At 42.3% G+C, this 132,307-nt stretch overlaps 1 protein-coding gene across 1 annotated transcript; it reads right to left on the reverse strand.

Annotated features, from left to right (window-relative positions):
- Positions 1-8,894: 8,894 nt before the first annotated feature.
- ARHGEF9 (Cdc42 guanine nucleotide exchange factor 9) lies at positions 8,895-106,096 on the reverse strand. Its single transcript, XM_039368130.1, has 9 exons — positions 105,884-106,096; positions 86,273-86,467; positions 73,568-73,747; positions 65,209-65,441; positions 55,601-55,730; positions 37,630-37,761; positions 20,555-20,798; positions 17,517-17,585; positions 8,895-10,982 (listed from the first exon to the last, which is right to left on the reverse strand). The coding sequence occupies exons 1-9, from the start codon at positions 106,007-106,009 to the stop codon at positions 10,801-10,803; spliced, it is 1,491 nt and encodes a 496-aa protein (XP_039224064.1). The 5' UTR covers positions 106,010-106,096; the 3' UTR covers positions 8,895-10,800.
- Between the last annotated feature and the right edge of the window lie 26,211 nt (positions 106,097-132,307).

Raw genomic sequence — 132,307 nt, forward strand, 5'->3', positions numbered from 1 at the left:
ATTTCATCCCAGTTTTCCAAGGAGGACGGAATGGCAAGTGATAAAAGCCAATGATGCCCAAACCTCTTTGCGAGACCGCCTACTACCTCATAGTTCCCTACGTCCGGTTAGATCCCACAGGCTGGGCCTCCTTCAGGCCCCGTCGGCCAAGCAGTGCCATTTGGCAGGGCCGCGGAGGAGGGCCTTCTCTGTGATGGCGCCCACGCTTTGGAACCAGCTCCCCCCGGAGATTAGGACCGCTCCCACCCTGTTGGTCTTCCGTAAGCTACTTAAGACCTGGCTTTTCCGGCAGGCCTGGGGTTTATAAAACCTGACCCCTGGATGACTGTCTTTGCATTGTTTGTTTTGTTATGTTTTATGTGTTTTTTATTGTTAGCCGCCCAGAGTCCTTCGGGAGTGGGGCGGCTTGTAAATTTTAAAAATAAATAAAATAAATAAAATAAAACCGGCCTGTATCATTTTTAGAAAGAGAGGGCTATCCTCATTAAGGGATTCAGCACGACTGTTCTTTTGTCTCCCAGAAATTGGCTATCAGGTCACATAACTGGAAATTTGGTTGGGCGGACTCAAAGGAACAGCACTTCATCTGGAGTGTATGTTCTTAATGTCAGGTTAAATAAAGTCAAGAAAAAAAACCTCTCATTTTGCTTTCTAAAACAAGCTTCTAGAATCTAGATTGTCTACAGAGATTCTCAGTTCTCCAGGTCATCCAGGAATCATTTGCACTTCAGTTGGAGATGCAGACAACACAGACTCATCCCCAACAGCCTGCACCTGTCTTCAACAGTGAAGGGACCCATCCTGCAGCCAAGAAAGCTCCATATTCTGGACCTTATAGCTCTATGTAACCTCGTATAGCTCTATGTAACCCTAACTAGTAAGCATGTATCAGTATGTTAGAATATCTGGCAATTATTGGGTTAAATGCTGGGTATGTTGATGGGTCAGTGAGAGGAGTTTCTAAGGGGCATTGGGAGACTTCCTGGACACAAGCCAGATTGGAATGTCTTTGTCTGAAAGAAGCATGGGCCATCAGGTGTCACCCCGATGAGCCTGCGGCATTATAAAGGTGGTATGGAAGAGAGCATCATCCTTTTACCTATAGGAATGGATAAAAGATGTATTTTCCAGAAGTATCAACCACAGCATGATTGCAAGTAATCTTTCTGATTAAAAATATATTTTTGTTATGAAATCATTTCTATTGAGTTGTCTATCTGACTTGATTTAAAAGAAGGCATTTTTAACTCAGAGTCAGAATACTCCACACACATTTGCACTGCTCAGGTGACCCTGAGGACACAGGTAAACCTCCAAGTGGCCTCAATGCCTCTCTAAAAGAAGGCAAATGACCAGCTGTCTGCAAGGAGCATAAATCCTTCCATTCCCCACCATCCAGTCAGAGCTGCAGAAGCTTCTTGGATGAGAAGCGAAACATCTTCAAGGGAAAAACAAGAAAGTCCAGCTGCCTCTTGAAAAAGCACCTTTGGGACAAGCTTCTAGATTGGCCTTTTGTGGCTTATGGCCTTCAGTGGTGTCGTACTGTAAATCCCATCATTTCTCACCACTGGATGGAAGTCATTGTTCTATACTAGAGGTGGGGAACTATGGCCCTTTTAGGACTTGTGGACTTCAACTCCCAGAATTCCTGACTCAGCATGGTTGAAGTCCACAAGTCCTAAAAGGGCCATAATTCCCCACCCCTGTTCTATACCAATCACATAAATCTCAGTAAGGTATCAGTACCATGGATAGCAGGGGTGTAGTACCATGGACGTAGGGATTCTAGGCTGATCCCTCTTTTGACTCTGCCTCAGATTCCTCCATCTTTCTCCTACAAACTTAATTTCCCTCAATCAGTTGATCATCTCTTCCCATGAGACACCTAGTCGTCAACTCCACCCACGGCCCGAGCTCAAGAACCTTCCTAGGAATCAAAGTAAAACATCTCAGCATCGATTTCCCAAAGTCCACAACACCTGGCTACTAAGTTTGTTAAGTGTATATTTGTTTTCTCATGGTATTTTATTATGTTGTTGGGGGGGGGGGTTCCTAGTTTTTGTTAATTGCTGTAAACCATCAGAGCCCTCCATCATCAAGGCAGGGTATATTAATATCTATTTATTATATTTTTCTTCTCTGCTATATACTTATTTTTAATACTATTGTGTTTTTAATTGGTTTTAGTTGATTTTATAATTGCTCACTGCCCAGAGTCACTTGTCTGAGATGGACAACCATATACATTGAATGAATAAAAATAATTTTAAAAAAACAAAGGTTCTGGTTTTCAAATCCCCCGATGATCCATTCAGATTTATACATTGTAAACTTCAAAGCTTGACTATAGACCATTGCACAGTGCGGAGTAAAATGGCAACACCATCCACCCTTAATGCATTGAGATAGTTTTGGATTTTGGTTCGGTCTCCTTGGCATTAGTTAAGGGTTGCCTCTTTGCTTTCAAGAGACATTGGGGCTCCAAGTGCCTGTTTGAAGATCCGAACAGCCTATTAGCTCTTCCACACAATTCAGTCTACAAATTGGATAAGCACTTTTCCCACTCTGTGCAATCCGATCTGTTAGAGAAATCATTTATGTACTGATGACACCGATAATGGGCTTTGGACATGCACTCTGGAAAGGAGGCCAGATTCTAAAAGAATAGAACAAAACAGAATAGAACAGAACAGAACGGAATGGAACAGAACAGAGTGGAGTGGAGTGGGGTGGGGTGGGGTGGGGGATGGGAGTAGAATAGGATTGAATAGAATAGAATAGAATAGAATAGAATAGAATAGAATGGAATGGAATGGAACGGAATGGAGTGGGGTGGGATGGGAGTAGAATAGAATAGAATAGAATAGAATAGAATAGAATAGAATAGAATAGAATAGAATAGAATAGAATAGAATAGAATAGAACTCTTTATAGGCCAAGTGTGATCACACAAAGAATTTGTCTCTGGTGCATAGGTTCTAAGATGAATTTCCTCCACTTTATGGGTGAGTTTATTATCAGTTGTATACTCTTAGAAGCTGCCTGAGGCTAAGTAAAATATTTGTAAATGACAACATTTACAAAATAAAATTAGCTACACTCAACATGACAATAAGCTGATTTGTGAAATTCCTCACCATAATTTATGGAAATAAAATGCCAACTAATTAATTAAAAAAACCTGGGCAAATGGATTTGGAATAAATATGTTTTCCTTATCCAAGCAAAAAATAATTAATTCTTCACTGGCCAGTCTAAAGTCTAGGGCCCATAACATAAATAGTCCTATCCTTTCAACCTGCCCTCCTTAAATCTCCTTTGAAAAAGAGATGTCAGAGTCCACCTGCAATCAAATCTTCGGGATGCAGGATTAGGACCTGCTTATATTTAATATTTAAAATATAAGAGAGCTGAGAAAATACCTACAGACTCCTCACATCCTGGACGTAAACTGTTTCCTCCCCTCAGGATGTCACTATAGGGCATTGCGTGCCAAAACAACTAGACACAAGGACAGTCCCCCCCCCGTGCCATTACTCTGCTGAATATCTAATTCCCACAGCCCTTTTCTTAGGCCTAAAGATATTTACCCACGTAGTAGGACTGTACTGCTATTATCCTTCTTCTCTTCTCCTCTTTCTCATCTTCTCATTTCTCCTCTTTTCACATCTTCTCACCTTTCCTACTATCTTCTCCTATTGGTATCTTAGGATTTGTCTCTTGTTGCTTGTATCTTATGATTAATGATTGTAACTATGATTTAGGGTCTATGACCTTTGTTGTTTGTATGTACGCTGTCCTCTGTGCCGAAATGATGCGCTCTCGATCAAGTTTTGCATTAGAGATTGGATCGTCACAGCCACGCTTACTTCGTTGGGTTTGTCAGTCGGAACCTTGACAAAGCATTTCTCAACTGTGGCAACTTTTAAGATGTGTGGACTTCCAACACCCAGAATTCCCCAGCCAACTTTGCTGGGAGTTGAAGTCCACACATCTTAAAAGTTGCCACGGTTCAGAAACATGAACTAAAACAGGGGTCCCCAACCGTGGCACCTTTAAGACCTGTGGACTTCAACTCCCAGAATTCTCCAGCTAGCCCTGTTGGCTGGTGAATTCTGGGAGTTGAAATCCACAGGTCTTAAAGGTGCCAAGGTTGGGGACCCCTGAACTAGAATGATCGCTGTACAAAAATGGGTTTGTCTCAGGTTCTGTTGTTGTTGTATCACAAATAAAAGTGGGGAAAGTTTCCCCTCTCCAGTTGTGTCTGACTCTAAGAGACTCTCATCTCTGTTTCCTCGCCAAGGGAACCAGCGTTGTTTGAAGATGCTTCTGGTCACATGACCAGCAAAATGATATGCCGAGGCACACAGTACACTGTTACCTTCCCACCGAAGTGGCATCTATTTATCTACTTGCACTTGCATGCTTTCAATGCTAGGTAGGCAGGAGCTGGGACAAGGAACAGGAGCTCAGCCCATCACATGGCACTTGGTTTTAACTGTCAACCTTCTGGTCAACAAGGCCAAGTCACCATGCCATCCATCTCAGGGCATCTTTTGGTTCAATCCATCTATCCATCTTTATTTAGTCATACTGTAGATCAGGGACTGGCAATAGTTATGGATTCCTAATTAATCCACAACTATTGACGAGATACAGCAAACCAAGACTCAGTCCAGGGTTGAATGGAGACTTGAGCCCTGGTGCCAAAGGACACCTTCACCATCAGCCTACCAAGTTTATGCAGAGAAGTGGAAGAAACTCATCTGGGCCATAAACTTCAAAGCAACTGGATTAGGGTAACAAACTGAAGAACCCACCTTTGCTGATGTAGTATTTGCACATGCATATCCATCCTCTGCAAAAATGCATCCGAAAAGCATGCTGGCAGTTTTTGTTTTTATTTTAAAAGAGGATACCATTGAATTGTTTTTAAGCGTGTGAATCTGAGGACAGGGATTGTCTTGTTATTATTCCATGAGCTTCTTTGGCAGTTTTCAAGCTGATAAATGTTCTGTGAATGTTGTGGCTAAATCAATACGTTCTAATCTTCATGCCAGCCTCCAATTTTGTATCCCTGCTGCAACCAAATGATACAGAAATGGACTTCAGTCGACATTTGTGACGATCTGCAGTGTGTGACACCTTTCACTTTCTTTTGGGGTGTCTGCTGCTTTCGCCTCATTTTACAACCTTTCTTGCCATCGTTGTTAACTGAATCAATGCCGTTGTTACATGGTTGTTAAGTGGATCTGGCTTCCCCATTGACTTTGCATGTCAGATGGTCGTAAAAGGTGATCACGTGACCCCGGGATACTATGACCATCATAAATATGAGTCAGTTCCCAAGCCTTTTAATTTTGATCACGTGACCCCGGGGACACTGCAACGGTTGTAAATGTGAAACATGGTCATAAGTCACTTTTTTCAGTGCGATTGTATCTTCAAACCGCCACTGAACGAGCTGATATAAGTTGAGGACTACCTGTATTGCATCAATGCAACATATGCATATAAATGTACAAATGTTGTTTCCTCCCCACCCTCTGAAGTGACCCCTCCCAGGAAATTCACCCCGACACTTTAGTCCAGGGGTCTCCAACCTTGGCAAATTTAAGACTGGTGGACTTCAATTCCCAGAATTCTAAGAGTTGAAGTCCACAAATCTTACAGTTGCCAAGGTTGAGGACCCTGTTTTAGCCTACATCCGATTCATAAAGACGTACACATCTGGGCCACCGTGTAAATTTTAGGAAGAAACGCTTCAGATGTCTTTTCAGGTCTTTTTATTTAACTCCATAAATATTTTTTTTCATAAGGCTCAGTGTCTTTACAACATTTTTTTTTAAACACTGTTTTGATTTGTTTTTTTTTTGTTTGTTTTTGTTTTTTTTTAATACACACAACTCCGACATTTGTTTGACTGGGTCAAACAATCCAATAAAAAGAAAAAAAGAATAGAACTGGCAACTGAGAATTAGCTGGGTTACCCAAATCCTTTGCTTGGACAGGTAGAGGCTGCCCTGTAGAAAACGTCATGTCCAGCCCCCCCAAATGAATAATTGTCTCCCCCTCCCCTGCTCCCATTCCCTGGCGTATGTTCCTCCATTCCAAGTGCAATGACAACTGTTATGTCCCCCCCAAAAGCTCATTCTTTATTCTTCTCCAGGAAAAAGAAAATAGCCGGGTGGTGCCATGCAGAACTTACAATAGCTACTAAATATACATGTTCCCTGAAATGTAGCTGCGATGAAAAAGTAAGCGTAAAAGAGAACAAAATCGGAATCCCAAAGGATCACAAGTGTACTATCAATAACACTGAAAAAGGACAGCTACTGTCCATCCGAAAACTGAAACAAATTTTAAATATATGCTTTTTCTCTTTGTTTTTTCTCTCTTTCTCTTTCTCTCTCCCTCTCTCCTCTATTTATTGTCTATTTACAACTGTTAGATGCACCTAATTTTGGGATTCTTGCTTTGTTTTTGTTTGCCTTAAATTTTCAAAGAGAAAGGGGAAGCGGAGATCTCTGAAAAGAAAATCCTTGGTATCTGCAGTCCAGGGAAAACAATTCCAGTCTACAGGTGGAGGGTCACCTCCCTGTCTCTGCAGCTAAAGGGTGGAAATTCTTTCTTTCTGCTAAGAGGAAATCTCAGGCACGGCCCACGTCCTTCTTCAACAGATGCCTCCAGCTTCCTTTCGGTTTGGCACGGAAGTCAATGTTCAACCAACCTGTCCAGGTTTCTCTCTTTCACTCTCTCTCTCCCCCTTTGGTGTCCCCTCCCCAAGTCCAATCAGATGTAGGCCTTCAAGGGAACGAGACGCTTCTGGTCCCAACAGGTCTCTTGGTCCAGAATGCTGGGTTGTGGACGGGCCGTTGGACTCTAACCCGTTGCTGGGATTTGGGAGAAGTTCAACTTCGGTCTTCATAGCACCGTGTATGGGAAGGAGGTGTGTTCCTGCCAAATGAGTTTGGGGAGGGGAGCACACAGACTCTCTTGCTGAGGAACCAATGCCAGCATCTCTCTCACTTTACCCATTGGTCAGTCCAGCCCTTTCCCCTTCCTTGTCATTCACGTCCCTCCCCTCCCTGTGTTTAGAAAGAAGCTGCCAGCCCAACATGTGGGGTCTTGTCAGGCCATGTTAGTCTTGATTTATGACGGAACTAAGGAGGTGACCAAGGATGGCGTTTTTTCCCCTAGAGTTGAATTTTTTAGGAAGCATCTTCTGATAAAAAAATAATGGAGGTTTCACTTGCACTCTCTGAGGCATAAAACAGCAAACGAACAGACTCAACTAACACTCTTGGTACTTTCCCCTCCCCCAATAAATAAACAGGGAAAGAAGTAAGGAAAAAAGGGTGTTCATTGCACTACTAGCTTGTTCCCAATTCCCTGGCATTTACCCTCTTCTACTTCTTTTTTTCCTCTCTCTCTCTCTCTCTCTCTCCCTCCCTCCCTCCCTCCCCCCCCTCTCTCTCTCTCTTTCTCGTTTTTTTCTCCATTGTAGAGTCTTAGTAATACCACACTTGGAATATTGCATCACATTTTGGTTGCCCCAATACAAAAAAATAAAAAAAAATGCTGAGACTTTGGAAAGAATCCAGACACGAGCTAGAAAATTGATCAGGGGCCTGGAGGCTAAAACATACAAAGAATGATTGCAGGAACTAGGTATACCTCGTCTAGAGAAAAGAAGGATGGGGGGGTGACATGATGGCAGTCTTCCAATACTTGAAGGGCTGCCACAAGAAAGAGGGCCCCAACTTATTTACCAAAGCACCTGCAGGAAGGACAAGAAACAATGGATGGAAACTAACCAAGGAGAGAAGCAACCTAGACCTAAGGAGAAAATTCCTAACAGTGAGAACATTTAACCGAGGGAACAACTTGCCTTTGGAAATTATGGGTGCCCCAACATTGGAGGTTTTAAAGAAGAGACTGGACAGCCATCTATCAGAAATAGTATAGGTCTCCTGTGAGAGCAGGGGGCTGGACTAGATGAGCTCCAAGGTACCTTCCAAATCTGTTATTATTATTTACAGCAACGGGGGCTATGCCATTGTTAAAGTGTCTGCCCATTTCAACAGGTCAATGTGTAAAAAGCAAAGGCAACTCATAAAAATGTTGCTGTGGAAAACTCAGTGTGAGTCTGTCTCGTGTGTATTATAAAAGCAGGACACAAAACGTTTGCCCCTTTAATCGTTTGTCTGGCTGAGAAATCTGTCCAAAATTTCCGCTGTTGTGGCGTAAATACAAAATCAGCAGGAATCAGGGAATTCCTCCTGTTTGAAGAGGCAGTCAGGTTTTCCTGCTGCACCTGAATATCCACAAAAGGAATGAGGAAATGAAAAGAAATGGGATAACTTCGCTTTCATTTTTTTTTTCCCAAAGGATTTCTTTCACAAAGTCAGGGAGACAGAGCTTTACTCAGAGCATCTTCCTCTGAGCATTTTTCTTCTCATTCTGTATCCCCCGGTAACATTTCAGAAACTAAAATGTATGATGGAATATTTTCTTAGCTAACAGCAAATAAGGAGCGAAGTCAAAAACTACACGACTTGCATCTCAGCATCCGTGTTAGCTTACAAAAGGTACATAAAAGGCAAGTTCCACCCTAGCTCATTTGAAAATTTGGATAACTTCTTTTGATGCATATCTAGGCAACTTCACCCCACAAATTCTACCGGTGGAGCTCAGGGGGGGTCTCGTAGCAGCAGCCTGATGCTCCCTGTCTGATTAAGTGTGTTTAATAGAGATTAAAGACCAGAAGTCAAGACAAGAACCAATGGATGGAAACTAATCAAGGAGAGAAGCAACCTAGAACTAAAAAGGAATTTCCTGATAATTAGAAAAATTAACCAGTGGAACAGCTTGCCTTCAGAAATTGGGGTGTTTCAACACTGCAGGTTTTTAAGAAGAGACTGGACAGCCATTTGTTTGGAATAGCATAGGGCCTCCTGCCTGAGCAGGGGGTTGGACTAGATGACCTCCAAGGTCCCTCCCAACTCTTTTATTCTGAGACAGTGCAATATAATTGAGAGAATGCAATGTTGGAAAATCACTGGAGCTTTTCAAAAATAGACTGGACAATCATTTGACTGGGATGGTATAAGGTCTCCTGACTCTATGCATAAATATATTTTCTTTTTTAAAAAAAGTACATTCTATAGGGCACAGAAATGGGACTGCACGCAACTTCTCCCTCAGTATATATTTTATGATGTAAGAGTCCTGGGGGGGGGCTGGGGTTAAATATTTGGGTAGTTTTATCCCGTTTGGGCCACAGCAGGTGAGTTAAGAGGCAAAACTCTCAAAACTGGGGATTCCTTGGCAGCGTTGCCTGTTTGCTGAGCAATGGCTACAATCTGGCTATACTCCCCCCACCCACCCCCAAGCCTCTTTGACTACCAGTTTCTGACATTTCGTGTGGTCCTCCAAAGGATGCTCGCAAAAAGGCATCTTTTGCAAAGGAGCTGACTTCGTTTAAATATGCTGCATTTCCCATAAGGATAAGCTTTGGGATTATGGAGCCAACCATCCCCCCAAACCAAAAGCTCATCGTTACTGGCCTAGGGTACGCTTGGATGTTGGCCCCAATCTTAGGAGCACTCAAGGGGGCCAACTGACCAGGATTCTGAGAAGCAGAATCAGCTGGGAAAGGTAGACTTTCCATAAATTCTTTGAAACGATGCAGGAAAGGCTTTTGCAATGCGTTCTGCCCCCATCACCACCCAAAAATTCAAATGAAATGGATCAAAACCCCCAAATAATGTGTAACTGAAACGGGGAATGACTTAATTGGCATTACAGGGGAATGGAAGAAAAGGAGGTGATTGCAATTAAAAAGACTGCTGCAGCAGCAGCCAAAGGCATACTTTCTTGCATAATAAAAATTCATATAATCTCTCTTCCCACCCCACAGTCGGATACAGTTGCCTGTGTGCTTCTGGGCTGCAACCCCCTCTTTTCCAGAGAATTTGCAGGGCGGAAGAACTGCAGAGCTGGCGTTCCTCTACCGCTGCATTTAAAGCAACACAAGGATCAGTGGCACAGTACAGAGGAGCATTGGATCAGAACCAAAGAATTTGGGGCACAAAGTGCAGCTCATTCCCAACAACCAAACTGAACCAATCCTGGACATTCATTGCTGGCGAGGTAGTTGCTCCAGCCAAGCTCTTTCCAGAGGAACAAATGAGAATTCGATCTTTCTCTCCCTGGGTCTCTGACAGGCTCCATCCAGGGCGCTCGGAGAGAAAGGGATATAGGAGAGGAAGGGGTTTAAACACCTCTCCCCGCACCCAGATGCTTTTAGAAGACAGTGTCTGTAAATGAAATCTCAAAACAAATATGCACCTCCCTGGTCCTGGATGGAGCCTGTCATAGGCAGAGCACAAGGCAAAATATGAATCATTCTGGAACACCATTTCTGTAGCAAAAAAAAAAAAAACAACCCTTCAAGAACAAATTTTAACAACATTTCCAATGATGCCAAAAGAAAGAAAGTTACATGATTCGAAATACTTGGTGCTTCCTAAAATAATGCAGCAGATACTGGTTTTTTCCCCCCTAAAACAAGTATAACAAAAAATGTTTTTGGTCCTTCAAAATTTCATTCATATATATCTATCTATCTATGTATCTATCTATCTATATATATATGAAATTTCATTCATATATATATATAATGTTAAGTTTCAACAGTGCTTCTCCAAAAAAGGTCCATCTATAAATATATTTTTTATTAATTTTTTAATTTTTTTTTAAATTTTATTTTAAAACTCTCCCCCTTCGCTCTATATATTATTTTTTGAATGGCGTTAACCTGCTGAAGTTTTGCCAGAAAGGTGACTGGCTGCGTTTCGGTTCGGTGAACTCATAGACCTGCGGTTGGGCTATGCCATCGGTGACCAAGTATTGTCCCTGATTTAGTGGCTCCTGGGGAGGTGGGTATGTCGGAGGAACGGATCGGGAGTAGCTGACGCCTGGATGGGAGGAGGAGGAGAAAGGAGGAAGGAGAAGAAAAAAAGGTCCATCATAATGCAAGGGTTAAATGGAAACACACATTCAAGAGCCCTGGTGGTGCAGTGATTAAAATGAAGTGGTACAGGGTTTCCTGCCTGAGCAGGGGGTTGGACTAGAAGACCTCCAAGGCCCCTTCCAACTCTTTTATTCTATTCTATTCTATTCTGTTCTGTTCCGTTTCATTCCATTCTGTTCCCTTCTATTCTAAATATATAAGTGTATCTTAGATGGGACTTCTCTTTTGGGGGGGCTTGGAACAATTGGTTCTCACCACTCCCACCTACTCTACTCTACTCTATTCTGTAATTCTATTCTGTTCTGTTCCGTTCTGTTCTATTCTAAATATAGAAGTGTATTTTAGATGGGACTTCCCTTTTGGGGGGCTTGGAACAATTGGAACAATTCTATTCTATTCTGCGTTCTGTTCTATTTTATTCTATTCTATTCTGCATTCTGTTCTATTCTATTCTATTCTATTCTGCATTCTGTTCTATTCTATTCTGCATTCTGTTCTTTTCTATTCTATTCTGCGTTCTGTTCTATTCTATTCTGCATTCTGTTCTATTCTATTCTATTCTGCATTCTGTTCTATTCTATTCTGCATTCTGTTCTTTTCTATTCTATTCTGCGTTCTGTTCTATTCTATTCTATTCTGCATTCTGTTCTATTCTATTCTATTCTGCGTTCTGTTCTATTCTATTCTATTCTGCATTCTGTTCTATTCTATTCTATTCTATTCTGCATTCTGCTCTATTCTATTTTATTCTGCATTCTGTTCTATTCTATTCTATTCTGCATTCTGTTCTATTCTATTCTGCATTCTGTTCTTTTCTTTTCTATTCTATTCTGCGTTCTGTTCTATTCTATTCTGCATTCTGTTCTATTCTATTCTATTCTGCATTCTGTTCTATTCTATTCTGCATTCTGCATTCTGTTCTTTTCTATTCTGCATTCTGCATTCTGTTCTTTTCTATTCTATTCTGCGTTCTGTTCTATTCTATTCTATTCTGCATTCTGTTCTATTCTATTCTATTCTGCGTTCTGTTCTATTCTAATTCTATTCTATTCTATTCTGCGTTCTGTTCTATTCTATTCTATTCTGCATTCTGTTCTATTCTAATTCTATTCTATTCTATTCTATTCTGCGTTCTGCTCTATTCTAATTCTATTCTAATTCTAATTCTATTCTATTCTATTCTATTCTATTCCATTCTTCTACATTCAAGAAATAAAATCCAGGGCACCGTTATGCAAGCCAAAGCCAGAAGTGTTATGAGAGACTCCTGCTGAATTATAACCTTCATTAGCTGCCTTATAGCAAAACAGATCGTTAGTCCAACAGCAGCGTTTTCCTAAAGGAAGCCTGTAGAAACCTTTTGAGGAGCTGAGATTGAACTAACATCGTTTCATGTCAGCTTGGTGCTCCCTGAGCTGTGGTCCTGCCAAGACTAAATGAAGATCCAGAAAGCGTGGAAGATAATAAAGGAGACTGAACGAAATGAGAGAAAGCAGCCAGGTCAATCCACTATGAAAATGGACACACTAAACGCAGGTACAGCTAAGAGATAAACCCCATAAAACCATTCACGCTGTAGCTCCAAACCGGAGCTACATTCCCATGAAATGCATATAAACAGATGCAAAAATGCGTTAATGTGCGTAAACAGATTTTCAATACTGATGGAAGAGAATATTCCTAACTCAGGATTGAACTGTGCAGTCCTTGGTGCTCTTCGAGATTATTTTACTTGGAGACGTTTCATTACCCAACTAGGTAACATCATCAGTGGTAGAAGGGAGGGGGGTTGTGTATATATGAGTGCCTTCCCCTGCCAGTGTTGGTGGGAATGGTCTTAGTGGTTTCTTGATTAGGCTGCTTTCATTAGATTGACAGTTGTTAAAATACAAAATACGAGGTACATTTCCCTTCCTCTTCTTCCTTTTATTTTACTTTATATTTTTAATTTGGTTGGAGTTGTCTCTTTTCCTTTTTAAAGACTTTTGTCATCTGTGTAAATAGATACAACACAGACTCAAGGGGCTGGAACGGACCTCAGAGGTCATCTAGTCCAACTTCTTGCAATATGTTAAAAACATCCTGATGAATCAGGCTTAAAAAAAAAAAACCACACAAGTTTTCCCCAGAGTGGTTTGCCACACACATTTGGAAAACAAAACATCAGTCCATTTCTCTGCAACTGCACTGATAGACAGCATAGCTTCTCCTGCTTGAGCAAGGGGCTGGACTAGAAGACCTCCAAGGTCCCTTCCAGCTCTATTCTATTCATTCATGTGGACTTTATGCTTCCATTATGAAGATCGTACAGAGTCGGTTGGACAAGTTGCCACTAATATTCTTATTCCCTGGAAATATTCTAGTTCCCAGGAAAGCCACTCAAGATGTTGGCCACTGCATCCGGTAGTAGCAAATTCCGTATATTATGTATGCACTGAATTTGATCTGGTTAATAAATCACAGGGAATCTACCCATCCTACCAGATCAGATAGGGTGGGCACCCTTCCCCTCAATATTGCCCTCTGATGGGATCTAGGAAGTGTGGCTTTTCTGTGGCAGCCTGTGTGACTTTCTGCATACCGAAGTGTCTGGATTTTGATCACGTGACCATGGAGATGCTGAAATGGTCATAAGTGTGAAAAATGGTCATAAGTCACTCTTTCAGTGCTGCTCTAACTTTGAACAGTCACCCAATGAACTGTTGAAAGTTGAGAACCGCCTGTATTACCCCTGCTATGAAGTCTCCCAAGATGGACAGAATAGTATATAGACCAGGGCTTTTCAACCAGTGGTACGGGTACCACCTGTGGTACATTGGCACCTGGCAGGTGGTATGTGACCATCCTAGAAAAGTGGTAGTGGGGGAGGGGAATGAGCTGAACTGGTGGCAGCACTGCACAAGCCTGAGCGAGAGACGGCTGGAGCTGCAGGGCTGTCAGGGCTCAGTGGAAGCGCCAGGATCAGTGCCAGGCTCCAGCTGATTGGCGCTTCTTCGGGGCTGTCAGGGCTCAGTGGAACTCCAGGATCAGCACTAGGCTCCAGTTGGAGCTCGGCGCTGATCCTGGTGCTTCTGCTGAGCCCTGAAGCACCAATCAGCTGGAAAGCAGCACTGAGCCTGGTGCTTCTGCTGAGCCCAGAAGAAGCGCCAATCAGCTGGAATGTTGCAGCCTCTCCGGGGTCTTATGATTTACATTCAGATGCTTGGCAACTGATGCATATTTATGATGGTCACAGGGTCATATGAAGTGACCAAAACCTGCTGCAACCACCCAGCAAGCGGGGGAAATAAAAACCAAACACCCCCCCACCCCCTCTGCCAATCCTCGGACAGGAGGAAGAGCACCGCCGGTGGACAGGCAGGTGTCTTGCTCGGCTGTGGCTTGGGGGGCACTTTTTCAGTGCCATTGTAACTTCGAACAGTCACTAAGCGAACTGGTGTAAGTCGGGGACTATCTGTATTTTATCACTTTTTAACTTTGGTTTTGTTTGGTTTTTTGGTCATCAAGTTTTTGACACCTTGCTAGGCGACTGGGGGTACTCGGATATTGCCATATCCTAAAAGTGGTGCAATGGGTGAAAAGGTTGAAAAGCCCTGATATAGACAACCTGAAGCATACAGTTACTAAATCTTGGGGGCTACAATTAAAATACATCAACAGTTAGTGCAGACATGATTAATTGGCCAGTCTGGACTAATATGGTTAATTTATTGCTATTGTTTTTCTTTCTCGCTTTATTTTCTTTGAGATGCTGATCTTTGCTCATCATCATATATTTGATTCGTCTTGAACCATTTCCATATTCATGCCTTCAACTGAAAAAAAGTGCCACTTGACTTCACGCCATTGAATTCATCGAAGTTGAAAAGACAAGAATGGCTTTTCTGAAAGGCAATTCCCAATTCTACAAAAACAGCCAAGGCTGCCTAAGGAAGGGATGGGAAGCTGGTGGTGATAGAAATCAATTAATTTATATTCAAAGAAGCTTAGTTCAATAAGATGCCACCGTTTTCCAAGCGGTCCACAGAGAAATTGGGATAATCAGAGAGCGATTGCTAAGTTAAGCAGATAAATGCAATTAAGTACTCAGTATTTCTCTGGATGAAGGTGTAAAACAGCCTTACTTATCTGATGCCCTCAAGAAGACAGGAACGTACCTCCCACCAATCGCAGCTAGCCTATCATTTGCAAGATTTACAAAGATCAGGAGGATTGTTGTCCATTATATCTGGAAAGCAGTATATTGTAGGAAACTGGTCTGAAGTCAACTGAATTGTGTTCGGCCATTTAAATTACATTAGGCAAAATCTGAAGCTTTTTTTGAACGTGAACCGTCTTCTCATATACGAGATTCTTTTGTGCCTTCTTACTCCATTTTTTTTTAAAATCTTACGCCACTGCAGGAATGTGTTCACTTGAGGGCCATGCCAGGTTTCTGTGGTGGGTTGATGCCTGCACTCCAAAACTGGAAAGTTTCAGGTGGTTTAAGGGGTAAAAGGAACACCTGGAGACCTTAAGATATACGTATTGCCCTTCAACCTCCACTCCCTAAATAATAATTTTAAAAAAGCTTAACACGGTGGTGCCATTTGGCCCGATCCATTTATCCACCCTTTCTCCAGAGCTCCAGCTGTTTCAAAGCAGCAGGAAACCACATCCTAGCCACATCACAAGTAAGAGTAACTAAGCCAAGCCAAGCCAAGCCAAGCCATGGCACTATTTGATCCACTGTCTGTTCGCCAGGCCAGAAAAAATTCAGTCCCCAATTTCCTGGCCCAACTACCTCGACCAGGGATAGTCAACCTTGGCTCTTTTATGACTCATGGACTTCAACTCCCAGAATTGCTGAGCCAGCATGGCTCAGCTTGGAAACCTCTCCCTTTCCCCTCAGCATAGCTGGCTCAGGAATTCTGGGAGTTGAAGTCCACCAGTCATAAAAGAGCCAAGGTTGCCTACCCCTGACCTAGACAGACAAAGACAGAAAGACAATAGAGGGTGTGTGGCTGATGGAAACCTTGCCAGACCTTAAAACTGCAAGGTTAATTTAGTGGAGGCAGCTTTATTTGCCTTGTCAAAGACTGTAGATTCTTCCATTAAAATGGATCAAGTGGCTGCCTGATCTTCTTGCTGGGAGCTTGGGGGAGACCAAATTATTGTCCAATTCTCACAAATGCTGACCTTGGCTGTCCCACCATCTGCTTTGCTGTAAGGCACCTTCTGATGGCTTCACTTGCCCTACAGGAGCTGAAGGAGCAACCCTGTCTTTCTCAGGAGATAATCATCTCAAGGATTGGACAATTCAGTCTATTTGTTTACTTCTGGATTTATATCCTGCCTTTGGTACAGGAAGATGGGTACAGGGTACCTTCATCCCATTTCCCCCCACAATATCGGGTCTAGGAACTGGGCTGGGCTGAGGGAGGGTTTCCATGGCTGAGGGGAGATTAGAAGCTTAGATGGTCCCTCTCTTAGACCAACTTTTTCAGCACAACACTATGCTGGCTCTTGCGTTGAGGGAGGGGAACTGGCCCAAAGTCACTCAGGAAGTTTGCCTGGCGTGGGGACTAGAAGAGCCTGGGTCTCCTCACTCCTAGTCCAACATCTTCAGACAATATCATTGAGGATATGTAGCTTCCTACGCAGGTCTCTCTGGTGCTTGGTTGTCTTCTGGCAGACATTTCATTCTCTAAACTAGGCACCGTCATCAGTGCTAGGCTTGACTGACTAATGCTAATGATGTTACCTAGTTTGGGCAATGAAAGGTCTGCAAGAAAACCACCCAGCTCAGAGAGCACCAAGGACCCCTCATTTCAACCCTGAGCTACGAATATTCTCCTTTATTGGCTTTCCTTTGCATTTATGCACACTGTAACAAGCCTTCTCCAACCTGACCTTCTTCTCCAGATGCAGCAGTTCTACAACTCCTAGGATCTCCGCCCAACCGCTCGGGAACTGAAGTCTCAATTACATATTGGGTTAAGCCAGGGGTAGGCAACCTTGGCTCTTTTATGATTTGTGGACTTCAACTCCCAGAATTCCTGAGCCAGCCATGTTATAAAAGAGTTATAAAAGAGCCAAGGTTGCCTACCCCTGCCCTAGCCATGACTCAGGAACACCCTCAGCCTCCACTGGCCCATCCACCCACCCACACCTACCCACTGTTCTACCCCACTGGCCTGCTTCTCTGGGACTTTGATCACATGAGGTCCTCTCTTCATGCCCCACATGGCCTCTGGGTTACAACAGTAACCGGGACCGCCATCACTAAGCAATGGGGTCACCTGCCATCGTGCTTGGCCACCGCGTTGCTTAGTGATGGAAGCTCTGGGCCCAACTGCCATCACAGCCCGAGGACTAGCCGTAGACACTACAAGGTGCGCAGATGAAAGGACACTGAGGGGGGGGGACAGTAGGGCAAAAATGGGACTCTGGGCTGGCTGCTTTCCACTCACTGCCCACAACACAGGGAGGGACTTACCTTTCTGCTTACTGACTTTTCTTACGGTCATGGCTGCTTGTCGTTTCTGGTTCTCAGAAATTTCAAAGCCTGGAGAGAGAAGGGGGGGGGGGGAGAATGAACGCTCTGCAGAAACGTATCCCCTCTTCTCCAAGTAGATTTCCTGAAGGCTTGAAGACATGGATTAATCCAACAGGCCTGATTATGCCTTCATTTTTTTTTTTTTTTGCTTCTTCTCCTTCCCTTTCTTTCTCCTTCCCTCCCTCCCTCCGCTTTCTTTTCCCCTCCCTCCTTCCCTTCTTTCCTTTCTCTTTCTCTCCCTCCATTTTCTCCTTCCTTCCCTCCCTCCCCTTTCTTTTCCCCTCCCTCCCTCCCTCCTTCCCTTCTTTCCTTCCTTCCTTTTTCTCTTTCTCTCCCTCCATTTTCTCCTTCCCTCCCTCCCTCCCCTTTCTTTTTCCCTCCCTCCTTCCCCTTCTTTCTTCCTTTTCCTTCCTTCCCTCTTTCTCTTTCTCTCCCTCCATTTTTTCCTTCCCTCTCTTCCTTTCTCCCTCTCCTTCCTCTCTCCCTTCCTTTTTTCTCTCCTTCCCTCCCTTCCTTCCTTTCTCCCCCCTCCCATTTTATTCCTCATGCTAGTTTTTTTCCTCAATACATTATGTACACACATAGGTTTTGCATGCACTCTTCCCCTGATCCATATACATTTTGCAGATAGTCACACTGTTTGCAAGACCTTTCTGATGTGAAACTTGTTGTTCCACAGTTTTGGTGTGGGTTTTTTTCCCCCTTCTGGTGCACTGCTTTTTAATATCTACAGTCCTAGGCGTGCTTTTGATTTGTGTGCTGTCGTGCATAATTGAATTTTGCCATTAGTGCAACAGCACCAGCCTCTGCTCTTAGAGTCATTTCACCAATTCACTCTGCTCCATAATTTATGGAGCACATTCCCCTTCATCCAATGAGACGAGATATCCCACAGTGCTGCACTCCAGTTCATGTACTGGTTTGGAAATTGCAACGTGGATATACATTTCCATGAAAATGCAAACCAATGGAATTTTTCTCCCATCCTTCCAAACCAGTCAGTTCAATGTGCATGCACCCCTTGAATAGACAACCAGCTCCATTTTCTGAAGTGCTTGCCAGTCACAGGACTGCTGCTTCCAATCACTGGCTCCTTTAGACCAGGGGTCCCCAAACTATCATCTGCGGTTCACTGCTGGACTGTGGCCTATTGGTCACTGGGCCGTGGGACAGGCTGGCCAGTACATGCATGTTTGTGCGCACACTCACCCCCACTTGCGCTAGCACCCGCAGATCTGTTTGTGCATGTGCGCGGGGCTAGCAGCAGCGGTGGCTAGCGCCTGCATGCATATGCAAAGACGGCCGCTAGCACCCTGCAGGTTATGCATCCCGTTTGTGCATGTGCACGGGGCTAGCAGCAGCAGTGGCTAGTGCCTGCGTGCATGCACAGAGCCCCTAGTGCTGTGTGGATGCACAAGGCCCCATTCACGTGCGTGTGCACGCAAATTTCCCAGCTGTTCCTTTTCCCTCCAGGCTGCCAGGATGAAAAGGTTGGTGACCTCTGCTCTAGACAGGTTGGGGCTAAACTCTTAAGATTTCCCATCAGTATGGCAGGATGGCTGGGAATATGGGGAGCCCTGTCATACCTTAAAGATTTTGCATTGAGAAAGAGACAATACCTTCCTGTCCATTGAAGTGCATCAAGCAAAAGCTTGATACTGTACTTTCTTCAAGGTCTCTTTGCTCCACTCTGCCTTATATGCATGTTCTCCCTTGAAGGCAGCACAAGCATTTCCTTCAACCGGAGCCCATGGTTTTCTACGTCATGAGAGACAGATTCGGGAACAAAAGTAGACTTTTCTATATGAGGAGACCTGGCGGTGCAGTGGTTAGAATGCGGTATTGCAGGCTAACTCTGCCCACTGCCAGCAGTTCGATCCTGGCAGGCTGAAGGTTGACTCAGCCTTCCATCCTTCCGAGGTCAGTAAAATGAGGACCCGGATTGTTGGGGGCCATACGCTGACACTGCAAACCACTATGGGGTGATATATAATCTAAGTGCTGTTGCTATTGCTATCATGCAAGGAGAAACACATGGTTGCAGTTCCCCATTGCAAGAATGGATAATAAGGAAGGGATAGTGCAACCTGTTGGTTCCTCTTTCAGAAGATTCCAGATGGGTTTGGAAGCCAGTGGACAAATGACACAGCAGGAGGCCAACATTTAACATCTGGCCAGGCGGGAAGAAGGGTTCCTGATCTCTATTTATTTATTTAGCGTATGGCATATCATGCACGGACTAGCAATACTTATTAATATTTCATCTAGATTAGTAAAATTATGCCCTCATTTTTTTGCTTCTTCTCCTTCCTTCCTTCCTTCCTTCCTTCCTTCCTTCCTTCCTTCCTTCCTTCCTTCCTTCCTTCCTTCCTTCCTTCCTCCCTTCCTTCCTTCCGTTTCTTTCTCCTTCTCTCCCTCCATTTTCTCTTTTCTTCCTTTCCTCTCTCCTTCCCCTTTCTTCCTCCCTCCCTCTTCCTTCCTTCCTTCCCTCCCTCCCTTTCTCTCCCTCCCTTTTCTCCTTCCCTCCTTTTCTCCCTCCCCATCCTCCCTCCCTTTTCCCTTCCCTCCCTCCTTCTCTCCCCTACCCTCACTCTTTCGCTCCCTTTTCATTCCTCATGCTAGTTTTTTCCCCAATGCATTTTGTACACACATAGTTTTGTATGTACTCTTCCCCTGTATACTGATCCATATGCATACAGATCATATGTATTTGAACATATGTTCAAATACCAATGTCTAGGCCATCTAACCATTGAAACACAGCATCATTTATATTAAAAAAAAATCCGATACTGGGCCAGTATATGTCCTCAGCTTACAGCTGGTCACAATATGATCTACAGTGTGACGTGGGACCCCGCAGTCACACCAAGGGAAGGATGCTATGGCCCATTTATACAGAGAGTCTCAGGAGATGCCGTGTGAAGTGCAAATCCTATTCCTCACCTCTGAGTACCTGCTTAGACCTTGTGGCTTACCTATCTTCTCATCTTCTTGCACCATCTTTCTCTCCTCGCGGAAAGCTCTGAGCCACCTCAGTTTCTCTTCCAGCTTCTTGGCAAAAAACAAGTGCATTTCCTCCGTCTCCTTGTTATGTAGCTTGAAAGCATTCTTCATGCTCACGTTGAAGTCGTCATCCCGTCCATCTTCGATATCCAAAACCTCATAGCGGTCCATGTCAATCCGTCCTTTGTAGTACAAGATGTCTCTTCTTATCAGATCCTGCAGGAGAACAAGCATTACCGGGACAGCTGTTCAAAACTGTGTCATGTTTAAAACTCTGATTTTATCTCCTCAGGAGAACTGAACACAATCACTGGAATGGCGAAGCGATTCATTCAGATGGCTACAAAGAACCAACCTTGGATGGAACCAACGGAGGAGCTGGCACCTCATTTAGACAAAAGCTGGGAAGTATTGAAAGTGTTGAATAGATTGGGCACAGGTACAATAAGATCTAAGGACACTCTGAGTAAATGGGGCTATCCGGTGGCTTCTGCTCTTTGTGATTGTGGTGACATGCAGACAACAACTCACATGTACACCTGTCCTTTGTGTCCCGATCAGTACTACACAAGTTGGCCATGCCAAGTTGTCTCATTTCCGAACAAGGAGACCTGATATAGAGAGGACAAGCTCCTCAAGGTTTTTGAAAATGTATTTCATCTTAGCACACTAACAATGACAAAACATTCCAAACATCTCTTGAGAATGAGAAAATTTTGAGACATCACCCTGCCAACAAAAGTACGTATAGTCAAGGCCATGGTTCTCCCAGTTGCAATGTATGGCTGTGAAAGTTGGACCATAAGAAAGGCTGAGCGCAAAAGAATTGAGGCCTTTGAACTATGGTGCTGGAGAAGACTCCTGCGAGTCCCTTGGACTGCAAGGCGATCAAACTGGTCAGTCCTGGAGGAGATCAACCTTGACTGCTCTTTAGAAGGCCAGATCCTGAAACTGAAACTCAAGTATTTTGGCCACCTAACGAGAAGGAAGGACTCACTGGAGAAGAGCCTAATGCTGGGAAAGATGGAGGGCAAGAGAAGAACGGGATGACAAAGAATGAGGTGGCTGCATGGAGTCACTGAAGCAGTAGGTGTGAGCTTAAAAGGACTTCAGAAGATGGTATAGGACAGGAAGGCCTAGAGGAACATTGTCCATGGGGTTGCGATGGGTTGGACACGACTTCGCAACTAACAATCACAAATTTTGAGTAAAATCCACAGGGACTCCTTTATCTTTTTTACGGAAATATTTTGGAAATCTTCAAAGTGCCATGTGGAGTAAGCTGGGCCACTATTTTAAAATACATATATTTTGTTTAAGGGCAGCTAGATCAGCCTAGCACAAAATTGCACCACGCCTAAGTCATCAACTTCGCTAGCTCTTCATTCCAGCTGGACAAATATGGAACTCTGCAAACATTAGGAATGTTCCTACGAAAGAGTAAAATGTAAGTATTTTAAAAACAGTCTACCCAAGAACAAGAAGGGTCCAAAGTTTTAACTTTATCTTACAAACAGTAAGAAACTTTCACGATTCCTGACAAACTAGTTTCCGAATAGCTTCAGTGACACAACAAAAAGGTTGCCTGGTATAAATCAGGCACGTGGCCCAGATGACACTCGCCAGTAGTATAAACCCTGATATTATAAAAGACCAACTCCATTGGAAGGAGCACACCATTGCCCTTTGAAATTTAAACAGCCAATTTAATGAGAAGTGACCCAAAGCAGAGTTTTACAAAAGAAGTCATAAAGTCATAAATAAATCTTTAGCTTCCTGGTGCCAAACTCAGAATTCCTCATGCAGGATGGAGATGAAGTTTCTGGTCATTTTTTGGGGGGGGGGTCATGTTTGGGGGGGAAAAAGGACACTGTTAAGAGAAGTGTCAGATTGAAGTATGAAATGTTTGCAGTAGAAATTAGAAATAAAAACAGAGCAAACATCACCACAATTTAATATCCATTTGCATAGCAGGGGCTTCAGCCCAGGCTAATTTTGTGTAAGTTTACTTAAACAGAGAGGCTCATTTGGAACAGCTGGTGCCAGGTCTATTTTTAAAAAGAATTTTAAATGGTAAAAGTTATTTGAGCAGCTGACATAGGGGTACAGCAGATGGTCCTCTGATCTAGGTGAGTCCCAAGTGGCTGAACATGTAGGCAACTGACTTAATCATGTCTTTAAGGCAGTGGTTCTCAACCTGTGGGTCGGGACCCCATTTGGGGTCGAATGACCATTTCACGGGGGTCGCCAAACAACGCAGTCCGCCATTTTTCCCCCCTTTTCCTTAGCTGTGCTACTCCCTTTTATTCTATTGGCTTTTGAAAGCCAATCGAATAGACTCTCTTGAATAGAGTCTAATTCTGTTGGCTTTCAAAAGCCAATAGGAATTATCCAGGCTGTCTCTGCCCTGCTGAGCCCACCAAAAGTCCCATTCTGCAAACGGGGCTGCACCAGTTGAGTAGTCCTCGACTTAGGACCGGTTGAGTAGTCCTCAACTTACGACCTGTTGGGGGTCGTGGCATTAAAAAGGTTGAGAACCACTGCTTTAAGGGATGAGTCAGGAGAGCAAAGGAGAAGGAGAGAGAAGAAGAAAAAGAAGCAGGAGGAGCAGAATGAGGAAGGAAGGAAGGAAGGAAGGAAGGAAGGAAGGAAGGAAGGAAGGAAGGAAGGAAGGAAGGAAGGAAGGAAGGAAGGAAGGAAGGAAGGAAGGGATGGAGGAGGAGGAGAAGAAGAGAAAGTGAGTGGGTGAGTGTTAGCTTTATGATCAAAGCAAGGAGAACATGAACGGAAGCAAGATTCTGTGGAGTATTTAATGCCACGGTAGGGGAGACCAAAGGACCAGGGTGGGGAGCTTCCAGACCTCCTGCTGTTGCTGAAAAGACATTTCTAACATCCGTCACTCTTGACCATGTATGGTGGAGCTTCAGGTGAGATCTACTAGTTCCTCACCTCTGGGAAACAAATGGGAAGTGAGTCAAAGAACTTGGGGAGAAGTCAAATGGGGCAGGAATTGTACCTAATGACCTGTCTGTCTCCAGAGCAGTGTTTTTCAAACCCAGCAACTTTAAGTTGTGTGGGCTTCAAGAAGGTAAAATATAAAATATTCTTTCTGTCAGAAAGAAAGGAAGCGACTTCTTTATAACCTTTTCTTTCTGTTCTCTCCTTTCTTCTTTCTATTTTCTCTTACATATTCACCCTGCTTTCTTTTCAATTTATTTGGGGGGGGGGTAATATTTGGACTACTTTGCTAAACATTTCTTAAATTTAAAAAAAAATATATATATTTAAAAAGTTGGCTTGACTTCAACTCCCAGGATTCCCCAGCCGGTCAGAATCATGGGAGTTGAAGTCCACCCATCGTAAAGTTGCCATGCTTACAAAACACTGACCCAGAGGGCCCCAGGCTGGAGAAGACTAATCTATGAATACAAAGAATTATTTTTGGTGGTTATCAGACTGAAAAGAGAAGGTGAGCATTTGCTGTCTGTATATACTGAATTTATGGAAATGGAGACCAAAGGAAGACAAGATGTACTTAATACTCGAAGTGCAGCCCAGTCCAGTTGTCCATACAGAATAACAGAGTTAGAAAGAGACCTTTGAGGTCTTCTAATCCAGCTCCCTGCTCAAGCAGGAGACCTATACCATTTCGGACAAATGGTTGCCCCGTCTCTTCTTAAGAGCCTCCAGTGATGGAGCACTCAAAACATTTGGAGGCAAAACCTCTGATTGACTGTTCTCTCTGCTTCTCTCCTTGATTCATTTCCATCCTTTGTTTCTAGTCCTGCCTTCTGGTGCTTTGGAAAATAGGTTGAGCCCCTCTTCCTTTGTGGCAGCTCCTCAAACATTGGAACACTGCTATCATGTCTCCCCTAGTCCTTCTTTTCATTAAACTAGACATACCCAATTCCTGCAACCGTTCTTCATATGTTTCAGCCACAAGGCCCCTAATCATTATTTGTTGCTTGTCTGCACTCTTTCCTCTTTACATCTTATTGCTTTACAAATATTTCCTATATTGCACACCTAAGTGCTATTTAAATAATAACCCACAGAAGATTGGATTGTAAACTTAGTGGAACACACAGAAAAGGCGAAGCTCACCATTTTGTGGCAAAGTTGATTAAGAAGAGGGGGTCAACCTATTTTCGAAAGTATCAGAAGACAAAAAGCAAAGGATGGAAACTAATCAAGGTGAGAAGAAACCTAGAACTAAGGAGAAATTTCCTAGAGGTGAGAACAATTGACCAGTGGAACCGCTTGCTTCCAGAAGTTGTAGGTGCTCCATCATTGGAGGTTTTTAAAAAGAGACTGGACAGCCACTTGTCTGAAGTGGTATAGGGTCTTATGCTCAAGCAGGGGGCTGGACTAGAAGACCTCCAAGGTCCCTTTTCAACTCTGTAATTCTGCTATTTGTCTTGGATCAAAGATCAAGTGCTGGCTGATGGAACTCTCCAAGGTGCTGAAGCATGGAGGACTGTCAAAAGATGCCTTAAGCTGGATTCCTGTTTGAGCATCTATCCTTTTGCATCTATCAATCCATAACTGATATTCTAACAATCTCCATTCCCTGTTTAAACTGCTCTGAAAGTTACTGTCCGTACTACAGCCAGATTTTGCTGTAATTAAAATGGAAACTGTTCTCCTACAAGGACAATTTTGGAAAGCAGATATTCTCTAAGAATATCATTATAGGCTGACATCCCTGCCCTCTTTTTTTCTACTTCTTTCTCTTTCCCTTTATTTCAAGTCAAAGGTCCTGGAAATAATTTGAAGAAAGAGGACTGCTGGGATGATTAACCAGAAATCATATCCTTCTTTGCATTAAAAACTGAGCTATTTTAGAAAAGTGACTCTGAGCTGCACCTAAGGAGAGTGGGACCTCAGCTTGATTGCTTAAATAGAGTTCTACTTCATTCCAATTTCTCTCCCTAATAATGAAAATTTAATCTGAAGCTTAATCAACTTTGCCACCTGCTCTTGAAAGGTATTCCCTCATCAAAGCTTTGCCTGCAGACTTTAAAAAAAAAAAGGGGGGGGGGAGAAAAGTGAGCATGTTTTGTGGTGATAGTCTTAAAATAGAATTAATCTTACACAACTGCATATATCATATCTCGGCCAGAAGAAGTTAACCAAGCCTGGAATCAAAAGAGGCCCTTCAGGACACATGATCCAATCCCCGCTCAGTGCACAAATCCGAATAAAAAATGTCCTGATCAATGGCTGTCCAAGTCCTGCATGAACACATCCAACAAGAGAGATGTCAACCACTAGGCTAGGAGACTGGTTCTGCTATGAAGTTGTCCTTTGCATTCCATTTTGGGGCAACTGTATTTCACTTAGATCAGAGGAACCAAAAAACTAGAAGCACACGGTGGCAATGATTTAAGAGCGGAACAAGGGATATTATGAATTAAAAATAATTTTAAGTCAACTAAGTGTATTTATAAATAGCATGAGAGAAAACTGAACAAGAGAGATAGTATGGTGGAAGGGTGACATCATTGGATCCACAGCTGGAAGAGTCAACTTCTTCAATTGCAGAGGCTGATCAAATGATTTTTGGGCTAGGCAACATTTTTTTTTATTATTATTATTAGATTTTTATCCCACCTTTGTTACTTTATAAGTAACTCAAGGCAGCAAATATGTTTCCTATTTTCCACACAATAACCTTGTGAGGTGGATTGGGCTGAGAGAGTGTGACTGGCCCAAAGTCACCCACCTGGCTTTCATGCCTAAAGTGGGACTAGAACTCTCCATCTCCTAGTTTCTAACCTAGGCCAAACTGGCTTATAGGACTTGTAAGGAAAAATAGGAAGAAAGAGCACTATGTCTACCATCTTGACCTTCCCAATGAAGGACAGACATAACTCTAATGAAATAAATACCATAATTTACAAGGTGGGGGGAAACTTCCGGTGGAAGAGCAAGCGAGTGAGCTGTACCTTGATGTAGTATATCTATCAGTCAAAATCCTTATACAATCCTGGGTTGTATAAACAGAAGCATAGAAACAAGATCACGCAAAGTATTAGTACCGCTTTATAAAACCCTAGCAAGACCACACCGGGAATACTACAGCCAATTTTGGTCACCATATCACAAAAAAAAGATGTTGAGAGTTTGGAAAAAAATCCAGAGAAGAGCAACTAAGATGATCCAAGGCCTGGAGACTAAAACATATGAAGGACAGTTGCAGGACTTGGGTTTGGCTAGTCTAAAGAAAAGAAGAAACAGGGGAGATGTGATAGCAGTGTTCCACTATCTGAGGGGCTGTCACAAGACAGAAGGGGTCAGGTTGTTCACCAGAGCACCAAAGGGAAGGACAAGAAACAATGGTTGGAAGCTGATCAAGGAAGTTTCTCCTGGATTTAAAGAGAAACTTCCTGATAGTGAGGACAATCAACCAGTGGAACAGCTTACCCCCAGAAATTGTGGATGCCCCATCACTGGAGATCTTTAAGAAGAGACTAGACAATCACCTGTCTGAGATGGTGTAGGTTCTCCTGCTTAAGTGGGGGGCTGGATTAGAAGACCTCCAAGGTCCCTTCCAGCTCTATTTTATTCTAACGTCCTATTAGATTCCAAGCCTATCGATAACTCCAGACTTTAAGCCTAGAAAGCAAGGTGATTTTTTTTTCCAGGATACTGAAATCTGGATTGTCTTCAGCGAGCAACAGTCATTGTACTGCAGCATACATCCTGCTGTGTTTGGATTTTGGCTTCAGAGGCTGACCCACTTCACGGGATTCTTCTTTTATCAAGATCTAAATCAGATCTGAAGCATTACACCTAGCAGCATTTTCCACTCCACGTGAGATGCAAAAGGATTTGACAGGGTTTTAACATGGTTTTTCAAGGATCTTTGGTGTTGGAATGAAGATTAAAAGAAACCAGCCACCATGGGAAAATCCAGTTGCATCCTCTGATCAGAATCGGATATTCGAGAGAGTGGAATTGCTATATTGCTATTTATTACTAGAAGGAAAACATTAAAGGACAATTGACTTAGGTTTCCTCTAAACAGATCTAATAAGAAGATAATAACTGGGAAAGTGGTCCATTAACTATCAGCATTTATGCTCAATTTGCTGTGAGCAAAGCGGTACAAAGGAAGCTGCTGTTATCTTTTGTGGTCCAAATAAAAACAAGCAACACATAAGGAAGGAGCACACTACCAACAGAAGGTAATCTCTGTAGCTCAGGGATGAAGTATGAGGTCCTTGGCACAACTGATGATGTTGCTTAGTTGGGTAATGAAATGTCTGCAAGGAAACAACCAAGCTGAGAGCCCCAGAACACCACAGTTCTTCTGCTTTTCCTTTCTCTTCTCCTTATCTCAACAAACCCTTCTCTCTATCACCGATGATGTTACCTAGTTGGATAATGAAACGCTTGCAAGAAAACAACCAAGTTCAGAGAGTACCAAGGACCCCACAACCTCCTTCTCCTCTACAGGAGGAGATAGGATAGGATAGGATAGGATAGGATAGGATAGGATAGAATCTTTATATGGAATGGAATGGAATAGAATAGAATAGAATAGAATAGAATAGAATAGAATAGAATAGAATAGAATAGAATAGAATAGAATAGAATAGAATAGAATAGAATCTTTATATGGAATGGGACGGAACAGAACAGAATAGAATAGAATAGAATCTTTATATGGAATGGAATGGAATAGAATAGAATAGAATAGAATAGAATAGAATAGAATAGAATAGAATAGAATAGAATAGAATCTTTATATGGAATGGAATGGAATGGAATAGAATAGAATAGAATAGAATAGAATAGAATAGAATAGAATAGAATAGAATAGAATAGAATAGAATAGAATAGAATAGAATCTTTATATGGAATAGAATAGAATAGAATAGAAAATATGGAATGGAATGGAATGGAATGGAATAGAATAGAATAGAATAGAATAGAATAGAATAGAATAGAATAGAATAGAATAGAATAGAATAGAATAGAATAGAAGAGTTGGAAGTGACCTTGTAAGTCATTTAGCCTAAGCAGGAGACCCTACACCATTTCTGACAGGTGGCAGTTCAGTCTCTTCTTGAAAGCCTTCAATGATGAAGCATCAAAATCTAAAGGCAGTCTGTTCCATTGGTTGATTGTTCTCACTGTCAGGACATTTCTCCTTATTTCTAGGTTGAATCTCTCCTTGATCAGTGTCCATCCATTATTCCTTGTCTGGCCTTCAGGTGCTTTGGAAGATAGCTTGACTCCCTCCTCTCTTTGACAGCCCCTCAAATATTGGAGCACACATGGCGCACACACGGAGCACACAGGACTGGCCAATTATGCTTGGGGCAGGTGAGTGCAACCAGCAGTCCCAAGCCTGCAGAAGCTCTGCAAACCTCCCCAAACTTGCCTGAAATTTCAATTTCTAACATAACAGAAAAAGAAAAGACTTAAGAACATACCAATAAAGGAGAATATTTGTAGCTTAGGATTGAAATGAGGAGTTCCTTGTGCTCTTTGAGTATGAACTGGGCTACCCTACGTGTTGCATTTATATGGTTCCTGGTCTTTTAATTGTTAATTAGGATGTGGATGTGATTGTTTCCTTCTGTCTCCATGCCCTGGGCTCCTAAGTACCTGTTAGGCAGATGATAAATTAGCACTCCAATTGATGGACAAAGTGCCTGTGTCAACGCTGCTAATATTGAATATTCTTGCTTTGACAAAATATGCAGAACTGTCTGGTATTTTTAGAGTTAATTCAGATGACAGAGAAAAGGGAGGGGAAATAACAAAAGCCCGGGAAAAGGAACGGAAGTGAATCTTTGCCCTCAGGGGTAATTGGAAGATGTGGCTTGTGACTGCAAGATAAGGGAGGGGTTTAGCAAGAAAAGTTAGATGCCAGCAAGAGGAATTCAGATTCTGCCATAAACCTTCCGTTATGCCTGTGCCGACATTTTGAAGCAATAAACCATGACAGCCTGTTTCCCAGGCTTCAGTTATTTCTCTGGCTATTTTTGTCCCTGCTCGGCCAACAATCATAGTAGCAGTGAAATTGAATGCATGACCTTGTTCATTGCAATTTGAGGCCACCAATGCGTTCTGGATGAATTAGCTTTGTCCCAATGAGGACTAATTTGTGCATTATCTCCAGCAGACCAGCTAGTGGATTATAAAATGACATAAAGAGAGGTCAGAGAAGTTAGCATCTCTACTACGAGTCGGCTTCCCAACTGAAACCTCTACAGAAGGGTCCTTCAAGTAACTTCCCCAAACTTTTCTGTAATAGAGCAGCGTGTCTATAAATGCATTTATATGTCGAAATAGCACTGTACCATATTTCCAATGGTTTTCCCAGTTGCAATGTATGGCTGTGAAAGTTGGACCATAAGAAAGGCTGAGAAAGGCCAAAGAATTGAGGCCTTTGAACTATGGTGCTGGAGAAGACTCCTGCGAGTCCCTTGGACTGCAAGATGATCCAACCAGTCAGTCCTAGAAGAGATCAACCCCGACTGCACTTTAGAAGGCCAGATCCTGAAGTTGAAACTCAAATACTTTGGCCACCTAATGAGAAGGAAGGACTCACTGGAGAAGGGCCTAATGCTGGGAAAGATGGAGGGCAGTAGAAGAAGGAGACGACAGAGAACGAGATGGCTGGATGGAGTCACTGAAGCAGGAGGCGTGAGCTTCAATGGACTCCAGAAGATGGCAGAGGACAGGAAGGCCTGGAGGAACGTTGTCCATGGGGTCGCGATGGGTCGGACACGACTTCGCAATTAACAACAACAACAATATATTTCCAATACTGTTAGAAATATAAGAAATACAATACCTGTACATATTACAGTGCTACATTTCTAATACGGAGCTCCGCATCAAATTATATTGCACAAATAATTTTTTAGTTTATTGAAGTTATTATTCAATTTATGCCCATCTTTTCTGTTTACACTGTGTAAAGGCTTCAAGGTGTGTGTTGTTTTTTTTTAACAGATATTTCCTTCTCCTCCTCCTAGCAGAATTCTGTGGAGTAGTCACTGGAGAGAAGACTTGCAATTTCTCCTTCTGAGCAACGCAGGCAAGAAAGCCCTTTAATTTCACATGAAGATATCTGCAGAAAAGGAGCTACGGAGTAGGGAGAAAAGAGCTGCAAAGTTGTTGGTTTTTTGGGGGGCTGCCCTTGTCTCCTTTTCAAAAGCGATGAGAGACTCCCTAGTCCCGCTCCCTTTTTTATCCCCACTTCTAAAAAAATGCAAACTCACCCAGAGAGCATGCCCCCCAAAGCTACATTTACTTCTCCGAGTGATCACAGGTGTTACTGATAACCATGTTCACAGATTAAAACCGTTTCCCTTCCATTCTCAAGTAAGTCAGGAGCGGCCATGGAACAACTGGGGGGGGGCTCTTTCGGTCCTGATGCCCCCCTCTCAATCAGATGGGAGCCTTCAGTTCTTGTTCCAAAACCATTTTCACAAAGATATTGTGAAAAGGTCTGTTTATGTTTATTGTCTGGTTTCCAACCTCAACGAAAGCCATCAAAACAGCTGGCCATGCAATGCGACGCACTTAAGAGATTAATTATTGGTTTGAGGAATCAGCTGTCCGGTCACACCTTACACTCAACTTTGATCCAGTGCAAACTTGACACTGCAAGTCCCAGCCTCAAACATCTGGCAGCCGATGGAAGAACTTTAAATGTGGTCTTCAGCTTTTTCCATAGAAGGTAAGGGTTTAGCTAATTGATGGCTAAGAGGGCTAGAGAGATGCCTGGTCTTTCGCTCTGCAGTCACAAGGTCTGGCCGTCTGCAACCAATATGGTTCCCCACGATCCATTATTCATTTATTAGACTCCTCCCCATCTTTATTATTTTTAATAGGGGGGAAACATATCTAATACTCCTTCCTCCTCCTATTTTCCACACAACCACCACCTTATGTGATGTGTTGGGCTGAGAGAGAGTGAATGGCCCGAAAGCACGGAGCTGGACTAGAGCTTTCCATCTCCTGGTGATTGGTCCAAAGTCACCCAGCCAGCTTTCAAGTCTAAGGTGGGGCTAGAACTCACCATCTCCTGGTGACTGGCCCAAAGTCACCTAGCCACCCGTGCTTCAGGTGGGACTAGAACTCAAGAGTTTTCTGGTGATTGGCTCAAAGTCCCTTAGCTGGCTTACACGCCTAAGGCTGCACTAGAATTTACCATCTCCTAGTGATTGGCCTAAAGTCACCCAGGCAGCTTTTGTGCCTAAGGTAAGACTAGAACTCCCCATCTCCCGGTGACTGGCTGAAAGTCACACAACCTATTTTCATGGCTAAGGCAGGACTAGAACTCGCAGTCTCTTGGTTTCTGAGCCAGCCCCTTAACCGCTACACAAAGCTGGCTCTTATATTCCAAGCAGGGGCTTTTTCAGCATTGCTGAGGGAAAATTCTGCCCCTGCGAATCTCTTCCATTTTTCTAGCTGCACCTAAGAGTCTTTTGGAAGGCTTTCCATGCCCTGCTTTAAAAGAAGGCAGAAGGTCTGAGATGGATCCTTCCAAAGCTCTGAGAAAAATAAGCAAGTTGGTACTTTGAGATGCCAATGGGACTTTGTTGCTTATTTTTAAAAGCTCTCCATCATCTGTTTTGTTTCTAAGAATCATTTCAGCCCCCCCCCCACTCCAGACAGATGTTTTCCGAGGGTGCCCATCACGTGCCCTGAAATGTGTCCCCCAGCCTGGAGCCAATTGACTCTTGCCAAGGTCCGCAGGGCCCACGATGATCAAAGGAGCGTGAGCCATTCAAGCCTTATCAGGAGTTTGGACATGACAAGAAGGAATGTAGAATCTTGGAAATTTCAGCAGGAGTCTCAGCTCTCTTCTGTTACTGAGATGGAATTTCTTTGAGCATCTCAAATTTCCTCTTCTTGGCCTTTTTGCAGCCTAGCCTGAGCTTCCATTTATGGAGATAAGCTAGTAATAAATTCCTTTCCTCTGTTGGTTATATATAGTCTTCCTTCCTTCCTTCCTTCCTTCCTTCCTTCCTTCCTTCCTTCCTTCCTTCCTTCCTTCCTTCCTTCCTTCCTCTCTCCCTCCCTCCCATGTCTTTTTATCTTTTCCTTCCTTCTTTCAATTGCTTTGTCTTCCCTTCCTTCTTTCCTTCCTTCCTCCCTCCCATCTCTTTTTATTTTTTTCTTCTTTCAATCGCTTTATCCTTCCTTCCTTCCTTCTTTCCTTCCTCCCCTCCCTCCCATCTCTTTTTATTTTTTTTCTTTCTTCTTTCAATCACTTCCTATCCTTCCTTCCTTCCTTCCTTCCTCCCCCTCCCTCCCATGTCTTTTTATCTTTTCCTTCCTTCTTTCAATCGCTTTATATTCCCTTTCTTCCTTTCTTCCTCCCTCCCTCCCTCCCTCCCTTCCTTCCTCTTCAAATCAGTCATGACTTCTGGCAACTGCCTGGATTAGTCCCTGCAAATTTCTTGGCAACTTTTTCAGAAGTGGTTTGCCATTGCCTCCTTCAGGACTAAGGCAGGACTAGAACTCCCGGTCACCCATTTTTAGGCCTGGTACCTTTAACCACTACACTGCTTCAGTCATGCTCTTGGGTTTCTTGTTTTGTCTCATAATCTCTCAAATCTACCATTGCTTCATGGGATCATTTGATTCTCAGGCCCCAATGAATGCTGATCTGTGGTATTATTGTGTCAAGGTATCACAGGCAGGACAACACCTGACCAACAAAACAACTGATTTACAAACTGTAATAGGGACAGATCACCCTACATCACCCTTGTCTTTATTTTAGCTATAAGGCATACTCTATCACACAGCCTGCTGTTGGTCTAAACAGGAGAATGTCTTAAATGAATTCTAAAATTTCAACCTGTGCAACTTGTCACAGTCTGCATTTTCTCTGCCTCTTTATTCCATTTTAGGTTGCAATGATACTGATGTATGGACCTGGCTCTAGAGATTCATAGCAACATTACATAAAATAGATTTTACCAAGTCTGATTTTATTCTGTTTTATCAGCGTTCCCTTGAAAGTTGAAATGGAGAGAAGGCGAAAAATGTAAATACATTTCAGGAATGAAAAGCCCACGGATTAACTGCATGTTGCCATGTAAAGATTTAGATCCAAAACACTGGGGGAAATGGCCGAATTCAAAATCATCCGCATTAGCATTTTGGAAGGCTAAAATCAAATGCCTAGCCAAGAGGATTTTTTTTTTACTGATTAAACCCGTAAAAATGTCACATTTATTAAAATCACACAAGCTGCTAATACAAAATGGCTTGCTACAAGTAGCCTTCACCTTACGGTCACGGTTGAATCATCAGGGCAAAAGAGGGATTTTTGGGGGTGCATTACAGGTAATTCTTGACTTATGACCACAACTGAGCCCAAAATTTATGTCACTAAGCGAGATATTGGTTAAATGACTTTGGTCCCATTTTGCAACCTTGCTTGCCACAATTGTTCAATGAATCACTGCAGCTGTTAAAAGTTAATAACACTAACTTAAAGAGTTCCATTTATTTTATGAGTAAATTTTAGAGTATTATTTTTATTAACAGTATATTATAGTGAAATTATTATTAGTTTTATTATTGTTTTTAGTATTAGTATAGTTTAATAACTAGGATATTGTTTAATAATATGGAATTGTTTATATTATTATGTTTATTTTACTTGTCTGTATTTATGTTAAAGGGGAGTTAAAGTATATTATGAATCTGGTTATTTTATAATTGGTTAATGTTATTTAGAGTTTGATTATTATATTTGTAATAACCCTGCATTTAGCTCTGGGAAGTGGGGGAGGGCGAGGGGGGTTAGGGTGGGGGGATTTTGGGGTGTAATTCTTTATAAAACTTTTTAATAAAAAAAGTTAATAACACCGTTGTTAAATGAATCCAGCTTCCCCGTGGATTTTGCTTGTAAGAAGGTGGAAAAAGGGGATCACGTGACCCCCGTGGGATATGGCGATCGTCGTAAATATGAACCAGTTGCCAATTTTGATCACGTGAACATGGCGATTCTGCAACGGTGGTAAGTATGAAAGGGGGTCATAAGTCACTTTTTTCAGCCCCGTTGTCACTTCGAACGGTCACTAAATGAACTCTGGTTAAGTCAAGGACGACCTGTATCAGCTTTTGTCTTTGTGTCACATAGGCAGCACACACAACAGAGTGAACGAGTCATTTGGATACACTTTTACTGAGATTCAGGGAACTGAACTAGAGAGGCAGAGTGAAACCCAATGTAATTAACATCAGAGTTAATTGAATAATCAGAAAGGAGGGCCAACTTTGGCCTTGCAAACGGAACTTCCCAGCTGAGGCCATGATACTCAGCTGATACTCAGCTTCTGACACCAGACCTTATTTATTAATTAGCCTTAGCTTCAAAGATGGAATCGTGAAGAAAAGGGATCGAAGGCGGATCCACGAGAGGAGTCATTTCTTTCGGCCTCCTCTGGATTCCCTGGAGAGGTGAGGGATAGATTTAAGGTATCCTCATATGACCTGCTGCTCATGAAATCATGGCTCCTTCCTCCACCGCTACAGAACCAATCCAGAAATGAACCACCTAGATTTGATTCCCTCTCTACCAATTCTAAAACCCTTCCAAGAAAAATACAATTCAGGTGCAATGGAAAATTTCAGGACTAGCTCATCTAAAACCACCTATTGCCGTTCAAGGAATCTTTTAAGTTAGATAAGATATCCTTGATTGTCAATTTTTCTGTGAGCACACTGGCCCACACTAAAAATGAAATTTTGTTGCCTGCTCTCAAAAGAAAAGCTGTATCTACCCATAAACACACATAACACACACACATATATACATGCTACATATATGCATACATACATATGTACACGCACACATTCACACACACACACACACACATATTGTATATACCTATGCCGATACATATATATCAATATAAATATTAATCACTGTCCATTTTAAACTCATAGCAGAAAGAGGAAACTTGAGAGTTCACAAGGTTGATGCTATATGGAACAAAACTGTGACTGAGTCTGGATGCTTTGCTTCGGATACCAAAACTATACATTCATCATACTTTCCTGGAAATTAATCTAATGATAGACAGATCAATATAAATTGGGCCGCTTTCAGTGCCCAAGTTGGAAAAATATTCTTGACTGCTGAGGCTTTGAGGTTTCATAAAAAAAAAAAAAAAGGTCTCTATCTTCTAGCTTTTGAATGCATTTTCTCCTAATGGTCATAACTTTTACTGTACATTTCCCAATACAGGTACTGCATTTTTAGTATAAATTTTGTAATGCTATCTGCATACCGTTTACGGGTAGGACATATATTTCAGGGCAGGTTCTAACACAACCACACGATTTCATCACAATGGAAAGAGAAAATTTCCAGACAAACAAGAATCTAGCCAAAGGTTTCCTGATTATTTGTTGAAAATTTTAGTGTGTATTTGATACTCACACATTCCATCTCTCCTTCCTTCCTTCCTTCCTTCCTTCCTTCCTTCCTTCCTTCCTTCCTTTCCTTCCTTCCTTCCTTCTTCTCTCCCTCCCTTCCATTTCCTTCCTTCTTTCCTTTTCCTTCTTTCCTTCCTTCCTTCCCTCCCTCCTTCCTTCCTTCCCTTCCTCCCTCCCTTTGCCTTCCTTCCTTCCTCCCTTCCATTTCCTTCCTTCTTCCCTCCCTCCCTCCCTTCCATTTTCTTCCTTCCATTTCCTTCCTTCCTTCTTTCCTTCCTTCCTTCCTCCCTTCCATTTCCTTCCTTCCATTTCCTTCCTTCTTCCCTCCCTCCCTCCCTTCCATTTCCTTCCTTCCTTCCTTCCTTCTGTCCGTCCGTCCATCTTTTTTTGCTGGAGAAAGTGGCTTATGAGAATAAATAAACAGCCAATGTGTAGAGGTGTACTTTCCTTTGTCACTTACAATGAATGTGTGTTTCAGATGTATCTCTGGAAGGATGTAGGAAGACTGGCCTCTTCATAGATCACTGCCATGTTGTGGCCAAGGAGTTTGCAGCTCAGTGAAGCTATGAGCTAAGCCATGCAGGGCCACCCAAGATGGACAGGCCGTAGTGGAGAGTTCTGGCAAAATGTGGCCCACTGGAGAAGGAAATGGCAACCCACTCCAGCCTCCTTGCCAAGAACACCCAATGGACACCCCAAAAGTTGAAAGACATGACGCCCAAAGATTAGCCCATCAGGGCAGAAGGTGTCTAATAACCCTGAGCGACAGGGGAGGTCGGGGCTCGTGTGCTATGATCTATTGGGTTGTGACGAGTCAGACAAGACTTAGCGACTGAACAATAAGAAGAAGGAAGGCTGGTTTTTGACCTGAGATGGGTGACCATTTTTTTGGAGAAGGAAAAAAACATTTTTTTTTAAAAAAAAAAATCCCAAGATCGTATCAGGTGCTATAAAAGCACCACAACATCACCCAACTAGGCACAATCAAAACGCGTTCTCTTCTCCTGTTTGGAGAAGAGAATTAGCCCCCAAAGGATTGACAATTTTGGCAATGACCGTTTGTAACGGTATGTGGGAATGACCTTAAGAGACAAGGACATGGTCCATAGCTGCATTACAGGCAAAGAAAGAAATTCAAAAGAAGCCTCCCTAACTTAACTCCCTGTAAAAGAGACGGGGGAATATTTGAACAATCAGATTAGCAAGATTCTGTTAAGATAACCTTACAAAAAAGTAGAACAAACTCATCTGGTCATATTTCTTGTCTGCTCTGCCTGGAAGGGCTGAACCACTTCAGTGGCTCAAGATTTTATATATCGCTACAATATAAAGATGTTGAGACTCTGGAAAGAGTGCAGAGAAGAGCAACAAAGATCCCTGGAGCTTTTCAAGAAGAGACTGGACAGCCATTTGTCTGAAATGGTACAGGGTCTCCTGCTTGAGCAAGGGGTTGGACTACAAGACCCCCAAGGTCCCTTCCAGTTCTGTTGTTCTGCAAAGACAGCTGCAAAACAGGCTTTGCAGGGCCCAGTACAACTTAGGGATACAGGTTGACTTGCCCTGTCTTAAACCCAAATTCACTGATCATCCGCAGGAGACTCCAACGTGTCCTTACCTTTTTGCAAAGAACCATCTGGTGATCAAAAAGGAAGAAGACGCGCTGCTGGCTTCGTCCGTAAGGCTGATATATCCACGACATTTCTCCCGTGTAGATCAACTCAGAGCTGCGGTCCAAAATGTCCTCTCCCTGAAATGAAAGGAGAACTTAATCACCCCTCAGGATATGATTGTCCCCATTTGATTTTGCTTTGCTTTTTGTAAAAAGTAAGAAATCAGATGGGCCGGAAACATAACACCAGAGCAAAGAGATTTGCATTTAGGTTAGCTTTATTTCAGAACTGGCTTCTCTTTCTTAGCTATGTAAACCATGGTTTCTATAATAGATTAGAATGTTAAAGGTACTCAGCAATTAAGCCCAATTCTTGAAGCCCAATTCTTGATGAAGGCACCCATGCAAATAAGTCATTTTATGTTGTTTTCGGGGCCTATCTATGATGCTTTAATCATAGCTGACTTTGTATAGCATGAAATAAATTGAGGTTGATTCTTCATTCAATTTCCCACTAGAATTCCCAGGTATTTCCCTTTCCCAAATCCTAACCAGGTTTGACCTATGAGATTAGCCAAGATTAGCAAGGTGCTGCTGCTTGCTAAGGATATCTTCACCTCTGCAAACGCTTTCTTGTTTGAGATTCTGAACTGTGCAATTGCTCTCCTCTGTGAATTGTGTCCATGCACTTGTCACTTCACAGTTTTCTTTACTCACCCCTATTTTTCTTGCTATCTTATATTTCATAATAATAATAATAATAATAATAATAATAATAATAATAATAATGAGGAGGAGGAGGAGGAGGAGGAGGAGGAGGAGAAGAAGAAGAAGAAGAAGAAGAAGAAGAAGAAGAAGAAGAAGAAGAAGAAGAAGAAGAAGAAGAAGAAGAAGAAGAAGAAGACGAAGAAGAAGAAGAAGAAGAAGAAGAAGAAGAAGAAGAAGAAGAAGAAGAAGAAGAAGAAGAAGAAGTGGTGGGATCATAAAATAGAGAAAGTCATAGAAAATGATAAAATTAAACTGCTCTGAGGACTTCAGAATTCAAACAGACAAGCACCTGCAACATAACACCCCAGACTTAACAATTGTCGATAAGAAAGACAAAAAAGTCTGGATAGTGGACGTGGCAGTGCCTGGAGACAGCAGAATAGATGAGAAAGAACTGGAGAAGATAACAAAATACAAAGACCTACAATACAGTTCCCTAATCATCTTTGTTACTCTTCTCTGCACTCTTTCTAGAGTCTCAACATCTTTTTTACATCATGGTGACCAAAACTGGATGCAGGATTCCAAGTGTGGCCTTACCAAGGCATTGTAAAGTGGTATTAATACTTCACATGGTCTTGATTCTATCCTTCTGTTAATGCAGCCTAGCACTGTGTTGGCTTTTTTGGCAGCTGCAGCACATGGCTGGCTCATATTTAAATGATTTAGGACTCAGAGATCCCCATAAAAGAAGCAATATTGTATAAAATGTGGGCTGTCTTCTTTTTCAAGTTTTGCTCTCCATAATCACAAATCCAAAAGTGTTGTAGCACCTGGAACATTCTCAAGGGTCATTTTGTAATGCAGCAACATTCTGAGTTGAACCTTTGCAGCCCTTGTGTGTCCAATTCAGGTAGCCCTCGACTTACAACAGTTAATTCGGTGACGGTACAAAGTTACAACAGCACTGGAAAAAAAGGGGGCTTATGACCTTTTTTTGTGCACTTACAATCTTTGCAGTTTTTGACTTTTCCATTTTCTCCTTTACGTTATGAAAAAAGTTCCCTTGAAAAGTTCACAGCAGAATTTGGTTTAAGACCCTTTGACTCAGCTGTAATTTTCACAAACACCCCCCCCCACACACACACACTTCTAGTTTCAAAAGAGAGGCTGCTCCAAGAAGCTGGGGTCTAATGCATTCATGGGTCATTGAGGTTGTGTTATTGTAGAAAATAAAGGGGGGGAAAGTGTTAAAAATAGAATATTGGCTGTGATGCTCCAGGAACAGTAAGCAAGAAAGAAAGCCTTAGGCTAAAAAAAAAAATCCTCTTGATATACCTCCGCTGGATTAACGGCACCCCCTTAGACCTATCAGCGTTTGGTAAAAGCCATTGTAGTATCATGCATGTCATGAGAAATTATGTCATGTTGTATTATTTCTGCAATGACAATGCACATCATGTCACTTGCCTCCTGCAGATGCCCATAAATAAAGGATTACAAGGCTATGTAATGGCATATAATACATACATACTCCTTTCTTCCTGATGTTGCTGTCACCTGGCAATGCTATCATCACCGCTGACTTCAGGTCCTTCGTCTACCTGGTTGATTGGCCAGTATCTACCTGTCTGTCTGTCTGGATCTGGAAATCTCATATGATCTTATTTTGCACAGCTTTCTGCAGGGTCTCCCATCCAGACCCGGAGAAAGTCTAGCCTATACACTGTGTAGATGTTCCTGTCCTCAATGCTAGCTACTTGGTTGTGCCGTCCATTGCCTGCCTGCATCTTACACCCTGCCACTATGTGTTGGATTGTTTCTTTGCAAAGTCTGCACCTCAGGGCCTATCTAGGGTGGTAGACCTCTCTTTCAAAAGACACACATACACAGAGTACATAGATACCATGTGTATGACACTCCCAGAAACATTCCCCAATGAAGCAGATAAGACACTGATGACGTTGAGCGTATGCTGTAAATCAAGATATGTGTGTTCACTGTACTGAATTTTTAGAGCAGACATGCAGAAGGATTGGATTGGTGCCATTTATACTAAACTAGCTTAAAATTGGTTTGGTTCAGTGTTTAGGGTAGGGGAGCTGTACTTTATTATCATAATAAATTGTTTAAATCAAGCCACCATAGGAAGTCATAATAATATTGATGTAAGGACCCACCCCACTTTGCATCTTAAGAAGACAGAACTCTTGGAATAATTCTTCCAACAGGAATCCTTTATTAAGAAGAAGTGGCTGCAGGCATGCTAGACAGGACTTGGGATCCAAGCTCTCCCATTCAAGGTTTTAAGGGGTTCCCCAGCAGTCCCACCCAATCACCCCCCCCTTCCAGTGATAGTTTCAGGCATCACAATTCCACCCCTTTGATGCTTTCTTCCGTCCTTCTGGATGGAGACTTCAAATACCCTACATGAAAGGTAAATAGCCCCTTTGTCATGGTAAGGTTCTTTGGTGCTATTTACATTCAAACTCTTTGAGGTTGCAATAAACACATTCCTTCATACTGAAGGAAGTGAGGGCCATAAAGCCCCTTTGTTCTCCCCCTTCTCTCCCTCTTATGGCAGAATCCAGAGAAGGCAGAATTGGGGTTTTCTATATTTGATGATTAAAGATGAAATATAATTGGATTCTGACATCTGATCTGTTTTGGGTATAACCTCTTCCATGACTATAGCGATTATGAAAGTATAATCCCATTATAGGATTTGGCAAGCCATAGGAACTCAGCCACCAATGAAACCAAACCTGATTATGGTCATTGTCCTGTGGTAACCTGACCACCATATTGTCTAACTTGACCTAATCTGTGACTCTGAGGATACAAGGGTGGAAAGTGACAGAGTTACTATTCGTCAGATGGACAGCATATACATTTAATAAATAAAAATAAAATCATCTAGTGAACTGATGTCTAGTCAGGATCATTCAAACCATGGCTCTGACTCTAACAGAGTCTTCGGGGGATGGAATAAGGGAGCCTTCATAAAGCAGATTAAATTGCCGAGACAACTCTACTTAAAGTGATCTGTCCAAGGTGCTGAAAAGATCTGCCATAACTCTCTAGTCTCTTATAATTGGATCTCACTTTGTCTTTTCAGTTCCATCATATCCTTTGAGCTGACTTAATAAGGGAATCAAATTCACACCCAGAGATGGCTTATTTGACTTTCAAGACAGATTGTGTCACAAAGCCACCTTTCCAAAGCAAAGCAACCACACACCGATCATGTGAATTAAAGGCAGGTCTTAAAGAAGGGGACAATCCAGTCCACACAGCTTGTTTTTCAGTCTCTTTTAAACAAGGAGTCTCGTGCAGTGTCTAAGAAGCTAGAGATAAGCAGAGTTCATTTAAGGACAAACAGAAGGCAGAAGAACCTGGACTGTCCATTTATTTAAAGACATTTAGAAAACCGTTCATCTTATGTGCCATAACTCTGGGCAGCTCACAGTAGCAGTGATAAGAACATTAAAGACAAAGCTAATAGAAAACAATATTCCTAAATAAATAAAAACAAAAACAAGCAACTCCTAGGCTCTAAATTAACATTCTCCAATAGATAACAAACCCAGTCACTGAGCTCCAGCCTTACCTAATTCCAGTGCCTATGGGTTGGATAGCAGCCAGCACAACACAAACAGCAGCAAACTGAGAGGCACTCAGCACTGCATGAGCTGCTGCCTTCGGGACCAATTATAATTTCTGGATGGTCTTCAAGGTCAGCCCCAGGTAGAGCATATTTCAGCAATCCAACCAGGAAGTCATCAAGGCATGAGTGATAATGAACAAGGCTTCCCAATCCAGAAATGGGCACAACTGGTGCACAAGATGGATCTGTATAAAGGTCCACCTACCAGTAGCTAGGATTGCTACCTGCTCCTTCAGCAAGAGTAGCGAATCCACAAGGACTCTAAACTGCATGCCAGCTCTGTTGAGGGGAGTGATCTTCCCTTGAGAGCCAAATATGACATCTCAGGATCAAGGGAGGCCCAAAGCCCTGAGTCAATCCATAAATTAGCATTGAGTTGGAGCCAGTTCCTCCCCATATCCACTAGACACTGGTCAACATCTGAACAACAATGCCTGCCTGAGAAGGGATGGAGATGTGTAACTTGCATCATCAAATGACACTATAAGCAACAAAAAGAGATTCATCACCTGGAAGGGAAGCTTTGCTATGGAAACCTGCCTGGCATAAGAGGAAAGCTAGAATAAGATTGAAAAATGAACTTTAAAATTTCATATATTGGATTAAAGGCAACCTAGAACTATGGACTGATGTAAGGATTAAGATTATGAGTTTGAAGTAAAGAGATGTTTTAGATTTGGATTAAATTAATATTTAATTGAATGTTAATTAAATAAGATGACTTGTTTGTTTTATAACATGGATGTTTAGCTATGACAACTAACTGGATGAAATTTGAATCCTGCTCAATGGATTGAAATGATTTAAGGTCTGATACTATTCTGTCAGCTTAAAGAGATTGATTAACTGATGGATTAGACATGTATAGAATAGATAGATAGATAGATACATTTAGATATGTCTGGGATAGAGCAATATTTTTGTTTAAAAATGAGATATTTTTTATATAATGGATTAAAAGTAATCTAGAATATTAAGAATGTTTTTTTAGAATGTTAGGTTCATTTGTATGAAAATTATTATGTAACGGAATGAAGAAAATTGAAGAGATGTTTTAGATTTGAATTGAATTATTAATTAATTGAAATGTAATAAGATGATGTGATTCTTTGATGATATGGATGTTATGAGTTATGATAATTAACTGGATGAGATTTGAATTCTGTTTAATGAATTGAAATGGTTTAAGGTCTGATATTATCTTGTTAGCTTAGAGAGACTGATTAATTGATGGATTAGATAGGTATAGGATAGATTAATATTTTACTTTAAACAGGGGAGATTAGTGGAAGAAGAAATAAATAAAATTTATATAATGGATTAAAAGTAATCTAGAATATTAAGAATGTTTTTTTAGAATGTTAGGTTCATTTGTATGAAAATTATTATGTAATGGAATGAAGAAAATTGAAGAGATGTTTTAGATTTGAATTGAATTATTAATTAATTGAAATGTAATAAGATGATGTGATTCTTTGATGATATGGATGTTATGAGTTATGATAATTAACTGGATGAGATTTGAATTCTGTTTAATGAATTGAAATGGTTTAAGGTCTGATATTATCTTGTTAGCTTAGAGAGACTGATTAATTGATGGATTAGATAGGTATAGGATAGATTAATATTTTACTTTAAACAGGGGAGATTAGTGGAAGAAGAAATAAATAAAATTTTGATAAAATTAAGAAAGTAGAACATATTTGGAAGGGATATCTAAATTGAAAATGTCTTTATTTAAAGTTAATTTGATTACGGTATTGTAAATTTATAAAGCTTAAAAACAGGTTCAGGTTGAATCAATTTAAGCTAGAATTGGATATTTTAAATGCACTATGCTATTTGAGGGAAAAAGAGAGGGCATATTTGATGTATTGATTGTACTATGTATATATGTTTTGTTCTAGGATGTTTGATTACCCCAGCACCACGGTGTGTCCTGAATACTTTGTTTTAAGAAATTAAAAAAACCAATAAAATTTGTTGTTGTTGTTTTTTTTAAAAAAAGATGCTGGTGGTGCTACATACCATCCTGCCAAATGGTCTCGCCCAGAACTTTTGGGCAGAGGTTAAAGAAGAGAAATGAGAGACCCAAATACGGAGGCACCCCACACAAGAAAGGACTAAGGTTGGACTTCTCCTCTTCTCCCACACTAACATTCACCAGAATTCACCACGAAAGAAGGAGAAGAAAAAAAAATCCACTGCAAAACAGTGTCCTCCACTCTTAGTCCTGAAGGTGCTCCAGAAGAATCCCTGGTCCTTGGAACCAAAAGTTGCCAAGAGATTGAAGAGGGCAGGGCCGTTGTGCCGTCCCCGTCCAGAGTTCATCTCCAAGAACGACCAATTTAGAAGCAAGCTGCCAAAATCCCCAGCACTTTCTCTCCTTGACCCAGATATCACACGCTATGTAAAATCTCCTTATTTCCCAAGGGAAGCAGCATTTAGAAAGTCCTGGATTCTTTCCGTGCCACCATAAAGGAAACCTGAGAATGCTAGAGTGACGGTGACGCAGTTAAAGATTATTATTAGTGGCAGTGAATGGCAAAATCCCACTGACTCCACAGCAGTGATGAATATGCAAATCTCCACATCTAAGAATAACTTTCCCCAATGCAGTGCAAGTAGATGTGTGTGTGTGTGTGGCCCTCAGGGACAACTGCTAGAATGCACAAAAGAAAATGATATAATCTTGACTTCAGGCATTTCACTGTGATGGAGGAAGAATGAGGCATATCTGCAGTGGCTGGTAAACAATGGTCCAATGCTGAGGGGTCCTGAGTGCTCTCTGAGCTTGGTTGTTTTCTTGCAGATATTTGATTATCAAACTAAAGAACATCATCAGTGTTGGAAGGGAGTGGGGTCATTTTATATGCTAGTGGCTTGCCCTGTTAAACTAACCATTTATCTTAGGCCAATGAATCGCCTGTGGCTTTTAAACAGATGCCTCTAAATCTTGCATAATTTCAGGTGGATCTCCCATGTCCTAAGAGCAAATCTCACCCTCCTTGAAGCAATCTCTCCCTTGGACATTAAAGAAGAGATTTGGAGATCGAGATCAGAGGCTCTGAAGAACAACATCTTTGGTGAGGGCAACTGTCCACCATCAAGCCTCCTAGTGGGACCAAATGATCACAAACCATCTACTCAAGACATACACCATGGTGGTGTTAATCCAATTTAACTATGGTACCCTGCAGATAATAAATTCTTATTTGCTCCCAATGAGACAGAAATCCCAGATCAGAGCCTTGTGGACTGAACAGGAAACATCTGCTACTGATCTAACGTTGATGAAGCCAAATACCTCTGTAGTCCTGGGAAGGGACCTCAATGCTAGATTGGGCCTTAACAACCACATCCTCTACACAAAGCCCAAATGTCCCCCTCCCAGCCCAGAAGACAATGTTGCTCAGAGCATCAGAATCAAACTTTGCAGGCTTCCGGTGACTCAGTCTTTAAGCTAAACCTCCACCTACTAAATGGACCTCTTGAAAGTGACCATCCAACAGGATGAATGCAATTGACAATACAATTGTTGACAGTGAGAATGACTAATCAATAGAACAGCTTGACTCCTGGAGTTGTGGATAGTCCATCGCTGGAGGTGTTCAAGGTTGTCCATGTCAGATGCAAAGGACCAGGTCCACATGTGAATTAAACCGATTTATTGCTAAAAACCTATGCACAGGAATCTTCTCAACCTATGGTCAGCACCTGCTTGGAGCTAGATAAAGGTCAATGGAATTCAAGGGGAAGCTGGTCTTAGTCTGCTTGTGGCTATGTAGGGATTCTAGGCTGATCTCTTTTTTAACTCTGCCCCCAGGCTCTACTCCCTTCCCTTACACTCTGGGACAGTAGAAGGGCTTCTGCCTTGAACAGGAGGTTGGACTAGAAGACCTTCCAGCTCTATGTTTCTATGACAATACAATCATCTCTAGAGGCCTTCCTCCTCATCAAAACCCCCTCACTTTTCTTGCAGGATTTAGGCCATGGGAATAAGCCTTCCTCACCCCTACAGCCTCAGATAATGATCCAGATGAGTGACAAGTGAAGAACTCGGCAAGAGTGCACTCTCCAAATAAGTGTCACAGATGACCAAGTTCCTTGTGCACAAAACACCTGCAAAACTGCTGTTCCTCCTCCCCAGAGGGACCAGGATGCTTGGAATCAGGCAGCCTGGCTTTAGGGTTGTATTATTCTGTAAAGCAAATGTTTTCCATCACTACAGCTCTTGTGCGCTAATGAGCGGCTGATTACTTGATTAACCTTCTAGGTGACAGGAAGAACAGAATGAAAAGAAGAGGGACAGAGCAACCCTTCTCTTTTTCATTCTGCTTCTGGCCGTAGGTTGGGGACGGGTAGCAAGGCTGTTTTTTCCCCTCCCCTCCTTTCCCCACCACCCCAGGAGGTCCTATCTCCCCACTCTGCTTGAGCATTGAAAAAAAAAGGGACGCTGGCTACCTGTATCACACTTTTATTCACGCTGACCTCTGGATTTGATAATGCAGCATTGCTCTCCCGTAGGTTACATAATTAAGAGCACAGAGGTTTTCATTAGAAGCATCACAAATAACTGGAAGGAGCAGGAGACAGGAGCGATTTAAAGGGACAGCACAAATTACATTTCTATACAGTTAGTCATTTTCCTAGAATTTGATAATACCTGGATGTGCCAAAAAACCACTTAGAGAATGAGACTATAGAAATGAATTAGGATGTAATACAGAGAGGTCATGTCATACTAATTAGATGTGCTCATCAGAAGAAAGGAACAATGGCCAGTGGAAAGACACCTCAGTGGCTTTCTTACCAGTTATGAGTATAAGAAGTGGCAAGAAAAATAAGCTTGTAACCTATTTTGGGGTTTCTTTGAGACAAGCCAATTCATCAAGGGAAGTGTCAGAATCCAATTATATTTCATCTCTAGTTATCGACTATGGAAAACCCCATTTCTGCCCTCTCTGGATTCTGTCATACGATGAAGGGGAAGGGGGGTGAACAAAGGGGTTTTATGGCCCTCACTTTCTTCGGTACAACTTCAAAAGGGACTGAATGTGGATACCACCAAAAGGAGTAACTATAACAATGGGGCCATCAGCTTTCATCTACTCCCCTCTGAAGTCTCCCTTCTGCCGGCAGTGAGGAAAAAGGGGGTGGAAATGTAATGCCTGGGATTGTCGCTGGAAAGATGGTGGGGTGGGGTGGGGTGGGGCTGCTGGGGACCTCTTAAAACCTTGAACCGTAGGGCTTGGGCCCCAGGTCCTCTTTAGAACGCCTGCAACCATTTTCTCTTAATAAAAGATGCCTGTTGGAAGAAATATTCCAAGAGTTCTGTCTTCTTAAGATGCAAAGTGGGGTGGGTCCTTACACTTGTAACCTATTTTGGGATTTCTTTGAGACAAGCCAATTCATCAAGGGAAGTGGCAGGGTAGCACATAGAAGTTGCCAACATTGAGAAAGGCTGGTCTAGATGGGAAGACATACATCTGCATTACCAGAGGGATAGAGTCAAGGTCATGAAGCTTTAGTATTGCTTTATAATGCCTTGATAAGACTACACCTGGAATTTTGCATCCAGTGTTGGTCGCCATGATATAAAAAATTTTTTGAGACTCTAGGAAGAGTGCAAAGACAAGCAATAAAGATGATTAGGGGACTGGAGGTTAACATATATGAAGAACGGTTGCAGGAATTGGATGTGTCTAATCCAGGGGTAGGCAACCTTGGCTCCTTTATGACTCGTGGACTTCAACTCCCAGAATTCCTGAGTCAGCCATGCTGAGGGGAAAGGGAGAAGTTTCCAAGCTGAGCCATGCTGGCTCAGGAATTCTGGGAGTTGAAGTCCATGAGTCATAAAAGAGTCAAGGTTGCCTACCCCTGGTTTAGTCTAATGAAAAGAAGGAATAGAGGTGACATGATAGCAGAGTTCCAATATTTGAGGGGCTGCCACAAAGAAGAAAAGGTTAAATTTGTCTCTAGGTTGCTTCTCTCCTTGATTAGTTTCCATCCACTGTTTCTTGTCCTACCTTCAGGAGCTTTGGAAAATAGGTGAACCCCCTTATTTGTGTGGCAGCCACTCAAATATCGGAAGACTGCTATCATGTCAAACTAAGCCTAACCTAAAGTATGGTGAAAGCAACAGAATTGAGGGCACAGGGTGGTGCAAAGGGGTATGTGTACGATATGTTGTGTGTTTGTTTTGCATTTGAGAAGGACAACTTTATCACACCTCATTATCCCGTTTCTAGAAAAATCTCTCCACCAAGAATATGAAGTCAAGCACACATAAACAACATCTGCCAAAGAGCTGTAAGGTTATCAGAGTTGTATCTGATACAGTGGTTCTCAACCTGTGGGTCGGGACCCCATTTGGGGTCGAACGACCATTTCACGGGGGTCGCCAAACAACGCAGTCCACCATTTTTTCCCCCTTTTCCTTAGCTGTGCTACTCCCTTTTATTCTATTGGCTTTTGAAAGCCAATAGAATAGACTCTCGAATAGAGTCTAATTCTATTGGCTTTCAAAAGCCAACAGGAATTGTCCAGGATGTCTCTGCCCTGCTGAGCCCGCCAAAAGTCCCATTCTGCAAACGGTGCTGTACCAGTTGAGTAGTCCCCGACTTACGACCGGTTGGGGGTCGCGGCGTTAAAAAGGTTGAGAACCACTGATCTGATAGGTACAGACCCAAATATAAGAATTATAGGTAAACAGCCTGGATCTTTCTTGCCAAATCCTAATTGCGATGAAATCATTTGCTTTGTTCAGGAGGGTGGCTTCCCCCCCCCCCCAGAAATTCATTTCTCATTTTAGGAGGTTGCAATAACAGCTGAGAATTGCTTGGTCCCAAGGAATAAATTCCACTGCCCTTGTTGGGAATAGTTCCAATCAAACCTACAGTACAGCAATTGTGCTGCATTTCTCAGGGTTTCTATCACTTTGCTGTTGCATGTATGTACCCTGTGAACTTACGCACTGGAGACAAAGTCCTTGTGTGTCCAATCATACTTGGCCAATAAAAAAATTCCAATCAATTCAATTCAGGTTTTGTTTTGAACTTGAATGTCTTTCTTTCAAGCCTCTTCAAGCCTCGTTTTGCCGCCTCGGTCACTGTTAAAAGCTCAGTATGGCTAAGGTAAGATACAAGTCAGAGCTGGTCTTGCATTCCTGTCTATTCCAAATCTTATCTGGATATCCCAGCTGCATTTGTATTTTTTAAAGCCTGGCCTTCACATTTCAGTCTTCAAACCCTAAGAATAATGGGACCATCTTGAATGTCAAGGCTCCGCACTGGAGTTGACAAACAGTGGGTAAAAGTCTTTTTTCTGACTTCATATTTTGAATATATTCACAGACATAGAGCTATGAGTTTCAGTGGATATAACTGGGTTACGGTAACCCCAGAATTTGGCCAGATATGGATTATATGAAGAGTCAGCCATACAATGGCCTGGAATGGAAGTCAGAGATAAAAATAGGTGAAAGTGGCTTTTGATTAAGGGGGAGGAGGGAATGGCTTCCATTCCTGTGTTTTGTTTTGTTTTTCAGTTTACTCTATGAAAAATCTGTCTTTGCCCCAAAGGGTTAGGGCAGGGGTAGGCAACCTTGGCTCTTTTATGACTGGTGGACTTCAACTCCCAGAATTCCTGAGCCAGCCATGCTGAGGGGAAAGGGAGAGGTTTCCGAGCTGAGCCATGCTGGCTCAGGAATTCTGGGAGTTGAAGTCCATGAGTCTTGAAGTTGCCAAGGTTGAGAACCCCTGATGTAGGCCAGGGGTAGGCAACCTTGGCTCGGTATGCAGAAAGTCACACAGGCTGCCACAGAAAAGCCACACTTCCTAGATGAGTCCAAAACAATAAAGAGCTTGGAAGAACTGCCGTGTGCCACTCCTGGTGTGGGGCCCAACACACAATTCCACTGCAATGAGTCAACCTCACTGCTTGGATTGCCTGAATCCATTTTCAAGGCAGTTGCTCTCAGTTGGTCTATCCCAGGATTAGGCAACCTTGGCTCTTTTATGACTCATGGACTTCAACTCCCAGGAATACACTACGCTGACTCAGGAATTCTGGGAGTTGAAGTCCATGAGTCATAAAAGAGCCAAGGTTGCCTACCCCTGGTCTAACCCAACTGAAAAATTACTTATTGCCACTCACAACTGAACATTCCTTGCAAGGTACAATGTTCAGCCAACCATAGCGTAAAATTCCAAGGCCAAAATTATATTGAACTATTCTGTTTCAGTGGAGAATTCGGGTTAATCTCCTTATCCTCACTCATTTCCATAATGCAGCAGCTTCTTTTTCTCCCAGAGGCTGCTTTGATGGGTAGTTTTGTATTGTTAAATAAGGCAGGAGAAGGGGGGGGCATTCTGCATAGTTGGATGGGCGCCATAGCTCTAACAACCAGCCTCTCACCGTATTAATGATGACGGGACCAAAATAGTTATCGATCCCGCACAAAGGTCAAGTTGCAACTCTCCATCTTCTCATGAATACTAAGTACCTTGGGTGCTATTCTTTTCTTAACCTACGATGGCATACACTTGAGAGGTTTTTCTATTCTATTATTTAAAAAAAGATGTTGAGACTCAGGAAAGAATGCAGAGAAGAGGAAGGATGAAAATCAGGGGCCTGGAGGCTAAAACATATAAAGAACGGTCGCAGAAATTGGTTGTGTCTAGATTAGGAAAAAAAAAGGACTGGGGTGACAGGATAGAAATGTTCTAATATTTGAGGGGCTCCCACAAAGAGGAAGGAGGTCAACCTATTTTCCAAAGCACCTAAGGACAGGATAAGAAGCAGAGGATGGAAACTAATCAAGGAGAGAAGCAACCTAGAACCAAGAAGGAATTTCCTAACAGTGAGGACAATTAACCAGTGGAGCAACTTGCCTCCAGAAGTTGTGGGTGCTCCATCACTGGAAGCTTTTGAGAAGAGACTGGACAGCCCCTTGTCCAGAATGGTACAGGGTCTCCTGCTTGAGCAGGGGGTTGGACTAGAAGACCTCCAAAGTCCCTTCCAATTCTGTTACTCTGTTGTGTTCTTAAGGGATATATTACATTAGTTCCCGGCTAACAGCAGAGGATGCTAATGCCTGATTATCTTCTGTTTCATGTGCTATTCCTTTAAAGAAGTAATAATCCATAAGTAATTTGGTAGAACTAGTCCTGTCCTTCTCGGTTTGTTCTCAAGTTATATTTCCATATATCATGCTTCAATGAACATGAAAGAACCAACAAGGCTCTAAGAAAAACAACAACCAAGGCACTGAATTAATCTCCATTAAGAAAGGAATTCCTTATTTGCATTAAGGGGTAAGAAAAGAAGAAAGGAAAGAGAATTAATCATGTTTTTCCCCTCCTGCCTGAGGACCCCCCCATTCAGTTTCCCTCATCAATCATATCTCTTAATTTAAATTAAATAACCAATAACCAATAACCAATTAGATGACCATGCACAGCTAACAAATATCCAGATAAAATATTTATTTCACATTAGTTTTAATTCTGTGTAGAACTTGAACAACAAAACTATTCTTTTGAAATAAGGACTATCTGAAAGAAAACGTTAGAGAATAAGATTTCACCTTTTTTTTAAAAAAAAACTATTTCAAGAATGCATACAGTAAAAAAGATGTTTAGCATAAGAATATTCTACAATTGGGGAGAGAAGGTGTATTATCGCAGGTTCCTGGCTGATTGAAGCCTGACAAATATGTAATATTATGTAGCTATTAGAAGTATAATACGAAATAAAACAGAGGCCATTTTGAAATGGGACAGCTGATTTTGCCTGACTATAGCATAGCTCTGATATATTCATTAAGCCTCTTACTAAGTAAGCTTAGTGGGTACCACAAGGTTCCGTCTTAGGCCCAGTTCTCTTCCATATCTTCATAAATGACTTAGATGAGGGAATGGAAGGGGAACTCATCAATTTTGCAGATGACACTAAGCTGGCAGGAAATAGACAACACCCCAGAAGACAAGCTTCTGTTTTCCGGATCTAAAAAGATCTTGACAGACTTGAACAATGGGCCCTATCCAACAACATGAAATTTAATGTGGAGAAAAGCAAGGATTTACACCTAGGCAGGAAAACCCAAAGGCACAAGTACAGACTAGGCGAAATCTGGCTCAAAAACAGTAACTATGAGAGGGACCTTGGCGTCCCAGTGGATGATCACTTAAACATGAGCCAGCCATATGTGGCAGCAGCCAAAAAAGCTAATATAATCCTTGGTCGTATAAATAGAGGCATAGAATCAAAATCACGTGAAGTATTAGTACCGCTTTATAAAGCCTTAGTAAGGCTACACCTGGAATGCTGCATCCAGTTTTCGTCACCACATTACAAAAAAGATGTTGAGACTTTGGCAAAAGTGCAAAGAAGAGCAACTAACTGTTTTAATCAGAGAAAAAAAATATCCAATTTTGTTTCTACTTGGGAATTACTTCTGTACTTTGTGCTTAAGATAGAAAAAAAATGAAATTTTGACTTTGGCTTTTGCTGATTAAACTAGCTTGCTATTACAGAAATACTAGTAGCTGTTACGTAAAAAATTGAGGCTGTAATTTTATTTTGTATTTTACTGCACTGAAAAATATTGGAAGTCAATGTTTTTTTTTGGCCTCCTCTCTTACCTCTTCCTTCCTTCCTTCCTTCCTTCCTTCCTTCCTTCCTTCCTTCCTTCCTTCCTTCCTTCCTTCCTTCCTTCCTTCCTTCCTTCCTTCCTTCCCCTTTTCCCACTTTCTCAATATTTTTATTTTCATTTGTATTAATAAATACTTTGTGTATGACTCACAAGAGGCAAGTATACTTCAAACACTGGAAATGTGTCTGGAAATTGTTCAGCTAATTACTTGGCTAAAACAGAATCATGTTAGCAGATATATTTTTAAAAAAATATAGAGAAATTGCCCACAATAGGTGTATCCACAAAAAAGCATGGCGATCACATCTTGGCATGTTAGTAGGCCAAGATAGGATTTGTGTTCTAAATTATAAATGGTTAATTGTCTTAACTGCAACAAGAGAACAGTAATATAGAAATGGAGTTAATTAATCACTATGGAGATCAATACATCAGTGGTTCAAGTCACATGTCCACAATTGTAGCAATAGCAATAGCACTTATACTGCTTCACAGTGCTTTACAGCCCTTCTCTATGCGGTTTACAGAATCAGTATATTTGCCCCCAACAATCTGGGTCCTCATTTTACCAACTGTGGAAGGGTGGAAGGCTGAGTCAACCTTGAGCTGGTCAGGATCGAACTCCTGGAAGTAAGCAGTGAGTTAGCCTGTAGTACTGCATTCTAACCATTGTGCCACCACTGCACTCTTCATGGCTTGAGTTACATATAATATTATGCCATCAACCATGGTACACAAACCTCATGAAAGAATGGACAGAAAAACGGAGCAGAGATGGCAAAAATTAACTGTTTTAATCAGAGAAAAAAATATATCCAATTTTGTTTCTACTTGAAATCACTTCTGTACTTTGTGCTTAAGATAGACAAAAAATGAAATTTTGACTTTAGCTTTTGCTGATTAAACTAGCTTGCTATTACAGGAATACTAGTAGTTGTTACGTAAAAAGTTGAGGCTGTTATTTTATTTTGTATTTTACTGCACTGAAAAATATTGGAAGTCAGTGCTTTTTTTTGCCTCCTCTCTCTCTCCTTCCTTCCTTCCTTCCTTCCTTCCTTCCTTCCTTCCTTCCTTCCTTCCTTCCTTCCTTCCTTTCTTTCTCTTTTCCCACTTTCTCAATATTTTTATTTTTATTTGTATTTTATATTCATAATAATAATAACAACAACAATAATAATAATAGTCCCAGTATTAATAGGTGCCTATTAAACAACTGGAGGACCACTTGAACACTATGGCATTGACAAAATCATCGCCCGTCAATTGCAAAAGGCAGCTTCAAATTCACCATTAGTCAATTGCAAAAGGCGGCCTTACTAGGAACCGCCTCCATCCTGCGACGATATTTGTAATGACATCAAACATCCACATCTGCCTATCCCAGGTCCTTGGTAAGGACTCGCTAGGTAGACAAAATGCCAAATCCAATCTGAACATCTGGCTGACTGTACCATAATACAGGTAGTCCTCGATTTACAGTCACACTGAGCCCAAAATTTGTGTTCCTTAAGTGAGACATTAGTTAAGTAAGTTTTACCCCATTTTACGATCTTTCTTGCCACAGTTATTAAACAAATCACGGCAAATTAGTTACATTTATTAAGTGAATCTGGTTTACCTATTGATTTTGCTTGTCAGAAGATCACAAAAGGTGATCACATGATCACAGGACACTGCAACTGTCATAAATGTGAGTTAGTTGCCAAGCATCCGAATTTTGATCACGGGGATGATGTAATGATCGTTAAGCGTGAAAAACGGTCATAAGTCACTTTTTCAGTAATGTTATAACTTTCAACAGTCACTAAATCAGTGGTTCTCAACCTTTTTAATGCCGCGACCCCCAACCGGTCGTAAGTCGACGACTACTCAACCGGTCGTAAGTCAAGAACTATTCAACTGGTGCAGCACCGTTTGCAGAATGGGACTTTTGGCGGGCTCAGCAGGGCAGAGACAGCCTGGACAATTCCTATTGGCTTTTGAAAGCCAATAGAATTAGACTCTATTCAAGAGAGTCTATTCTATTGGCTTTCAAAAGCCAATAGGATAAAAGGGAGTAGCACAGCTAAGGAAAAGGGGGGGAAAAATGGCGGACTGCGTTGTTTGGTGACCCCCGTGAAATGGTCGTTCGACCCCAAATGGGGTCCCGACCCACAGGTTGAGAACCACTGCACTAAATGAACTGTTGTAAGTCAAGGACTACCTGTAGTAATAATAAAAACCATGGTGCACAAGCCACAAAGACGGGCTTCTGAAAAGATGCTCTCAACAAAACCAAATAAGGACCAAATAAGGGTCCAATTCTTAGCCTCTCTCCCTAAGAAAGGGTTATTAATAGCTTTATGACTAAGACAGCTGACCAGAGACACCTTCTCAGTTCAGCTGACTTCGTGGGAGTGTTGTAGGAATAAAAGGAGGAGGAAGAGGAGGAGATCTCTCCTGTACAGCATTTGATTCCCAGGAAAAGGGAGCTTCTAAATGCAATGGCAGTTTAGACAAATACCTGCGAAATTCAAGGAAGGAAACAGGACAAAAAAAAAAAAAAATCCTAAGAGGTTTTAACTGTACTAGCTGTAACTAACCAAAGATGACGCTGATCCACCATCAAGGGCACTGCAGGAATTTCACAGGCCTCTGCCCAAGTTAACTTAATCACAGGAGACTCAACGGGGAAGGGAGGCCTTGAGCTAAAGAAAACCCTGAATTTCCTAATGAGCAATGCCTCCCCCCCCCAAAAAAAAGTCTACAATGCAAACATCAAAGCAACAGGACTTGGAGATGGTGGGAAAGGCATTCCCTAATGAAAATGTAGAGCATAAATTGCCTCTAGAAATAACCACATAAATCCCCAGCGATCAGCTGTCAGGGAGCAAATGCCTGATCTAGTCTGAAGTCTTGCACTGAGCCATAGATAGAAGCCAAATATTCGACGGAGGGTCACCTACCTCCCAATCCAGGACGGACGCCTGCCACTGAGCGATCTTGTCTATGTTCTCCAGTCTCCTCTTCCGCTCGTTGATCTGCTGGGTCACGTTCCTCATGACAGCAAGCGCAGCGGCCACGTACCGGTAATCACTGGGCAGAAAAAAGGGTGGGGGAAACAGCCTGTAAAATTACAGAAGTGATGCAACAGTGGTGGATGTCACCTGGGAACATGACGAAATGCGCATGGAAGATTGGATCAAACAATTGAAGCCTAAGGGAGCCATTCTGGTAGACAGTGGTTCTTTGGTGTCTCCCAAAGACGTTTAGCTACATAACCCTTCAACTACAAAATTAAATCTGATGCAACCAGAATGATTAGGGGGCTGTAGACTAAAACATACAAAGAATGGTTACAGTAATTGGGTGTGTCTAGTCTAATGAACACACTTATATGCGGATCAAGAAGCAACAGTGAGAACTGGACACAGAACCACTGATTGGTTCAAAATTGGAAAAGGAGTCCGGCAAGGCTGTATACTGTCGCCCTGTCTATTTAACTTATATGCAGAGCACATCATGAGAAAGGCAGGGCTAGGTGAAACAAAAGTTGGAATTAAGATTGCCAGGAGAAATATCAACAACCTAAGATATGCACTCTAATGGCAGAAAGTGAAGAGGAACTAAAGAGCCTCTTGATGCGGGTGAAGAAGGAGAGTGCAAAAGTTGGCTTGAAACTCAACATTAAGAAAACCAAAATCATGGCATCCGGCCCTCTCAATTCCTGGCAAATAGAGGGGGAAGAAATGGAGGTCGTGACAGATTTTATTTTTCTGGGCTCCAAGATCACCTCAGATGGGGACTGCAGCCAAGAAATTAAAAGATGCTTGCTCCTGGGGAGGAAAGCTATGGCAAATCTAGACAACATACTAAAAAGCAGAGACATCACCCTGCCAACAAAAGTGCGTATAGTCCAGGCCATAGTTTTCCCAGTTGCAATGTATGGCTGTGAAAGTTGGACCATAAGAAAGGCTGAGCGCCAAAGAATGGAGGCCTTTGAACTATGGTGCTGGAGAAGACTCCTGCGAGTCCCCTGGACTGTAAGGCGATCCAACCGGTCAGTCCTAGAGGAGATCAACCCCGACTGCTCTTTAGAAGGCCAGATCCTGAAGTTGAAACTCAAATACTTTGGCCACCTAATGAAAAGGAAGGACTCACTGGAGAAGGGCCTAATGCTGGGAAAGATGGAGGGCAACAGAAGACAGGGACGACAGAGAATGAGGTTGCTGGATGGAGTCACTGAAGCAGGAGGCGTGAACTTAAATGGACTCCAGAAGATGGTAGAGGACAGGAAGACCTGGAGGAACATTGTCCATGGAGTCGCAATGGGTCGGACACGACTTCGCAATTAACAACAACAACAACAAGTCTAATGAAAAAAAAAGGACTAGGGGAGAGATGATGGCACTGTTCCAATATTTGAGGGGCTGCTACAAAGACAAGGGGGTCAAACTATTTCCCAAAGCACTGTGGGAAGTCAGCCCCCTAGAGAAGGAAATATTAAAAAGGGCAGAAAAATATATTTCCTAAAAAGATATTGAAGAACCAGAAAAGCATGCCCAGTTTGCTTAATAGCCCCAGCTCTCCCTCCCCCAAGCTCTGTACAAATGCAGAGGTACACATTCTGGAGAGAAAGAAGTTCCTAAGGATGGGTTCTAGCACAAGTCCAAAAGCTTAGAAGAATAAACTTTCGATCCCAGTGACCGATTCAGACTGGATCCAACACACACAAAAAAATCTCTTTCATAAGAGAAGACATCTTTTTAGAAACTGCAAAGAAGTTAACATAACATTGATCTACTTCCTTTGTTCTGAGTCCCGCCACTGATGTTTGTTCTCATAGTAGAATGTTATGCAGGTAATTAAAGTCTGTAATGTGTATATGAACACATATTCAATGCCCTGGGTGTCTCTGTGTGGGTAGAAGTGTGAATGCGAGTCCTGCCAGGACCAGAAAAAAACCAATCTTTTGCACAAAAATAAAGTCAATGGTATTGATTTCGACTGTCTGCTATATTTTCCATTCCAAGACCATACCATTGATTTCAGTCAGAGAGAGAGAGAGAGAGAGAGAGACTAGCTAGTTGCCTCCTTGGTGTCATCATAATTTATGATTAACTCAGGGCATAATATTGGCTTCTCACTAATGAGGAAAAAGAAAACAGTAGGTTGTTGAGATATGATTGATTTCTTTATCAACATTTCACTTGGTCTACCCACCCCATTTCAGGAAACTAGGTTGAAAGTCCTTGAAGAAGCACTCACAACCATATACTTTAATATGAGGCCCTCCAGATGTGCATTAATCTTCCCTCTTAAGCTACATTGACTAGAATCATAGGGATGGAAGGGACCTTGGAGGTCTTCCCAACCAGCCCCCTCAAAAAGTAGGAGTCCTTATACCATCCTGGACAAATGGGTGTCCAAAATTGTCTTGAAACCCTCCAGTGAGGGAGCTTCCATAACTCCAGGAAGTGAGTTGTTCCACTGATTAACTGTTCTCACTGTCAGGAAATTCCTTCTTATTTCCAGGTTGGATCTCCCTCTGATGAGCTTCCACCCATTACTACTTGTCCTCCACTCATACGCTTTGGAGAATAGGTGGACCCCTTCTTCTTTGTGACAGGCCCTCAAGTACTGGAAGATTGCTACCAGGTCTCCCCTATGCCTTCTTTTTAGTAGGCTAAGCATGGCCACTTCCCTTCGCCAATCTTTGTATATTTGGTCTGCAGCTTTGATGAGAGTTGATACCCAACAAATCTGGAGACCAATTGGTTGGGAAGGCTCATCAGGTTTCTTTTGGAGAAGACCACAGGGTAGGCGCCCTGATCTTTGGAGAACATCTTCAGTCATCCACCCCCTCACATATGAGTTCAATAGAGCAGCCTGACTTAAATTACACCAGACTTCTTTACTGACCCCAGATAGAGGGTCCAGCTTAATATTGAGAAATCCATGTGGCAATTAGTCGTGGATCAACTTCTATGCTCATTTGGAATTTGCAAAACAGATCCCAGGAGGCTCCAAAACACAAGTATGGTGTACAACCTTATCTTTTATATACATTGCTCACTATTATGTGAATCTGTCTTGGCTTTCCCAAATTGTCAGAAATAACCAAGCTGGTGGAGACTTTTGGAACTTAAAAGTCCATCAATGCAGAAAACAACCATTCTGAGGAAGGCTGGTCTAGCCACAAACAAGAACCAAGATTCTGTGCCATCTTGGTGGGTCAGAGTACAGAATGGTCTTTTGGGGTTCAAAACCATGGACAGCTCCTTGGCATCCTCCTGATCCTGGCCAGGAGAGTCCATAGAGAGATCTAAATCTACCCCCCCCCCCCTGCAGAGGAAAATCTGAATAACGATTTAATGGAGATAGAAGCATAAACATCTGTCTCTTTAAATGTCCACAGCTGGCCTGCTATAAGAATTGTCTCTTCATTGTTGAATGGGCCCAGACTTTTGATCCCAGGGAAAAATTTTCAAGGGTTTAAATGACGTGAAAAAGTCAGAGGAAAGCCACTATAGCAGTGTTTCTGCTGGCTGAGGAATTCTGGGAATTGAAATCTGCGCATTTTAAAGTTGTCGAAGTTTGGGGGGGGGGAAATGCCCTACACTAAGACTCTGCCAAATTCTGCCTTGATTTCTTCTCTGCAAAGGCCTGTTTTCTCCACTTTACTCTCATGGCCCCTGAGATTTCAAGTACTTTTCTGGTGGTATTTCTGAGCTTCTGCTACTGCGTTCTTGAAGGTGAATTGTATTCTGTCGCTCCTTCTCCCTCCTCAATTGCCCATCCTTCTCAATCTCCCAAAAAAAAAAAAAAGATTTATGGGAGGACTTTCATCCTGACATTTTCTCTTGGGATTCAAAAGGAAACAAGGAAATCAAGGGGAATGCAAACCGATGGACAATGATTGCACAAAAAAGGACAGGACATTCACACATACATAAATTTGGCCTGCATGTCAAGAGACAAGAATACCCAACTCTACCCAAGAACCTATCGCCAGAGCTGCTCTGAAAGCAAATTCACTGGACCCCAAATGAAAGCTAACATAACTTCTAGTCTTGAAGATCTTCTGGTCCAGGGCTTTTCAACCTTTTCACCCATTGTACCACTTTTAGGATATGGCAACATCCGAGTACCACCAGTCGCCTAGCAAGGTGTCAAAACCTTGATGACCAAAAAAAAAAGGAAAAAAGTGATAAAGTACAGTAGTCCTTGACTTACAATAGTTCACTTAGTGACTGTTTAAAGTTACAATGGCACTGAAAAAATTGTGCCCCCCAAGCCACAGCCGAGCAAGACACCTGCCTGCAATGCTCTTATTCCTGTACGAGGTTTTCATTGTTGTGAGCATTTCTGTTGAGGATTGGCAGCGGGGGTGGGGTGGGGGTGTTTGGTTTTTATTCCCCCCGTCTGCTGGGTGGTTGCAGCAGGTTTTGGTCACTTCACATGACCCTGGGACACTGTGACCATCATAAATATGAATCAGTTGCCAACCATCTGAATGTAAATCACAAGACCTGGAGATGCTGCAACATTCCAGCTGACTGGCGCTTCTTCTGGGCTCAGCAGAAGCGCCAGGATCAGTGCTGCTTTCCAGCTGATTGGTGCTTCTTCAGGGCTCAGCAAAAGCACCAGGATCATCGCCGAGCTCCGGCTGGAGCCTGTCGCTGATCCTGGTGCTTCCGCTGAGCCCTGACAGCCCTGCAGCTCCAGCTGTCTCTCACTCAGGCTTGTGCAGCGCTGCCACCAGTTCAGCTCATTCCCTCCCCAACTACCACTTTTCTAGGATGGTCGCGTACCACCTGCCAGGTGCCAATGTACCACAGGTGGTACCCGTACCACTGGTTGAAAAGCCCTGTTCTAGTCCAACCCTCTGTTCAAGCAGGAGACCTTATACCATCCCGATCAAATGGCTCTCCAATCTCTTCTTGAAAACTTCCAGTGATAACAGAATAATAGAATTGGATGGGACCTTGGAGGCCTTCTAATCCAACCCCTTGCTCAAGCAGGAGAGCCTATACCAGTGTTTCTCAACCTTGACAATTTTAAGGCATGTGGACTTCAACTCCCAGAATTCGACAGCCAGCAATGCTGGCTGTGGAATTCTGGGAATTGAAGTCCACATGCCTTAAAATTGTCAAGGTTGAGAAACACTGGCCTATACTATTCCAGACAAGTAGCTGCCCAGTCTCTTCTTAAAAGCCTCCAGTGATGGGGTACCACAACTTCTGAAGGCAAGCCGTTCCACTGGTTGTTTGTTCTCATCCATAGGAAATTTCTCTTTAGAGGTAACTTAGTAACTAGGAAGAGATGTGGGAGTTTCCAAGTATGGTAGTTTCCAAAGACTGCCTTTCTCAAATGGGTTAGTTACTGAGCCATTACTCCTCTCACAGCTTTGACAAACACCTCAGCGTTTCCGACAGGATCCCAATGGGGGAACCTGGGCAGAGAGCGCCTGTGTACATTTCCACATTCAAAGAGCTGCTCCGCTTAGCATGAGGTTGGCTGTGGGCCTCCCACAAGCACCTGGTGTGTTCCCACTCAGCATTATGTCAGAAAAATGCCACATCAGCTCCTGCCAAGAAACTCCTTTGTTATTTCTGGCTGTGTTGCCACCACTCAAAGTGCTGTTGCACACAGAAGCGTGTGCTCCCTGAGTGGAAGGAGCAAAGGGAATGAAAGGCGCAAGTTTTGTACAATCTGAACAGAAACCACTGCTCTTTTGTGTTCCTTTTCCCCCTGCATTTTGGTTTTTTTTTCTTTCTGCTTTTTTTTCTTTCTTCTATATTAGTGGGCGTTGTTTTTTAATGTTCTCTTTAAAACTTTAAATAAAATTTATGTCCCAAAGGTGCTTTTCCAAAAAGATGATAAGATAAGATGAGATGATAAGAAGAGAAGAGAAGATGATAAGGTAAGGTAAGGTAAGAGAAGAGAAGAGGATAAGATAAGATAAGATAAGATAAGATAAGATAAGATAAGATAAGATAAGATAAGATAAGATAAGATAAGATAAGATAAGATAAGATAAGATAAGATAACCTTTATTGTCATTTTTTACTGTGGGCACAACGGCACACATCAAAAATGAAATTTAGTTGCCCGCTCTCAAGTGAAACACATACATGACACACACCTAAACATACCATGAATAACATATGTATAGACCCATATCCCTACACATACATAGCAAATAAATATTAAATATGTCCATCTTGAACATATAATGGAAGGAGGAAGCTTGAGAGTTCACAAGGTTAATGCTGTATGGAATGAAACTATGGCTGAATCTGGATGTTCTGCTTCAGATACCATGAAGCCCCCTCCTCCCAGAAGGGAACAAGGAAAACAGGTTATGAAGAGGATGTGTCATGTCTCAGATAATCTTGCGGACTCTGCTCAAGCAACGCTTCTGTGCCATGTCCTGGATGGGATGGAGGGAGCTGCCAATGATCTTTTCGGCCATTCTCAGCACTCTCTGCACCGCCTTCCTGTCTGAAGCAGGGATGCTTCCAAACCAGACTGTGATGCTGTATGACAGGATGCAACTATACTTTCTGGTTGTTGTTGGGTTTTTTTAAAAAAAAAAACTTTTCACTTCTCATCCAATAAGCTTCTTCAATTCCTCTGAAGTGTTTTGAAAGAAAAAAAACCCAAGAAAGTCCGGTTGCCTTTGGGAAAAGCACCTTTGGGACAACCACGACCTGGATGATGGAGAATCTCCAAAGACAAATAAAATTTATGTTTTTTTTTAAAGGAACAAGGAAGACAGAAGGATGATAGGGCAAGAGCAGATTTCCAAAGACAGAGAGACTGAAAGAGATCATAACCAGCAGCTAGGAAATCAGCGGTTGGCTTCATATAGTCCAAGTCGAATCCCAGGGTTTACAAATCACAGTTTCTATATTCATTTATCATGGAAAGTCATCTCCCTTCTCCCAAATCAAGCCATCAAGCTGAGCCAGGTGGAGTGGTTAAGGTTATGGATCATGAGTGGGAGAGCTGCATCGAAATCCATTGTCAACCATAGTAGGAATTAGTATCGCTGGATTACTTGGGGGGATGATCAAGTTATTTTTGTGGGAATAAAATGAATGCAGATTCTATAGGAATCAACCAGGCTGAGCTGGAGGGAGGGGTCAAATGCATCATCAGTCATGAGTCTCTGCATGCCCACAAGAGATTTAAGTTCAGCCCACCTTCAATTCCTTTCTATTCTTAATTCCCACTAATTTCCCTTTGATGACAGTAGTTCAGGTTCTTGTAGAGAGCTTAAGCTTACAATACATCTTCATACAGATCTCCCCATCACAAGACCCTCACCTGCCGGGACCCTCCCATCACAAGACCTACTGACCACACAAAGCCCTTATAAGCAGAAGAACATCGACACTGACATTTTCTAAATTCTGCTGAAGATGTTACCTGGCCTGGTCACACAACATTCAGAAAACCAACCCACAAACTTGGAGAACACACCTCCACCCTCACCAGGGGTCTTCAAACTTGGCCCTTTTATGACTTGTGGACTTCAACTCCCAGAATTCCTCAGCCAGGCACGGGTGCCTGGTGAGGGATTCTGGGAGTTGAAGTCCACAAGTCATAAAAGGGCCATGTTTGAAGACCCCTACCCTATACCAATCCAGACAAATGGTTGTCCAGTCTCTTTTTGAAAGCCTCCAGTGATGGAGCATCCACAACATCTGAAGGCAAGCTGTTCCAGCCAAACTGGACTGCTGACTGGGGCCAAAAGCAGAGGACGATCTAATCAGCTGATCTTCAGCTCACACACACACACACACACACACACAGGCACACAAACAAACATACTGCCAAACATCTGCCTTTCGGAAACGGAACCATCTCTCCTCCTATATCCTTGATGTCTAGATTTTTAAAAGAAGGAGATAACCTCTGCGTTCAGCATCCCTCTTTCCAACGGCAGCCACATATGCTCCGTGTCCTAGCTGCGTTCCCTCACTATAAGGTTTAGTATTTTTTTTAGAGGTTTATGAATGGAGCTGAACCCCCCCTCCGCCTTCCCCTCCCCTGCCATCCACTCATTAACAAAACAAGGTTTTGCAGACAGAAGCCCTACGGCTCCAGCTCAACAAGCAAATGACAGATGAGAAATGGCCAGGGATGTTTACTGAGGCCGATGGATTAATGCTATGGAACGGTTCCCTGGAGGGGAACCGTAGCTTTTCCTTAATGATTTCGTGGGAGGACCAGGCTCCTGGCCAAACAGTGCCACGCTAACCCTGAGTTTCAAGGACCAGAAGTCTGCCTTCCCACCCATCTTGCAGAGTGAATTTAGATGGCTGGAAGATAAAAATGATGGCTAATGGGCTAGGAAATAAGGCAGACTCGCCGGCTGATGTCAGGGGGAGATTCTGTCCCTATAAGCAGCTGCCTGCCCAAAGGGAGGCTAATCTTTGAAATGTAAATTAAATTAAAGTAATTATTAAATTAATTATTAAATTAATTATATTATTAATAATAACAAAAACAAAATAACAACAACAACAAAAACAATAATAATAACAACAAGCCTTAAGGACAAATGCATATAAAGTCAAAATTGAGAAGACAGCAACAGACAGTAAGTGCCGCCTATGCAAAGAAGCTGAAGAAACAGTGGACCACCTGGTAAGCTGTTGCAAGAAGATTTCACAGACTGACTACAAGCAGCGGCATGACAAAGTAGCAACAATGGTGCATTGGAAGATCTGCAAGAAATATCATTTGCCTGTAAGCAAGAACTGGTGGGATCATAAAACAGAGAAAGTCATAGAAAATGATAAAATTAAACTGCTCTGGGACTTCAGAATTCAAACAGACAAGCACCTGCAACATAACACCCTGGACTTAACAACTGTCGATAAGAAAGACAAAAAAGCCTGGATAGTGGACGTGGCAGTGCCTGGAGACAGCAGAATAGAAGAGAAAGAACTGGAGAAGATAACAAAATACAAAGACCTACAAATAGAAATAGAAAGACTATGGCAAAGGCAAGCAAGGGTAGTACCAATAGTAAGAGGCACCATGGGTGCAATCCCAAAACCACTGGAGCACCAATTGAACACCATTATCGGCATTGACAAATTCGCCATTAGTCAATTGCAAAAGGCGGCCTTACTAGGAACAGCTTCCATCCTGCAACGATATCTGTAATAACATCAAATATCCACATCTGCCTGTCCCAGGTCCTGGGTAAGGATTCGATAGGTGGACAAAAAGCCAAATCCAGTCTGAACATCTGGCTGACTGTGCGATGATCCATAATAATAAACAAAAGTTTTGCCATCTTGGAAAAGAAAGTGGTCCATAAATGACAAGTAAACTTCCTGCTCTGCCTGAACTGGGCAAATCTGCAATGAAAGGCAGAGAGGCTGCCTTCCAAGACAGAGATAACAAGTGGTCTGATCCTTGGCGTGGTGACAGAAAGAAAGGGCTTGAACTAAAAGGGTCCATCTCCAACAGTCCCGGAAGATCTCTCTCTTCTGCAGCTCCTCCCAGCCCTGAATCCAAGCCTACCTCCTCCACCCACCCACCCACCTACCTGTGATCCTGTGCCGTGTACTTGAGCAGTTCTGCAAGCTGCAGAGGGTACTTGCAGATCTTCTGGACAGGGGTCAACAGGAAACCATCTATGGCGATGTCAATCATCTGCTGCAGGAGACGGCAAGCTTCGAAGAAGTGCTGGTACCTGCCGTCTTTCATTAATTTGGAAAGCTCCATGCATGCATCCAAGTGGTTATTACAGTACTCGGAGTAGATCCAGAATCCATCTTGCTACAGAGAGAGGAAAGCAGAAAGGGAGGGCGAGACGTCTCATAAAGAAGTAGCTACAGGGCAGATTTTAATCACAACAAAGAGGTTGACAAAAACCGCAACTGGAAAAGACCATTGGGACTGTGATGTCCAACCCCATGGCTACAGCAGGAATCTAAATTAAAAGCATTCCAGACAGAGAACTCTCCAGCCTATGCTTGAACATCTCCAGGAATGGAAACCTGAAATCTTACTGGGTCTTTGGTCCCTCTGTAAAGCTTCTTCTCTTGTTGGGTGGTTTTGCTAACGTTCAACCAGACGCAGAATAACAGAGTTGGGAGGTACCTTGGAGGTCTTCTAGTCCAACCCCCTGCTCAAGCAGAAGACCCTATGCCATCTCAGACAAATAGCTGCCCAATCTCTTCTCAAAAACCTCCAGTAATGGAGCACCCTCAACCTCTCAAGGCAAGCCATCCCACTGATTCATTGTTCTCACTGTCAGGAAATTTCTCCTCAGTTCTACATTGCTTCGCTCCTTGATTAGTCCATCCTCTGGAATGTCAGAAAGTTATGCCATATCCTGCATTTAATGAGGGGCAGAAGTTAGATCTTCTAACTTTGAACCCTTTCAGCAACTCAGGAATGCTATATTAATGCCCTTCTGTTACTTTTTCTCCAGGCCAAACGTATCTCAAATCCCACAATCCAACTGAGCCACTTCGTTTGAATCCTTCTCAAAGTGTGGCACCCACAACTGAATACTGTCAATCAAGGGTCATCAAGAGATAATCAAGATCATCCAGGTCACGGATGTCCCAACAATCCAACTGAGTCACTTCGTCTGAATCCTTCTGAAAGTTTGGCACCCACAACTGAATACTGTTAATCAAGGGTCATCAAGAGATAATCAAGGGTCATCATCCAGGTCACGGATGTCCCAAGGTGTTTTTTCCAAAAGGCAATTGGACTTCCTTGATTTTCTTTTCTTTTTCTTTTTTTTCTTTTTTTTGAAAATGTTTCATTTCTCATCCAAGAAGCTTCTTCAGTTCTAACTAATAATGGGAAATAGATTTATATTCTTTGCAGTCATTTGGTCGTTAGTACTCTGAGGTCTGGCCCTTAGCTTTCTTAGAGTCCTAGAGGCCACTTTCAATCAAAATAGAGCTGGAAGGGACCTTGGAGTTCTTCTAATCCAGCAGGAGACCCTATAACTGTGGTGGTGAACCTATGGCATGGGTGCCAGAGGTAGCACTCGGAGCCCTTTCTGTGGGCACACGTGCCGTTGCCCCAGCCTCGCCTCCCCCGCGACCCCCTCCTCTCCAGCAGCCCTCCTGGAGGAGAGTTGCCCCCAAGCGTGGCTCACATGGAGCACTGCAACCAAGGACATGGCAGCCAGGCAGCGTAGACAGGACTCTGCCCTCATGCCCCATTGTGCACAGTTGATGCTGCTGGGTGCAGGCTGAGGGTGTGGCTGCCATGGCGCTGCTGGGCGATCTGCAGTGGGCCCTGGAGACGGTGAGTGGCCCTGGGGCAGGTGGGGTAGGGGCAGGGTAGGGGCGGGGCAGGGGTGGAGCAGAGGCGGGGCCAATTTTTGGGCACTCGGTCTCTAAAAGGTTCGCCATCACTGCCCTATAAAATTTCAGACAAGTCCAGTCTCTTCTTAAAAACCTCCAGTGACAAAGCAGTCACAACATCTGGAGGCCAGCCGTCCCACTGGTTAATTCTTCTCCCTGTCAGGAAATTTCTCCTTCCTTCTAGGTTGCTTCTCTCCTTGGTTAGGACCAAAGAGGACCATCCCCTTCCCCAAGAACACACAGTCCTCAACTTATAGACATTTGTTTAATGGCCATTGAGAGTTACAATGGCACTGGGAAAAAAATGACTGATGAACAGATCCTGCAATGAGAAGCTTTGCAGCAATCCCCACAGTTCCTTGGCAAGTGGTAGGCGGAGGTAGTCCTCAACAACGGTTCATTTATTTTTTTATTTTTTAAAAAAAATTATTTGAATTTTCAATACATATACTACTTTCCATACATTATATATAAAACTAAAAAAAAAGAAAAATACCTTTAAAATAAGATCTTAGGTGTCGCTCGTCTATCTCCCCCCCCCCCGACTGCATCCGCCCTCTCAACCTTCCTTCCTTCCTTCCCTACTCCCTCTCTCCTCTCCTCTCCTCTCCTCTCTCCCCCCACCCCTTCCTCCCATCCAACTTCCTTCCTTCCCTCCTCCTCCCCTCTTATCCCTCTTGGATACAGTTCAGGGGGAACACCCAAGCGGCACCTCCCTCTAAATTACTCCATCTATTTCATACTTTAATATTTCCATATATACCTAATCCCACCCCACCCCTCCCCCCCTACCTCCCCACCCCACTTCCCAGAGCAAAATACAGGGTTATTATAAACAAAACAAACACAATAAAACAACAACAAAAAATTCTATACAATAAACAAATTCATACATTACCCTTAACTCTCTCTAAACAATAATAATAATAATAATAACAACAACAATATAAACAAATCTACTATAAATCAAATATTATAAAAATCTATAAATAATAATTATAACCTCAAGAAAAAATTAATCATAAAATAAATGGAACTTTAAAGTTCCGTATTTATTCTGAATATAATCTATCCACCTTCTCCACACTATAATAAATTTATGGTCCTTTAAATAAGCTGAAATTTTTGCCAATTCCGCTAAAGTAGAAACCTTAAGTGTCCATTCTTCTAAGGTAGGCAAACAACGGTTCATTTAGTGACTGTTCAAAGTGACGACGGGACTGGAAAAAAGGGACTTACGACCAAGGTTTCATACTCGCGGCCACGGTAGCTCCAGAAGACAGGCTTAAGATACAGGAGGACCTGGACAGACGTGAACACTGGGCGCTATCTAACAAAATGAAATTCAATGGTGAATCACGATCATGTGATTCGCTTAACAACGGCAGTGTCCTGTATCAAGCAAGGGGGTTGCTGACTATTGCTTGATGCAGGCAGATTAATTCCATGGAAGGGTTTTCATGCAGACTACTTTAATCCATCAGGAATTCTCAAAATATTAACTTACAGTTACTGAAGATACATCTGACATTCCTGCATGGTCTTTACCCATCACATGGGTAAAAAAAGAATAGCTTCTTCCATACTAATGAAGCAAACAGTCCTCGGGGCTGCACTTCATAGAGACCTTGCTAGCTGGCATGTAACCAGGATATCCCATAATAAAACAGAAGACCCTCCCAGTGGCCAGTCCGAACACAGATATGACCAGATAACATAAACTACATCACCCAAAAGAGTTTCCCTTAAGAGGACAGTTCTTAATTCCTGAGCTAGCTATATACTCTGACCAGCACAGGCAGTGATTCGCTTAACGACTCTGGCAGAAAAAAACACAGTATCATAGTACACAGTATCATTCAGCAACCGCCTTGTTTAGCAGTGGGAATTCTGGTCCCACGGGCGACCTATGTGGAGATAAGAGGCCTAAGACCCGGCTTTGCAGCCTGTACTGCCAATTGCAGCCAGTTTCCCATCCTTCGATCTGCAGCAAAGAGGCAGAGGCTCCTTTTCGGGCAGTTGGCAATCTCTCCCGTGCCAGCAATTATGAGTGCAGGAGGTCAGACTCCGATCAGAATCCTTTGTGGGGGCGATAAATCTCACCATGGCACAAGAGCTCTGGAATGCGCCAGAAAAAAAGAGAAGCCTGCTTGAGGAAGAGGGATTCCCAGCAGGGAAAGCCAAGATGCGGGGATCAGAGCTGAATGGAGAAGTCGTGCTCTTTCTGAGTTCCCTCTGCACGTGCCCAAAGGCCCGCTGGCTTGCAAGATCAGCACCTGTCAGACCCTGCTTGTCAGGCTCCCCAAACCAAGACAGACACGAGGAGTTACTTCGAAGCGCTTCCCTTGATGGTTCTTCACCAGTACACGGAAATCTTGCCAAGCTGAAACAACTACAAGGTTCTCTCTGAGCTTGGCTGTTTTCTTGCAGAATAGGTCAGATTGTTTGTGTGAGAAGGGAGTGGAGCTACTAGGGAGGAGGAGGAAGAGGAGGAGGAGGGGGAGGAGGGGGAGGAGAAAGACGAGGAGGAGGAGGAAGAGGAGAAGGGAGTGGAGCTACTAGGGAGGAGGAAAAGGAGGAAGAGGAGGGGAGGAAGGAGAGGAGGAGAAAGATGAGAAGGAGGAGGAAGAGGAAGAGGAGGAGGAAGAGGAGGAGGAAGAGGAGGAGGAGGGGAGGAAGAGAAGAAGGAAGAGGAGGAGGAGAGGAGGAGGAGAGGAAGAGGAAGAGAAAGAGGAGGAGAAGGAATAGGAGGGAGGAGGAGGAAGAGGAGGGAGGAAGAGGAAGAGGAGAACTGTGGGTTTCTCAGTGCTGTCTGAGCTAGGTTGTTTTCTTGCAGATGTTTCAGTCTCCAAATTAAATAGTATCATCAGTGCTAGTCATGATGTTACCTAGTTGGGTAATGACCTCTAATTTCAATCCTGAGCTCCAAATATTCTCCTTTATGGGTAAAACAGCTACTTGCATCAGGTGGTCCTCAACTTATGGTCACACTTGAGCCCAACATTTCTGTTGCTAAGCGAGACAGTTGCTATGTGAATTTTGCCCCATTTTATGACTTTTCTTGCCACGCTTGTTAAGCGACTCACTGCAGTCCTTAAGTTAGTAACACGGTTGTTAAGTGAATCTGGCTTCGCCATTGACTTCGCTTGTTAGAAAGTCTCAAAAGGGGATCACATCACCTTGGGACACCGCAACCGTCATAAATACGAGTCAGCTGCCAAGCATCTGAATTTTGATCACATGACCACGGGGAGGCTGCAATGGTCAATGAAAAACGGTCATAAGTCACTTTTTTCAGCGCTGTTATAACTCTGAATGGTCACTAAATGACCTGTTGTAAGTCCAGGACTATCTGTACCCTGAGTACTTCTAGGGAGGAGCCATCTTAATTCTCTTCCTCCCACCCAAACTATCTAAACTTCACTGTCTCTTGGTCCTCTGGAATGCATCACCTCCCTCCTGGGAATCCAGACCACATTCCACCCCACTGCTCCTGTAATTCAAAATCTGATTCCTCGGAGAGGCCCATCACATGGGACCATTTCTCCCATTTCTTATTTCTCCCATCAAATACCAATGCAAGGTGGCGCAGCAGCTAGAGTGCAGTACTGCAGGCCACTTTAGCTGACTGTGTTCAGCAGGTCAGCGGTTCAAATCTCACCGGCTCAAGGTTGACTCAGCCTTCCATCCTTCCGAGGTAGGTAAAATGAGGACCCAGATTGTTGGGGGCAATGTAAAATATATATATATATATATATATATATATATATACATTGCTTACTGGTGTACACCGCTTAGAGAGTGCTTGCACTTAAAGCGGTATATAAGTCTCATAAATAAATAAATAAATGCAAGTGTCCACCCACCCCCAAATCTCCTTGGCAAATGCAATTTCTTTATCTTCCTATTTTGGAAACAGATAACTGAAGTTAAACTAGGTGTGAGACATCCTTGGGGCAAAACTGTAACAACCCCAGATGGATTGTGGCAGTTACGGTTTGTTTCCTTTCCTTTTTTTCCAGAGCCTGTTCATAACTCCAGTCGTTGCGCTAAAGACAATTTATGAATGAAAGTGAGCCAACAAAGCGGATCAGTAGTCTAAGGCATTATGACACATGACGCTGAGAAGGGTTTTACCGGCATCCTGTAGAGGAATCATCAGCAATTGCAATGCGTTTCTCTAACATTCTCCAAAGCTTTCCTAGTATGAAAGGAAGCCTGGTTTGAGTTGACACCAGAAGCAACTTGGTTACGCTTCAAAGGATCCAGCGTCCTGGATAAGTGGCATTTTCTTACGTAAGCACCATCTTAGAGCTGCTTCTTCCCCAAAGGAGAAGCTGCAAAAGCTATGTTGCATGATTTTCTTGACATTTCTGGATATATCTACAATCCCATCAGCCCTGTAAAATGGTATTTATGTAACCGGCAACAGCAGAGAGTCTGTGAGAGCCATTTCAATCATCAAAAACATCCTGTTCCTCATGCGTGGATTATATTTTTGTTTTCTTTCAAGCTTCTGAGTCCATCTTGCCTCCAGGTCACTGCCCGGATCAATCTCTACAGTTTTCAGAAGCGGTTTGGCTAGCCTTCTTAGAGCTGCGAGAATAACTCACCCAAAGTCACCCTGTGTTGGCCTTTCAAGATAGTCCAGGCCAGGAAACCAAAATCACCAATATAATACTTTTATTGTAAAGTTACAGTGGTGTTTTTTCCAACCACAGCCCCTTTAAGATGGGCAGACTTCAACTCCCAGAATTCCATCTTAAAGGGGCGGCGGTTGAAAAAACACAGCTTTACAGTAACCGAAACCTGAATGTACCTCTTCCCTCCGTCCCTTTACTGTATGTTCCAGTGAATGAGAAAAGAGATGCTTTTACATAAAATTACATTTCTGATTTGAACTCAGATTTTGTTTATCTGACAGTTGTTTATGCTGCAGCTCTTTCTCCTGTCTCTCAAGGTTATTCTCACAGTAAAGTGTTAATACCACTTTACAACGCCTTGGTAAGGCCACACATGGAATACTGCATCCAATTCTGGTCACCACAATGTAAAAAGACATTGAGACTCTAGAAAGAGTGCAGAGAAGAGCAACAAAGATGATTGGAGGGCTGGAGGCTAAAACATACAAAGAACGGCTGCTGGAATTGGGTATGTCTAGTTTATTGAAAAGAAGGATGAGGGGTGACAGGATAGCAATGTTCCAATATCTCAGGGGCTGCCCCAAAGAAGAGGGAGTCAAGCTATTCTCCAAAGCACCTGAGGGCAGGACAAGAAGCAATGGAGGGAAACTAATCAAGGAGAGAAACAAGCTAGAACTAAGAAGAAATTTCCTGACAGTGAGCACAACTAACCAGTGGAACAGGTTGCCTTCAGAAGTTCTGAATGCTTCAAGAAAAAACTGGACAGTCACTTATCTGGAATGGTCTAGGGTCTCCTGTTTGAGCAGGAGGTTGGACTAGAAGACCTCCACGGTCCTTTCCAACTCTGTCATTCAAGTCTTCTGGTTTCTAGTCTGGTGCCTTGTTTCTCAACCTTGGAAACTTTTGAAACATTGGACTTCGACTCCCAGAATTCCCCAGCCAAGGTGAAACATTTGGCCTGAGCTAAATGGAGGTTTGAAAAAAGCAGAATCAACCATTTACAGCCACACTGACAAATGCTTGTTGGCCAGATTGGGTAGAAGATGACTCAATGTATCCACGGATGCGAGCAAATTGGTGGGAACCCTTTAATAACAACAGTACCAGATACGGTATTAACTCCTACCGCCCTGCTGGTTAAAATCTCTTTGGTTAGTTGCTCTTATTTACCACAACCCATTTTCAGGCAGAATCTCTACCCTGTAATTTCCGTTAGGTGGATCGCCCTAAAACAGGAGGATGAAAAGGAGAAAAAAAAGGGGGCCATCAGAACCGCTGCTATCTTCCATAGGTGGAGAATAAATACTTTGGTGCACTGCAGAAGCAGCTTCCTAACAAGTAATCAGAAAACAGGATCTTCAGATTTTAGGTAGGGACAGATGATATTATTCTTCATTAGCTCTCTTTCTGTGGTCAGCATTCATTATTCATACCCCACATCCATCCTTTGCAAACAAAAACCCATGTCTTATGGAGATTAGATCTGGTGTTTGACAACGTAGCCCCACATCACCGGAGCTAACTAAATCAGGTCAGGCCCAGCTGTTTAAGCCCCTGTGGAACTTCAAGGAAAGCTTATTGTGAACACTCAACTTACTGTGATTCATCTAACAAATTATGGCTAAGGAAACCACAATGAGCGTGAAACAAGAATCTAGCCGATGCTGTGTAGAAATTCCTCCTATGGAACATGCAAGAAATGCCCAACAACAGTGGTGGGATTCAGCCGGTTCGCATCAGTTTGGCAGAGCCAGTAGTTAATTTTTTATTGCCCAGGCCCAGAATGGACTTCAGGAAGTGGTATCCACACAGAGAACCAGTTGTTTCCATATGTGAATCCCACCACTTCCCAACAACCCAACTTTGCAAAGATAATCAAGCTAAACTGAAGATCTCTCCCACTGACTTCCTTCCTCTCTGAAAAACTTACATGCTCTAGAAAACATGGTCCTATTTCACTGAGATGAGGGTCCTCATTGTTGTACTGCTTCTCCAAGTCCCTTACAAAGCCCATCTGAAACCTGTAGATGTCTTCAATGTTGCCAAAGATGATCTTCAGCTGCTCATCACTGAACATGTCTCTTCTCTTCCGACACTGCTTTAAATAACCCTGAAGGAAAATTTAAAATAAGACAAAAGTTTACAAGTCGGGACTGCATCACAAACAGACTGTTTCCCTAACCACATACTGCTGGACACCATAAAAATATTATCCCAAGATTAGTACTGTAAAGTAAAATTCGATCACCAGTGTAATCAGTATTTTGGCCACTCCTAGATGTCAGGATGAATAATCATGGTTAATCCTTTGGCATTGTTGAGAACCCCAAAGAACTGCACTCTAATTCACAGACCATGTTCGCAAATCAGTCAAAAATCCAGTGGTTCCAGCTGAATACCATTGCTGGATGTCAGAATCCAATTATATTTCATTTTAGCTACCTACTCTGATAAAAACCCATTTCTTACTCTCTCTGGATTCTGTCATACTACGAAAGGGGAGGAGGATAAGCAAGGGGGTTTTATGACTCTCACTTCCTTCATTAAACTACAAAGTGACTGGATGTTGATTCTCATCAAGAGGACTGACCATAACAATATGGCCATCACCTTTCATCTATTCTCTCTGAAGTCTCCCTTTTGCCGGCAGTGAGGGAAAGGGGGGGAACAATGCAACGCCTGGAATCTGGGAAAACAGAGGATGAGTGATCGTTGCCCGGAAGAACTGTGGGGTGGGGACTGCTTGGGAACATTTTAAAACATTGAAGGATGGGAGAGAATTCCCCAGATCCTGTCTAGCATGCCTGCAATAATTTTCTCTTAATAAAGATGCCTGTTGGAAGAGACATTCCAAGAGTTCTGTCTTCTTAAGATGTAAAGTGGGGTGGGTCCTTACACTGAGCTTGGTTAGTCTCAGATTTTTTTTTCTCTTTGCATTGTACTTTGTTGCACAAACCCAGTGCAATTGGTTATTTTATGAACCAGGGTTCATTCGGAGAATGGGCTCCTTGAGGAATCAAGCTACAACGAAACTTTTGAGACTTTCAGATAGTCCTTGGAAATGGTGAAAGAGAATAACTGAATAATGGGGTCGGAAGGTACCTTGGAGGTCATCTAGTCCAACCCCCTGCTTGGGCAGGAGATCCTATACCATTCTGGACAAATGGCTGTCCAATCTCTTCTTGAAAACCTTCAGTGTTGGAGCATTCACAGCTTCTGGAAGCAAGTCTTTCCATTGATTAATTGTTCTAACTGTCAGGAAATTTCTCCTTAGTTCTAGGTTGCTTCTCTCTTTGGTTAGTTTCCATCCGTTGCTTCTTGTCCTGCCTTCAGATGCTTTGGAGAATAGCTTGACTACTCTTCTTTGGGGCAACCCCTGAGATATTGGAAGATGCTATCATGTCACTCCTAGTCCTTCTCTTTGTTAGACTAGACATACCCAGTCTTTGAAAGAGATTTCAATGCAGTGTAAAACGTTCATTAAGGGAAATTGCCTTGCTGTCTTGGTTTAACTTAGATAATTGCATCACCCTTGCATCATGAAGCACCTTGCTGAAATGACATACGCCATCAAATCAAGCCTACTCTGAATCAAGTCCTTCCTTCTTAGTTCATGCACTGTGCAAACCCAGAAGCTGGGCTACATCAACCACACTGTATCTATCTGAGCTACATATTTAACCTGGAACATCACAAGAAAAGGTGTTGAGGATTTTTGAAGTGAGGTGGCATTGTCACACTTCCCACTGAAGGTCTCACCCAGTTTCTTTAGTGACATTAGATTTGTTTCCCCTCTTTTAGGGGACTCTGGGAGCCTTGCAACTATTAAAAGCCAATAAAACCATGAATGATAAATATTCCTAGTAGCAGTAACAGTTTAAAACATAGGGAGGAAGGGAGAAGGATTTGGACAGGGATAGTGGGATCTTCTCTCTCTTTTTAAAAAAGATTTTATTAAGTTTTATAGGGTTAGGGATAAAATAGGGTCGGGATAGGGATTAAGGTTTAGGGCGGGGTCAGGATCAGGATTGGGATTAGGACAGGGTTGGGATCAGCATTGGGGTTATCCCCCAATAACATTTTCAATATTTAGCAAACAAACTATTGTCCGAGTACATATGTTCAGCTAACAATAGTTAACATAGTGATAGATAACTGTAGGAAATATAATAAACAATGATCATAAGCAGTATCAATTAATCAATGCATATCATTCTTCTTACTAGCATGTATTCAAAATAACATATCACATTCGTTTCTCACTAGTTCGTTTTCCTAACCGCTGGTAAAAGTTATCCCACGTTCTAAAATAAATTGAATCTTCTTTCTCTTTAATCTATCCATTTCTGCACATTCTAAGATTTTCTTAATTAAAACCTCTTCAATTGGTAAGTTTTCATTTTTCCAGTATTGGGCAAATACTATTCTCGCCGCTGTCAATACATGCAATATTAAATATTCCTTCTCCTTCTCATGATTAGGTCCCAATATTCCTAACAAAAGCAGTTCTGGTTTAAATTCTGTCTGTTTTTTAATCATCTTTTCCAACCATGTGTGTATCTTAACCCAAAACCTTTTTGCTTTAGGGCATGTCCACCATGGGATCGTCTCTTAATCCACCAATCACCTCCAGCATCATACCTCAGTTCCTGATCCTGGTGATATGACAGTAGCAGAATTTCGTTTCTATGGAACGATTCTAAATGAAGAACTCATTAAAATATTTCTTTCATATTGGGAAAAAGTCAACCATCCATTGCTTGCTTTGTTAAGAAGCAGAAAATGATGGACTTCTCATACTGGAGAGAATTTTGCTAAGTGATAGGCTTTCCTTCTAAAGTAGTTTTCCATGTAGTCCCCCTGGACTAAGTTTGGGGCAATTTTTGCAGGAGGTTAAGTGCCAATTTTAAGAGCCGTAGATACACAAATCTGGGAATTGTGATGCAGTACCTATCACCATTTGCCAACCATTCCTATATTTGGGGATTTGGTAATTGCAGAACAGGGCAGACTGCATATAATTGTTGTTAAGGAAGTGAGGTCTCTCAAACAATCCAAAGGTTTTGTTATAAGCGCTGAGCAGAAATAATTTTCCATCGTATCTATGGTTGAAGAGGGAGGTGAAGTTTTTCAGACAGACTGGTCTGACTGATTACACCTTATATATATATAATTTGTGGCTGGCAAAGAGTTAGTGGGAGACTAGTATAGCTATTTCAGGCTCATTAGCCCTCATCAGTTAGTCATACCCTTCAGGGATGACTAGCTGATGAGGGCTAATGAGCCTGAAATAGCTATACTAGTTTCCCACTAACTCTTTGCCAGCCACAAATTTTGAATTTATACTGTTCACAGTATGTGACGTCTGCCTGCAAAACAGATAATATATATCTGTTTATTTTTAACAATAAACAGCTGATTTATATTTATCCCGGAGTTTGAAGATTGTATTATATTGAATATATATATATATATATATATATATATATATATATATATATATATATATATATATATATATATGTAGGTCTTTGGTTGTTCGGGTTTTCTCCCACGTAAAATTGGAAGTGTCTTGGCGACGTTTCGACGAAGTCCCATTCGTCATCTTCAGGCTGGTGCTTTCAGCTTCGTGCCTCGAGCAGCACGAAGCTGAAAGCACCAGCCTGAAGATGACGAATGGGACTTCGTCGAAACGTCGCCAAGACACTTCCAATTTACGTGGGAGAAAACCCGAACAACCAAACCTACATACAAATACCCGCGAAAACCCAGAAAATATATATATATATATATATATAATATATATATATATATATATATATATATATATCTCCATATATATATGGATTTCATTTTTGTATATTCTCCCAACAATCTCAACCTAGCATCCTTCTGTTGTATTTTGGAGAGGTCAACTGCCCCTCTCCCTTCCTTCAAATTGTGGAGAATATTTGGAGAAATGTGGCCAAAGATGACATCTGCATGTCAGAACAAACATTAATAATCTTGAAAACATGCTCCAAATTTAATTTTTGTTTGAAGTAATGTTCCTCTGGGGAAGAGTTTTACAACTCATGCATAAATGTAGCAGCATCAGGCAAACAAAGATGTTTTTTGTTTCTGCTACTGGTGTTGCCTTTTGATTCGTGTGGTGCAAATATCCTGATTCCAGCATTTTTTTTATAAAAAAAAGTGAATTTTTTTTCAATTTGGAACTTTGGAATGGGGATTAGGTGGATATCCAGGGCCAATCCAAATGACTGAGCTGATTTCTTCCAAACTACGTGATTAATTAGAAGGTGCAATCGATTTTCCTTCAAACTAATCTCTGGATCAAACGTCCACACAGTATTCCTTTTGAAAGACCTGAACCCATAAGCTCTTTTTTTTTCCCAAGGAGAAAAAGGACATCTTTGAGAAGCTGTGAATGATGGCTCCATGCTAGCTCCATTCCTGAAGCTAACCCTTGGCTGCTGTCCCATAGTGAGACGCAACTGGATCCATGGATCACATTAATTTCCTACACAGCTGCCAAGCAACTATCTGAGCATTGTAGAAAATTAAAGGGATGGCCTAGACATGGAATTTGAAGCATTGTCATCCCATCCAGATAATTCAACCAGAAATCTCAAAGAAGCAAGAATAGGATTCAAGAGCTCTTTGCCAACTTGTACCTTGACCCAGTCCTTTAGAATGCAACAATGTTCAAAATAATCATATCTCTGTACTCAGATGGACCCATAATAGATTCATTTCTCTGAATTCAGACAGGGTCTGAATAGGGAATTATGAATTCTAATTATAAAGCGTTTTTAGTCAAGACTCAGTTTCCTGGAAATGACAATGTCATCTGATCCAACTCTATTTATGTTCTGAAATTCTTCTCACATTTTTTTTTCTTTTGCTGTGCTACTGACTTCCTGGACTGGGTTTGGGTTTTGTGGTCTGCCTTGTGATTTGAAGTCCACTGACTTTAGTAACTCCGGTTGAGTTGGTTATTTAGTTATCCAGACAGGAAAGGATGTAAAATAGTAGTTCTCAGCCTGTGATCTGCAGACCCCTGGGGGCCCATGATGCCATCATAGTGGGTCCGCGAAGGCTTGAAAAAAATGTTATGATTTACGAATAGAATTCTTTATTAGCCGAGTGTGATTGGACACACAAGGAATTTGTCTCCGGTGTAGAAGCTCTTAGTGTACATACCAAACAACAAAGTCATAGATCATAAATCATAGTTACAATCATTAATCATAAGATATAAACAACAAGTGATAAATCATAGGATACCAATAAGAGAAGATAGTAGGAAAGATGAAAAGATGAGAAAGGATGAGAAAGATGAGAAGGGTAATAGCAATATAGCCCTACTACACAGTTAAGTATCTTTAGGTCTAAGACAGGGCTATGGGAATTAGGCGTTCAGCGGAGTGATGACTCAGGGGTAGAAAATTTTGAGTTAAGTCTTGGGGGGGGGGGTCCATCACCATGGTCTGTGGCCACAAAAGGTATTTAAAGGAAGTCCACGGTGAAGAAAAGATCGAGAGCCAATGATGTTAAATAAGGCAATGCATCTCCTTTCGTATAAATTAAGTCTTTATTATAGTCATAGAGCAGCATTAGGAGGGTGGCTACAGTCAATTAAAAGGCATAAGAGACACACTGGATTCTTAAAAAAAGAAAAGAAAAAAAATATGAAAAGCTAGAACATATTAAAAAGAAAGTATATACAAAAGTCTGTAAGAAACTAAAAGAAGGAGTAGGAGGTAAGATGGGTGTAGGGAGAATAAAAGTGTGGAAGAGTATATCTATCAAATTACAGAACATTCTAAGATGGCAAATGAGCTACTTATAAAGTCTAGTTTATGGCATAAGTCATTGTCTGCTGAATTATGAATTGCCGCTCTGCAGAATCGGGCAAAATCGGGCAACCCCTAGCAGGTTTGATATCTGAAAACAACAGGATGGTATAAAATGGTCCTGGGCACCCAGCAGTAATGGTGAGAGAGGCTAGTAGGAATGTCTTTGCAGTACAGGCACCGGGGAAGCACCTAGTCTGTTGTTTCTGTGTGTCCAGGGTCACATGGGTCTTGTCTCTCCAGGTGAGGAATTTTCCTAGATTGGCCTTTGAGGACAGCTGAGGGGATGGCATGAATCATAACTTCCTTCCCTATGCTTCCCAGCATTGGGGCTGGGAATGTGTTCTACATGGATCTCCCTTGAAAAGAATCCAGAAGTTTCAATTGGTTCAATTGAATGTGCATATCTAGACTTGCTTTAGCACAAGTCTAGATATGCACATGTGTGACCTCTGCATGGCTGCATTGGTTACCAATTTGCTTCCTGTGCTGGTTGTCATGATGGCCAGATTATTTGAAGCAACGTCTTTTCCACTTATATCTATCTGAATCACCAGAACAGGGAGGTAGAGGATGTTACAGCTCCCCTCTTTTATGGAGGTCCATCTAATGGGACCAAGAAGAAGGGTCTTCTCTGTGGTGGCTCCCTTCCTGTGGGAACATCATACCTATGGAGATAATATTGGCCACTATCTTGACACTCTTTCAAAAGACGCTAAAGACATGGTTTGGCCAGTGAGTGTAGGGACCCCAAGGTGATATGGAGCCCATCAAGTGATTGGCTTGATTGTTATTGGCGGGGGGGGGGGGGGTTATTGGAAATAGAGTGTAGAGTAGAGTAGAGCAGAGCAGAGCAGAGTAGAGAAGAACAGAATAGAACATAGAGAATAGAATACAGAGAATAAAGAATGGAGAGAATAGAATAGAATAGAATAGAATAGAATAGAATAGAATAGAATAGAATAGAATAGAATAGAATAGAATAGAACAGAACAGAACAGAACAGAACAGAATATGGAATGAAATGGAGTGGAATGGAACAATAGAAATAGAAATAAGACTATCCCAACACTATCAGATTTCACTTAACTCCAGACAAGTATCAATGCATTTGGCTGGGACCTAAAAGGTTTCTGCTGATTTTTCCAGCCTTCGCCAATGCGCCCCAAGGTTCTGGTTTTGTCCACTTAATTTGGGCGAAATGAGCTTTCTTGAAGGTGCACCTGGGCTGTCATTTTGCAAATGGGAATGTTTGTCGCAATCTGTTCTGTTTAAGAAGACACTAGAAAAAGATCTTGTTTCTCCACCTTTGGGGAAGATTGCTCATTCAGTTCCATTTGGGGTAATAAAGAGAAGCAGACGATGTTAGGCAATAGCTACCTGCCTTGATAGAGGGAGTTGAGTCACCATAAACTGGAGCAATTCCAGCAAAAAAAAAAAAAAAAAACACCCCAAAACAAACCATCAGCCTCCCAGCAAATTTGACCCTGGAGATGCTAAACAGTAGGCAGCATCCTTGGTTCCAGCTTTTCCTCTTTATACCAGCATTAAAATTATGAGGAGGAGAAATGAGGACATTTATAAAATGTGCTATTTCTTCTGCAAGGCACATAGATGGATCTCTCCAATTCAAACAATGTAATCACAATTAAATTTACTCTGTTTCTTCATAGAAGCAATCCAATTAACACACACACACATACACAAAAACCCCTGGGATGTTTTATTTTACCATGCCCTTTATTTATTTATTTTTCCTGTCTAGCAGAAAAGAGCCAATTTGGAAGAATGCTCCATCTGAGTTAGGGAGAACAGCCTACATGCTAACAGTCCTCAGAGGCTGGAAACAGGCCTGTTAATATTAAAGCTAGCTGGAGGCACACAGTAGTTGCAACCTTTCATTTGGGTGGCTTTCTAAAAGCTGCCATTTGTTGAGCAGAAGGGAGGGGAGTGTGGAAAACTTAACAAAGAAAAAAGAGGCAACCCACTGTTTTCCTTCGGCAGATTGCAGCATCAGTCGAGAAGCAGGGACACAATTCCTTAGAGGCTGTCACTGCCATTTATACATGGAAATTCCGGGAGAACAATTAAACTGAGGCCAGACAACTATAAACCAACTTTAAGCTCAAATATGGAAGTTAAGCGATTCGCCTGCCCTTTAGGACCTGGAATGACTAAACCAGGGGTAGGCAACCTTGGCTCTTTTATGACTTGTGGACTTCAACTCCCAGAATTCCTGAGCCGGCCATCCTGAGGGAAAAGGGAGAGGTTTCCAAGCTGAGCCATGCTGGCTCAGGAATTCTGGGAGCTGAAGTCCACGAGTCATAAAAGAGCAAAGGTTGCCTACCCCTGGTTTAGTCATTCTAGATCCTAAAGGGCAGGTGAATTGCTTAACTTCCATATTTGAGCTTAAAGTTGGTTTATGGTTGTCTGGCATAAGGTTGCCTACCCCTGAACTAAATGGATGGAAAGGGTGCAATATGGGCTCCTTGGTGCTCCCTGAGCTTGCTTGTTTTCTTGCAGATGTTTCATTACCCACACTAAATAACATTGTCCGCACTAGTACTGATGATGTTACCTAGTTGGGTCATGAAATGTCTGCAAGGAAACAACCAGGCTCAGAGAGCACTGAGGAGCCCCCATTTCAACCCTGAGCTACAAATATTCTCTTGTATTGAAGCAATATGTTTCCCAATCAACAAGGCGGGGGGGGGGCAGGAACTACAGTCCTCAACTTACAGCCACAATTGGGACCAAAATTTATGTCGCGCCCTATTTTACGAGCGTTTTTTGTCCCGGTTGTTAAGCAAATCATTGCCATTGTTAAGTGAATCACACTGCCGTTAAGTGAATCCAGCTTCCCCCACTGGCTTTGCATGCTGGAAGCTGGGTGGGTAGGAAGATTGCAAAGGGCAGTCACACAGCCCTGAAATGCTGCAACCGTTGTAAATACAAGCCAGTTGCCAAGCGCTGAATTTTGATCACCTGACAGGTGGGAATGCTGCAAAAGTCATATCATAAGCATGAGGACGGATCATAAGTCACTTTGTTTAGTGCCCTTGTAACTTCAAACTGTCCCTAAACGAATGGTTGTAAGCTAAGGACTACCTGTAGGCCAGGATTGGAAGCATCCACTGACCTGTTGGTGCAACTTATGGAAAACGGTGGAATCGACCTGGAATTGACTCAGATGCCAGTTACTTTGAGCAAACAATCTGATCTCCCTCAATTCTGCCCTCTGGGTGTGCAGCAGAGCAGAAAGATGTGCTTGTTTCAGGTTAGAGTGCTCCCAAAGCTGCTTTTTCAAGAGGCAACTGGACTTTCTTGTTTTTCTTTGTAGACTTTTCGCTTCTCATGCAAGAAGCTTCTTCAGCTCTGACTGGATGGTGGGGAATGGAAGGATTTCCTTGGAGAGAGCTGCTGAAGCCTAGAGAACTGTTTTCTGAGCAATGCTTAAGAGAGCCTATTTATTGCTCATCCAAAAGGGCATGGTCATAATCTTCAGCATGGCCATTCTCCCACCTTTTTACAGAGAGAGCGCTGAAGATGGCTCCACCTCATACATGCAGTCACTTCCACAAGTAATTGCAAACCAATAAATATGCCTGGTGCCAAAAAGTCCCATTCGTCATCTTCAGGCTGGTGTTTTCAGTTCGAAGCACGAAGCTGAAAACACCAGCCTGAAGATGACGAATGGGACTTCGTCGAAACGTCGCCAAGACACTTCCAATTTTACGCGGGAGAAAACCCGAACAACCAAAGACCTGCATACAAACACCCGCGAAAACCTCAGAAAACATATATATAACGAACAACGGACTGAACAACAGAGCGCTCCCAATGGGATGGCAGCGAAGAACGCTTTGAGCATGTGCGGGAGGAGGGTGATTGGAACGGACAGCAGACCCCTCAGTATAGTGCACGGGAAGGAAGATGGAAAAGAGAACAACATGGGGTGGGGGAAAGAATCCATAGTGCATCCTCAAAGGACGAATGGACAGGACCGAGGTGAACTTGTGATTCAGGGGGATACTGGAGTCAATCCAGATACCCCCCCACCCTCACCCCTTAGGTGCGACCGTATGCGGAGTGATGGAGGAGTTACACATGGGGGGGGGAGACCTTAATCCTGAATCCACTTAATCCCAAAGCTACCGATCAAGTGCTGTGTGAGGGAATGCGAGCTAGGAACAAAAGAATGTGTATTAAAGGAGGCACGCTTGGGTTACATTTTGAACAGCTGGGGCCAATGACGCGCTCTAAGAGCCGGAAGCAGACGCTTGATTACAGGACGCTTGATAAAGATATATAAGTCTACTCCCTATACTTGCCTTTTAACCCTGACGATGTCAAATGTATTTTGACGAAAGCTAGGTTGGTTAATTAAATTTTATTCTCTTAAAGCATTCTCTTGGTGATCATTGTTTTAATAGTATGGATATTCCCAAGAGTCATATTTTTACTTTTATTTTTGATATATATATATATATATATATATATATATATATATATATATATATATATATACTGTATAGTGACCAAATTTGGAAAGCCTGCTAGAGTTTTTCTCTCCCTCCCACTTATACCAAACAAAATCAAAGTTCCTTTGCCACACTAAATTGTTTTCCCTTAAGCGCTCATGTGTTCCTTCATCAATATTATCTCCATATTTCTTTACATATTGTTTATTTGGAAATGCATATTTACCAAACCAAATGTGCTCCAGCTTGACAGGTGGCAATGATAAATACCCACCATAAATCCATACAACTATATCAGAATTGATTGGTTTTATGTGAAGTGCCACATCAATTTTAAAAAGCAAGCACGCAGGGCCAAATTGTCATGTTTTTATAGGGCTGAAAGTGAAAAAAGACTTCCTCAAATAGCATGAAATTAATTTTTTTCCCATTATAGTTCTACTGAAACAAATACTTTTCGTGTTTTCATCCTTGAACCCCCTAGGCACAGAATGGGATCGATATTTTTGTTTTTAAAAACGTCACGGCTGGATATTTGCACGCACAAACACAGAGACACACAAACACAGAGACACTCATATTAACCTCCACACACAGTTTTCAAAAGACTTAATTGATTTAAATAACAACAATTTACTTCCTGCGCTTGGACAGCAATCCAGCTGTCATATAAATTAACTCCTTAGAAGCTCTGATTCACTGCAAGAACCTTTGATGCCACCACTTCTGCATCAGACCATCAATGGCTGCTCATGGCGGGTATAAGCCTTAAATGTTGGCTACTGCATAGTTACTGAAATGTAAACACCCTTCTACTCTCAAAAGTGAATGCTTGAAACACCTTCAGAGATATTCTGAGGAAAATATTTTTAATACTCAAAGGCTGTGTTCATAGGTATGCTGAAGTTTATATCTGGATTAACAAAACTGAATTCCTGTGTTCACACAGCAATGCACATACCAACCATCTGATGGTTTTATGAGACGGTGTGGTTCATACAATATACTTACTCAATAGCTGCGCTCCCCAAAATGCACTCAACCACAAAGTATGTGATCCCATTTTAAGCTAGTGTGCCCTACTGTGTGAATTATTGAATATAGGACGAACGGTTTCAGGAACTGGGTATGTCTAATGTTGAGAAGGACCAGGGGTGACATGATAGCAGGGTTCCAATATTTGAGGGGCTGTCACAGAGAGGAAGGGGGGACAACCTATTCTCCAAAACACCTGAAGGCCAGGCAAGGAATAACAGATGGAAGATGATCAAGGAGAGATTCAACCTAGAAATAAGGAGAAATTTTCTGACACTGAGGACAATTAACCAGTGGAACAGACTGCCTTCGGACATTGTGGGTGCTCCATCATGGGACGTTTTTAAGAAGAGATTAGGCAACCATGTGTCCAGAATTGTATAGGATCTCCTGCTTGAGCAAGGGGTTGAACTAGAAGACCTTCAAGGTCCCTTCCAACTCTATTATTCTGTTCTTTTAAAAATCAAGCTATAGAGTGAAATTTTTAACCTTTTAAAGAAGTTGGATTTTCTGACATGGTTGCGGAGATTCTTTTATCACTTCCTTTTTCCGAAGCTGAAGATTAAAAAGTGCAGTGATGACAAACATAATCAGGTGAATAAGGGGGCAGGGCTACGATTAGGTTACCTCCAAATTTAATTCTGTTATCACTCCAACAAAAGTTCACCAGAATACTAGATGTCCCTATATGCCAATGTCTACAGTACACAAACTGTTGCCTAATTTGATTTTCAGAATTAAATTGGAAAAAGGGACTGTGAACGAACGACTTATATTGGCCCAAAGAACTTCAAGGTTAGACAGACAGATGAAATTCACCCAGTTGATCCCCTAATCCAGGGGTTCTCAACCTGTGGGTCGGGACCCCATTTGGGGTCGAACGACCATTTCACGGGGGTCGCCAAACAACGCAGTCTGCCATTTTTTTTTCTCCTTTTCCTTAGCTGTGCTACTCCCTTTTATTCTATTGGCTTTTGAAAGCCAATAGAAGAGACTCTCTTGAATAGAGTCTAATTCTATTGGCTTTCAAAAGCCAATAGGAATTGTCCAGGCTATCTCTGCCCTGCTGAGCCCGCCAAAAGTCCCATTCTGCAAACGGTGCTGCACCAGTTGAGTAGTCCTCGAATTACAACTGGTTGAGTAGTCCTTGACTTACGACCAGTTGGGGGTCGTGGCATTAAAAAGGTTGAGAACCACTGCCCTAATCCATCTCCACCCGAAACGTGACTCTTAAACAACATATTCAAGAAAAGGCTGGCTTACCTCACAGATGTCCTTCAGATGTTTGATATAGTGGCGCTCCGTACTCATGATTTCATTAATGACATTGGCTCTCATCTGGTCTCGGTTCTGGAGGGTTCTCCCAAGACAGAGGCAGTCAGTGGCATTTGGATCCAAGTGTCCATTCTGTACTTCACTTGTGCCTTCTTCAACTCCATCTTCTTGGTTGACCCAGAGCTGTAACCAAAGGCAATACCAGCCCATTACATTGGTTTTCTAGGGATGCTGAGAGCAGCCAGCTGAGATGAGAGAAGGGCTTAAGAGGGAATTAGCCTGGACTCGCTATGTAAACAAAAGAGGGCAAGGTTTGATACTCTTTCCCCACCCCCACCCCAATGCCTTTGAACCTTATCTAGTCTTTCCCAATCAAATGTTACCCAGTTGGGGAGATTCCTGTGAAACAGGCACAGAACAATAAAGTAGCTAGTTTGAACTCTGCATGTATGCGTCTGGTGCTTGCACCTGACCAGTGTTCAGCCATGCCAACATTTTTCTTTTACATCCTCATTATTCAAGGATGAATTTGATGCCCCGCAAGTTTGCAGAATTGATTGCAAAACTAAAGAAATCCAGGATTTTTGTAGATAGTGGATAATCAGACTTGATACATTCTCTACTCCGTGGAGCTAGCCTGTGTGATTTCCACTGGCGAGTCAACCCACAGAACAATTGGGAAAGATTGTGGTTTTAGTGAAGTAATTCATATGGTCCAGTAAGAATGCAATAAGAAGGAAACAAGATTCAACAGAGCCTGTCCCTTAATGTATTAAGATTGGGGCTCATAGTAGGATACTTTTTCCTGACGGGGTCAGAAATAAGCTTCTTAGTTCAGTGGGGGTTATTTCTAGGAAAATAGAAATAGAAAATAGAAATATAGGTAGTCCTCAACTTACCACCACAACTAAACCCAGAATTTATGTTGCTAACTGTGAAATGTGTTGAGTTTTGCCCCATTTTACGACTTTTCTTGCCACCTTTGTTAAGCGGATCACTGCAGTTGTTAAACGAGTAACACAGTTGTTAAATGAATCTGCCTTCCCCACTGACTTTTCTTTTCATTGCAAAAGGGGATCATGTGACCCCGGGACACTACAACCGTCATAAATGCGAGTCAGTTGTCAAGCACCCAAATGTAAATCACGTGACCCTGGGGGATGCTGCAGTGGTGGAAAGTGTGAAAAATGATCATAGGTCATTTTTTTCAGTGTCGTTGTAACTTTGAATGGTCACTAAATGAACTGTTGTAAATTGAGGACCACCTGTAATATGAATTCGATTGAACTCCAGTTCTTTTAGACCTGTTTAATCCCAGGACTTTGTTTCTTTTACCCTGGTCTTGTCGACTCCTGTTTTCCTTCCTCCACAATTCTTAAAAAAAAAGAATCAGAAGGATTGCTCTGAAAATATCCAACAATTTTAACTTGAAACACCAGGAGGGACTAAGAAAACATTAAAAAACACTTTCCTGCATTCAGCTCTAAACACACAGCATAGCACGACTGTTCTTCAAACAGCAAACAGGTGACAGTAATGGAGGAAATGTTATTTTCCTTCATTTGTGTTCAGCCTTCAAGTCACAAGAAACATAAATTATACTCTGCATTGAAAGGGATATGGACAGGGGTTCCATTTCCACAGCTTAGCCTATTGTTAAATATGTAGCTGCTGATGCATTGTTTCTAACCTTAGGAACGGTGATGGTGATCCGTTCAATTTGCAAAAATCTCCATCCCTCTCCTTTTTCGTGTTCTCTGCTTTTTTCAACTGCTGATTATGTTTTGCTCAACAACATTTTTTTTATTACTGCACCAGAAGAGCTTTAAAGGTCAAGAATTGGGAGATCGCAGAGACAACCCACCAATTTTTCTCACGATCGATTTAAAGGGGCAGTGAACACGAGAAAAATTATTTGCAAACTGAAGTGGAATAATGACAAGATGGTCCTTTTTAAGACCAAACATCAATTTTTTTTTAAAAAAATGGATATGCATGGAAAAGGATGAAATCGGAAACGATCGGTGCATTCATGCAATACACATATTTACCATTGCTATATTGATATTTTTTTATTTTATTTTTTTACAATATGCTTAAACCCTATTCAGCACAAGCTAAAAAAGAAATATAGAAAGTGATAATTTCAAGGTGTTTGAGAAATGGCTTTAAGGAGGTTTTAGTCCTCCTTTCCCAGCCTGACCTTCCAAAAATAAACAAAAAATGTGTTGCTTTGCCAAAATATTTCCATTGCTCCTTCTGGCTTTTTGTAACATATTTTCAGTAGAATAAATAAAATATGAACATAGAAATGGGACAGAGATGAGTCAGAACGCACATTCTAAACTTAGCACATCAGAATTGATAGGAGGGTACTTTATTGAATCAACAAAGATCATTAAAAAAAGGAGTCCCGGCGGATTTTACTCTGCTAAGCCATTGCCAACTATCATCTCCATTTCAAGGCCACTGAGCCAGCGCTGTCCGAAGACATTTCCACGGTCACGTGGCCAGAGTGACTTCACAGAACACTGTTACCTTCCCACCAAAGTGGTACCTATTTATCTACTTGCATTTGCCTGCTTTTGAACGCCTAGGTTGGCAGGATCTGAGGCGAAGGCATGAGCTCACCCTGTCATGTGGCGCTCGGGACTCAAACGTGGGCTGCTGGCTTTCCAGCCAACAAGCCCAGCCTCTTGACTGTTGAGCCACTGCAATGCCTTAGCAGAGATCGTGCATCATGTCAAACTGTCTAGAAACCTCCATGGTTGTACTCAGAGAATCCTCTAAACCAGTGTTTCTCAGCCTGGGCTTCTTCCAGATGTGTACACCTCAATTTCCAAATCCTCAGATCAGCATGGGTACCACTAGTGTGCAACTTAACAATCATTTATTGAAGAACAGACATCTGGAAATTAGCTGGTCGAGAAAATATAGATCTAAAACCAGAGTTTCCCATCTTTAGCTATTTAAGATATGTGAATTTCAGCTCCCAGAATGCTGATTGGGGAGTCCTGGAGGTTCAAGTCCATATGTCTTACAATGGCTAAGGTTGGGAAACAGTGCTCCAAACCAACCAATTCAAAATATGGCAAAACCGGTAGCTCTTATTCCAAGTTTGATATCTCAATCTAAGCAACTTGACCCAATCCTCAGAAGGGCACGTTGGTCTACTAGATCAACTTTAAAACCTGTGGACTTCACCTTGCAGAATTTCTCAGCTAGTATGCTGGCTGGGGAACTCTGGGAGTTGAAGTCCGCATATCTTAAAGTTGCTGAGGTTGGAAAATATTACCATGCAGCATAACTAATGAAGAGATGCGACAAGCCAATTCATCTCAGAAGGCATAATTTGACTGAACTTCTGGAGTAACTAAACAATTCAAATGCAACGCAAAAATATGACAGAAGGGTCGGCCCTCTGACACGGCTCCTCTACAGGAAGGAAAACCAAAGTGCTAGATCAGTGGTGGCGAACCTATGGCATGGGTGCCAGAGGTGGCACTCGGAGCCCTCTCTGTGGGCACAAGCATCATCTCCCCAGCCTCCTCCCACAGCCCCCTCCTCACCAGCAGCCTCCCCAGAGGAGAGTCACCCCTGGGCGCGGCCCACATGAAGCATCACAACCAAGGACATGGTAGCCAGGCAGCGGGGACAAGACTCTGTCCTTGCGCCCCGTCACACACAGATAATGCTGCGGAGCATGGGCAGAGGGTGTGGCTGCCATGGCGCTGCTGGGCTGCCTGGGTGATCTGTGGCGTGCAGGTGGCGGGTGGCCCAGTGGGCAGGGTGGAGCGGGGACGGGGGTGGGGGGTGGGCTTTGGGCACTCGGTCTCTAAAAGGTTCGCCATCACTGTGCTAGATCATACAACGGTTCTTCACACGGTGTCTTCTCTGGCCCAGCTGGCCCAACAAAGGGTTAAGGTGTAATGGGAACTCCCGCAGCAAATAGAATGGGCCAAGTAATCCCAGGAGTTTTGATTAAGCCACAAATAAATCCAGTTATGTACAGGTTAAACTAATTCCGCAGAATTATTTTGCAGGGCTGAAATCTAATCAACTGGGAAGTCATCCCTCCTAATGCTGGAGAAAAAAAAAGATTTAAGCAGACAAATATAACTTGCATGAACAAGGCGTACGCCTGCTACGTGTTGAGAATACCTTAAATGATGCACCTTTCCCAAGGATCATGCGGAAACTACAAAAGGCACTTTTGTGAGCCCAGGAAACAACACAACCGTTTTAAGGGGTTTTTGATGGGTGCTATAAGTGTGCATTTGCATGTGCTCTGAATCCTCTTCGAATCTGAAACTCAGCACAGCCCTAGAAAGAAGGTCTGAAAAAGGCACCTCTCTATTCCAAAACTCACCACCGAGGCCGGTCAGCACGGGGCACAGCTGCCAAGCACTGATTGGCTCTAGTGGCTGTCTGTCTCACTGATGGAGAAAGGACCAGTGATAATTGATTGGGCTTTTAATGCAATCTTATGTATCTTTTGGTCTTCCATCATGAGCCAGCTTGGGACTATGCTGCCTCTTGTCTTACACCATCACCACCCATTTCTGGGATTCGCTCCTGCCTTCCTGGTAAACTGTCCCTTCACTGTAGTCCATCACAGCAACAAAGATGATCAGGGGACTGGAGGCTAAAGCATATCAGGAATGGTTGCTGGAATTGGGTATGTCTAGTTTAACGAAGAGAAGGACGAGGGGGGACATGATAGCAGTGTTCCAATCTCTCAGGGGCTGCCCCAAAGAAGAGGGAGTCAAGCTATTCTCCAAAGCACCTGAAGGCAGGAGAAGAAGCAACGGATGGAAACTAACCAAAGAGAGAAGCAACCTAGAACTAAGGAAAAACTTCCTGACAGTGAGAACAATTAACCAATGGAACAACCTGCCTCCAGAAGCGGTGAATGCTCCAACACTGTAAGTTTTTAAGACGAGACTGGACAGCCATTTGTCTGAAATAGCATAGGGTTTCCTCCCTGAGTAGGGGGTTGGACTAGATGACCTCCAAGATCCTTTCCAACTTTATTATTATTATATCAGCCACCCTATGTGGATACCATCTCTGACACCAGGAAGAAAATCCTGGAAAGGCTTGTGAGCAGGAGAGACCAGGAGAACAGAATGCATCATGTTTAAGGAGTTTCAGATTCTGAACAGTGGAGATGAGTGAGATCAAGATTTTGTAGGGCAACCATAACAGCCACAAAATTCACAGCCCTTCTCTTATCAGCCATGGAGATAAAGAGAGATGAGAGAAGCCAAAATACAATACACAACTGAAGGCAAGAGCTGTGTGTGTGTGTGTGTGTGTGTGTGTGTGTGTTTGTGTGCATGTGGGTGTTGCAGATACAGATAGTCTTCGACTTTACAACCGCGATTCACCCCCAAATTTCCATTGCTAAAGTGAGACAGTTGTTCAGTGAGTTTTGCCCCATTTTATGACCTTTCTTGCCACAGTTGTTAAGTGAATCACTGCCCTTGTTAAGTTAGTAGTGTGGTTGTTAAGTGAATCTGGCTTTCCCACGGATTTTATCAGAAGGTGGCAGAAGGCGATCACGTGATCCCGGGACATTGCGACCGTCGTGAATATGAGTCAGTTGCCGAGCGCCCGAATTTTGATCACGTGACCCTGGGGAGGCTGCAACAATCGTAAGTGAGGAAAATGGTCATAAGTCACTTTTTCCAGCACCATTGTAACTATGAACGGTCACTAAATGAATGGTTAGAAGTTGAAGGCTGCCCATACTAGGTTGGTAAATTATATTATCTTTTGTCTGTTAGCTCACACTATGTTTGTACAAGTATCTTAGTGTTTAGAATCAACTTCCTCATTTGTTTAAGTGTTCCCTCTCTCCCTCCCTGTGTCCCTCCCTCTCTCTCTCTCTCCCTTTCCTCCTTCCCTCTCTTCCTCTGTCTCTCCCTCCTTCCCTCTCTCATCTGTCCTTCCCTCCTTCCCTCCCTCTCATCCTCTCCCTCTGTCCTTCCCTTCCTCCCTCCCTCCCTCTCTCCCCTCCCTCCCTCTCTCTCTCCTTCTCTCCCTTCCTTTCTCTCTCTCTCCCTGCCTCCCTCCCTCTCTCCCCCTCCCTGTCTCTCCTTCCCTCACCTCCTTCCCTCTCTCCGTCTCCCCCTCCCTCCCTCTCCCCCTCCCTTCCTCTTTCTCCTTCCCTCACCTCCTTCCCTCTCTCTCTCCCCCTCCCTCCCTCTCTCTCCTTCCCTCACCTCCTTCCCTCTCTCTTTCTCTCCCTCCCTCCCTCCCTCCCTCTCTGTCTCATGGGTTCCTGTTTGCTTCTTGGAGATGGTAAATGAGGATCTCAGATTCCTCAAGAGATCATTCTTCCCCCCCCCCCCATTGGTGTGACTGCTGCTGCCAAAAAGAATCAATCAAGAAATTTAACTAAGTTTGAAACGGAGGAGGTAAGCAGGCTATGGCAGAAGGATGAAGGAATGAATGCACGCTCTGGAGAATAATTGCTCCCGGTAGAGATGAAGTTTGAGCATTATTGCCATCTATCGGAATCTGGACCCTCGGTGGATTTGGTTGGAGTGGTTTCTGGAAGGCTGTGCCAGATTGGAACTAAAGGAAGCTGGGGCGTTAGGTGAAACAAACAGCCCGTCCTAAATAAAAATTCCCTGGAATGACGTCCGTGCTATCTCTCAGCCGCTCCGTTATATAACAACTTTGGATTACAAGGCTTTGCACTTTTTCTGGGATAACACAGCTAAGTGTCAGTTTGAATGTCTTGCATGATGAAGCAGAAATGAACCAGGGAGAACAGAACAGTCAGCGTCTATTTTTATGTCCTCTTGCATCCAAGACAGCAGAGCAGAGAGGGGTATACAAACATTTGTAAGCCTGGGGTCGAAAGTCCATAATGCAGAACCAGCAGGTCCTCTGCAGACCTCTTTGCTTATCACTTCTCATCTGACCAAAAAAAATAGACTGAGAACTCAAGAACCTTACATTGAACTGAATATTTGCATTATTTTTATATATATATTAAAATCCTTCATGCAAGTTGCACCAAGCAGCTTACTCTTCACCGGCTGCTCTAGCAACCAGCTTTCAGGGCTGCTTCGTAGGACTTGGTTGTGGGAACTGATACGAAGGGTGGGTGGTGCAACTGTGATATCATTACAGCATGACTAAGCTCACATGCGTATATAGCAACAAGGAAAGGATTATCTTCTTCTTCCGTTCTCCACTCTCTCAGAAATCAGCTTTTTAAATTCATAATGTAGCTATTTCTATAGGTAAAGCAACAACTACATCCAGGACGTATCAATTCAGACATTGCAGCAAGGACCGACAAAGCTATGGTTTACCAAACTAGATTCAGATTAGTTAGTCAATGACCAAAGCATGGCCGCTCATCAGGCTAAGATCTCCTAACAGCGAGAACAATCAGCCAGTGGGACGGCTTGCCTTCAGAAGTTGTGGGTCCTCCATTACTGAAGGTTTTCAAAAAAGAGACTGGACAACCATTTATCTGGGGTCTCCTGCTTGAGTAGGGGGTTGGTCTAGAAGACCTCCAAGGTCCCTTCAATTCTGTTATTCTGTTATCACTGGAGGTTTTCGAGAAGAGATTGGACAGCCATTTGATTGGGATGGTATTATTCTTCTGCAAGGTGGGAAGGAAATGTGTATGTGTGTATTTGTGTATATGTGTGTGTGTGTATAAATATACTGTGTATTTGTGAGAGACAGGATGCTTGGCATATGCAGATGGGGATTAATTGATTTTATTAACAGGGCTCCTTTTTATAGTTTATTTTAATAAGTAATTATTAATTCCAAAGTATTTTTGTCCTTTGCTTGCCTATTTTAAGAACGAGTGTGAAGAAATGCGGAATCTGGGCATTACACAGGATTCTTGTCTGTGTTTTTTTTTTTTTTCATTTTTTTTCTATTTGCAATGGGTATTGAGCAGGATTTCTTAAACTTGTTTTCATTTGGGTTAAATATTCTGGGTTAAGTTAAAGATGAGGAAGTAACTGTGGCTGAATTTCAATGCTGAACAGTCCCAGGCTGGTTCTCTAAAGCCACAAGTTCTGCAGGCCTGTTTTGGCCATTGTTTGCTTTAATCAGAATTTGCTGGATGCACTAAATTTGGCTGGTTTCACAAACTGCACAAAGCTATAAACCAAGCAGACTACCTTGTGCACAGGGCAATAGTATGCAATCTGCAAAGTGCTTTCCCCCCACTGCTAATACTCTTAATCAATTTATCAGCCATGTAAATTTATCTGCCTTGGGAAGGTGCATTATTCAGAGACCCTTGAATTGAATCACGTCTCAGTATGTCTGTCGGCTTTAAAAAAAATGACATGATTTAGGGCTGAACTAACTGGCGATGATGGAGTTATTATAAAGGAACTGAGAGTTAACCTTGAGGAAGGCATGTAAGAGCTGCTAAGGGAGGGAGGGAGGGAGGGAGGGAGGGAGGAAGGAACGAGTTGTTAAGTGGAGAGACTACTAAGATAACAGGTTAAGTGGAAGGACTAAGATAACAGCTCAGGAATAGAAGGAAGACTCAGAAAGAAACTCAAGATAACCACGCTTTGATTTTCTTGAGTATAAGGTCAATGTCAGGACGGCCATCCTTTCCCTCCAGCTTTGCTTCACTAGATGCCAGTCTGCCTTGAACTACAGGAGGGGGAGGGAGCTGGGGGGGGGAGGGAAGGGGCAAACCAAAACTAAGCACCATCCATCCCAAGATGTCAGCTCACCACTCCAAGGCCACAAGCTGGGAACTGGAATGGCTGGTGATTCAGCCTGCCAGTTACCAAAACACCAAATGTAACTGGACAATTGGGAGATAACAGGGAAGAGGAATGAAAAAGGGAACGTTAACTGGGAAACTTTCCCACCAAACCGTCAGTTCTGGCTTTATTTTTTTACGGTAACCACTTGGCTTTTCAGTAAAAAAAAATTATTTTTGCTACACGTAGAGTCCAGAGTATTTCTTTCCTACAAGACCAAGCTGGGGCAGATCTGACAATCAGGGAAAAACCTGAACAGGCTTTCAAGATTCTGCTATTCTACCCTGCAACAATACAGCAATATTCCCAGAATCCTTGAGGGCTGACAGTTATGCAGGGTCCAATCTGGGTCGGTCCCCAGGACAAAGGTTTAATCTTCTGAGCTTTCAGACTTGTGCTGAAACCCATGCTCAGGGAACTTTCTACCTCTCCAGAATATGTGCAGTGTGCTGCTCCATGCGTAGTATTTATGTGTGCCTGGCTGTGTGTGGCACCACTTAAATATTACGCATAGAATAATCCACAGCACACATTATGGTGAGAGAGAAGTTCCCTAAAGATGGGCTCCAGCACGCATCCTGGAAAGCTCGGAAGACTAAACCTCTGGTCCCAGTGACTGACCCAGATTGGATCCTGCAACATTATCCTGGGACATGTAGATTTGCCTTCATCCATAGACAATTATACTGGAAGTGGTGGAAGTCACACATCTGGGGAAACCCACTATGGAAGTAACTGGGCTGAAATGTCAAATTTACTCTCCAAAATTGTTCCACCTGTGAAAACGGGTTGCGATATTCTGCTGGTTTCCTGACATCTTCAAAAGAGGGAAATATATTACTGTTATCCTTAAAAATATGAAATGTCTGAAACTATCACATTTTCTTACTTCGCTGCCTCTTCCCCCCCAAAAAGCAGAGGGGTTCTAGAGTGTTTATTTTTTTTTTTTTCTGAAACACATTAAGAGCTGCACTTCTTGAGATGCCCATGGAATGTCTGATTCTGGTACCAAGCCTTAAAGCTTTAAGAGGGAAGAACTAAATCAGGGGTAGTCAGCCTTGGCTCTTTTATGACTCGTGGACTTCAACTCCCAGAATTCCTGAGCCAGCACGGCTGGCTCAGGAATTCTGGGAGTTGAAGTCTACGAGTCTTAAAAGAACCAAGGTTGACTACCCCTGAACTAAATAAATCAGTTCTTAAAGGTTCTATAAATGACATTTTTATTGGTGCTCTAATTAAATTTAATATGTTTAGGTTTAAGAACCAGGAACACCAGATTGATTTCCCAGAGCAATGCAGTCTAGGGCAGTATTTGATTCAATCAACCCTTTTCCCCATCATAAATAATGTCAATAATATTTGTTCCTCCCCTCCTTCCAAATTCACTAGATTCTCTGTTGTTTCATCTAAACATTCAAGCTGAATCCTCAACTTACTAAAATAAACTATTATCAATTGCTCCATTATCCTCAGCAGATGTCCAAATTTCTCCCTCGGGTAATTATCTCCAGTTTAAGAACCGCTGGTCTGGGGCATAAATAAAAAAAAAATATAGGCAATTGGTTTTACCTGTATTTCTCCGTTTTTCTTGCAGCAATTTTGTGTTGAAGTTGAATATTGAAGTTGTCTAGTTAAGTTGAACTATGATTTGTAAGCCACCCAGAGTCACCTTGTTGGAGACATGGGTGGGAAAGAAAGAAAGAAAGAAAGAAAGAAAGAAAGAAAGAAAGAAAGAAAGAAAGAAAGAAAGAAAGAAAGAAAGAAAGAAAGAAAGAAAGGGAGAAGGGAGGGAGGGAGGGAAGAAAGAAAGAAAGAAAGAAAGAAGGAAGGAAGGAAGGAAGGAAGGAAGGAAGGAAGGAAGGAAGGAAGGAAGGAAGGAAGGAAAGAAGGGAGGGAAGGAGGGAAGGAAGGAAGGAAAGAAAGAAGAGGGGAGGGAGGAAAGAAAGGAAGGAAGGAAGGGAGGGTGGGAAGGAAGGAAGTAAGAAAGGAGGGAGGGAGGGAGGGAGGGAGGGAGGGAGAGAAGAAAGGAAGGAAGGAAGGAAGGAAGGGGAGAAGGAGGGAAGGGAGGATGGAGGGAGGGAAGAAAGAAAGAAAGAAAGAAAGAAAGAAAGAAAGAAAGAAAGAAAGAAAGAAAGAAAGAAATAACATACCACAACTGAGCTAGACTGAAAGACACTCATAAAGTGTGGTTTTAATTTTAATGAATGTTCCCTCCTTGGAACACCACTGGAAGAGCAGGAGAAAGAGGGAGAGAAAGCTGCCAAAACTAAGTTTGCTCACAGTATCTAACCATGCTAATAATAAGGGTCCACAACACTGCACTTCGAATTAATTCAAATAAAATCATAAAAGATTGGACTGGATAATCATTTGTCCGGGATGGTATGAGATCTCCTGCCTTGTTCAGGAGGTGGACTAGATGACTTCCACCCCCAAGCTCTATGATTCTAAATACACTTTTTTTTTAAAAAAAACCCTACAGAAATCCTAGGATGAAATAGAAGCACTTCACCCTGAAATATGGCCTAATCAAGAGCACCACAATCTTGCAAAAAAATCAGCACTCTTAGGAAAGCAAGAAACCACCCAAATCCTATCAGGTTTGCTGAGTGCACTGGAGTTTGGAAGATGGGGGGTTTTGGAAAGGTAGATAATTCTTGGCTTATCCTTATCTCTGAATGCAGCCATCTTTTGAAACGTTGGGGGAGAAAGGGTCACCTCCTTCAAGGCCGGCTATCCTTTTGATAGGATTCCACCAAAGCAAAGGAAAATATCACGGATAGCAAATCAATTCAGTTAAGGATGCCCAAGCCCCCACCTGACAGAGGGAGTATCGGCTTTCCCGGGCTACCTTAACAGAATCTCGCAAGTCCAAAAGTTCTGGTGGTCCTCGGCTTACGCCCACGACGGAGCCCAAACTTTCTGCTGCTAAGTGAGGCAAGCCATTCCCCTGGCTGTTTGTTCTCGCTGTTAGGAAATTTCTCCTTAGTTCAGTTCTCTCCTTAGTTAAGTCTCCATCCATTGCTTCTTGTCTTGCTTTCAGGTGCTTTGGAAAATAGGTTGCCCCCCTCTTCTTTGTAGTGGCCCCTCAAATATTGGAGCACGGCTATCATGTCACCCCCAATCCTTCTTTTCACTAGATTAGACATACCCAATTCCTGCAACCGTTCTTCGTCTGTTTTAGCCTCCAGTCCCCTAATCATCTTTGTTGCTCTTCTCTGCCCTCTTTCCAGAGTTTCAACAACTTTTTTATACTGAGGTGACCAAAACTGGATGCAGTATATAAAAGAATTCTTTTGCAATTTGGGGGGACTCTTTACAGTTCTAGAAGGGTTATGATTCCAGGATGGTTTTCTTACTTGGTTGGTTAGTTGGTTGATGATTGATCGATTGATTGATACTGTGCATTTTGTTGAAGAAGTTTGGCATAGCATGTCTTCATTCCATTTGCCCAACAAAAACAACCTTATGAGGTATGTTGAACTTCCCTGGCTACTGGAACATGGTTCCCCCACTGCTAATCCATCAATATCTAGTCCTCTTGTTTGTCTTTTTGCTAAAACAATTTGACTGCTATCATCAAATGATTATGTGTCAACTCTTAGCAATCAGATAGATCTTCTCCAGGATAATCTCTCTCTAACTTAGCCTTTCGGTTCTTCCAGTGATGCAATCCTTACCATTGTACCCGAGTCCTTAACCCTTGCTTTCTCCTTTTTAATTAATTAATCATAAATCTAAAAATAATCAGAGGTGGGAAAGGTCATAAAAATGAAGAAAATTCTGGGACAAAAATTGGTTCTTTTTACACACACACAGCTCTCTGGAATATAAGAGGAAAAATTGCCAACGCTGCGAAAGAAGCGAGGATGTAAATTTTACCTATGTAAATTTAACTCCGGACAACATACGTTGCTCAAGATGTTTGTCACACAATATTTTACCACTTGGAGAGGAGATAATGTGATCTCGGGTTCCTGCTCATAAACAGCCCTCCAACCCAAGAGATGAATGATTAATTCAATATTAGATTTGTAGGAGTATAAAATGCAAACTCAGGAGAAACTACTTCAGCTTTTGCTTCCTTGCTTTGCTGACAATACCTCAGAGAGACTTGCTAAGTGATTCATAAGCTGTTATGTGTAAATGTGTTAGTTCTTGGCTTGTATAAAGTGGAGGTGGAACTAATTTTATGATCTTTAGATAAGATTATTATCTACACTAACCTAAAGGAGAACTGTGATTTAAAATCCTAAACCCATGTAACCTTTCAAAGATAAATGGTATTTAAGTTCCTAGAGAGACCTAGGTCTTGAAGGAATTTTGACAGTATAGGACAGGGGTAGGCAACCTTGGCTCTTTTATGACTCGTGGACTTCAACTCCCAGAATTCCTCAGCCAGCATGGGGGAACTATGGCCCCTTCATGACTTGCGGACTTCAACTCCCAGAATTCCTCAGCCAGCATGGGGGAACTATGGCCCCTTCATGACTTCTGGACTTCAACTCCAGAATTCCTGAGCCAGCATGGGGAAAACTTTGGCTCTTTTATAACTCGTGGACTTTAATTCCCAGAATTCCTGAGCCAGCATGGCTCAGCTTGGAAACCTCTCCCCTTCCCCTCAGCGTGGTTGGCTCAGGAATTCTGGGAGTTGACGTCCATGAGTTATAAAAGAGCCAAGGTTGCCTACCCCTGGTATAGGACCTATAGATTGTCCCTGATTGACAATGGTCCATTAAGTGACCGTTCAACGTTATAATGGTACTGAAAAAAGGGACTTATGTCCATTTTTCACTTTATGAACATGGCAGCATCCCCATGGTCAGGGGATCAGAATTAAGATGCTTGGCAGCTGACTCATATTTATAAAGGTTCCAGTGTCCTGGAATCATGTGACCTCCTTTTGCAATCTTCTGACAATCAAAGTCAATGAGGAAGCCAGATTCACTTAAGAACCCTATTACTAACTTATGAATGCAGTGATTCACTTAACGACTGTGCCAAGAAAAGTCACAAAATGGAGCAAAATTCACTTAACAACTGTCTTATTTAGAAACAGAAATTTAGGGCTCTATCGTGGTCGTAAATTGAGGATTACCTATACATTTCAGGAAACTTGAAATATATCCATGCATTCCTGTAGATCTAAAAAAGCTTAAGATACAGGCCCCAAATAAAACCAAATTAAAGATATGAAATGGCATACTATGGTTTTTTGTGGTCTACATCAGAGCTAAGGTGAAAGATAGTATACAGCTGGCACTTAATTCCACTAAGAATAGTGTAAACATCTCACAACTACTCAACAAAAAGTTGGAGGAATTGTCAATATAGGGGTAGATTAGCTATTTGAAAAAGTGTGCTGTTTTGGAAAGTAAAACTCCTTTCTAATCAAAGAGCAGAATGCACCCCACTATTACACATCTTCAAGGAGAGTAATTGCTAAATTACATAATAAGGAACTTTTTATATTTTTACTTCTAGCAGCTAATTAATAATTGCTCAACAGTGGAAGTTCCTTGATGATTTAATGGCTGTGAAATGGCATACTAAATATAGCCAATTCTTGTTCTTAAAAAAAAATAGATCAAATCTGAATATTAAGCACACAGAAGAATCAACTTCATTTTTATTGGATCTGTATATCAACAGTATATCTATACACTGTAAATATTATTAAAACAATGGTTTTGATTATTAGTGAATCCTGAAATTTATGGAAACCATGAATTAATTCTGATTTATACTTTTGCAAAATGTATATATTTTTTTCTAAATAGAAAGAAATTCAGAAGCCATCTTGTGTGGGCTAGTAACTCAATAGCTTGGTTAAAGATATAGAAAAGGACTTTTTAATACAAACTTTCTCCTTAGTCCACCAAACTGAGAAGGTCTTGCAAGCTTTGGATATACACAAAAATCACAGGAAACTAAGTAAGTAAATGGTTCACTTAGAAGCAGCCACCTTTGAGGGTTTCAAAAGATTATGTCTGAATAGTTTTAATCAGGTTATGTTAGGAAATTTTAGAATTCAGTGGTTTTTACTCTGTTAGATGTTATTCTTGCTCCTGTGACTTTTAAGAAGTAAATCACCTTTTCATTTACCCTTGTTTTGGTTATGGCCATCCTGGACCTAGACAAGGGCAGTTCTACCTTCATTCTTGTTCTTTCTGCCTGTGAATTCTCCTCTCTGCTTTTCTATCCTTATTCCAAGGCATCTTCAGCATTGTTAAGTCTTTCCATCATCAGTGAAAAGATAACGCTTCTGAGTTGAAGCTCAACGAATATTAATTTCACCTGACATCAGGTGTACATTGTTTGAAACTCTCCATGTTTATCCTCCACTCTGCTTTTTTTTAAGTGTCTCTATCTAAATAAGTCCTCCTAACTGCTCTTACAGCTCCACCTCATAGCCAGAACATCATGTACCATTATTGTATACTTTCTTTTTCTTTGTTTGCATTGTCCTATTACCTTGAAGAAGTCCTGCGGATTTTACTCTGCTAGTCGTTGCTAACTATAAGGGGGGGGGGGGGATGCTCATATCCATTTCAAGGCCATTGAGTCAGGGCTGTCCGAAGATATTTCCACAGTTATGTGACCAGTATGACATCACAGAGCGCTATTACCTTCCCACGGAAGTGGTACCTATTTATCTACAGTAGTGGCCAAAATTGTGGAAACCTTTTGGGAAAAGTGTACAGTAGGAATGCCACCTTTGGTTAAGTTTCCACAATTTTTCTTCTAATTTCTTTATAACTGTAGCCTTGTTCACTTAATAATACTATTCGACATCGCTTTCTGGGCAACCAGTCAACTCTTTGCACCATTACTTTAATTTTATTACATTTTACAAGCTCACTAAATGAAAGAACACAAAAAAAGCCCAACCAACTTGATAGCGATCACATAACACACTGACAAATGTCCTCCTCTCAGCTTCAATACGTGACATCAATAACTGAATCCCACTGTGATCTGATTGGCTCATGACCAAAACAAGATGACAGCTGATTGGCTCTCTAAACACTCACACTCATTGGCTACAGTCAGATGAAGGAAAGCTACCCGATATCGACCTAAGCAAGTTGTGCTTCCTTTTTCTGGTTATTTGGCTATAACGTTTCACAGAATACAGTACAGATAATTGAACAAACTATGTTGCATTACATTCTTGATTAAATTATCTTTCCATTGATATATAAGTTTATGGTACTACTCCAAAAATAAAGTTGGTGTTATTAGCCATCAAACCTCAAAAATATACTTTCCCCAAAAGGTTTCCACAATTTTGGCCACTACTGTACTTGCATTTGCATGCTTACGAGCTGCTAGGTTGGGAGGAGATGGAGCAAAGACTGGGAGCTCACCCGGTGGCATGGAGCTCAGATCTTGAACCTGGGCTGTCAGCTTTCTAGCCGACAAGCCCAGTGTCTTAATTGCTAACTCACCCCTGTTGTCTTGAAGGCTTAAACGTATGTACAAGAAATGTATTTAAAGGTCCTATACAAAAAGGGATGAAGAGGTAGCAAGATAGAGAGAATTTGTATTTTGTCCTCCCTGCAAGGCTGTTAATTTTCTTATAGCTGTTTGGCCCACCTAGAAGAAGAGGAAGATCAGCAGCAAAGTAGATGGATTCAGTTACAGAGGCAATGGGTATACTGTTGGAAGACCAGAAAAATCAAGTTAGGGACAGACTGTCATGGAGAAAGCCTCTCCACGTATTTGCTAAAAACTGACAATGATCTGATGACACATACTCAGTCAATAGGGGGGCGTGATGGCTCCAGTGATTAAAGATGCTGAGCTTGTCAACTGGAAAGCTGAGAGTTTGAGTTCAAAACCAAGCACCATGCAACGGGGTGAGCTTCCGTTACTTGCCCCAGCTTCTGCCCGCCGAGCAGTTCGAAAGCATGCAAATGCGACTAGATAAATAGGTACCACTTCAATGGGAGGATAACAGCATTCCGTGTGCCTCAGCGTATAGTCATGCTGGCTTCGGTCAATGCTGGTTAAGAAACAGAGAGGACCATTGTCCCCTAGAGTTGGAATCAACTGGACAGGAGATCAATAATGAATCTGAACGAATTCACGCAAATGCAATCCCAAAGAGAGGCAAGGCAGCTTATCATATTATGGCTTGGTATTCCTGTCTCCCATCATGTCTCCAGATTCTTAGTTAAGGAAATCTTTCTGAAGCTGGTTCTTGAGAAATATTTTTTTCTACCCAGGAAGGCTCAGGGATCAAAATTCCAGATTTGGTTGTGTTCACACTGAGCCACAGTCCGCTTCAGCTAGCCACCTACAATCTGCCACAATATTTATTAAAGCGCTGCCTCAAAAACAGGAGAGAATAATTGACTAAGAAAATAAGCGCACTTGAATAATCAGTGTGAGCCTGTTTAAAAAATCAGCAAGTCTCCTGTTCCCCCCCCCACACACATACTTTCTAACTACTAGCTTGGAAGAATAGTTGTTTAGAAAAATCTGTTGGCTTATAAAGAGAACTTCTTAAGTCACATTTTGAATCTCATTCCCAACTGAGTTTTATTCCTAGCTTTGAGTTTTATTCCTAGCTTTGTTTAAATACCAGTGGACTGCATGTGTCTATTATTTCCTTTGCCTGCAATTTTCTCTATGTATAGCTGAGAAACAGAATCCAGAATGAATACTTGTAGATCAAAAGTGCTATGCACAGAGGAGAACCATTTATACCCCTGGAATATGTGTAGTTTTAAGTCTGTTTTCCCTAGAAACCATTGAAGCACAGTTTTAAAAAATTAAAAGCATAACAAAGCAGTAAAAAGTCATTTGAACAACAAATATTAGAATTTGTTGCAAAGATTATTTCTGCAGCCAATGGAAAATAGAACGCCGATTGGATAAGTAACAGCAAAAAAAAAAAAAAAAAAAAAGCCAAAACAAACACAGATTTCTGCAAGAAGAAAGATTCCACAATTATAAGACCTATTCAAAACATTTTAAATCTTATATTCCCTAATGGTAGAGTTTGTCTCATGTTTGCAGTTTTCCATTATTACAGAAACTTGAATCTGGCATCCCCGAATTTTGAAGTTCAAAATTTATAGTGAAACCGTAGAGAATGAGTTTTAATTTTTTTAAAAAATAATATAAAATGCAAAAAACCCCGCATATTTGGGGGAAACTGTTCTCTTATTTATTTGATTTAATACAGAAATGGGGCAGAGCATGCTTCTAAACGAAAGGATGCAAAACAGAAAATAGCCCGGTTTCTCCATTATGTAAGAACATTAGAAAAATATAACGGAGGAGGCCAAACATCCATTCATTTCATCACCTGATTTCTCACAATGTCAGCCAGAAGGCAGTTTAAATCCCAAGTTTGGTAAATGATGTTGCTTTTTGTCAGAGGTAGCTGATTCAAAGATAGGCTGCACCTACACACAGAGGTTCGGTTTTAGCATTTGTACCTCTGTCTCACTGCCTTTATCTGATTTTTTTTTTTCAAAAGCCACTGGGTCATCACCAGTTTGCTTGTGAAAAGATGAACCTCTGCCACAAAACCTATGCTTTTGCCAAGTGTGAATCCAGTCCAGGAAAAGGCTACAGATGCCCTCAGCAGTTGGTGCACACCCCAAGACCCCTTGGAAGATTTTGCTTAGCAGATGCAATTTTCAGTTGCAAGCAGTTGCAATGTGGTAGCAGCTGCAACCATTTGCAAAAATTAATTTTTTTAGCATTTTGTACAATTTAGGGGTGACCTACAGTACTGCAGGCCACTTTAGCTGACTGTGTTCAGCAGGTCAGCGGTTCAAATCTCACCGGCTCAAGGTTGACTCAGCCTTCCATCCTTCCGGGGTAGGTAAAATGAGGACCCAGATTATTGGGGGCAATGTAAATATATATATATACATTGCTTACTGGTGTACACCGCTTAGAGAGTGCTTGCACTTAAAGCGGTATATAAGTCTCATAAATAAAATAAACCCAAAAAATTATGAATAACTTGTTCCTATCAGGAACCTTTTTCATTTATCAGCCGGAAGGTTCCAATCCAGGAAGCCCAACATCTTCCCAACAACTTTAACACAGACTCCTGATGGAAAACCAAATGGGTTACTGGATGTCCAGACATATAAATGACCCCACATAAAGGGTGTCCAGCTTTGAGCTACCATGCCAGCAAAGGGCAACCCTGAGTAGGCTTTACACCTCACACGGCAACTGCTGGGACACTCTGTATAAATGGGGCATAGCATCCTCCCCTCAGTGTGACTGCGGGCGTCCCACGTCAAACTGTAAATCACAAGGTGACTGGTTGTAAGCTGAGGCATAGACTGGCCCAGTTTCTGATTTTTTTTTCCATATAAACGATGCTGTGCCTCAATGGTTGGATGGCCTAGACCAGAAGCCCCCAACCTTTTGGGCCCCAGGGACTGGTTCCGTGAAGAAAGGTTTTTGCATGGACCAGAGAGTGTGTGGTTTTGTGTGCTGCCTGCATACCACGGATAGGGCTTTGCTTGTTTGTGTGGACCGGTTGCTGGCAGGCCACAGCCCAGTACCAGTCCACAGCATGGGGGTTGGGGACCCCTGAGCTAGACATTGGTATTTGAACATGGATCTTTTTAACATTTATATTTTATTGCATTTTTTAATCTAGGGGAAATGTTAATACATATTGCAAGTCCATGTAGGATATACCATACACTCAAATAATCAATAGATGGGAGTGACCAAAATGACACCTTTGGGCTGGCCCCACCAGCTCTGGGCCCAGCCACACCTGCTTATGAAGAAGCCAGCTCAACGGAGCAAGGGGAGGGAAAAGAGAAAAACCAAAGCTACTCACCCTTACAAAGCTGGCCGGAAACCAGCCCTCTTCATCGTCGATCTGTCCCCACCACCAGTCCTTGTTGGAGGCATCAAGCACCTTGATAACGTCTCCCGCTTTAAACGCCAACTCCCGGTTGGCCATGGTGACGTGATCCCATACTGCCTCGGCACTGACAATCGAACCGCCACTGATCAGCTTGAAAGACAAACACAAGGCCCATCAGCCACGATCTCTTCCCCCCCCCCAGGGAGAAAGCCACCGCCTCCCACCACCCGTTCGGAGGGGATGAGGAAGCCATGCGCCTTGCACCTGGTGGGAATGCTAGTCTCTCCCTTTTGAAAGGACACGGGGAGTTTGGGGCCCCTAGCTAGGGAAGGTCTGCGCCCAAATGATGCCGTGCAAGTCATTTCAGAAAGTCTTCTTTCTATAGGATTTTCTTGGCTAAACTAAGGCAGTCCTCAACGTACAACCATTTCATTTAGAGCAGTGTTTCTCAACCTTGACAATTTTAAGGCATGTGGACTTCAACTCCCAGAATTCCACAGTCAGCATTGCTGGCTGTGGAGTTCTGGGAGTTGAAGCCCACATGCCTTAAAAGTGTCCAGGTTGAGAAACACTGATTTAGAGACGTTCAAAGTTACAGTGCATTGAAAACAGTGATTTACGACCCATCCTCACATTTACGACCATTGCAGTATCCCAAGATCAAAATTGACACCTGCATGTATTTACAACGGTTGCAACATCTGGGTTCTTGTGATCAGCATCTGCAATTTTCCCAGCCAGTTTCCAATAAGCAAAGTCAATGACGGAAGCCAGAGTCGCTTAACGACTGCAGTAATTTTCATGGCCAAAAAAAGAGGCTGTAAAGTTGGGTGTGTAACAACTGCCTTGCTTAGCAATGGAAAATCTGTTGTGGTCGTAAGTCAAGGACTACCTGTATAGCATTACAAGCTGCAAATGAACACACATGCAAAAAGACACGTGTCCAGCACAAATCCTTGCATCCGGAAAGTTATCAAATCAGGGTTTCCACTGAGCCTTCTCTTTGGGAATCTGACATAATAGATAAAAGAATGTTTTTTGCATCAACTTAAAAGATGGGGGGGAGGGAGAAGCAGGGCAATAAAGATTAAGCATTCCCCATAAACCCAGAATACTGAATATCAGATGGGAAAGCAAACGAACAACAACAAAAAAGAATGGAGTATGGAACAGATTAAGCTAGTTAGTTGTTGGCTGAAAGCCTCAACAAAATCACTCTTTGCAACAGGGAGGATATTTAATTAGTTCTTCCATTTTCTACCATCTAATGTTAAGTAACAGTAAATAATAGTTCAAGCACTATTAATATTCAGACAAGAACTGGCAGGGCCAGGGGGAGGAGTTAAATGAGGCATCAGCTTAGAATGATTATGCAGACACAAGAAAAATAAGTCTCTCTCTCTCTCTCTCTCTCTCTCTCTCTCTCTCACACACACACACACACACACACACACACACACACACACACACACTTGAATACTGTTGACCCTTATCCAGTTCTAACCATGTGCTAATTGAGAAGATTCCTGCACAGTGGCTTTAGCAATAAATCAATAATTTGGAACATCTTTTGGACCTGTTTTTTCGCCTCTGACATAATTTGACATTATGCACGAATTGTATGAATCTTCACGCTAGTTCAAATCTCATTTCACTTCAAGTTAGGAGTTTGTGGCTGATGGCTAAGAACATCAGCTATCACTTGTCTGTACTACAGATCTCTGCAACATCAAGAATGCAGGTGCTACTCCACATCTAAACTGGTGTAGGAGAAATAGCCTTCCTCACAACCTCTCTTGGGGCCCAGTGTCCTGAGCCACCCTCATCTTAGGATGGCCCATGATGGAATCAAAGCTATCCTTATATACTCAAGCCATTCCGCTGATTAATTGTAAGAGCCGAGGTGGCGCAGCAGTTAGAGTGCAGTACTGCAGGCCACTTTAGCTGACTGTGTTCAGCAGGTCAGCGGTTCAAATCTCACCGGCTCAAGGTTGACTCAGCCTTCCATCCTTTCGGGGTAGGTAAAATGAGGACCCAGATTGTTGGGGGCAATGTAAATATATATATACATTGGTTACTGGTGTACACCGCTTAGAGAGTGCTTGCACTTAAAGCGGTATATAAGTCTCATAAATAAAAATAAATTGTTCTTACTGTCAGGTAATTTCTTCAGAGTTCTAGATTGGATCTTTCCTTGTTAAGTTTCCATCCATTACTTCTTGTCCTGCCCTCAGGGGCTTTGAAGAATAGGTTGACTCCCTCTTCTCTGTGACAACCTTTGAAATATTGGAAGACTGCTACCCAGTCACCCCTAGTCCTTCTTTTCACTAGACTAGACATACCCAATTCCTGCAACTGTTCTTCATATATCTTCACCTCCAGTTCCCTAATCATCTTGGTTGCTCTTCTCTGTACTCTTTCTAGAATCTCAAACATCTTTTTTATATTGGGCTGACCAAACCTGGATGCAATATTCCAAGTGTGTGGCCTCACCCATGCAGAATAAAGTGGTACTAACACTTCACGTGCTCTTGATACTACCCTCTGTGGATATAGAGGGATAGCTAACCTGCTATAGGGTTTAGCTGGCTCTGCTAAATTTTTTGCACGGGGAAAAGACACTTGAAGAGCATGGCAAGACAAGAAACAATGGATGGAAATTAAGCCGGGAGAGAAGCAATCTAGAACTAAGGAGAAATCTCCTGACCGTGAGAACAATTAACCAGTGGAAGGACTTGCCTTCAGAGACCATGGGTGCTCCTTCACTGGAGGCTTTTAAGAAGAGACTGAACAGCCACTTGTCTGAAATATGGCCTAGAGCAGTAGTGGTGAACCTATGGCACGCGTGCCAGAGGCAGCACTCAGAGCCCTCTCTGTGGGCACATGTGCTGTCCTCCCAGCCCCATCTCCCCCTGCAGCCCACTCCTCACGAGCAGCCCCCTCGATGAAGAGTTGCCCCTGGGCGTGGCCCATGCGGAGCAGCGCAGCCAAGGACATGGCAGCTTGGCAGCACAGACAAGACTCCGCCCTTGCACCCCGTCGCGGGCAGATGATGCCGTGGGACATGGGTGGAAGATGTGGTCACCATGGCGCTGTTGGGCTGCCTGAGCGATCTGCTGCGTCGGGCCGTGGAAGTGGTGGGTGGCCCTGCGGGTGGGGCATGGTGCAGAGTGGGGATGGCGGCGGGGTGGTTTTTGGGCACTTGGTCTCTCAAAGGTTCGCCATCATTGGTATAGGGTCTCAACCTGCTTTTGAGACCATTTCACGGGGGTTGTCTGCCATTTTTTTCCCTTTTCCCTAGCTGTCCTACTCCCTCTTATTGGTGGCCACACCCACTTGGGGGTCACCACAACATGGGGAACTGTATTATGGGGTCACGGCATTAGAAAGGTTGAGAACCACTGGTATAGGGTCTCCTACTTGAGCAGGGGGTTGGACTAGAAGACCTCCAATAGAAGGGACAATAGTCCTTTCCAACTAATATTCTGTTATTCTTATCAGATTTGCCGATCATGGAAATGGATTCTTCTGAACCATTGGTGGATTTCTTGCCTGCCAGTTCCTGAATTCATTACTTTTCCAACCTCCTTCTGCCTCTCCTCTGCAGTGTTTCTCCCCCCCCCCTCTTTCCTTCAGTGCTTTCAAAAGGAAAAACATCGGGGAAAGTTCCCATTACTTATTTACAAGCTCTGTTCCCTTGTTTTCCCTGTCAGGGAATTCCACAAGTACCACCCTCAGCAAGATCTGCCAGCCGTGACCCCAGAAGCTGCTGATGCTTTTATTGCTTAAAAAAAAAAAGGAGGAGAACCAAAAAGCTGAAAAGAGGAGTTTAAGGCAGGAAAGCCTTAAAATGCAGAATTATTGCTGAAGCTTGCTAACGGACATTGTGCACGAACCCTTTAAATAGAGCTGAAAAATCTGTGGTCAAATAGAAGCATTCATTTTCATTCCAGGATTAAAACCCTAGTGAGACCACACCTGGAATACTGCAACCAATTTTGGTCACCTTATCACAAAAAAAGATGTTGAGAGTTTGGAAAACAATTCAGAGAAGAGCAACTAAGATGATCCAAGGCCTGGAGACCAAAACATATGAAGAACGGCTGCGGAACTTGGGTTTGGCTAATCTAAAGAAAAGAAGAAATAGGACAATATGATAGCAGTATTCCAGTATTTGAGAGACTGCCACAAAGAAGAGGGGGTCAAATTAGTCTCCAAAGCACCAGAGGGCAGGACAAGAAACAATGGTTGGAAACTGGTTAAAGAGAGAAGCAACCTGGAATTAAGCAGAAACTTCCTGACAGTGAGGACAATCAACCAGTGGAACAGCTTACCCCCAGAAATCATGGGTGCTCCAGCACTGGAGATTTTTAAGAAGAGACTGGACATTCACCTGTTTGAGATAATAATAATGATAAAGTTGGAAGGGACCTTGGAGGTCCTCTAGTCCAGCCCCTTGCTCAGGCAGGAAACCCTATACCATTTCGGACAAATGGCTCTCCAGTTTCTTCTTAAAAACTTCCAGTGTTGGAGCATTCACCGCTTCTGGAGGCAGGTTGTTCCACTGGTTAATTGTTCTAACTCTCAGAAAGTTTTTCCTTAGATCTAGGTTGCTTCTCTCTTTGGTTAGTTTCCACCTGTTGCTTCTTGTCCTGCCTTTAGGCGCTTTGGAAAATAGCTTGACTATGAGATGGTATAGCTTCTCCTGGTTGAGCAAGAGGCTGGACTAGAAGACCTCCAATGTCCCTTCCAGCTCTATTCTATTCTATTCTATTCTATTCTATTCTATTCTATTCTATTCTATTCTATTCTATTCTATTCTATTCTATTCTATTCTATTCTATTCTCTTTTGAGTTGCACACCTTCATTAGTTGAAGGTCATTGAGATGGATGGACCAGGAAGAAGGAAGAATTTTCTCTAAGATACTGTTATGGAATCCTCTTTTCATACACCCACACTATCATGGATCTAGATACACTGAAGGCACTTTCAGGCCACCCAGTTCATGGATGGCTGTCTTGAGCTCTGTCTTTGATCACAATCTCCTTACCACACTGCTGGAAGTCACCTAATCACCTCCATCAAAATCTGCTGGCAAGGGCCCTTATCTCCTTTAAGCCAGAAGAACCCAGAAATGGTTGTCATGGCTGTCATAAAATGGGGGTAAATTTCAACAAATGCAAAGGAAAAATTAGACCCCCCTCCAGAAATCTAGAAAAACATGAAGCATCCACCTACGTCACCTCCTCATCTTATTCACTGGATTCCCGTCCTCCTGTAAGTATAACTACGTGGCCCATAACACAGAATTGAATCACTTATCATTTAGCAACTGATTTCAATGTCCTTTTTAAGAGAAGGTACCATGTTGAACACTAGGCTTTGACTCTACCAGTTGACATGAAGTCCAAGTGGTCAGTATGCAGCTCCAGAGGTTCCTGAAGGAAACTGATGACCTTCACTCATCTCAGTCAGCTTTCAGAACAAGATTCAGTACAATGGTCACAACCTTCCCAAAGGCCTTAAAGATCTAGCTCTTCCTGTAGGCACCAAGCCAGGACAATGTGAGAATCTACTAAAATGTTGAACACCAAGTTTTTCCACAGTGTGATTGTTTTACTGCAGTTGTTTGGCCGCTGTGATTTAAGTGTTGTTCTGTTTTGATCTTTTAACCCTCTGGTAAGCCACCCAAAAATCACTCAGGGAGTGGGCAGCCTTAAAATTGAATAAAGAGTAATAAAATAAGTTAAAAGATTCATAAAATGACAGGTAGGGAAACAGACAGAGAGGATGCTGGACAGAAGAATGCAACGAGACTTGCACTGAAGCTGAATGAAAGGCACAGTGTCATGGTTCCGAAAAGAAGCAGTTTTTCAAAGAACTTTGAGGCTTATTCACCTTAAAGAATCCTTTAAGTTCTTCAGGGTGAACCAGTTTATTTGCCTTCAAGCTTTCCCTGTCAGTGTGGGAAATCATGCTGTGTGTGTGTGTGTGTGTGTGTGTGTGTGTGTTTGTGTGTGTGTGTGTGTGTGTCCCTGCATGCAGGGTATGGCTAATATCTAGATAGAGACCCCCTAAGAATGCAGAGAAGCGCAACAAAGATGATTAGGGGACTGGAGGCTAAAACATACTGTATGAAGAACAGTTGCTGGAATTGGGTATGTCTAGTTTAATGAAGAGAAGGACAAGGGGGGACATGATAGCAGCCTTCCAATATCTCAGGGACTGCCCCAAAGAAGAGGGAGTCAAGCTATTCTCCAAGGTGCCTGAGGGCAAGACAAGAAGCAATGGATGGAAACTAATGAAGAAGAGTCTATGGAAGTTCTCATCATCCAGGTCATGGTTGTCCCAAAGGTATTTTTTTTTTCAGAAGGCAACTGGACTTTCTTGTGTTTCTTTTGAAGACCTTTCACTTCTCATCCAAGAAGCTTCTTCACCATCTAGTCAGAGCTGAAGAAGTTTCTTGGATGAGAAGCAAAACATCTTCAAAAGAAACACAAGAAAATCCGCTTGCCTCCTGAAAAAAAAAAAAGCACCTTTGGGATAATCAAGGAAAGAAGCAACCTAGAACTACGGAGAAATGTCTTGACAGTTAGAACAATCAATCGGTGGAATGGCTTGCCTGCAGAAGTTGTGGCTGCTCCATCATTGGAGGTTTTCAAGAAGAGACTGGACAACCATTTGTCTGAAATGGTAAAGGGTGTCCTGTCCGTGTCCTGTAAAAGGGGTTGGACTAGAAGACCTCCAAGGTCCCTCCCAACTCTGTTATTCTGTTACTCTCACCCTCACACCAGTCACGTTGGGTAAGACTGCGTGTTTCTGGTTGAGACTTCTTGATGCTCTCGAGCTAATACAACTCAAGGGCATCCAACCAGCCAAGACAAAAAAAAAAAACCTCTCTTCCATTTAACAAAAAAAAAATCCACTGATTTCCCCTGCTCCATTCTACCCCACTGCCTTTGGCAATCCCACCTCCCTTTCTTCCGTTCTGCTTATCTCTCCCATTGCTATTCTGAGACTGCTCTAAGAAGCAATTCAATTGCTTCAGCTTTTTGGAATGTATAGGTTATTTTTAATTATTATTTGAAATGATTACAGATTGACCTTCCCTTTTCATTTTTTCCCCTCTTCCCTCTGTGGCTTGGCAAGAGTCTCTCTCTCTCTCTCTCTCTCTCTCTCCCTCCCTCCCTCCCTCCCTCTCCCTCCCTCCCTCTCTCCCCCCTCCCTCCCTCCCTCCCTCTCTTTCTCCCTCCCTCCCTCTCTCTCTCTCTCTCTCTCTCTCTCTCTCTCTCTCTCTCTCTCTCTCTGCTTTGCAACTCTATCCTATCTTTCCTCCAGCTGCTAAGGGGAAAACATCAGTTGAGGAAGGCATTTGAGCTTAATTACTCAACAGCTACTAATATCTTAGGGGACAATGCAAAACTGTTATGTGGGCATCAAAGACAACGCTCCTTCTAACCCAGTAGGGAAGAGATAATAGAATCTGGTTGGGGGGGTTCCACTGGGACACTGGAGTCCATGCCCAGTGCAGGAATCCAAATTAAAAGCATCCTTGACAGCAGATGACTGTCTAACCCAGTGTTGGCAACTTTTTGCAACAGCATTATTTCATACTCAGCAGTAACAGAATCCCCGCACAATTCCTTCTCCTTCTTGGCTTTCATGCCCACTTTTATTCCATCCCAATCAAGATATTTGAAATTTCTTCCTCAGCAGGTACAATCCTTGTTCTACAATCGTGGTTCTCAACCTGGGCCCCTCAAAGAAGGGTGGACTTCTTTAATTAATCAGTGGAACAACCTGCCTCCAGAAGTTGTGAATGCTCCAACACTGGAAGTTTATAAGACAAGACTGGATAGCCATTTGTCTGAAATGGTATAAGGTTTCCTGCCTGAGCAAGGGATTGGACTAGATGACCTCCAAGGTTCCTTCCAACTTTATTATTATTATTATTATTATTATTATTATTATTATTATTATTGATCATCGCACAGTCAGCCAGATGTTCAGACTGGATTTGGCATTTTGTCTACCTATCGAGTCCTTACCCAGGACCTGGGATAGGCAGATGTGGATGTTTGATAGTATTACAGATATCGTCGCAGGATGGAAGCAGTTCCTAATAAGGCCGCCTTTTGCAATTGACTAATAGCGAATTTGTCAATGCCAATTGTGTTCAAGTGGTGCTCCAGTTGTTTTGGGATTGCACCCAAGGAGCCTATGACTATTGGTACTACCCTTGCTTGCTTTTGCCACAGTCTTTCTATTTCTATTTGCAGGTCTTTGTATTTTGTTATCTTCTCCGGTTCTTTCTCTTCTACTCTGCTGTCTCCAGGCACTACCACGTCTATTATTATTATTATTATTATTATTATTATTATTATTATTATTATCATCATCATCATCATCATCATCATCATCATCATCATCATCTCAATTCCCAGAATTCCCCATCCTGCAATGCTGGCTGGGGAATTCTGGGAGTAGAAGCCCACACATCTTAAAGTTGCCAAGGTTGAACAATACTGGTCTAGCCTTAGCTTGAACACATCCAGGAAGGAAAGCCTGTAACTTTGCTGGGCCATTACTTCCAATGTTAACCTCTTGCTCCTTAACATTTCTCCTAACATTAAACGCTGCATTATTCCCCTGAAACATCAGGCTATTATACTGCATTATGCACTCCACAGTGATAGAACGCTACTGTAGATTCTGATTTTCTCTCTGTCTGTGGTCTCCCGTTTTCCCCACTCTTTTTAAAAATGCAGGAATTGAATGCACAAGTCTTGAGGGTGAAATAGATTTTTTTTGTTTCAATGAAGTTAGTATTTTCCCCACATGTACTTGAAGCTCGCTTATACTGGCTGGATTAATGCATCCCGGCAAGCAGGTCTATTCCAAGGGCATGTTAGTTCTTTAGAATGATCCAAGTTGCTAGGACTCATTCAACAAGCCATGGTTTAACTTTAGAATGAAGGACAATCCCAACCAAGCGTGACTCACATCACCGATCCATATAAACCAGGGGTCTTCAAACTTGGCCCTTTTATGACGTGTGGACTTCAACTCCCAGAATTCCTCAGCCACACGTCATAAAAGGGCCAAGTTTGAAGACCCCTGATATAAACAGTCCTATGCTAAACGCTTTTCTCCCACAGATTTGATTGTGGTTGGTCACACAGTCTAAGCCAGATGTTTAAACTGGATCTGGCATTTTTATCAACCTCTCTAGTCCTTCCCAAGGACCTGGGCTAGGCAGATGTTGCTATTTCATAGTGTTAAGGTATTGTTGCAGGATGTTTTCAATCTCTGTATATTTGTGATGGGCAAGCATCTTTTCTTCCAGCAGTTCTGCAGCTGCTGGCCTTGGTTGCTTAGATAACAGTCCCGAGTCTTGTAGCCCATTTGTCACCAGAGGTCCAGAAACTCCAACAACTAGTTTGGTTGACCAAAGTGACAACTGAGCCAGTTTGGGTTTCTCTAATTAACATCTCCCCTTTGGGAGAGGCACTTTTTGTCTGGCTCCTCTGGTGAGACCCATCCAATAGGATTGAACCTCTGACATGGGTGTCATCTTCTTTAGTGCACACAAGTCCCACAACCACGTCAAGGTGTTGCCTCACTGCATTACTATTGTTATTATTTATTACATCTTTCTGCTACTCATCTCATGTTTTGAGGTGACTCTGAGCGACTTACAATGTAATCAGGCATACGGATATAAAAAGAATTACAAATATTTTAAAAAAATATTAAAATTTAGACATTGAATCTGGGACCTTTGGAATTCAAAGTTAGTTTGGAACTCCAAACTTTTGTATGAAAGCAAAATATGATTAGGAACATCTGAGGAACACCAAAAATTCTTTTATTCTATGATTCTGTGTCTCACAACAGCCAGCATGGTCATCTAGTCCAACCCCCTGCTCAGGCAGGAAACCCTATACCATTTCAGACAAATGGCTATCCAGTCTCTTCTTAAAAACTTCCAGTGTTGGAGCATTCACCAGGTTGTTCCACTGGTTAATTGTTCTAACTGTCAGGAAGTTTCTCCTTAGTTCTAGGTTGCTTCTCTCCTTGATCAGTTTCCATCCGTTGCTTCTTGTCCTGCCTTCAGGTGCTTTGGAGAATAGCTTGATGCCCTCTTCTTTGGGGCAGCCCTTGAGATATTGGAACACTGCTATCATGTCCCCCCTCGTCCTTCTTTTCATGATTATCTTAGATAATCATCCAGTCCCCAGGACCAGGTAGTTATGGCTTATTTCCTAGTCCACACGCAAAACAACTATCAAACATAATTACCATTAATTACCCAATTTTCAATTAATTTGTCTAGTCCCCCATAAATGCCAGTTAACCTGAAGACCAACTCTAGACTATTTTAGAGGGTCTTCATTTGTGACTGTGTACAAAATAAGATGCAGGACAAAGTATAGTATTTGAGAGGCTCAAAGTATTTGAGGGGCTGCCACAAAGAAGAGGGGGTCACATTATTCACCAAAACAGCAGAGGGAAGGACAAGAAACAATGGTTGGAAACTGATCAAGGAGAGAAGCAACCTGGAATTAAGGAGAAGCTTCCTGACAGTGAGGACAATTAACCAGTGCAACAGCTTGCCACCAGAAATCATGGGCGCTCCATCACTGGAGGTTTTTAAGAAGAGACTGGACAGTCACTTGTCTGAGATGGTGTGGGTTCTCCTGCTTGAGCGGAGGGATGGATTAGAAGACCTCCAAGGTTCCTTCCAGCTCTATTCCTATTCTATTCTATTCTATTCTATTCTATTCTATTCTATTCTATTCTATTCTATTCTATTCTACTCTACTCTAACTTTATTCTACTCTACTCTAACTTTATTCTATTCTACTCTACTCTACTCTATTCTATTCTATTCTATTCTATTCTACTCTACTCTACTCTAACTTTATTCTACTCTACTCTAACTTTATTCTATTCTACTCTACTCTACTCTATTCTATTCTATTCTATTCTATTCTATTCTATTCTATTCTATTCTATTCTATTCTATTCTATTCTATTCTATTCTATTCTATTCTATTCTATAGAAAAACACTAACTGAATCCACTTGCAATCCTAAAAATCTAATTGTTATTGACCAGCAATATCACCTCTGCTATAACTTTCAAGATAAGAGAGGCAGGTGATTAGGCAGAATATGGAAAAGTCTCCACCACCGCCACGACTGCCACTCAGACTGAAGAAGAAGAAAAGGTCTGGTGCTGTTGTTCAAAGCAGGAGAAATTCAATTCACACTGGCCCTGCCTTTATTCCCTCGTCTTCCTAAATAATTGAATGATCTATGGAGAGTGCATCAAAATAGAAAGTTGGAAGAAAAACGGAATGATGGCTCTATACTTTCATTAGTTTGAACCCAGGAGGACTGAGGGAAGGGGGCTGAATTCCTTGAAAAAATAGCAAGATCGATGTACGAATAGCAGAAGGACAAAAATTACAGAGAAATCCTGACCGCAACAGCCGTTCCGATAAGCTACACACAGTCCAGAAGAGCTTTATGATCTTAGGCCCAGCTTGCAATTTTCAGAACATCTCCCGATACTATCACCAACCCTCAATTGCCAATCAAGTTGTTTTCAGTACCATCTTTTTTATTTAATTTTTTTTTACATTCCCCCCCCCTCCCCCGTAACTACATTGCAAACAGGATACGAAGCAAGGCTTAACACACCTATTTGGTATTTATTTTATTGACTAATTTTATTTTCACCTATTTAGAAACCGCCCATCTCCCTCACCGAAAATGTGACATTAGACGTTGGGGTCCTAGGCCCTTTCTCCAAACGGGTCAGGCCAGGATCCAAGATGAAGGCAGGAGAATGAACCATTTTGACTTAATGGAATGTAAACTATATATGCCACTAAGTCTCCTTTTGCTGGATTTCAAAATTGCTAGCAGTTTCTGAAGGGGTTCTGATCAGTGGTAGGATTCAAATAGGTGAACAACCAATGGATGCTGCTTCCGGAAGTCTATTCTGGGCCTGGTCAACAAAAAATTAGCTACCGGTTCTGCCAAACTGGTGCAAAGTGGCTGAATCCCACCACTGGTTCGGATGGTCTCACCCAAGGCCATTCAAAATGTTGGCTTTGGCTTCCAAAAGATCCCCAGGTCTTATTGGTCTTGCAATTCTGAGATCCTGCTCTAGATCACTGAGATCTGATGTTATGAACTGAATTTGATCTGCTGGATTTTACACCTCTCCCTAGAAGATCCAGTGGATTCGTCCTAATTTCTGCTAAACCTTGGGGTTATTTTAGGACAGGTAGGCAATTTCACATTGGCATTGTAATGCTGCCTTCCTGAGTCTCATTTGAATCCTGTGGGTTGTTTTTTTTTTTTTTTTTTTGACTGACTGCTTTTTCTGAAAACCACGTGAAGAACTGCAGCTAAGTGGGTTCCAAGAACATTTTTAAAAAAATCAATAAGCAAACAGGTCTAGGGGAATAAATGAAGCGAACGGAGGGGAAAAGAACAGGCCTGCAGTGAGTCTCATACTGCGGAGGTGAAAGAGACCAATTGTGAGAAAAGCAAGTGGAGAGACTCATCTGAAGAAAGGAAACGTACGCGTAAAGGAGAATATTTGTAGCTCAGGGTTGAAATGAGGGGTCCTTGGTGCTCCCTGAGCTTGGTGGTTTTCTTGCAGACCTTTCATTACCCAACTAGGTAACATCATCAGTGCTAGTAGGGAGAGGGGTTTGCAGAATGGAGGGGAAGGAGAAGAGGACGGGGAGGAGGAGAAGAAATATAGAGACCTTGGTGCTCTCTGAGCTTGGTGGTTTCATGTTTCAATTACCCAAAGCAGGTAACAACATCAGTGTTAGAAGGGTGTGGGGTTTGTGGAGGAGGAGGAGGAGAAGGAGGAGGAGGAGGAGGATGACGACAACTGCAGGATCCTTGGTGCTCTCTGAGCTGGGTTGTTTTCTTGCAGACGTTTCATTACCCAAACTAGGTAACATCATCAGAGTTAGAAGGGCATGGGGTTTGTGGAGGAGGAGAAGGAGAAGGGGGAGGACGATTGTAGGGTCCTTGGTGCTCTCTGAGCTTGATTGTTTTCTTGCAAACGTTTCATTACCCAACTAGGTAACATCATCAGTGCTACAAGGGAGTGGGGTTTGCAGAATGGAGGAGAAGGAGAAGAGGACAGGGAGGAGAAGAAGAAATATAGAGACCTCAGTGCTCTCTGAGCTTGGTGGTTTTCTGGCAGACGTTTCATTATCCACAGTAGGTAACAACATCAGTCCTAGCACATCCAGCACTGTTGATGTTACCTAGTTTGGATAATGAGACGTCTGTCAGCAAACAGAGAGCCTCACAGTTCTTCTCCTTCTCCTCCGTTCCAAGAAGGAGAAAGTGCAGCTAAGAAAGAATCAAAATGCGGGTTTTGGACCAACAGTAGAAAAACCTCAGAAAGTGAGGTTTGAATTGACAGACAAATAGCCCTGACCACAACGGAGCAGTTACAGGTTGAACCAGAGACCAATTTCAGACAGTGGAGGCGAAAAAAATGTCAGAGCAATACAAAATAAATGACAAGAACAAGTCATCACCCAGACAGAGAGAAAGGTAGCAAACATCTCAATTGAAAGAGAGATGAAGGCATTTTCAAAGAGGCCCTGCAGATATTTTGAACTGCAGCCCTCATAATATCTTGCCACTGGTCAGGCTGAACTGGGGATGATGGGAATTGAAATCCAAGAGGCTGCAGAACACCAGACTTGATTTCCCTTCTCTAGAGAAGTAAGAAAAATGAGGAGAAAATAGAAGGAGCCTTATGTTGGAAATTAATGTCAGCCGGAAATGGCTTTAAGATTGGATGGCAAAAGAGATGGCAGAGATGGTGAAACTGTTTTAATTAAAGAGAAGAATCTATCTGGTTTCCTATCTGGAAACCACTTCTGGACTTTTGGCTCAAAACTGGAAAAAAAATCAAAATTTGATTTTAGCCCCTTTTGGAGTATGTGGATTTATTTTGTTTGTTCCTGCTTGGGGTTGGGGTTTGGGGTTTTTTTGATCATCCTTCCATCTTGATCTTTATGTTTGCCTATTGTTTTATTCTTTCTTGATTGAATGTATTTAATCTGTAGCCATCCAGAGTTGTCGGGCGCTGGGCAGCACACAAATTATAATAATAATTGCAATAATAATTAGGTATGTTCAGTGAATGTAGATGGAAGACCTCTGGAGAATTCAAGGTCAGAGAGCTGGATGCAATCATGAAATCATCCGTAGCATAGGGAGTGTTTAGGTTTATCTACTTATCTCTTTGCCTGTGGACTTTAGGTTTGTCTAGAGTGGCTAGCTAACCTTGGCAGATATCAAAAAAAAAAAAAAAAAACTAAATAGATGGAGATTGGGTTAATACTCAGATGGGGACCATCAGGTCTCTAAATTACAGTGGATACTCGAAATTCATCCCAGAAGACGACTATGGCAAAACATTTTCCTATTGTTGCGAAGAAAACAATGTAGGAGGTCCCAGGGAGCCAAACCTAGCTTGAAAGACGTATGAACTGAGGCTTAACATATATCCCTTAACACATTTATCCCTCCAAAAACTGGAGATACAGTATGGCAGGAGAGGCTGGAAAAGAGAGTTATTTATATCATTTCTGGTTTTGCAAAATTTCCCAATCCTCGGCTCATGCCATCGTATTTTAATCATCATACTGTAGCACTAGAAACTCACAACTGTCACTCACTCTGATTTAATTTCACGGTGAAACCCAGCCTGCTGTCTGTCCACTACGAATGGGCACAGCCCCCCCCCCAAAGAACTGTTTTCTAGCATGAAAGCAACTGCAACATTTGCAAAGACCAGGGATGCAAGGGGACAATGGCTTTGGGCATAGTATTGCTTTTCTGCCTACAAAAAAAAAACCAAACCTCTGGACAGTTAGATCATAGAATAATAGGGTTGGGAGGGACCTTAGAGATCTTCTAGCCCAACCCCCTGTGTAAGCAGGAGACCCTATACATTTCAGACAGGTGGCTGTCCAGTCTCTTCTTGAAAATCTCCAGTGATGAAACTACAACTTCTGAAGGCAAGCTGTTCCATTAATTAATTGTTTCTCCTTAGTTCCACGTTGCTTGTCTGCTTGATTAATTTCCTGCATAATAGACAGAAATGTCCTGCATTCCAGACAAGTGGCTGTCCAGTCACTTCTTAAAAACCTCTAGTGATGGAGCACCCACAACTTCTGGAGGCCAGTCGGTTCCACTGATTAATTGTTCTCACTGTCAGGAAATTTCCCCTTAATTCAATGTTGCTTTTCTACCTGCAAGAAAATGGGGTGGAAAATCAGATCCGGAATTTGCAACCTGCAGACCCTGATTCCACTCAGTCAGCATTTTACTCCTGACTTTCATCTCACTTCCCCATTTTTTTTTTAATTTTCCAAGTCTAAGTTAGCCTCCGACAAGGAGCTTCCTAAACTGCTTAAGGACTTTGTAAACAAGCAGGTTCTCTTCCCAATTTGGAAGCAACCGTCAGTCACTAAAGCTAGATTTCTATGAGGTATTCACCACTGGAACAGGCTACCACATGAAGTGTTGAGATCCTTTTTGCTGAAGAGATTCAAAGAGGTTCAGGGGGGCTTTAATGAATGACATGCTGAGTAGGGCATCAGACTAGATCAGGGGTCCCCAACTCCTGGTCTGTGAACCAGTATCGGGCTGTGGCATGCCAGCAACTGGTCTGCACAAACAAGCAAAGCCCCATCCACAAGATGCAGGCAGCACACAAAACCACACACCCTCCGGTCCGTGGAAAAACCTCTCTCCACGGAACTGGTCCCTGGTGCTGAAAAGGTTGGGGATTTCTGGACTAGATGACATCTAAGGTATTTTCCAGCTTTATCATTTTATGTTCAAGTGGATCCCAGTAGTTTAAAAGTGTGTGTGTGAAAAGGGGGAAAGTGTTATTTGCTGGAGGATTGTTTTTTTGTTTTTTTTTTTGGTGAATACTTAATATGCAAAGAACTCATTCTTCCTGCTGCAAAAAAAAGCAGATATTCGCAACATGCTTGAGTGGGAGATTAATACAATCTATTTTGTGATTCACAAGAAGAAGGGGGGGGAAATGAAGTGAGGAAAAGAGTGAAGAATAGGAGAGCAAGGATTCAGAGAGATTACCTACTAAGTGAGTGCAGGCTTGACTAGCTTTCACAAATAATTGAAGGCAGGAATTTTAAGAAGTCTACTACCAGTAGGGTCATTCTCAATCATTGTTCCACGCATTTTTTTTCCCAACTCCTCATCAAAGATGGCTAGCAAACTATTCTTACCGTAACCTCATGTTGAGTTATCTGCTCAAATTCCTGTGATGGAGATGATCATACTTAATATATATCATAGTTCAAAGAGATAGATAGATAGATAGATAGATAGATAGATAGATAGATAGATAGATAGATAGATAGATAGATGGATGGATGGATGGATGGATGGATGGATGGATGGATGGATGGATGGATGGATGGATGGATAGACGGACAGAGAGAGACAGACAGACAGATGATAGCTAGACAGATAGACAGAAGATAAATATAAGATGACACATCACACACACTCACATATTCATATGCATACATATGTATGTTGGTACGACATAGTAATCAAATAATATGTAGAGATAGAGACATAAAGATGTAGAAATTTGGAATAACTTGCCACCCCCCCCCAGATGTGCTGAATTTCAGCTGTAAGTTATTCAGCTGGGATTCTACAAGGACAACATATTGGGAAAGGTAATTGCTTTCTTAAAAGGAGCTAAACTCTGCCAAGAATGTAATTCTTCATGATGGTTTAATGACAATACTCCCCTAAATTTTCATTCTCTCCAAAGGACCTCCATGGCAGTCTTCCATTTTTGCTTATTGTCATAAAGATAAATGAGTCCCTGTTATATTCTAGGTCACCTAAGAGTCTTTTGGTCATTTTCCTGACCCCAGTGAAGACAACAAACAGTGAACACAACCTCTGATGCAGGAAGAAGTGATTGTTTTTAACTTGGGAACCCCACTAGTTTTGCGGGTTCTTTTAATCATTGTAATTGTGGTTTCTAAGAGAGAGCACATGCAGGGGTTTGGTGCTGTCACTAAAGAAGAGCCTGAAGACACGGGACAATATCACAGCAGATGGAAGCTGCAAATATACAGAAATGCAGAGTCCTGAACATTTATTGATCTCCCATAATCTTGATGGCCCACGTACAACGGACAGTTTTTTTCTGGTATAATGATTATGATATAGTAGCCATTCAGACGGATACTTTCTGGGCTTCAAATGTTATACAATGTCACGCAAATGTTTTAAATTCCCTGTGTTGATATTTTTATATTCGCAATATAGTTATTAAAAACTTTCTTTGTTTAGATTGTTATATTGGTTCTAAACATATTTTCTCTTTTTAATGTAAGCGGTTCTGAATTCGGAAAATAAATAAATAAAGCAGCAAAATACAAGACAAGAAACAACGGATGGAAACTAATTGAGGAGAGGTTCAACCTGGAACTAAAGAGAAATTTCCTAAGTGGAACAACCTGCCTCCAGAAGTTGTGGGTGCTCCATCACTGGAGGCTTTTAAGAAGAGACTGGACAGCCCTTTGTCTGGAACGGTATAAGGTCTCCTGCTTGAGCAGGGGGCTGGACTAGAAGACCTCCAAGGTCCCTTCCAACTTTGGTATTTTGTTAACTAGAGAAGCCAAGCTGAAAGTTTCCAGAATTTTTAACTTGTCTGAAGTCAAGTTTAAGCAATGTAACATGTGTATTAAGGAACATTGTGGGTGCGTCTACTGGGCTTTTAAGTGGGGAGTAAAGGACTAGAAAAAAGTGTCCTCTGTGCTTAAGACTTTTTCTACTGAATTCCAGTGATCTGAAGACCCTCCTCAGAGCATTACATGGAGACTCTGAGGGGTGCTGTGGGCCAAAGTTTGCTGCACACTCTTTGTAATTGAGCTCTATATGCGTAGGATGGTGTGAATATATCAAACGCATGTAAATTATAATAAGATTTTTTTTCTGGGGAGAAAATAATCCAATTTTGTTATCTGTACTAGGCCTGAATTAATATGTTTTGCTTTCTTTGATCCGTGGCTGGTTGGTCTGTTTGAAAAATAAAAGAGGCCCATTAATACTCAAGTGCTTTCAATGTGCAAGGCAGTAAGGCAGTGTGGAGGAATTTGCACGTGCAGCAAACTGCCGTGCATTGCTCCCCACAAACCTCATAACCTTTTGATACCCTTTGTCCCAAGGAAGCAGCCAAAAGATCACCCCCTTTTTGACTTAATATCTTACCTACCTAAATAATAAGTTCCCCCTTATCTCTTCCTGTCTTTATCTCTTCTTGTCTTTATCAGTTCTTTCTCCTTTCCTAATTTACCTGTATTTGTTTTACCTGCTCTCAACAGGTAATATGTTACTAGAAAATAATTGCTTATATGAAGGAATTTTTCAATTACTTTATGTCAACAACTAAAGATTAAACTTCTAAATGTAAAATGTCAGCAGTTAATGGTAAAGCCTATGTATGTAAAAAGTATATAAAAAAGAATAAACTCAGAGTTGGAGAAGCTGTGTGAAGCTGTGTCATGCAGCTTCAAAACCTCTGCTCAAGACATGCCTGAGTCTTTTTCTTAGCATCGTTACAAGGCAGCATCAGCTATTAACTTTCTCCCAAGTTCTACTGCTAAGTAATTTCTTTTCCCCTCTTAAATACTGTCTGAGGCCAGGATGTTCATCCTTTATTCAATTAAATGTATAGGGGAACAACTCAGAATCATTCTTCTTCACTTCCCCCGTTCCATTTGCACTTGGTGATTTTTCAAAGTAGCAGAGGCTGAAGTGGTCAGGCTGTTGGATTGCATCAGTCCAGGGAGAGCAAATTAGGAATCAAAAATCAAAATCTTTTTAACTGACCTTTTCAACTTCTCAATTTCCATGTGTACAGGCCAGTGTTTCTCAACCTTAGAAACTTGAAGTGTGTGGACTTCTTAAGGTTGCAAGGCTGAAAATCACTGGGTTAGATTTTAACTGTCAAAATTCTCAGCAAATGTGCTGACTTGGGAATTCTGGGAAGTGACGTCCCCATGTTTTGCCTTCAAAGAAGACTGGGCTAGTGGCCATTCTCGATGTGGGTCTGTCTGCCTGTATCTTTCTGTGCATTCATGGTTTCCAAAACTTTGTGACTACCTGCAACATCATTAATGATGTGCAAGCTGAATTCCCTTTTTCCCCATTTTCAGCTTCTCTTGCACTAAGAAGAGGTGAGAATTTTACAAACTTCCTGATACGATATCTTTGCATTTTCTATTTTTAAAATATTTTCACAGTCAGATGTCTCAAACTGAAGCGGTCAGCTTATCCCAAAGGTGCTTTTTCAAAAGACAACTGGACTTTGTTTTTCCTTGAAGACGTTTTGCGTCTCATCCAAGAAGCTTCTTCAGTTCTTCAGAAGCTCAGAACTGAAGAAGTTTCTTGGATGAGAAGTGAAATGTTTTCAAGGAAAACTAAAGAAAGTCCAGTTTTCTTTTGAAAAAGCACCCTTGGGACAACTATGACCTGAATGACTTAGAATCTCCATAGACTGTCAGCTTATCAGGAAAAGAATTTTTCTTCCAAATATTTCTGTTTGTTGGGTTTAACATTCTGAAGAGTTAACCTCCTTTTTTATGGGCAAGTACATACCAAACTTAGAAATTACCTGATGACTGTGGATCAAACATACTTTGGTGATCCCAGAAGAAATGTTAAGATGTTCCAAGTTGGAGGGAATTGGCAAAGCTCAGAAAAGCTTAGAGAGTAGCTAATTAATACTGGAAAAGACAACTTTGAAAAGGGGTACTTGAAAACAAAGGCTTTATAATTCATAAATGAACTTCATTGTGATGGGATGGATGGATTGGATTGGATGGATGGATGGATGGATGGATGGATGGATGGATGGATGGATAGATGGCATGGAACAGATGGATGGGTGGGTGGGTGGATATATGGGAGAGAGAGATGGATGGGTGAGTGGGAGGGCAGGATGGATGGATGGATTGCATGGATAGATGGATGACACAGATGGATGGATGATGAATGAATGGATGGGTAGGTGGGTGGGTGGGGCAGTGGATAGATGGATGGGTGGGATGATGGATGGATGGATGGTATGGATGGATGATTGATGGTGGAGGAAGGAAGGAAGGATGGATGGATGGATGGATGGGATAGATGGATGGAATGGAATGGATATTCTGCAAGTAGATTTGGACATTCTTTTCCCACCAGCCTGAAGTTGAATTCTTGCAATACATGTCTACTAGATTCTGTCCTTTTTTCAATTAAAAAAAAAAAAGAACTGCTCCTATGAGTTGTATATAAAAAGCGAGTTTATTTAGTGAAAAGCTACATTTTAAAAGCTCGTAGCATAGAAACAGACCTGTTAAAAATGAAAGCTGGGTGATTTGCATGAGAAAAAATTGCAGGACAACTTATGAACAATTACATAAAACAGAAGTTGCCATAAAAGCACTGGCTGTTATAAGCTCTTTCCAAAATAAATGGTTATAAGGTTTTTAAAAGATCTTTTTTAAAAAATTCTCTAGGAAAAAATATCCTTCCTGATGGAGTGGAGCCCTTTTCAATCTCCTCTCTTGGGGGGGGGGGAGTCTTGTGGCCTGGTTTCCTCTGCAGTCCTTATGAATCTGGTCTTCTATTTAGGGAACACACCGAGGCGCCGTGCTACTATTTCAACAGCATCCCTGAAGCCCCAGGGAACGTGAAGGCACTGCCTGTTGGGTATTTAGAAGCAGGCTTCGAGATGGTCTAGATTTTACCACATTTCACCCAAGGCACTGTACTTGTAAAGCTAGTTGTTATGAGCTCTAAAAATGAAAAAATGATAGATAGATAGATAGATAGATAGATAGATAGATAGATAGATAGATAGATAGATAGATAGATAGGTGGGTGGGTGGGTGGGTGGGTGGGTGGGTGGGTGGGTGGGTGGAAGGAAGGAAGGAAGGAAGGAAGGAAGGAAGGAAGGAAGGAAGGAAGGAAGGAAGGAAGGAAGGTGGAAGGAAGGAAGGGGAAACAGGAGGAAGAATGTTCAATTCAAACATCATGCTTTGTTCATCATGTTTTAGTCAATGAATCAGAATTCATTAGGTTGCATAATACTTTTAGACCACAAAGCATTTCTACAAACCACAGCATGGGGAGGCTCAGACTAAATGAACGCAAACATGGCCATAGTGGCTTATTGGTTGTATGAATCTAATTTCTGCATCCCTATCTCTCCTAATTTCAGTAAGGGAGAAAGCCTTGTTATAGCTTATTTTTATAAATTTAAACATGGGAAATTGCCATCTACCTACCTGATCCACTGGCTTCTAACAGCCAGCCGGTCAGTCATTATATTTAAGTGCTACCCGTCTCAACTAGAGGTAATCAAGTGTATTGTGGGTTACTTTCACTGGTGCCTACCAGATAATGATTCACACTTTTTACTAAATATCAGAGTTATTTTATCTCAGGAATGTTGTCATCAGATCAATCTGACTTTGTCTCCTTGACCCTGGCTCTATAGTTTGTAGAGTACACTGTAGTATTAATTCTACTCCTTTTTAGATATTTTAGAACAATTATACTTTTCCTTTTCACCTTAATTAATTGTGACTTTGTGTTTTATCTGCTGGCCTAGGACTGAATAAAAATTGATCTGATTCGATTTGAGTTACTTTTTGTTGTAGCTTCATGTCGTGCGTGGACCCCGACAACTGCAGCTTTTTGAAGGAACCGTGGTTACATAAACCTCAACCAAGTGAGACGTGAGCCTTGCCAAACACCACTTATGATTTCTCCCTTAATAACAAAAGGGTTTAGGAAGAAGGGGCACTTTTCCTCCTTATTCCCATTTGCCCAGCCCATTTCATAAATGCCCAATCGTGCAGAAAGCAATTTTAGCCTAGACCTCCTTATTAGCATGTAAAACAAAAATAGCAGCACATTTTGCATTGCGTCCTCCTCGCAGCTGATCACTCGGCAACAAGAAGGCAGGAGAACTGAATGAAGCAATTGTGGGTGAGAAGGAAATGCAAAGCCGAGCCATTTTTGAAAGGCCTGGTGCAAAAGAAAACCCATCTCAAAATCCAGGGCGTCGTGCAAATTGAAGCCTACGGAGGATCTAGTCAGAATATAGATCAGGTTGACCGAAAAATGCAGATCAAAATCAATCTTGAACTATCTCCAGAGGGTCTTAAGTAAGGAAGAACTCACTTTTTTTTTTTTTTTTTGGCTCCTTAATCTAAATTTTGGGAGCAATTGTTTTTCCCTTCCATAGGTACATCCAGTTACATTTAATTCTGAAAAGCCATTTCAATCTACAGCATCCTCTTCTCGGGATGTGGGAGAATGAAGCATGACAAAAACCCAACGGGACAGAATGATTCACTGCATTCTTTGAGAAATGAACACCTTCTTTTGCATGACAATGAAAAGATAAACTAAAAAAGTCTCTTTTGAACTGACTAATGGTTTCTGATTTTTGGTTAGCTTTCCTCTCCCCTCTGGGAGAGGAATTGTCTGTCTGAAAATGGAAAGCCATCAACATCTTCCTCTGCCATCTGAAATCCATCTTTGATCTCCCTATCACATACATCCTTTTCTTCCATAAAAGCTGTGTTCTGGGGTCTATTGTCCCTCTAGAAAGAGACAATCAGCCAACAGCAGGTCATCAATTACTTCATCCTGCAGCCTGCACCCACAAAAGAGTGACCACGACGGGCAGTGAGTTTATTGGTGACTACCATGCTGAGTCACATTGACTGATCATTTTTGATCTTCTTTCTATGGTAGAATCACAGCAACCTTCGCTCTCCAGCTTCTGCTCCTTGGACGTTTCTGTCTTCCCTCCTCTAATTGATGTCTTGCTATTGAGTATGTGCATGTAGGATTGTATTATAATCTGGAACACGGACTTCCAACCCACATTTTCCCAGTGGGGCTTACCATAACACACTACAATAACCGCATACAAAAATAAAACCCAGGACCGTAATTGAAATAAAATGCAGATGTTGTGACAAAGCATTCCAAATCTGAGCACGGGAACAAATGACATGTTACACTCAGTAGTGGTTAAAATTATAGCAGCTTCTCGCTCAAAATGCAAAACCATGAAAGCTGCAAAGTATATATTTTTTAAATGCTAGATGGGCCATAGCATCAGCTTGTCAATCATCTCAAAGGTTCTGTATTTTTTTTTTCAGCCCACTCAAAGCCTGGGATACAATCCAGGAGATAAGCTAACAAGTAGCTGCCAATTATCCAAGTGACTAAGTTCTCCTGTGAATTGACCACCCTTTAATAGACAGCTGAATGGAGATTCCCAATGTCCCAAAACTGTTACTGAAGGCTGCAAAGATCTTCCTTTAACAAAAGAAATGGATGGAGACTTAAGTTTACAGGGAAACGCAGAAGTGCAGAGACAAGCAACAAAGACAATTACCGTTCTGGAGGCTAAAACATATGAAGAACAGTTGCTGGAATTGGGTATGTCTAGTTTAATGAAAAGAAGGAACAGGGGTGATTGATAGCAGTGTTCCAATATCTCAGGGACTGCCACAAAGAAGAGGGGGGGGGGTCAACCTATTTTCCAAAGCATCTGAAGGCAGGACAAGAAGCAATGGAGGGAAGCTAACCAAGGAGACAACCAACCTAGAATGAAGGAGAAATTTCCTGACAGTGAGAACAATTAACCAGTGAAATGATTTGCCTCTAGAAGTGGCAGGTGCTCCATCACTGGACGCTTTCAAAAAGAGATTGGATAATCATTTGTCTGAAATGGTGTAGGGTTTCCTGCTTGAGCAGGAGGTTGGACTAGAAGACCCCCATAGTCCCTTCCAATTCTGTTATTCTGTTAAATGTAACTTATCCAAAAGATCAAAGGATAGAAGAAATGAGTCCTATAATATTGGCCCTCCCAATGTGCTAGATAATGACTCTTATTATTATTTTCCTGCACACAGGCAGCATACAGAGTAAATACTCCTCATCTTTCAACAATCTTCTGATGGCATCTCTCTCTTTCCATCCATCCCTCCATCCATCCATCCCTCCATCCATCTCTCCAGCTATTAAGTTTATTTGATAGCACAGTATTTCACACGCTTCGGCATATAGTCCTGCTGGCCACATGACCATGAAAGCATCTTTGGACAAAGCTGGCTCCCTCAGCTAAGAAAGGAAGATGAATATTGCTCCTTAGAGTCAGACACAACTGGACAGGGGAAACCTTTACCTTCACTTTACCTAAATTTAGTTGCCGTCCATCCCACCACATGGAAAGCTGACAGAGCAGTGCCTGCACCAAAATCCCCCAATAAGTGTTCATAGTTAAGGGTGGACTTCAGCTCAGCCCTAGTCCAATGCCGAACTCCAAAACCACCCTACTTCTTCATTGGTCTCTTTGTTTTCAAAAATTTCTCCTTTCTCTTTGGGGAACATCTCCTATTGCTAAACATTTATGAGGTCCCAGGCAAAATGTCTCCTCCCTGTTTCTCTCTTCCCCCTCCTCTTTCCTTTAAAAAAAAAGATGTATTTTTAAAGAAATTCTTCTACACTATACCCATCAGGTTTGGAATTTTACTAGACCAGAGGACTACATTATGAGTAACACTATGATATAAAACATTAATTCATTTTAAAAAATCTTAAGGAGTCCCTGATCAACAGGCAAAGCTCTAAGCAACAGAAAATTCATCCAAGTGAATTCTGGTTAGTGATGTTTGTGTTAACACCTCTGATCTGCTAACTGAATTAATTTTTTGGGTTCTCACAATACAAAGAATTCTAAACTAGTCAAATGACTTGGTTAATGCAACATACTTTGCTGGGGGGGGGGAATCAGCAGTGAAAATTAAGTTTCTTTAGTCATATATATGCAATTTCTACACAATTAACTGATGTAGTGGGAGTAATTGCTGTAGTTTACACCAGTGTGTTCTGTAAAAGAAAAACCATCCTGTGACATGTAACACCTAGTAAATCTACTTCAGGGGTATCCAACCTTGGCCAATTGAAGACCTGTGGACTTCAACTCCCAGAATCCAAGCATGGCTGGCTGAGGAATTCTGGGAATTGAAGTCCACGAGTCTCAAAGTTGCCAAGGTTGGACAGCCCTAATCTACTCCTGGAACCAATTCTCTTCTTTGCTTTCCCTCTCCTTGGCTTCAATAGTCTTATTCTGCAAGCTTTAGAAATACTTTTAGGGACGCCTGCTCAATGCTTCAGAGGAGGAGAGGATCACTCCTCTATTATTCTTTAAAACTGTTAATTTATTTTGAGCTGCCCAAAATGTCTCTGCTTCGCATTAACTTGAATGAATCAATCCCTTGAAACAGCTAGATCCTCTTTCAGGGCCACGGGCAGTCTGGAAAAAAGGCATTGCTGCTTTAATGGGCGTTCCTATGCTCATGCATGGTCTGTAGGCCATCTTTGAAATCATTTTTCCAAGCGTGCACATCCCTGGGGCTTCATCCCATTGTTTAAAGCCATCCACATGGTTTTATTCCTGCTGAGTTGCTAGCAAAGAGAAGGACTAGGGGTGATAGGATACCAGGCTTCCAGTACGTGAGAGGCTCTTACCAAGAAGAAGGGGGTCAACCTATCCTCCCAAGCATCTGAGGGCAGGACAAGAAGTAACAGATGGAAGCTGATCAAAGAGAGATTCAACCTAGAAGTAGAGAGAAATTTCCTGACAATGAGAACAATTAATCAGCGGAACAGTTTGCCTCCCAGAGTTGCGGGTGCCCTATCACTGGTTGGAAACTCATCAAGGAGAGAAGCAACCTAGAATTAAGGAGATATTTCCTAACAGTGAGAGCAATGGAACAGGTTGCCTTCAGAAGTTGTGGGTGCTCCATCACGGGAGGTTTTCAAGAAGAGATTGGACAACCATTTCCCCAGAATAGGATCAATGGAACCGCATCTACATGGAGGGAAGTGTGTAGTGGGATGCCCCAAGGTTCTGTTCTGGGCCCAGTGCTCTTCAACATCTTCATTCAATGATTTGGATGAAGGGATAGATGGGGAACTCATCAAATTTGCAGACGACACCAAGCTGTCAGGAATAGCCAACACTCCAGAAGACAGGCTTAGGATACAGGAGGATCTGAACAGACTTGGCGCTATCTAACAAAACACTGGGCGCTATCTAACAAAATGAATTCAATGGTGAAAAAAGTAAGGTTCTACATTTAGGCAAGAAAAACCAAATGTACAGGTATAGTATAGGGGGTACCTTGCTCAATAGTAGTAACTGTGAGAGGATCTCGGAGTCCTAGTGGACAATCACTTAAATATGAACCAGC

This window comes from Crotalus tigris, unplaced genomic scaffold (genome assembly GCF_016545835.1).
Source record: "Crotalus tigris isolate CLP2741 ecotype Arizona unplaced genomic scaffold, ASM1654583v1 scf7180000020640.449710, whole genome shotgun sequence".
Lineage (NCBI taxonomy): Eukaryota > Metazoa > Chordata > Lepidosauria > Squamata > Viperidae > Crotalus > Crotalus tigris.

Excerpts from the sequence above, each read along its gene's own strand:
- ARHGEF9 (XM_039368130.1), bottom strand. The coding sequence starts at position 106,009 with ATGGCCAACCGGGAGTTGGCGTTTAAAGCGGGAGACGTTATCAAGGTG. Across the intron at positions 55,731-65,208 it reads TACACGGCACAGGATCACAG|TGATTACCGGTACGTGGCCG; the intron begins GTAGGTGGGTGG and ends TTTTCTGCCCAG. Across the intron at positions 10,983-17,516 it reads AAAAGTCAGTAAGCAGAAAG|GCGTCAGCTACTCCCGATCC; the intron begins GTAAGTCCCTCC and ends CCTCCCATCCAG.